General features: G+C 35.8%; 4 protein-coding genes across 4 annotated transcripts; 2 read left to right on the top strand and 2 right to left on the bottom strand.

Moving 5' to 3' along the window:
- Nucleotides 1-12048: 12048 nt before the first annotated feature.
- Nucleotides 12049-47086, bottom strand: LOC131850277 (unextended protein-like). Its single transcript, XM_059200469.1, has 15 exons — nt 46632-47086; nt 43789-44505; nt 38340-38442; nt 36878-37450; nt 35330-35446; nt 33753-33924; nt 28453-28644; nt 27146-27292; nt 26429-26569; nt 25203-25342; nt 22968-23094; nt 22301-22430; nt 18139-18235; nt 13228-13290; nt 12049-12515 (listed from the first exon to the last, which is right to left on the bottom strand). Exons 1-15 carry the CDS (start codon nt 47084-47086, stop codon nt 12378-12380), a joined length of 3312 nt encoding a protein of 1103 aa, XP_059056452.1. The 3' UTR covers nt 12049-12377.
- A 1305-nt stretch (nt 47087-48391) lies between these two features.
- On the top strand, nt 48392-69152 carry LOC131850221 (dipeptidyl peptidase 9-like). Its single transcript, XM_059200391.1, has 19 exons — nt 48392-48663; nt 49786-49984; nt 50491-50672; nt 51530-51627; nt 52421-52523; nt 54221-54339; nt 55305-55431; nt 55855-55993; nt 56734-56923; nt 57697-57806; nt 59087-59239; nt 60174-60309; nt 61379-61468; nt 62543-62715; nt 64071-64214; nt 65447-65525; nt 66670-66862; nt 67992-68103; nt 68981-69152. The coding sequence occupies exons 1-19, from the start codon at nt 48392-48394 to the stop codon at nt 69071-69073; spliced, it is 2712 nt and encodes a 903-aa protein (XP_059056374.1). The 3' UTR covers nt 69074-69152.
- Nucleotides 69153-75838: 6686 nt separating this feature from the next.
- Nucleotides 75839-100086, top strand: LOC131850293 (phenoloxidase-activating factor 2-like). The gene is made up of 9 exons (XM_059200503.1): nt 75839-76015; nt 89596-89737; nt 91463-91611; nt 92449-92599; nt 93997-94127; nt 94587-94696; nt 95669-95830; nt 97749-97912; nt 99870-100086. Exons 2-9 carry the CDS (start codon nt 89600-89602, stop codon nt 100059-100061), a joined length of 1197 nt encoding a protein of 398 aa, XP_059056486.1. The 5' UTR covers nt 75839-76015; nt 89596-89599; the 3' UTR covers nt 100062-100086.
- Nucleotides 100087-101678: 1592 nt separating this feature from the next.
- LOC131850288 (uncharacterized) lies at nt 101679-106494 on the bottom strand. The gene is made up of 5 exons (XM_059200497.1): nt 106306-106494; nt 103950-104013; nt 103545-103661; nt 102585-102694; nt 101679-102033 (listed from the first exon to the last, which is right to left on the bottom strand). The coding sequence occupies exons 1-5, from the start codon at nt 106387-106389 to the stop codon at nt 101914-101916; spliced, it is 495 nt and encodes a 164-aa protein (XP_059056480.1). The 5' UTR covers nt 106390-106494; the 3' UTR covers nt 101679-101913.
- Nucleotides 106495-119112: the final 12618 nt, after the last annotated feature.

Genomic DNA, 119112 nt, shown 5'->3' with positions numbered 1-119112 from the left:
GTTTAAGAGTACCCGCACCTCCGCCCTAAACCTACCTCCCCCTTGATGATACTTATTGAGATTTAAGACTAATCCCCCGGCTCATTAACCCAGCCTTCCCTTTGATTATATGTGGTAATATTTAAGACTACTCTCCCTAACCCTTCTTCCCTCATGATTATACATAGTAAGGTTTAGGACTACCCCCCCATAACCCATTCTCTCTCTTGATTATATCTAGTGAGGTTTGAGACTATCCTCCCCCCTAACCGTTCCTCCCCCTTGATTATACGTACTGAGATTTAAAGACTACCCCCCCCCCCCCCCCCCCCCGGCCCCCCTACCTTCCTCCATCTTTATAGCACGTAGTGAGGTTTAAGACAACCCCCGGCCCCCCAACCTTCCTCAATCTTCATAGTACGTAGTAAGGTTTAAGACTACACCCCTCCCTCCTCCAAATCACGTATATGTACCTACAAAGAATCTTAATATTTTTAAATAAAATGATCTAACTTCATTCTAGAAATGTCTACTACACGCCGTTTATCGGTTTAGACATCGCTCGTGATATCTTACTACACCTATGATATTTCGTGATTTTGCCGATCCCCCTTACCCCCCTGCTCACGGCCCCTTAACTTAAAAAGCAAATTGCAAAAGCTATTTTTAACGTCCGCGTTTCGTATAACTTAATAATGTAATTAATCGGGAATTATTACGAATAATTGTATGATAAACACTCTGTTATTCGACCACATGGTTACTACAGTCGGCTAGAAACCACAGATAGTGCAACTTGGTCGAAACGACAAGAGAGGTCAATATCTTTATTTGTCATTAAATTATTCGTGTTAACTCCAGGTTAACAATATAATGACAAATATTTTAATACGCCCTTAACAACATTTATGCACTGCTATTTCGGTGTACGCAGAAAAATGGGCAAGAAATTTGAGGTTTTCAAAACCAAAATCGTTATTAAGTTTATACTCAAAAATAGACTTATATCATCCCTTGAGACATTTTGGTGTTGAATCTATCCAACTTCAGATATCCACGAATTAATATATCAAAAACTTTACTTAGAGATCACTATATTTACTCATCCATAAATACGTCTGATGTTAATGGGGAGAGGAAAGGGTTGACGAAGTGTGACGAAGTGTGACAACGGGAGGGAGAAGAAAATTTAAAGAACCGACTCTAAGTATTAAAAATTTGAGAAATTCTTCGATATTTTTAAGTAGGGTCGATTCAACATCAACATGTCGGCCCAACTAGCACGCAAGCGGTCAACATCCCCGCACCCTTGAAACCATCGTAATTGCTATTGAATTCACCACGATGCGCTGACTGATCTGACTTCATACTTTTATCATCCTGGTGCCCCGCGAGCGTATAGCCGTTAGCACAGGTAGATGCACTATTTTATATACATACATTAAAAAAAAAACTAGCCCAAATAGCATGCAGAGGACTGCTAAGGTGTACGAAGTACTTAGCTTCCACTCATAGCTTACATTCCTAAATAAATAACTTATATAAAATAAATTATTACATCTAGAAAATAGAAAAATGTTCAATTATTCTTTGGTTTAATAAATTTAATTTACTAATTCAACGAGGCCGTTTTCATTATAAAATAACTTTGAGATTGGATACCTCTCTATTAATAATTTACAGCATTAATTCAACAATTTTTACAGCATTAGAAATTGTAATCACTCTCGTCCGCGTGGGTAACTCGTATATCACTACCTAATGTGCACTCTACAACCGAAACATCTTACAAAGCAAGTAGCTTTGTGGCTGAAATAGGTGAGTTTGAGGTAGCCCACTTATCGTACAATTTAAAAACTTGAATAAAAAAAAACGCATCTTAAAAAAAAGCTACTTGGCGATTGAAATATGGTACCCACGCAGACGATTTTGAACCGTCTACCTTTGTGTTAAAATATATATTTAACTATCTGTTCACTAGATGGCGCTGTTTAAACAATTTACTTTAGAACAATTTGGTCATTCACAATTTTTTATTCATATAATCTAATCTATTAGTAACTATTATCATAAATATATTATATATAGCTAAATGTTGTACAATACTGTTTGTTACAATACGAGGGTTCATGTAAGGCCCATTTGTCACGACATGACAAAATATACATGATCTATAAACTATAGACAATATGACACAGATTATAAAAACAAAGGAGGGAGATTCATTATAATGCTGACTATCAACTACTAGATAATTTGCAGATCGCGTTCTCTTCTATGACACCAATGAGTTATCTCGTACTATGTTTGCTGGCATAAAATTGATTGACAAATGAATAAAAAAAAATATACAGATTATAAGAATTCAAATTTAAGAAATAAAATAACAATAAGATATTATTGTTTGTGGAAAAAAAAACACATTTTTTATGCTTTTAAATGATAACATTGTTTTAAGTAGAATTAAAACTTTTTAATAATATAGTGTGATTAAATAAAATTATCAATTTGGTAAGACTTCTGAAAATTGGCGTGGCAATCAATATGTTATTGATTATATTTTTTATACCTCAAAATATATGCAATTGCATGCAACGTCACGAAGTCGGGGTCGTGTATGTGTGTGACATTGTCACAAAGTTTCTTTAAAATTCAAGAATACTACGAGCCTATGGCAAGAAATTATTTTAAAATTGTGACACAATAATTACCGGTAAGTAAACGAAAATTGCTTGAACAAGCATCAAAATATATTTCATCATTTAACATGCTTTTCAAATATAAGTATAGTAGATAGAGATTATTAAAATAATTCTAGGAGACTCTTAGTATTTAGTGGCAAGATTTTGAGGGTTTTATCGGCCATTAATTTCTACAAAAATAATTATTTTTGATGCTTGATAACAATCACCCATGCGATGGACCGACCAAGTCAAAACATTGGTAGGCGGTCCACTCCACGAGTGTAACAGAATGAGAGGCAGTAGGTAGAAATGGCGAGCTGTCGTACGGTGGATTACATCTACCTCTCACTCCGCTACATAATGACGACCACCGTTCTATCAAGAACGAATCGAATAAGAAGAATGGCAATTATGATATTTTAACTATAAATAGAGAAATTATATTTATAAAACATTTAAGTACTCGCCTAAGACATAACAATTAACTACTAGTGGTCTTTAAAATATCATTTTGACACCAAGACTCGACGCGTACTAAATATACCTTGTAAGGGAGCCAGGAGGATTATACCGTGGTCGAGGTGGTACTTATTACAGTATCAAATCACCACCGATAAAAGTACACTCGGGTATAGTACAGTGGCATCATTTAAAATAAATTTATAAATCTTGCTAATATTATAAATGTGAAAGTTTGTGAATATGGATGAATGTGGCTCTTTCACGCAAAAACTACTGAATGTATTTTGATGAAACTTTACAGTAATATTTACAGCTTATACATCAGAATAACACGTAGGCTATAATTTAGAAATATATTATGTAAAGTAGTAGTTATCTATACATATTTGGAGTGTCTGTTTCTAATATTGAAATAACTGTTTTTTACCACATGCATATGAACATAAATACGTATATGTACCATACACCAAAATAACATTTTAGTCTGTCTGTCTGTTTATCCCGGCTAATCTGCTAATGGCTGGACCGACTTAGACGGGACTTTTTTGACAGGTACCTGATGTAATAAAGAGTAACATAGGCTACTTTTATTTTAGAAAAATAAAGTTAAATTCCACGCGCACGAAGTCGAGGGAACAGCTAGTATATATGATAATTGTCAAAGCAAATGTAATGCAGACGAAATTGCGCAGGTCATCAAGTACTTCATATTTCGGGGATTGCCAAAGCTATCTCAGGGATGTCGTTTTTTATGTAATTGTTAATTTATGGATCTCAAGATGAAACCCTACAAGGTATGTTTAGGGGATGCATCAATTTCACGATTTAGTTACTTTATTACTATCAAAATATTATAAGGAAATCGGTTTGAAGTTATAAAACTCTAAAAAAGCTTTATCAATGTTTTTTTAATGTAATAAGGACAACAAACAAACTAACGGGACACCTTATGGTAAGTAAACGTCGCGTGTATACATGAACACTATAAAGATCACGCTATCATGGCACACCTGTGGTACTTCACGGTGACTCGTGCGTTGTTCGGAACGCATGAGTGTCATGGCGATCGGCATGCAGACACCTGCATGCTTAACAGTCATGTGTTGTCATGACAGCTGAGGTACCACTCATGCGTTGTTAGGAATGGCAACGCATGTGTCATGGCGAATATTATGTGGACACCTGCATACTTAACACTCACGTGTTGTCATGACAGCTGAGGTGCCACTCATGCGTTGTTAGGAATGGTAACGCATGTGTCATGCTGGCCATTATGCAGACTCCTGCACTATGCCTAATATACATGATTGTTTAACATGACGACGTGTTGTCTATGATTGTTGTCACATACCATCAGGTGTACCATCAGATCATTTACCATTGTATTTTAATTTTGTTCTATTTATCCTTTAGAAACAAGGCAAACGGAACTTTGCGTTTTACTATTGTCATTAAATAGAAAAACAAGATAGTTTTAAAAAAAGTAGATCAACTCTTAATACTGTTCTAATATTTAATACTGTTAATACTGTTCAATCAGATGGCGCTGCTATCACAGTAAACATTAGCTCCGTATGTTTTTGCTTTTTAAAAAAAATATACATCGTCAAGACCAATTACAACTAGTCAAAATTATAGAAAGTAGTCTAAATTCTTAGTGACAGTGTTATCTAAGCCTTGGACTTATTTAAAATTAACTTTTAACGAAGTGACAAGTCTCAATATTATATGCATAAAAACTCAAACTAATTAGTGATTGAAACCTGTGAAAGTAATTTATATTTATGTGTGGACCCATTTTACTGTAATTGTGTTAAAAACTGACAAAAAATAAACCTGATCAATAAAATAAAAAGGAATTTTACAATTAAAACTTGGTATGTACTTTTATTACTTAAGTGACGGTAGTAAGAAGTGTTAAAAGTGAAAGTATTAACGTTAAACAATTCAAAAACATTGTAATCAATATAGACACACAAATTCGACAAGTTATTCTATAAGCTTGTTGGAACATTCCGCAAGTACACCATTGATTGGAATACATGGCATTGTCGTCCGTGGTTCAAGCCTCGGCACAGCTCATTTAATTTTTTTCATTGTTCTTCAAAATATTGCGTGTTCTTGATGAACGATTGTGCCTAAAGACTAACAATAACATTCATCGTTCATAATAACAAACATATTATTATGTCTCAGTCAAAAATAAAACTCGGGTGTTGCGATCGACTGACGTCTTCACCTAATATTCTAAGCTGTCAGTATTGCAAGCTCAAGTACCATTTATCATGTGTGAATATTAACAAAAATATAAAGGATATCTCTGAAGATTTCAAAACAAAATGGATGTGCCCGGGCTGCTCTAGCAGACTGCCCAAATCAGACAATACAAATACACCAATAAGATCTAATGCACACCAACAAGGAAATGAATGTCTGTTAAATGTAAATACGAGACGGGGTGGGCAAATGGTAGTACCACATTCCTCGTCCGAGGTAGCAATTGACAGCATTCGTGAAATAGTTAGAGAGGAACTAAGCAACATTTTGGATAGTTTTAAAAGAAACATTATTGAACAGTTTGAGCTAAAAACCAATGAATTACTTGATAGTTTTGGTCGGATCTCGGATTCATTGACTATAATTCAAAACCAACAGGAGGCTATAAAATTTGATGTGAATTCTAATACTTCAAGAATTAATGACTTAGAATCTGAAAATACAACCCTGAGGAATACAGTATTGGATCTTAATTCCAGAATTACGCGTATTGAACAGCATTCAAGGGCTAGTAATTTAGAATTACAAAACATACCCGAACATAAGACAGAAAACCTATTTACAGTTGTAAAGCAAATTGCTAACACTACAAACTGTAAATTGAATGAATCGGATATTCATCTATGTACAAGAGTTGCTAAACTAAACAAAAATAGCCGGCGCCCTAGGTCGGTCATCTTAAAGTTTGCATCACCAAGAATACGAGACAGCTTTTTCGCAGCCTCAATTGCCTTCAATAAAAAAGCAAATAATTTCAGTGAAAAATTGAACACAGGGCACATTGGCATAGGTGGTGATAGAAATCCAATCTTTGTAGTGGAGCATCTCTCACCTACGCAAAAAGCTATTCACGCAGCTGCACGTAACAGGGCTAAAGAACTGAATTATAAATTTGTGTGGGTTAAAGACGGAAGAGTTTTCATGCGTAAGTCAGAAACATCTGAATATATATTAATCAAGAGTATTGAGGATTTGTCCCAGCTGAACTGATCATTGTTTTAATTTCTAACTGTAGTGTATTGTTATATCATAGTTTTCAGTAAATAATTGCATAGTCATACGACTTCATCGATTTTTATATAATAATTTACTTTTATTTGTTTTGATATTGTTAATTTATTAATTACTGTAATTACATACATCTTTTATTTTATCTAATAATTTATAATTTTTTACTGTTCTATTGTGCATCTGTATGTCATCTGAAAACTTTAAAATCTATTATCAAAATGTGCGAGGACTAAATACTAGTGCGGCAGAGGTGCGTCAACAAATCTTAATTAATAATTACGACATTTATATATTTACGGAAACTTGGCTCAGTAGTGGATGTTTTGATTCTGAGATATTTGATATTGGCTATGTCGTGTACAGGCGAGATCGCGGGACTTGCTCTATGTCCAACTCAAAAAGAGGGGGTGGTGTTTTGATAGCGGTGTCCAATCGACTGAGTTCCATGCGAATTTCGGAATGGGAAAGTGACTGTGAGGATCTCTGGGTCTCAGTTACTTGTAGTTCACCGGGGAATAAACCCATTACTATTAAGCTATGTACCGTTTACTTACCACCACCAGTTAATGATATAACATTGGAGATATTTGTTGACAAATGCAATAGAATTTTAGAATCATCTACTGATTGGGATTATACTATAATTGCCGGTGACTTCAACATGAGCGGTATAGGTTGGCACCCAAAATACAGCGATAGTAATGTTCTCTACGCAGTTCCTGCAGATTACAGTGAACGTGAGCTTTTATGTAAGTTTGTAGACTTTTTAACACTTAACGACCTTAATCAATACAATTGCGTTACCAACTATCAAAATAAAACATTAGATTTGCTATTATGCAACGACGAAATTCTGAATGTCTCTGAATGTTTAAGTCCTGTAAGAAATATTGACAAGTATCACCCGGCTCTGAAAATAGAAGTTAATATTAAAATAAGAGAAGTAAGTCCAAACATACACATACCTAGTAGGTGTAATTTCTATAAAGGTGATTATAACGCCATTAACACGTACCTTAAATCCATATCCTGGTGGGATGAATTTGGCTCCTGCAACTGTATTAATGAAATGGTGACAAAATTTTATAATATATTGCGTGACGCCATCAGATCTCACATTCCTATGACAAAAATTCGCAATGGTTCATATCCTATTTGGTTTTCACCTCACCTAATACATCTACTAAAACAAAAAAATAAATACCATAGAAAATTTAAGAAATATAAAAATCCACTGGATCAAATAGAATACGATTATTTGAGAGACGATTGTAATAAATTAATAAAAAAATGCTATAATATATATATAAATAATATTGAAGATGAATTGAAAAATAATCCAAAAAAATTCTGGTCACACATAAAAAGTTTGCGTAAAAATAGCTCATCATATCCAAATACCATGACCCTAAATAATAACACATCTTCTGATGCAAATCAGATTTCAGACATGTTTGCCAATCATTTTTCCACCGTGTATGAATGGGATGACGATCACAGTGACAAATCATTGGATGCTTCTGCAATGACAGTCCACACACATGACACAATAAGTAATATTCTACTGACGCCTCAGGAAGTTATTAAAAAACTTAAGAAGCTTGACTTTAAAAAGGGAGCAGGACCAGACAATATACACCCACTCTTTCTAGTGAGGTGTGCTCACACAGTGGCTCTCCCGCTGAGTATCATTTTCAATCAATCGTTGCAAACCGGGATTTTTCCCAGTGAATGGAAGGCAGCTAATATAGTACCAATATACAAGAATGGAAGGAAAGATGTGATATCTAATTACCGACCAATATCACTTCTGTCGGCTATGTCTAAATTATTCGAAACAATGGTTCATTCTGTTTTGTATTCTCACATACAAAAGTACATAATATTCAACCAGCATGGATTTATGGCAAGAAGATCAGTCAACACTAATCTTACACTATATATCTCAGAGCTTAAGGAAGCAGTTGATCAAAATGTTCAGGTAGATGTAGTTTACACCGATTTTGCAAAAGCCTTCGATAAAGTAAATCATAGAATTTTGGCTAAAAAATTGGATATGTTTGGAATAACTGGCAGCCTACTCAGGTGGTGTATATCTTACCTTCACAGTCGTTACTCAAGAGTCGTGTTCAATGGTGTGCAGTCTTACTCTTTTGCGGCAACTTCAGGAATACCCCAAGGCTCTATATTGGGACCTTTATTTTTCAATGTTTTTATAAATGACATCACAGATAATATTAAGCACAGTACAGGTTATCTTTTTGCTGATGACTTTAAATTAGTGAAGACGGTTGCAAATAGCTTGGACATGGAAAAATTTCAGGATGATATTGTTAGCCTTACTAAGTGGTGTAATGATAATAAAATGTATCTCAATATTTCAAAATGTTACCATATTAAATTTACCAGAAAACACAGACCTTTCAAATCAGGTTATTTTATAAACGGTACCAAACTACAAGAAGTCACCACATTACAAGATCTTGGTGTTCTCATGGATGGCCAACTAAGATTTTCTGATCACATCGATAAAATTGTGGCCGAAGCTAACAAGTCACTGGGTTTTATCTTAAGGAACTCAAAAAGTTTTAAAAAACCAACCACTATTATTCTGCTTTATAACAGCTATGTGAGGAGTAGGTTGGAATATTGCAGCATGGTTTGGTCTCCTACCTACAAAGTACACATAAACAGAATAGAAAGAGTACAAAAAAAATTTGTTCGTAGTTTGTCATATCGTTTCAAAACACCAAGCAATATTAAAACTTACAAAGACAGAACTAATCATTTTCTCCTTGAACAACTGTCCTTGCGTAGATCTTACCTTGACATGTCTTTTCTGTACAAGTTGGTAAATGGTCTCATAGATTGTCCTCCCCTACTAAATAAAATTAATTTTAATGTACCCACAAGAATACCACGTCATCCTTGCAACTTATTCAAAAGTAAAGTTTGCAGAACTAATTTGGGTCGTGTTTCACCTGTCGTCCGTTTGTCGCGCCTGTACAATGATTTTGCAGAGGAAAAACCTGAAATTGATATTCTTTTTGACAATCACTCCGAGTTCATAACTAAGCTCAAAAGTTGACGTTCCTTGTCACATATGTTTTATTGTATTATTGTTAGGAGCATTCAAGTTTAAATTTAATTTATTAATTAATTTTATTGACATTGTAATAGTAGTGACATAATCTTGTAACTTAAAGCATGCTGTGGTTACCTATAATTATGAGAACAGTTAGTTTAAGAACATTAGAATTGTATAGAATGATAACAATTTTTCTATTGCTGTATCTTATGTTGGTAATCCTTAAAAATAAATAAATAAATAAATAAATAAATAAATTTATTTTATAACATCCGACGTCCATATCTTGCTTATTAGGCCATTCATAAATGACGTCACAAATTAAGTGTGACAAAGCGTGACACTGAGTTGTCACACTTTGTCAACTTCATCAACTTCCTCACACATTGTCAGGAAAGTCATCTTAAAATTCTAGTGACGTTATTTATGTGTGACCGTTTATAATAAATTTATGTTTACATAATAAATATTTCATTTTACATCTATTAAGTGCACTCTATTTCTCTATATTACAGTGCTTTATAATTAATTATTATCTATTTCCTTGTATAACGGTTATACTGTAACGCGCGTGTTGTATGGGTACCTGGATTTTTTTTAATGGGGACTATTGTCAGATGCTAAGACCTGTAACACGGCGACCTGTATAGATCTATTGTGCTCGCCTTGTCAAAGTTCACTAGCTAGACCCGTGAGGAATAATAATTGAAGAATATTCCTTTAAACTACGGGAATATTATCTGAATTTATAACTTTCTCTCTTCTCTGAGTTCTCATTTTTTTTCCAATTAACTCTCTTTAGTTCTGTGACTGTCAGACTATTTGGTATATATTTAAGTTTGTTGCATAGATATATTATGTATATATTTTTTTGTTCTGTTTATATTTTGTTGCATTTTGTTTACGTTTATAATTTTGCACCGCCAACAATGATTCTCTGCACCACCTATGGTTGACTGGTAGAAAATGCCGCATGGTGTTAAGTACGCCAAATGTACTGTACTGTGTGCATAATATTGTATTGTGTGCATTAAAGTTAAATAAATAAATATTCTTAGGTGCGATGGTTTTTATTTATTTAATAGGCTTTGGGCTATTACCAAGTGCTAAGACCTGTAATACTGCGACCTGTAAGATATATTGTGCTCGCCCTTTCAAAGTTCGCTACCTAGACCCGTCAGGGACAAGAATTGAAGGATATTCTTAGAAGCGATGGTTTTTATCTCCTCAGGAAATAGTGTATACATTCCAAAGGAGATATTTCGTTGCATGAAGGAACCTGGATAGCCAATTTGAAAAATTGGCATTCTAATAAATTGGGGCAATTAAACAGTTGCTACAAATATTACCCTTATCAAACTGTAAACTATAAACTATATTCTGCAAATTAAAATAATTTCATTTCTAGTTCCTGCCGTATCTTTGCTGGGGGGTTAGCTTTATGAATATATATATATTAACTATTTATATTTGACGGCCTCGGTGGGCCAGCGGTTTAGCACACCGCTTTACCTCCGATGGTCGCAGTTTCGATTCCTCGCACGGTGCAAACATTTGTATTCATGAGTATGATTGTATCAGACTGAGAGTTTTCTATGTATGCTATGTATATATTTACAGAAAAAAAAGATTCTAAGGAAGGGTGTGAGAAGTTAGTTCTTGTAATAATAATAAAAAATAATATTGTTCTATCCAATATTACCCATACAACATTCGCTGCATTCCTTGGGAGATTTCTTAAATCTAGAATTTCATATAATTTATATATATATATAATAGTTTAAGAACTCATTCAGACATCTTATACTTCTTTATAAATCTAGCTGCAAAAAATACGGCGCAGTCGCTTTGTGTGAAACAGTCCTTATAAAAATATAAGGGCTCTTTCACACACAGCGGCTGTTTCTCTCAAATTGCGAACTCGTTTCCATGATGCCGATTGACAACTTTTGGATTTAGAATATGGTCCTCATGGAAACATACTATGGTGATCTCTTTTGATTTTGGAATACGGTACATATTAATCTCACATAGGACAGTGATGAACTTTGAATTAGGAACAGAGTTCTTTTGAATTTAGAATATGTTTTAAACACACACACTGACAATGATCACTTTTTAAATTGGTACACAGTATTAATTCAATCTCAGATACGGCAGTTATCACTTTTGAATTTAGAACACAGTTCTAATAAATTAACACCTACAGCAGTGATAAATTTTTAATTATGAACTTAGTTCTTCTTTTGAATTTAGAACACAGTTCTAATAAATTAACACATACAGCAGTGATACATATTTAATTATGAACTTAGTTTTTCTTTTGAATTTAGAATATGTTTTAAAGAAATAAACACTGGTAATGATCACTTTGTAATTTGATACACAGTACTAATTCGATGTCACATACGGCAGTGATCACTTTTGAATTAGGAACATAGTTCTTCTTTTGAATCTAGAATATGTTTCAAACATATACACACTGGGAATGATCACTTTTTATTTAGTGATCGCTTTTGTATTTGAAAAATCTAATTTATGCACACGAGTATATGGAAGCTATAATTTGAATTTCGAACATGATTCAAGTATAAATACGGAAGCGATCATTTTGATTTTGGAACAATTTCATAATTTATATACAATAAGATGTATGTATATATGGCAGCAATGAATTTTCAATTTAGAATACAGTTTCAACACTAACCCACAATTGGGGATAACTTTTGAATTTGGAACATACTTTTAATTTAATCTCATATATGGCGGTGATCAGTAATTTATAAATTTCGAATATGGTTCGTTTAAATTTCGAACTTGCGTCCTTTTAAATTTAGAACTTGGTTCTAATTTATCCTTACGGATGGTGGCGGTCACTATTTCAACAGTTTCTCTTGCTCGTCGGCTCTCGCTCCGGGGTACAGATCTCCATTGCGGGGTTCGGGGGAGGCGCGGGAGACGAACGAAGCCCGCGTGTGGGGGGACGCTGACACTGGCAGGGGGTTGGGGGACACCTGTATATAACAATAACAATAATAAATAGGGTAGTTATAAAGATAACAGTTACATCTATACTAATATAAAAAGGTAAAGTTTGTATGTTTGTTTGTACGGGGTAAACTCCGGTTCTGCTGATCCAATTTTAAAAATTCTTTCACCGTTAGAAAAGTACATTATCTCCGAGTGCTATAGGCTATATAACATCACGCTACAACCAATAGGAGCGGAACAGCAATGTGGCAAAAAATGTTAACTTTCAGTGCTAATTTGGAGTGATTTGGAATAAACGGTTAAAGTTTCGCAAAAAATATGTATGACGGAATTGTTCTCCTTCAAAAGGTCTAAAAAAATCGACAATATATCTTTTTTGTAATAACTATAACCTTTTTTATGGCAATAATATTTCGTCGATTAAATAGAAAAATAACTATTTTCATAATTAAGAATCTAGAATTGCCTCCTTTTATATAAGTCATTAAATTAACCACGCCGTCTTAATCATTATCTAAATACTTTTAAAATGATACAATACTTCCCTGTAAATTTAAAACTTTAAAAATAATTTAAATAAATTTAAAAACTTTAAATGCTTATCTAGAAGACAAGACAAAAAAATACATTTTGAATACTGACATTTTTCTATTTAACCGACAATTTGCGAGAGACAGTAAAATTCTCTGCTATTATATTCTATTCTATTCTATATTCTTCTAGAGGCTGTCTCACCTGTCTGGACGGTGTCTTGTGTTCTCCACTTATACTGATATCTTCGTCTACAGATTGCAGTAACTGCAACAAGAATATACACTCAATATGTTTTTTATGGATGACTAGCTGTACCCGCGACTTCGTCCGCGTGGAATTTAACTTTATTCTAAATTAAAAGTAGCCTAAGCTACTCTTTATTACATCACCTATCAATACAAGTACCGTCAAAATAGGTCCACCCATTTCAGAGATTAGCCGGAACAAACCGACTGACAAACAGACAAAAATTGTAAAAAATGTTATTTTGGTGTATGTATTTATATTCATATGCATGTAGTAAAAAACGGTTATTTCAATATTACAAACAGACACTAAAATTTTATTTATATGTATAGATAATGGAATGGTGCACCCGGCTGCGCTAACGGTATACGCTGGCGGGGCACCAGTGGAGGATGACAAGATGAGGATGAGGTCATGTAGTTTCCTATTAATATTCATTTCTTTATTTAGTTAGATAGATACTTTAGATATTAGTTTAGTTACATTAGATAGACTTTAGTTACATTAGATATTATTACAGACAATATTTTTTACCCGAATTTACCCAATTAGACGGTCTACTTTTGATGGTCGCGGGTTCGATTCCCCACACGGTGCAAACATTTCTATTCTTGGGTAACACTTTGTGTCGGTCTGATGTTTTCTATGTATATGTATGTATTTACAATAATATATATCTATGTATTTATATCAGTTGTGATATAGTGATGCAAATCAGCACGTTATACAAAATGTACATTGTGCCAGTGTACATTTTGTATAACGACACGTAGGTCACGCAGTTGGTCATATATATAGTTTATGTAATTAGTGTAAGCTAGAGTAATTCAAGATGTAACAGTTAATATACAAGTTACACCCTACTGTGTGTGTTTACTCTCACCACCGCTCCTGTCATCACATCTAGTACCCATAACACAAGATAAGTGGTAATCACGAGTAGTACCAATGATTTCACTATCACTCGTGCATTTTGGAAGACTGTGTCGTGTCGTTCTTTGTAACTTCATTGCAATATCTTTGACGGCGTCGGTGGTTTAGAGGTTTAGCACACCGCTTTGTTTTTGATGGTCAAGGGTTCGATTCCTCGCAGTGTGCAAACATTTGTACTCATGAGTTGTTTGTATCGGTCTGGGTGGTTTCTATGTATAATACGTATGTATATATATTTATGTATTTTTATCAGTTATCTAGTACCCATAAGACAAGCTTTAGTTAGCTTAACTTGGGCCTAGATGGCGCCGTGTGAATTGTCCTGAGACATAACAAAATCTAAATATATATAACTCAAAGGTGACTGACATAGTGATCTATCAACGCACAGCCCAAACCACTGGACGGATCGGGTTGAAATTTGGCATGCAGGTAGATGTTATGACGTAGGCATCCGCTAAAAAAGGATTTTGATTAATTCTACCCCTAAGGGGATGTCGGGCTGATTAATTCGTAGCCATCCCCTAGAAAGGATTTTGATTAATTCTGCCCCTAAAGAGTTAAATTAACGCGAGCGAAGCCGCGAGCAAAAGCTAGTTAAGTATAATTATAAAAACGTAAAAAGTCTAGAAATAACCATACCGACATATGAAATGAACAAACCAACGGCCTCACGTCTTCCTTTCCAACAAACTGATGATCTTGTTCAACCTCATCAGAATCAGTTCATCCGTATTACGTTTCCGTTCGGCATCATAATCATAATCGATTGCGTCTCGTTCGAATTCGTGACCGTCGATCGAATTTCGGTCGGAGTCGTTCGGATCGTGGAACGTCAGGAGGGAGGAGTCGGTATGGAAGGTTGTTTTCTTTTTCTTAATTCGTTCCGTATCTGTTTATTTATATTATAGGTAAAGCAGAAATGCTTACTAATATTATAAATGCGAAAGTAACTCTGTCTGCCTGTCTGTCCCACGTTCACGGTAAAACTTCTGAACCGATTTAAATGAAATTTGGTACACAGATAGTTTACACCCTGAGAAAGGTTTGAAAGGACTACTTTTTAAGAAAAGCGAAAATAGGGTTGTTAGTGGTTGAAAGGGTAGGTGAAAGTATATTTGGAAGTATTTTCATTCTCAACTTTTATCTCCTCTTTCAACCCCTTAGAACCCTTTCTTCGCATTAAAAAGTAGCCTATGTCGTTTCTCAGGTTCTAGAGGATTTCTGTATGAAATTTCATTTAAATTGGTTCAGTAGATTTGGCATGAAAGCGAGACAGATAAAGTTACTTTCGCATTTATGATATTAGTAATGAAATAAGAGTATAGGAAAGAAGTGCAAAATCCTAATATTTTATTTAATTACGTTTTAAAATACATTAAACAACCATGTGCGAGGCGTCGAACCCGCAAACTTTATCAAAGGTACGACGGAGGAAGGGCCAAAATCCACAGAGTCCAATTATTTAAAAAAAAATCAATAAACTCTAACCGTTAACCTTCTCAACGCTCTTCTTGCGTAACCAAAAATCATTTCTCAAACATTCGTCGCAAACATTTGCATCCAAGTCCATCTTTTCAAGTGTCGAACATTTGGACGACATGTCGCAAGTATTAGGCACAGATTTTGCAAACATCTCATTATGGTTCAACGTATTTTTATGCAAATCATTGGTCAACGACTTGGAAACTGTGGTCCAATATTTATGGCAGGCGTCGCAAGATTTAGTGTTTGAATTTACCAAAAATTTTGAGGTTATGTGATCATTTGTCCAATGTTTGGTGTTGGAAGTTTGGCCAATGGAGTTAGACGAATGTTTGCCACACGCATTGGCCTCTATCTTTTCTAATGAAGTGTAATTTTGAGGGGAGACTTGCATTAGTTCGATTATGTTCAGTCTTGGAGACAACTGAAATAATTTATATACATTTTATTATTAACTAGCTACCCCGTAGCAAACATTTGCGTCCAAGTCCATCTTTTCAAGTGTCGAACATTTGGACGTCATATCGCAAGTATTCGGCACGGATTTCGCAAACATCTCATTGTGGTTCGACCAATTTTTATGCAAATTATTGGCCAACGACTTGGATACTGTGTTCCAATAATTATCGCGATCGTCGCCACATTTAGTGTTTGAATTTACCAAAAATTTTGAGGTTATGTGATCATTTGTCCAATGTTTGGTGTTGGAAGTTTGGCCAATGGAGTTAGACGAATGTTTGCCACACGCATTGGCCTCTATCTTTTCTAATGAAGTGTAATTTTGAGGAGAGACTTGCATTAGTTCGATTATGTTCAGTCTTGGAGACAACTGAAATAATTTATATACATTTTATTATTGCTTTCTTGATTTAATTGATTGATTTTAGAAATATGAAAGCGTAGCGGTTTTTGTATTGATTGCCGCATGCATTCTTATGTAAAATGTGAATACTATAACTATCAGATAGCAATTGTAAGTAGCTTTGACGTAGTCTAGTGTTTTGAGTAGTCATGCTCACTAAAATGTCCAGACTTGTGGCGGCGTGGTGGGCCGGGTCATTGGGCTCCCTAAAATATGGTCGAGCGCAGTGATGGCTGGCTCATCCGTCATACTCGTGAACGGGTGCTGCTTGTAGGGACTGGTCTGCTCTAATCACTATGACTGATTTCCTCTTATTAATTGTTTAACCAGTTGGTTATATATTCAATATTATTTCTATTTGAGTATTTAATAGAATTATTTGGTGGTTTGTATTCACACACTTAAACTTAAAAATGTAAAGTAATAATAAAATTATTTAAAAGAGCAACACGCAAGTTTCTTGCTCGTTCTTCTTGTGATGAGACAGCTTTCCGAACGAGTGGTAGATTAAAAAATGTAATGACTATTCAAAAGTGCTTCAATGTAAGTTTATTTGAATAAATGATTTTCTATTCTATTCTATTCTATTAACTAGCTACCCCGTCGCAAACATTTGCGTCCAAGTCCATCTTTTCAAGTGTCGAACATTTGGACGATATGTCGCAAGTATTAGGCACAGATTTTGCAAACATCTCATTATGGTTCAACGTATTTTTATGCAAATCATTGGTCAACGACTTAGAAACTGTGTTCCAATATTTATCGCAAGCGTCGCGACATGTAGTCTTTGAATTTACCAAACATTTTGAGGTTATGTGATCATTTGTCCAATGTTTAGTGTTGGAAGTTTGGCTAATGGAGTTGGACGAATGACGAATGACGTATATAATGAAAAATAATATTTTATTATATATAGACCCAGCAAACGTTATTTTGCCATATAAATTAAAATCGATTCAAATTCATTTAAATTCAAAAAATAAACAAATTTTTACATTATAATTTTATTTTTTCCCTACCGTCCAGTTCGGTATATAGATCCAATTGAGAAGAACTGGCAAGAAACTCAATTGAATTACTTTTTTTGTATATAACATTTTATTCCTAAGAACTAAGCTTTAAATTGATAAAACTACATATTAAATTAAAATGAACCTTATTAACAGTGGAAGTAGATCCGAAATCGACGTCGCGCGTCGAAGCAGTACTGGCAGACTTTACTAGTAACTTTCTCATAGCTATGGGTATGTTGGCACTCGATGAGCGACAGAGGTGCTGTAAAGGGGAAAGGAATTATGAGGAATTAAGGGGGGGGGGGGGGAGGAGAGATATTAAGGAAGGAAAAGAGAAGGGGGTGAAAAAATATAAGAGCCACTAGTCCAGTGTTTCCCAACCTTATATTTAGTATGGTATATTCAACATATATATTCGGCATTCGGCATATTTCCATCAAGAAAAGAGTTTATTTGAGTCGGCAACACTTGTAATTCCCCTGAAGTTGCGGGTGCTTATGGGCGGTGGTGATCACTCACCATCAGGTGAGCCGCAAGCTCGTTTGTACCCTATGGTATATAAAAAAATCTTACCTTGTCTACTTCTGTATCGAACTGCTCGTTGGTGGCACCCTTGGACAGCGCCCCCTTCTCCATCAGCGTGGCTCGCTTTGCAGCCAGGTACAGAGACCTGGGAACGTTCAGATAGTTATTTAACACGTTGAAAACCGCATTGATAAATCTATATGTATATTATTTTTTAAATATGTTTTTAGTGTACAATAATTTGAGGTAGTCATTATTTAACGCCTCGATTTATTTTAATGTAAGTGCCCATGGGTGATCACCCGGTCCCAACGTGTAAACTTACTTTCGTATTGGAGTAACCCACCGGTGAGCATGTTAACGTAAGTAACTCTGTCTGTCTCGCATTCACGCCAAATCTAGTGAACCGATTTAAATGAAAATTGGTACATAGATAGTCTAGACCCTAAGGACATAGGCTACTTTTTAATTTGAAAAAAGGGGTTGAAAGAGGAGATGAAGGGTTGTATGGAAGTATAGTCATATTTAAAGCTAGAAGCTTGAAATTTATTTTTTAGGCTGTTGATTAAATATAAATGAATAGGATATTTTGTATTTCCATACATTCACCCTTATATTATTTTACCACATTTTCTACAAACTTAGTAACAAATAATATAGGGAATATATATTCAATTTATAGCCAAAAAATTTATTTCAAGCTTCTAGCTTCAAAAATGACGATACATCCATACAACTTTTGATATTATAGCTGCAATATGACTCTTTTGCAACCGTCATTTTTGAAGCTATAACGATGAAACTTCTCTGCGTTTTTGGGTTAGATTATTGAATATATGTTCTTTATTTGGTCAAGGCGAAGTCGCGGACACAGCTAGTCGAATTATATATATCTGTCCATCTGACAGTAGTTTGTTGTTGCATGCTTACCGTTTGACAGTGAGGTAGTGTAGCTCTGCGATGGCGCGCACCGAGTAGTCAGGCACGAACGTGTGACGTAACATGGAGTCCATGTGTCATGTTTGACAGTGAGGTAGTGTAGAATTTTTCTATTCTATTCTATTCTGACAGTAGTTTGTTGTTGCATGCTTACCGTTTGACAGTGAGGTAGTGTAACTCTGCGATGGCGCGCACCGAGTAGTCAGGTACGAACGTGTGACGCAACATGGAGTCTTTGTGTCATGTTTGACAGTGAGGTAGTGTAGAATTTTTCTATTCTATTATATTCTGACAGTAATTTGTTGTTGCATGCTTACCGTTTGACAGTGAGGTAGTGTAACTCCGCGATGGCACGCACCGAGTAGTCAGACACGAACGTGTGACGTAACATGGAGTCCATGTGTCATGTTTGACAGTGAGGTAGTGTAGAATTTTTCTATTCTATTATATTCTGACAGTAGTTTGTTGTTGCATGCTTACCGTTTGACAGTGAGGTAGTGTAGAATTTTTCTATTCTATTCTATTGACGCAATAGTTTGTCTGCACAGCAGTTTGTCACAGTGAGGTAGTGTAACTCCGCGCTGGCACGCACCGAGTCGTGTGACTGGATCGTTTTAGGTATCAAGTAGTCCATGTGTCATGTTTGACAGTGAGGTAGTGTAGAATTTTTCTATTCTATTCTATTCTGACAGTAGTTTGTTGTTGCATGCTTACCGTTTGACAGTGAGGATGAGAATGACGCGCCTCAAGTAGCCAGGAACGAACATGTGACGCAACATGGAGTTCACGTGTTTGATAGTGAGATAGTGTAGATTTTTACATTTCGAGACTATTCTATTCTGACAGTAGTTTGTTGCATGCTTACCGTTTGACAGTGAGGTAGTGTAACTCCGCGATGGCACGCACCGAGTAGTCAGACACGAACTTGGTCCGCAACATGGAGTCCATGTGTGTGTGTGTGTGTGTGTGTGTGTGTGTGTGTGTGTGTGTGTGTGTGTGTGAGTGTGTGTGTGTGTGTGTGTGTGTGTGTGTGTGTCTATTCATTCTGACAGTAGTTTGTTGTTGCATGCTTACCGTTTGACAGTGAGGTAGTGTAACTCCGCGATGGCACGCACCGAGTAGTCAGGCACGAACGTGTGACGTAACATGGAGTCCATGTGTCATATTTGACAGTGAGGTAGTGTAGAATTTTTTTTGGTAGCTATTCTATGTCTATTACTGACAGTATTTTAGTTTTTGCATGCTTATGGCGTTTTCTAACAGTGAGTCCCCAGTGTAACACTGCGATGGCGCGCCTCGAGTAGTCAGGTACGAATGTGACGCAACAATCCATGTGTCAAATATTTGACAGTGAGGTATAAGTGTAGAATTTTTCTATTCTATTCTATTCTCACATATATGTTGTTGCATGCTTATCCGTTTGACAGTGAGGTAGTGTAACTCCGCGATGGCACGCACCGAGTAGTCAGGCACGAACGTGTGACGTAACATGGAGTCCATGTGTTATGTTTGACAGTGAAAGTTGTAGAATTTTTCTATTCTATTCTATTCTGACACTCTCTCTAATTTGTTGTTGCATGCTTATTAAAATTTGACAGTGAGGTAGTGTAACTCTGCGATGGCGCGCCTCATCAGAGTCAGGTACGAACGTGTGACGCAACATGGAGTCTATGTGTCATGTTTGACAGTGTGTGTGTGAATGTGTATTATATTCTGACAGTAATTTGTTTTGCATGCTTACCGTTTGTGGTGTAACTATGCGATGGCGCGCACCGAGTATAGTGTGTGTGTGACGTAACATGGAGTGTGTGTGTGTTTGACAGTGAGGTAGTGTAGTTTTTGCTATTCTATTCTATTCTGACAGTAGTTTGTTGTTGCATGAGACTTGCCGTTTAACAGTGAGAACTAAACTCTGCGATGGCGCGCCTCGTTCCTAGTCAGGTATTCGATTTACGTGTGACGTAACATGACAGTCCATGTGTCATGTTTAACAGTGAGGTAGTGTAGAATTTTTATTTCTATTTTATTCTATTCTGACAGTAGTTTGTTGCATGCTTACCGTTTGACAGTGAGGTAGTTTTCGACACTACTGGAGTATTTTCAGTAACTCCGCGATGGCGCGCACCGAGTAAAATCAGGCACGAACGTGTGACGTAACATGGAGTCCATGTGTCATGTTTGACAGTGAGGTAGTGTAGAATTTTTCTATTCTATTCTATTCTGACAGTAGTTTATTGCATGCTTACCGTTTGACAGTGAGTGTAGTGTAACGCCGCGATGGCGCGCACCGAGTAGTCAGGCACGAACATGTGACGTAACATGGAGTCCATGTGTCATGTTTGACAGTGAGGTAGTGTAGAATTTTTCTATTCTATTATATTCTGACAGTAATTTGTTGTTGCATGCTTACCGTTTGACAGTGAGGTAGTGTAACTCCGCGATGGCGCGCACCGAGTAGTCAGGCACGAACGTGTGACGTAACATGGAGTCCATGTGTCATGTTTGACAGTGAGGTAGTGTAGAATTTTTCTATTCTATTCTATTCTGACAGTAGTTTGTTGCATGCTTACCGTTTGACAGTGAGGTAGTGTAACTCCGCGATGGCACGCACCGAGTAGTCAGACACGAACGTGTGACGTAACATGGAGTCCATGTGTCATGTTTGACAGTGAGGTAGTGTAGAATTTTTCTATTCTATTCTATTCTGACAGTAGTTTGTTGCATGCTTACCGTTTGACAGTGAGGTAGTGTAACTCTGCGATGGCGCGCACCGAGTAGTCAGGTACGAACGTGTGACGCAACATGGAGTCCATGTGTCATGTTTGACAGTGAGGTAGTGTAGAATTTTTCTATTCTATTCTATTCTGACAGTAGTTTGTTGCATGCTTACCGTTTGACAGTGAGGTAGTGTAACTCTGCGATGGCGCGCACCGAGTAGTCAGGTACGAACGTGTGACGCAACATGGAGTCTTTGTGTCATGTTTGACAGTGAGGTAGTGTAGAATTTTTCTATTCTATTCTATTCTGACAGTAGTTTGTTGTTGCATGCTTACCGTTTGACAGTGAGGTAGTGTAGAATTTTTCTATTCTATTCTATTCTGACAGTAGTTTGTTGTTGCATGCTTACCGTTTGACAGTGAGGATGAGAATGACGCGCCTCAAGTAGCCAGGAACGAACATGTGACGCAACATGGAGTTCACGTGTTTGATAGTGAGGTAGTGTAGAATTTTTCTATTCTATTCTGACAGTAGTTTGTTGTTGCATGCTTACCGTTTGACAGTGAGGTAGTGTAACTCCGCGATGGCACGCACCGAGTAGTCAGGCACGAACGTGTGACGTAACATGGAGTCCATGTTTATATTCTGCAGGGAACCCATGGCCGACGGGGTCGGGGACTCAGCTGTTGTATTGTAAATTATTATATTTATCTTACTAATATTATAATAATAATAAACTTAGGACAATTCACACAGCGCCATCTAGTCCTAAGATATGCTAGCTCAAAGTTGTGTTATGGGTACTAGACAACTGATATAAATAATTAAGTTTTTATTTTGTAAATACATATCTTATTAAAATTACAAACGCGGAATCTGTGAGTGCGGATGAATGTATGGATGTTTGTTACTCTTTTACGTACAAATTACTGAATATATTTTAATAAAACTTTGAAATAATATACTTAGTTCATACATCAGAATAACACATATAGGCTATAAATTTCACGAGAGTGAAACCACGGCTAAAGCTAGTACAATATATATTAGCTACATAATTAGATTTGAAAAAAAAACAGATCGATAAAAATAATCAAACTCATGAATACAAATATTTGTATTGTGCGGGGAATCGAACCCGCGACCATAGTAAAGCCACCTACCACCTACCACCGCGGTAGTAAAGCGTATATATATAACAATGGATATATACCACTCACCAACGCCAATATTCTGCGTGAGCGCTTGCACGCCGAAGTACGTGAAGGGTCCAGCTTCAAAGACGAGGTTCTCCCGACCGACCGTCACCTCCACGCGGCCCTCCAGGATCAGCACGAAGTAGTCCACCTGGACATCATCATTAACTACCTTTACATGTACGCTCTTTCGCGAATATTTTTTTACGCAGGAAAGCGAGGCCAAACGGTCTACAATCAGAATGGGCAGTGAGTACCTGTACAGGATGGAACTAAAACACTGACTTATTATCGCAACTGAGAGCACGCACTTATTTTATATGTGACACCGAGCGTCACCGCGATCGTCTGAATCCGACTACAATATTGTGTAGAGAACGGGTAGAATTATACCCATCAAAAACATAAATGTGAAATGATAGCCGAGTTTAATATTATGATATATGCCTTGATTGTTGACTTCTACGACAAAAGAGGTGAGATCTAAATGGGTGCCAAGTTCAATGGTATGTCCTGAAATGTATTTATAACAATATATAATATAATTTCTTCTTATAACTTAGGATAATATACTGTAGCCTAAGGTCTAACTTGGCCAGTTCTTCCTAGGTCATCTGAAAGTGGGTTATAATTTTGATCTATAGTTGATCAGTGATAAAAATGACGATATTTGGACGTTAATATCTAAACAACCGTTCGAGATATATTTATGAAATTTGGAACATATGTTTATCTCGCAAATTTGATAGGTTTATGTGAAAGGGTTTTTGAGTTATGAGGGGGTCAAAAGTGGCTCCAAATGGTTCGTGTAAATATACACACGGTGCTGCTAGCCAGTTACTTGAAACTCGGCTTGACACGCTACCGCGTGTCTAGATTAATTACATTGTGTATCTATTCATATGTATTCTCATATTAATTAAAATATATAATAAATTGCCAAGTGAAATAATTTATTACTAGTATTTACATAACCTAATTGTACAACTAAGAACCTAAAATTAAAAAGATTAAAAAAAATATAAATATAATATGATGACTAAAATATATTATAAAAAGGGGTCCCTTTAGGCAACGTTCCGAAGATACTGGCAGCGTTCCCTCTTTGAATAGCTAGACTAATTCTTTGTCCAAGGTAGCTGCCAGCTCTTCGGTCTTCTGTGATGTCGACAAACCTTTTCGTTATTTCTTTGAAAAGTCTTATAGCGCTAGGACCCCACGGACCAAGGGTCTCGACACCGAATGGGAAATTGTAAATTTATGTCGAAATAAATTCAAGAAAGAACTACATAGATGGCTAATCAGCAAATCGTACTACAGTGTTCAGAAGTACTTACTTAATTAAAAACATTGACATGTATAATTTATAAATATTTCATTAATACGAAGTTGACATACTCATATTATAAATAATGTACGTACTTAATATTGACTAACGAATAATAACCAAAATTGACATCTGTTTTGCCTGTTGCATGTCAGAAATGACAAAATGTGTGAAATTAGTTCTAAAGACCTTAAAAACCACGTATGTACCACATTTTAAGCAATAAATATTCATTTCATTTCATTTCATATTAAAAAATGACAAAGAATGACGTATCATGTATATTTATGTATATATACATACATATAATAATAATTAACTATATAAAAAAAAAGTATATATACGTATACATACATTCCGTTATAATATTATTTTATTTATATATTTTATTATTTAATTCAATTGATTGATTCGCTCATTTCGTTCAATCTTTTATTTCATTCATTATAATAAATTTAATACTACCAATCGCCCATATAATAAATACCTTATAGACATCTATACATATAAATAAAATTGGAGTGTCTGTTTGTAATATTGAAATAACCGTTTTTTACTACATGCATATGTATATAAATATGGTACATACACCAAAATAACATATTTTACAATTTTTGTCTGTCTGTTTATTCCGGTTAATCTCTGAAATTGCTGGACCGATTTTGACGCGAGTTTTTTTGACAGGTAGCAGATTTAATAAGGAGATACTTAGGCTACTTTTATTTTACATAAAAAAAAGTATAAAAATAAATTCCACGCGGTCGGAGTCGCGGGAACAGCTAGTATAAAATAAAATTTAAATATAAATTGTCTCTGTGGTCGGCAAGACACTCTGCCACGGTTTAATCATTCATTTCATTCACTCAACAAATAGCTCAATACTACAATTTCATTCAACCAACCAATCCGTTCATTCAAAAGTCATTACGTACCGGCTTGCCCTGTTGGAACACATACGTGCTCGGGTCCTTCTTGGTCTTCCCCTTCAGCTTAATGTAGTGTATCACATCCTGACGCAGCAGACGACGGAGGACAGTCTCCGAGACAGTGTCAGGCCTGAACGCGTCCACGCCTGGAAAACAAATGACAACCAATCAAATCAAATAATTTCACTCTGACTACAGAGAGTATAGATTTTTTTTATATACATATGTCATGTAGTAATTATATTTTAGTACGTAGCGTGGGAAGGCCTCCAGCAAGGTGGACCGACGATCTGGTCAAGATCGCTGGAAGGCATTGGGTGCGCAGGATCGATCGTCGTGGAGATCTTCGTGGGGGAGGCCTATGTCCAGCAGTGGACGTCTTCCGGGCTGCGATGATGATGATGATGATGATGACGTAGGATAATATATTGTGCCAGTATCATGTAATGTTTAATCCTTACTAATATTATGAATGTGAAAGTATGGATGTTTGTTACTCTTTCACGCAAAAACTACTGAACGGATTTTGATGAAACTTTAGAAAGAAAGAAAAATATATTTATTTGACGCATACCAAACAATCATACAACATATTACAAAAATTATAACTAATTATTTGAAAAATACAGCTGCGACCAAATTTGTAACCACTCAGCTTTGTGTCTGGCTGTAATGTCCAAACGCTGATTTTCAGTGGAACCTTGTAGAAAATAATTTAATATATAAAAATTGTGTACCTACTGCTGCCTGCGTGAGCGTGCCCTGTTGGTGCTTCTGATAGCATAGACTTACACCTAGTAAGTCTATGCTATGATAATGTATGGAAATTAAAATACTATACGTAGATAGTACAATACAGTACGGACAGTTATACAGTGGAAATTTGATTTTCAAATAGAAATTTCTTAAGTTTTTATCTAAATGTAACTACAGATACGTTACTGTAATGTAGCTTATGCATCACAATGACATATAGACTATAACTATATTTTTTATTAAAATTTATATAATGAAATTTAACGGGGGTGAAACATAACAACATAAGTTCTAACCCTACTGTGTGTTTCCTCTCACCACCGATCCTGTCAACATGCTTTTAGTGACACGCTTTTTTTCGAACTAGTCTAATGGTATTGGCCGCAGCAGCCCTTAATAAACGGATACATCAATTTTATAGATTTGTATTTGTAGCTCTTTTGTCCTTACGCTATAAAAAAAAATATAAAACTCACTGGTACTCAAGAACTGGAACGTGGCGAGCGTGAGTTGAGGCGATATGTGTATACGTTGGTTCTCGTGGCGCTCCGCGAAAGCAGCGAAGTCCTGCAACTTGTTCTGGGGGCGGTTGCGGCGTCTCTTCGTCCGGTTGTCCACTGTTGGAAGTTTTTTAATCACGAATAGCATCTTAATAATAATAATCATTACAAATCGAAAATTCTTGACCTTGACCTCAATAATATCTTCACGCAGCACAAGCTCTCCCACACTTGGCTAAGCCCAGTGAGAGTGAAGCCCAGAGTATTTTAAAATTATAAAAGAAGAGAAAGAAAATATTAAAAAGAATTACAAAATTGCCGTCATTCCAGAAACATGCTGTATTGTAAGGAAAATTCTCGTCATCACATGCATCATCCACGCTTGGCTAAGGCCCGCGTGTTTGAACCCGTAAAAAGGGATGTACAAAAACATATAATAATAATAATCTCAGGACAATTCACACAGCGCCATCTAGACCCAAATTAAGTTAGCTAAAACTTGTGTTATGGGCACTAGACAAATGATACAAATACATAGATTTTTTTTCATAAATGCATACATAGAAAACACCCATAGTCATGAATCCAAATGTTTGTGCCGTACGAGGAATCGAACCCGCGACCATCGGACGTAAAGCGGTGTGCTAAACCGCAAGACCACCGAGGCCGTCAAAAAAAACTCGATTAACGTACTGAACACGTCGGTCTCATCGACGATCTCCGCCTGTATCATTTCTTCTATGACGTCCTCGAGTGTGACGAGCCCCATCGTCTCGTAGAACGGATCCCCTTCACCCTCGTTGTTGATACGGTGGACGAACGCCATATGACCCTTGTGACCTGTTGATAGATGTATTTGTTTATAATAAAAATAGGAATAGAAATAGAAATAATCTTTATCAGAATAAAGTTAATATAAGCACTTTTGTCAGATTAATATAAGCACAGTTTTTGATTCCACCACTCATCCGGTACTTATAATAGAACATTTAGCAATTATAATAGAAGGAAATATATAGGTAAAATAATAATAATCAAGGCAAGTCACACAACGCCATCTAGTCCCAAGCTAAGGAAAGCTTGTGTTAATACATAAACGATATAAATACAAAGATATGTTTTTTTTTAAATATATACATAGAAAACACCGAAACCGATACAAACAATCATACTCATAAATACAAATGTTTGTGCCGTGCGAGGAATCAAACCCCCGACCATCGGAAGTAAAGCGGTGTGCTAAACCGCTAGACTACCGAGGCCGTCACAGAAACAAATAAGCTTGCACAATTACAAAAATACAGATACAATTTTAAATTCAATTTGGGAGAATAGAGTGACCACCAGCATACGCTATTGCAATTTTGTCAAAAACAGATAATTTAATCAATACAATCACGTCCAGCGTGACATCTTCGAAGAAAAAGTTGCAAGGGTTTTGATAGTACTGGCAGAGTGTACCCAGGGGACTGTTGTTGGGGTCAACGAACGCCAGGTACTTGATATTGCATAAATAAATAAATGAAATAGTTACCACCCTAACTGTTTGAACATCACGTCCAGGGTGCCATCTTCGAAGACAAAGTTGCAAGGGTTCTGATAGTACTGGCAGAGTGTACCCAGGAGAGTGTTGTTGGGGTCATCGAACGCTAGGTACTTGATATTAGATAAATAAAATAGTTACCATCCTTAAACTGCTTGAACATCACGTCCAGCGTGACATCTTCGAAGACAAAGTTGCAGGGGTTCTGGTAGTACTGGCAGAGTGTACCCAGGGGACTGTTGTTGGGGTCAACGAACGCCAGGTACTTGATATTGCATAAATAAATAAATGAAATAGTTACCACCCTAACTGTTTGAACATCACGTCCAGCGTGACATCTTCGAAGAAAAGTTGTCAATGTTTTTATCTGATAGTACTGGCAGAGTGTACTAAGGGTACAGTGTTGTCAAAGCCATCGAACGCTAGGTACTTGATATTAGATAAATAAAATAGTTACCATCCTTAAACTGCTTGAACATCACGTCCAGCGTGACATCTTCGAAGACAAAGTTGCAGGGGTTCTGGTAGTACTGGCAGAGTGTCCGCAGGGGAGTGTTGTCGTCGGGGTCAACGAACGCCAGGTCCTTGATGAACAGCACCGTCACTATGTTTCCGCGGGTGCCCTCGTAAACCGGGATGCGGGAATAACCTGCAAGAGTTGCCACCTTTAACCGACTTCAAAAAAAACGCTGTCAATGTTTTTATTTTTTAATATCGACCAGCCTTCTAAGTGTACAGTGTAAAGTCAAAGTCAAAAACAATACCGAGGGTGTTCAGCCACTTATAAATTTTACTAAAATTATAAATGCCAAAGATTGTGAGTATGGATGGATGTTTGTTACTTTTTCACGCAAAAACTTCTGAACGGATTTTGATGAAACTTTACAGTAACATAGTTTATACATCAGAATAACAGGCTATAAATTTCCTGCCGGTGAAACCGCGAGCACAACTAGTATAATATATTTAAAAAATCCCAAACATGCCACCTGTTCTTAAGACAGGTTAAGTTGTAAATATTGAGATGTCTGTTAGGACATTATAATATTTACCAACGTAAGGAGTAATGTTAGTTGGTGGCAATCAAGCAAACGGCCTGCAAATATCCAAGATATTTAAAAAAAACTAATTCAATTGAGTTTCTTGCCAGTTCTTCTTAATCGGATTTATATTCGGTAGGGAAAAATTTATAATAATTATAAAAAATTTGACGTTTATAAGCGACTAAAATGTCCTACATGAATAAATGATTTTTTAATTTGAATTTGACGAATTGATTATGTATTTTAGTAAAGTATAAATACAAAAAACACTTGCTAAATTTAAAAATATACTTTCCCTGTTTTTAACATTAGTTATATCAGAATGACGTAGGCTATATATTACGTTAACATATACAAAACTCACTAACTTATGAGTACACGGCCGGTTAGTAATGTATGAACTCAAAATATAATAATAACTAGCTGATCCTGTAAATGTTGTTTTGCAATGTAAATTTAAATCGCTATTAAAAAATAGGGGTTGGTGATAAAATAATAGCATTCACCATGAATTTATCACATTTTAGTTAGTTAAGTTAGTTACCATACTCCTCCGAAACGGCTTGACCGATTTTTATGAAATTTTATATGTAAAGTATTATATTATTAATTAAAGTTATATATTATTCAGTAGTTATCGGCTACTATCTTTTTTCATACCCCTAAGTGATAAGGGTTGTCCATCTAATATTAATTTTTTATTGTTTTGGACAGAACTTTTTTATTTTTTATTATGTAGCTTTAAAAAATACATACATATAAATTTTCAAATTCCCTTCTATCACCAACCCCTATTTTTTAATAGCGATTTAAATTTATCTGGCAAACAAAGTTTGCGAGATCAGTTTTTTTTTTCAGTTTGCCGGGACAGCTAGTAAACAAAAAAAATATTTGCCATTTCTTAATTAAATCTGTAATGACGACCTCGGTGGTCTAGCGGTCAAGCACACCGCTTTACGACCGATGGTCGCGGGTTCGATTCCTCGCACGGCACAAACATTTGTATTCATGAATGTTTGTATCGGTCTGGTTGTTTTCTATGTATAATATGTATGTATTTACAAAAAAAATCTATGTATATGTATCAGTTATCTAGTACCCATAACACAAGCTCTAGCTAGCTTAACTTGGGTCTAGATGGCTCTGTGTGAATTGTCCTGAGATTATTATTATTATTATTATTGAACTGGATGGAAAGGAAAAAAATGTGTATACTAACAACTTGACGTTCTAAGCGGCTATAATGGTCTGGGGTGGGGGATAGTTAGTAATGCGATCTACTGTATGAAGAGTCGTGACTCATTAAGAAAGAAATTCAAAGAGGCAAATATTCTCACCGTTGCTTCTCAATTTATATATTCAAATATCCTATATGTTCATAAAAATCTTGACTTATTTAAAAAAAACAGCAATATTCATAATATTAATACTAGATTTAAAGACAAACTTGCTGTCCCTAAGTATCGTTTAGAAAAAGTCAATAGGTCTTTTATGGGAATAGGTATAAAAATTTACAATAAGATACCAAAGGATATATTGGAATAACCCTTAAATAAATTCAAAACATCTGTTAAATCATATTTACTGAGCAAGGCCTATTACTCACTAAACGATTACTTGAATGACGAGCGTGCATGGCAATAGTTTTCATGTTCGGGATTTTCATTTAATGTTAGACATAGACACTTATATAAATACAAGTTTTTACATAAAATTTTTTAAAAAAAAAGTACCGTTCAATTGAGTATCTTGCCAGTTCTTCTCAATCGGATCTATACTCGACGGTAGGGAAAAAATTATAATGTAAAAACTTGACGTTCATAAGCGAGTTGTCTTGAATAAATGATTTTTTAATTTGACAAATTGAATTTGAATGTGGAGTAATAACCCCATTACTGACAATGTACCATGGTTGACCTCAACGTGGTTCATCTTGGAAACCATTCCAGTAATGTCATTTGCCAAGATGGGCTAACTGACCTGATTTCATGCTCATTCTATCTTATACTAGCTGTGCCCGCGACTTCGCGCAGAAACCTAAGAGTTTGTTTGTTTTAACGCGCTAATCTCAGGAACTACTGGTTCGAATTGATTTTTTTTTGTGTTGGATAGTCCATTTGTCGAGGAAGGCTTTAAGCTATATAACATTACGCTACGACCAATAGGAGCCAAGCATCAGTGAAAAATATTGCAAAAACATATTTGTGGGCTTCCGTTGCATGCGCTGCGTAAAAGGTTGATGTTACCCAAAAAATATGAAGTGTTTTTGATAACCACGCAAACTAAGTCATGGCACAGCTCGTTAAATATATTAAAACAGTTCTGTCTCATTCATTCCCATTAATTTCCTAACTTGTAAGAAAGTGACAGTATATATATATATATTTTTTTTTTTATGAATGAGGAGCTATTTCTATTTCCACAGACGTCACAACTAGCGTCGGTTCCGTAATGGAACAAAATAGCATAACGCCACGGCGTCGAGACGCGTCAAGGCCGTCGGATTGGGTTGTATATGGGTTGAGATGATGAAGCACTGTTGGCACCGATCCAATTTACGAACAGTCCGAAATAGAAAGCACAAATATAGATATACATGTCAGCAGTATATAAATTATAACTATGAACTGTAGAATCAGTTAATTTTTTAATATGGTTCAATGCAATGATGGCTGGTTCATCCGTCATACTCGTGACCGAGTGCTGCTGGTGGGGACTGGTCTGTTCGGGTTACGAACACTGATTAGACTTTTGCTTTTGCAATAGCATTTGCTGGTGGTTACTCTATTCTCCCAAATTTGAATTTAAAAATGAATCTGTATTATTGTAAACATGTACAACATTTATTTGAAAAGAATACGAACTGAGTTTCTTGTCAGTTCTTCTCATCTCGAAATCATTCCGAACTGACGGTAGATTTGACATATCATAAGAGTCTGTAATAGACCTACATGAATAAATATATTCTGAATTTGAATTGAGGGTTTTAGGCTATTATCAGCTGCTAAGACCTGTAAAACTTCAACCTACATAGATCTATTTTGCTCGCCCTTTTTCAAAGTTCGCTACCTAGGCCCGTCAGGGACAAAAATTTAAGAATATTCTTAGGAGCGATGGTTTTTATCTCGTCAGGATAGAGTGTATATTTTCCAAAGGAGATATTTCGTTCATGCATGAGTAGTCTGTTTTCTATATATAATATGTATGTATTTAGGAAAAAAAAATCTATGTATTTTAACGACTAATGTTTCTTAAGGACTGTACATTTTTATATTTTATTTCTAGTTCGAAGAGAAACTACGGTCGCTGATGGTAAGACATGTATTTCAAATTGACAATAAAAATGGAATCAAGCCTAAAATACTTAAAATGTATATATTACTATATATATATATATATATATATATATATATATATATATATATATATATATATATATAAATATTGCTTTGTTTTCCGATGGAATATCTTTAGCGAGGGCCGTGATGAGCAGGCAATTCTTTGATTGATAATTCATTATTTAAAAATGTTTCAGCATATGTTTTAATTTAGTAGATTGTTATTTTTTGATATATGATTTTATGACACAAAAATGTACTTATGACACATACACACCTCTCGTGTTATTACTGTAATTTGTTTTATATTACGTTTCTATCCGTGAAAACCTGTAAGTGGCCGTTCTCATTTAATTATGTTTATAACTAAGTTTGTAAATAGCCTTGGTTTTCCGAAACTAAATAAATAAATATATATATACATAATTATCATATAAAAAGTTGCATTATGCACAATGTATTTATCACTTGTCTAGTACCCATAACACAAGCTTTACCTAGCTTAACTTGGGTCTAGATGGCGCTGTGTGAATTGTCCTGAGATTATTATTATAGATTGTAATACTTAATTATTTTTGACATTTTTATAAAAAATATTATTTGCACATTTTAACCCACTCAACACTTCCTGTGCCACGCTCTATTGGTTTGACTGGAAGAGATTTCTTTTAGAGATAAGTCCTCCTTTGTTAACATTAGCTGTAATTAATATACTTACAAATGTATTTAAGTGCAATAAAGGTGTCGCTTTATATACTAGAAAAGTTGCCTGGGTACCTTAGTATCTCCTTATTATACAACCAACCAACTATCAGTGCCTGCGGTTTCACCTGCACTAATTTTGTGTAGCTCACAACTGGCCTTTACAGCATTACCGGATGATAGGGGGCGAGTGCAGATGGCACTCCAAACCAAAGGAAGGACTTATGGAGCGGCTGAAGGCCAACTCCCGCCTGAGAGATACGACTTTAGTCTGAGGTCACCACTAGGGGTTCGTACCTCGGCTCAGGCCGTCGTAATATCGATCCCCGTTTGAATTGGACGGGGGATCGATCGGAGGGGCTCATGTGTTGTCATGACACCTGTACCACTCATACGTTGTTAGGAATGGCAACGCATGTGTCATGCTGGCTATTATGCAGACACCTGCACTATGCCTAATATACATGATTGTTTAACATGACGACGTGTTGTCTATGATTGTTGTCACATTCCATCAGGTGTACCATCAGATCATTTACCATTGTATTTTAATTCTGTTCTATTTATTCTTTAGAAACAAGGCAAACGGAACTTTGTCCATATAGTTTTACCATTGTAAATAGAAAAACAAGATAGTGTAAAGCGAGCCCGTCAAGAAATGAACATTGTCTGACCTGACTTGATGATTTCCGACATCGTCTCAAAATCCAGTATAGAGGTGATTGGCAGCATGAACACGTCTTCCAACTTCGTCATCACGTCGGACACAGTCTTCTTCCTCAGTTCCAGCGCTCCTGATATGATGTTCACCTCGTCTTTATCCAGATCGTTCACGTCCGTTGTAACCTGTTGATTAAACATAACTCATCATCATCATCATCATCATCTGCTTCATCCTTATCCCATTTATTTGGGGTCGGCGTAATATGTTTTTCGCTTCCATTCATCCCTGTTCGCAGTCATCGCGTTATTTACTCCCTTTCTTACCATATCATCTTTCACACAGTCCATCCATCTCTTTTTTGGCCTTCCTCTGCCCTTATAACCATCCACATTCATTTGTAACATCTTTCTTAAAATAATTGTTGATTAAACATAACTGTTATTATGAAATTTGGGAAGTGAAAGATTAAAGAGCAAAAGTGTAAAAAGTCGGCTGCGTTGGTACCTCAGCTTCACCTATTTCAGCCGCTAAGCATCTTGCTTTGTAAGATAACAATAAAAATATCCCTGACCAATTAACATAACGCCATCTAGACCCACGGTAAGCAGAGCTTGTGTACCCATAACACTAGACAACTAAACTAGACTAGACAACTAATGCAAATACTTAGGATTTTTTTCTGTAAATACATACATAATATACATAAAAAAGTAAATTATAATAATAATAATCTTAGGATATATAACACAGCGTCATCTAGGCGCTATGTTATGGGTACTAGACAACTAACAAAAATACATAGATATATATTTTTTTGTAAATACAAACATATTATACATAAAAAAGAGAGATAAATAATAATAAATACAAATGTTTGCACCGTCGAGGACAATTCACACAGCGCCATCTAGACTCAAGTGTAAAATATTTATCTCCATACTTTTTATATATATTATACTATGCTTCGTTTTTATCGTTATTCTCTACTCGGGTTATCTGGAAGAACTGATACATATACAAAAAATAGGCACTTTTTTTTTGTATATATTTTTCAATACATAATATACAAAAAATAGAAAAATTAAAAAAAAAAAATTTTGTAGTGAGCACTCTTAGGAAAAAAGTGTAAAACTTTCTCAAACATAGATATATATATATATATATATATATATAAAATTTCATGAGTGGGGATAATAAACACGAGACCTGTGATACGAGAATTTTAGATGTATGTTTCCTCTTCAGTTTGGCAGATCTTCCTCTATTCTTTCCAAATGTGCACTATTTTTTAGTATATATATGTTGTTTGGGCTATGTAGAATATGAATAGAAAATCATTTATTCAAATAAACTTAATTAAGCACTTTTGTGTATATATGTTTATATTTATGTATATTTGAGTCCTATATATTTATTTTTATTTCTCTATCCACCTAAAGGTAGTCTGGAAGAGATTGTTTAGCGATAAGACCGACTTTTGTATCAGTGTATATTTTCCAGTTTGTTTTTTTTTTTTTTGTTCTGTAATTGGTGCAATAAAGAGTATAAATAAATAAATAATAGATGCAGAATATCAATATTACAAACCTTAACGAGTTCTTTAAGCCTTTCCCTGTTGTAAACACTCCCGATCTCCTCACCCAGGAAGTAGTCCAGGAGTTTGCTGACTGGGAACGCCATGGGTGCCGTCAGAGCCATCACCGCCTACACACGTTAAATGGTAAGAAGTGAGATAGAGAAAGAAATTTCATACAATCATACTCGTGAATACAAATGTTTGCACCGTGCGAGGAATCGAACCTGCAACCGTCGGATAGTAAGTCCGTGTGCTAAATCGCTAGTTCACAGAGGCTGTTGGACATTAAATGGTAAAAGTGAGATTCAAAAATTATCTAAAACGATACAAATGTTTGCACCGTGCGAGGAATCGAACCTGCAACCGTCGGATAGTAAGTCCGTGTGCTAAATCGCTAGTTCACAGAGGCTGTTGGAATAGAATAGAAAATTCTTTATTCAAAAATAACCTAAAACTTTTACAAATGTTTGCACCGTGCGAGGAATTGAACCTGCAACCGTCGGATAGTAAGTCCGTGTGATAAATCGCTAGTCCACAGAGGCTGTTGGAATAGAATAGAAAATTCTTTATTAAAAAATAACGTAAAACTTTCACAAATGTTTGCACCGTGCGAGGAATTGAACCTGCAACCATCAGAAAGTAAGTTGGTGTGCTAAACCGCTAGTTCACCGAGGCCGTAGGAATAGAATAGAAAATTCTTTATTCAAAAATAACTCAAAACTTTTAAGAACATATAGAATAGTCATACTTATTTTTTTTATCTATCGGAAAGCTATCCCATTAGAAGAACGAGCAACGAACTTGCTTGTAGTTCTTTTAAATAATTTAATTGTAATATTACATTTTTAAGTTGAAATGTGTGAATAATAATCTTTATTTAATTCAAAAGGATCGTTACAATATTATTTATACAATAGGTACACTTTCAAGACAATAACAAACCTTTTAGTATTTCTGTGGCTTCAGAACTAGCATTAGCCGTATGAGAGAAGCGAGAATACAAACTACCAATTGATTTTTATAGTATAGAGGACAAACGAGCTTGCGGCTCACCTGATGGTAAGCGATTACCGCACATTAGCACCCGCGACACCAGTGTAATTGCAAGTGCGTTGTCTTTTAAGAAGGAGTACGCTCTTTCCTTGAAGATTTCAATATTGTATCGGTTCGAACTAGGGCCGGCGCTAGGGTCCTCATCGCCCGCATGCAAATTTCATCCTAGTGTGGTTAATGTTTTCGCATTCATAGTTAAGTTACATTATTTATTGTAATTTATTAAGTATTCTATAGATTCTATATTTTAATAAAACTATAGTATATATATATCCAAATCTCGTGATGGCGCCCCCTTCGACGAGGCGCCCGCATGCCCGTTTGCGCCGGCCCTGGGTTCGGAAATACCATTGCTGGAAGGTGATTCCACAATGTGGTTGTGCATGGTAAAAAGTTTCTAGAAAACCGCACTGTGGAGGACCGCCATTTGGCTAACTGGCAATAATTCATGAGAAATTATATAAACTACGTTTTGGCTGATATTGTAATCATGATCTCTTACTCACCTTGGTAATCATAATACTCTTGGCTCCCACCATCAATCCATGCCGGGAGCATATGGCCTGGGGTGTAATCTCGCCCAACAACACGATAGCCAACGTCGAAAATATCACGGCAAAAAGTCCAGACGTCAACTCGTCCAAAAGTATCGTAAACGTCGAATTCACCGCCACATTTCCCAACAGAATGCTGCAAAGTAGATAATTCCCGTGATCTCTGACTGGCATTATAGCTCTCGCGTACTTCCTCTCCTGCTCTGTGCCTGTATTCGATATGATCTTCAATTCTGTACGGTCCAACGACATTAGACCCAGGTTTAGACCAGAGAAAAGAGCTGAGAACATCAGGCATATCAATATCAAGATGAACGTGGCCCATAGTGGAAGCAACTTGTTGTGAGTCGCCAAGATCTTCCAAGGGTCTGTCCCTTGATGTATATATTTATCTTCGTCATTGGATATGTCAATAACTCCTGGCTTTAAATTTTTTATGCATAAGTACAATTTGGAGCCGCTGATCGGAGGTGGCGCTGAGATCTCGAAAAGTGCCGATTTTGTTGTGACCGTGCCTTCTTTCGCCTGGAAAATATTTCATTTAAGTCTTCTTTTTAACAAGAGGTTATATATATATATAGTATTATATATTTAGATTAGCTAGAGTATAATTAAAGATATTTAATACCTTTAATTATACTCTAGCTAATCTATATATATATATATAACTCAAAGGTGACTGACATAGTGATCTATCAACGCACAGCCCAAACCACTAGACGGATCGGATATATTCCACTCCTAAGGGGATAAATTAACGCGAGCGAATCTGCGGGCAAAAGCTAGTTATATATATATTAGGAGATCCAGCAAACGTTTTGCCATAAAATAAAGTATTAATATCGTTATAAAAAATAGGGGTTGGTGGCAGAAAGATGAAAATTTAGGAATATTGTTTAATGCCACATAAAAAAAATTTTGGTACATTTTTTAATAATAATAATCTCAGGACAACAGCAGCGTTTCACACAGCGTCATCTAGACTTAAGTTAAGCTAGCTAAAGCTTGTATTATGGGTACTAGCTAACTGATACAAATACATAGTTTTTTTCGTAAATGAATACATATTATACATAGAAAACACCCAGATAGATACAACCAATCATACTCATGAATACAAATGTTTGTGTCATGCGAGGAATCGAACTCACGACCATCGGAAGTAAGGCGGCGTGCTGAAAATTCTTTATTCAAATAAACTTACATTTAAGCTATTTTTAATACATTTTTAATTTACTACTCATTCGGAAAACTATCTCATCACAAGAAGAACGACTTTATAACTTGGGTGTTATTCTTTTAAAAAATTTAGTAGTAACAGTACATATTTAAATTGAAATATGTAAGATCAAAGACTACCGAGGATGTCATATTTCATCACTCATCATAAACTTCATCATCAATTTATACGTACCACATATTCACCTTTGAGTATGAATTTACACTGCTGCCCGTACTCCTGTTCGTAGTTGGTGAACGCTATCACAGTCCTGGAGGTAAATCCCTCGCCGAATAATCTGCAAGAATAATAATAATAACAACTTCTCACTTCTCTCGATCCTAAGGTTGCCTGGAAGAGATAGCTTTTTAGCGATAAGGCCGCCCAACCCTAATCTAATCACTTCTCTCCATCCTAAGGTTGCTTGGAAGAGATCGCTTTTTAGCGATAAGGCCGCCCAACCCTAATCTAATCACTTCTCTCCATCCTAAGGTTGCTTGGAAGAGATAGCTTTTTAGCGATAAGGCCGCCCAACTCTAATCTAATCACTTCTCTCCATCCTAAGGTTGCCAGGAAGATATCGCTTTTTAGCGATAAGGCCGCCCAACCCTAATCTAATCACTTCTCTCCATCCTAAGGTTGCCAGGAAGAGGTCGCTTTTTAGCGATAAGGCCGCCCAACCCTAATCTAATCACTTCTCTCCATCCTAAGGTTGCCAGGAAGATATCGCTTTATAGCGATAAGGCCGCCCAACTCTAATCTAATCACTTCCCTCCATCCTAAGGTTGCCAGGAAGATATCGCTTTTTAGCGATAAGGCCGCCCAACTCTAATCTAATCACTTCCCTCCATCCTAAGGTTGCCAGGAAGATATCGCTTTTTAGCGATAAGGCCGCCCAACCCTAATCTAATCACTTCTCTCCATCCTAAGGTTGCTAGGAAGAGATCGCTTTATAGCGATAAGGCCGCCCAACTCTAATCTAATCACTTCTCTCCATCCTAAGGTTGCCAGGAAGAGATCGCTTTATAGCGATAAGGCCGCCCAACCCTAATCTAATCACTTCTCTCCATCCTAAGGTTGCTAGGAAGAGATCGCTTTATAGCGATAAGGCCGCCCAACCCTAATCTAATCACTTCTCTCCATCCTAAGGTTGCCTGGAAGAGATCGCTTATTAGCGATAAGGCCGCCCATTGTTACCTCTTTGTTGTCTCTTATGCTGTGCTTTTTTACCATTTTATACATAATAGTGTATGTAACTGTATTTTCTGTGAGAGTAACAACAGAGTTTCATTGATTCATTTAATCCTGGACAATTCACACAGAGCCATCTAGTCACTAAGTAGAGCTTGTGTTATGGGTACTAGACAACTGATAGAATTACTTAAATACGTTTTTTATTATAAAAAATACCGAGATAAGACCGATACAAACAATCACACTCATTAATACAAATGTTCGCACCGTGCGAGGAATCGAGCCCGCGACCATAGGAAGTAATGCGGTGTGCTAAACCGCTAGAGCACCGAGGCCGTCGTTCTAAAATAATCCATAATTTGCGAAGGTGTTTTATAAACATGATAGAATAGAAAGAATAAAAAATCATTTATTCAAATAAACTTAATTTAGGAACTTTTCAATAGTCATAATTTGTTTTTTATCTACCACTCGTTCGGAAGGCTGTCTCATCACAAGAAGAACGAGCAAGAAACTTGTGTGTTGCTCTTTTAAATAATCCTTGTAAGTTTACATTTACAAGTCGAAACGTGTGAATACAAACTACCAACCAGCACTAATTTTTTGGGTCAAATATAAATATGCAACAAGATTCAATCAGTCGTAGTGATAAGAGCAGACCAGTCCAGACCAGATCAGATATTAATCCTTATCCAAATAAATACGTTACAAGTCTAAAAGTTGTCGAACAGTATAAAAGTTAAACAAGTATATAGGATGTGTATGGGTCCTTTCTTGTATGTTAAGATGGGGCCTAATTTTGTAATGTATTCAATTTGCAGTGTCCAGTGAGAGGCGGAGCGTGTGCTAGTTACTACAATATTATCTAGAATGCTGCTTTATACATTTAGGTAGAAAATAGGATCAGGGGCGTAGCTACCGCCGTATGTGCCATATCTATAATACGCCCCCCCCCCCCCTCTCTCTCCCCCCCCCCCCCCCGGCCACGAAGGCCGATCAATGTGCGTAAGGAAAATTTCAGTTCCCAATTTTTTCTATTTCACAAATGACAAAACACAAAAAAGCAATTTTTTTTTTTCTCATCAGCTATAAATGATTTAATAAATTAGTTTACAGAAAAAAAGGCAAGGAGAGTGTATATTTAATTTGAATTGTTTGTAAACATTTTGGAAACAGTGACATATACACAATTACAAATACATAATTATCACCATCATCATCGCAGCCCGGAAGACGTCCACTGCTGGACTTAGGCCTAAAGATCTCCACGACGATCGGTCCTGCGCTGCTCGCATCCAATGCCTTCAGATAATTATGATGAATAAATATTTCTTTTATGTTTATTCGGTCCTGCGCTGCTCGCATCCAATGCCTTCAGATAATTATGATGAATAAATATTTCTTTTATTTTTTATCTTTACCCTTCTTAAGGGCGGGGCTAAGAAAGCCCACTAAGGCACGCTACACTTCTGCATAGGATGCATTTCCTCTTCAGCTTGGCAGAATCTGAAGATTGTTGTTATTGAGGCTTAATTTTTTCATGTGTTTATTCAATTTGCAATGTCCAGTGAAAGCCGGGGCGGACTGCTAGTTATTATATCACCTACTATGCCGCTATATACATTTAGGTAGATATAGAACCAGGTGCGTAGCTACCGTCGTATCTGCCGTATCAATTATACGGGGCTCCGCAAAAAGAAGCTTCCCAAAAAATTTTTTACTTCACAAATGACTAAAGTAAAAAAAAAAGTTTTCTCGCATTGGCAGAATCTGCAAATTGTTGTTAAACTGAGGATTTTGTCAAGAGTTAATTCAATTTGCAGTGTCCAGTGGGAGCCAGGGCGGATTGCTAGTTATTATAATATCACCTACGACGATCCTATAATAATATTGAAGTAGATATTTGCGTGTGTAGACAACTTGACCTTGGCTATAATCGATCGGTCGGGCATCGCAATTTCGCACTGTCTTGACACTTAAAAAGGTCACATAGATATAGTTGTATCCATCAGGCGGGAGTTGGCCTTCAGCCGCTCCATAAGTCCATCCTTTGGTTTGGAGTGCCATCTGCACTCGCCCCCTATCGTCCGGTGAAGCTGTAAAGGCCAGCTGCGGCCAACAGCATTAGAGTAGTCCGAAAAAAAAACATCTAAAATCTTAATCTTAATAATATTATAAACGCAAAAGTTTGTAAGTATGGATGTTTGTTATTCTTTCACACAGAAACTACAGAACGGATTTTGTTGAAACTTTACAGTGATATAGCTTATACATCAGAATAACTAGGTTATAAGTTTCACGCGAGTGAAACCGCAGACACAGCTAGTTAATTATCAAACTACGTTTAGAATATTATCCATGTTATTTGCTTGTTATATGTTTGCTGTGGTGATGAACTGGCCACATGATGCGAGAAACTACGGAAAATTGGAGTAGAAAAATAACAGAGTGGTATCCTAGAGAAGGAAAGAGAAAGAGGGGAAGGCAGATGATGAAATGGGAGGATGAGTTGAAGTCAACTGTGGGCACAAAATGGAGAAGAGTTGCACAGGATAGGAGTCAATGGAAGTCGCTGGAGGAGGCCTATGCCAAAAGGCACGCTGAAATTAGAGATATATTATAAAAAAAAAAGAAGAAGTTGGCAATATAGTTAAAAATATTTGTAAATTTCAGAATAAATGGCTTTATTATATTATATATATGTTTGCTGTGAATTTTTAGTTTGCGCCAAATAAATATATTTTTCTTTCTTTCTATTCGAACTAAAAATTCTTGATTCTCAGTTATGATTTCACAAAAAACTGCCAGTATCCTAAATCTTCCAGAAAAAGATTCAAATGTCATATAATGACGACCAGGGTGATTCAGTGGTTTGCACGCCGCATTACTTCCGCTGGTTGTGGATACGATTCCTTGCGCGGTACAAACATTTTTATTCACGATTACAATTGTTAATTTAGAATGATGCATCGCTGTGTTACCTGTGCTAATGGACTACGCTGGCGGGGCACCAGTGGAGGATGATAGGATGAGAATGAAAGGAAGAGGTAACCATCTTTGTGAACACAACTCTTGACACACATTTCGCTGGGTTATTTTTTATGGATGATAATGGCATGCTTCAACTGCCTGCGCTAACGGTTTACGCTGGCGGGGCACCAGTGGAAGATAATAAGAGCATGAGGTCAGGTCTGTTAGTACATCGTGACAAATTATAAAGAATTTATCACGGCTTTCAGGGAGAACCATCTTGTCGACCTGACATGGTACATCGCTAGCAATGAGTTCCTTAATCACATTACTAATAATCCCATTCTCTCCTTCGCTGCTTCTTTTATGGATGATAATGGGATGGTGCACCCGCCTGCGCTAACGGTATACACTGGCGGGGCACCAGTGAAGGATGATAAGAGGATCATGAGGTGAAGTCATTTAGTACATCGTAGTAAATTCACCAGGAATATATCACGATGGTTTCCAGGGAGAACCGCGTGGAGATCAACCTGACATGGTACATTGCTAGCGATGAGATCATCAGTCCACATTACTAACAATTCCCTTCCCCCTTAGTAATTCATTTTATGGTAATTGCGTAAGATTCTATAATAAACTGCCAGAATCTACGCTAAATCTGACAGAGAGGCAATTCAAACTTTATATTAAACAAATGTTATGTAAAAAAGCCTATTATAGGATAGATGAATTTATAGATGATAGCAATATATAGCAATTATAAGTTTATTTGCGGACAATGTTATAATTTATTTTTCATACTGCTTTCTTGATATATGGTAGCGTAGCGGCTTTTGTATTGATTGCCGCATGCATCCTCATGTAAAGTGCGAATACTGTTCATAACTACTATATAGTAATTTTTGTAGCTGTGACGTGGTCGAGTGGAATGAGTAGTCATGCTCACTAAAATGTCCAGACATGTGGCGGCGTGGTGGGCCGGGTCATTGGGCTCCCTAAAATATAGTCGAGCGCAGTGATGGCTGGCTCATCCGTCATACTCGTGAACGAGTGCTGCTTGTAGGGACTGGTCTGCTCTTATCACTACGACTGATTTAATCTTATTGTGTTTTTATATTTGAGCATAAATAAATTAGTGCTGGTTGGTAGTTTGTATTCACACGTTTCGACTTGTAAAATGTGAACTTACAAGGATTGTTTAAAAGAGCAACACACAAGTTTCTTGCTTATTCTTCTTGTGAGAGCTTTCCGAACCGGTAGATTTAAAAAAATGTTGACTATTCAAAAGTGCTTAAATTAAGTTTATTTGAATAAATAATTTTCTATTCTATTCTATTCCTTATTTAGCTGGGTAATTCAACTCAACCAGAAAGAGTGCAAGACTACCGCAAAAATTATCTTCTCGAAAAAATTGTCAAAGTACTAAATAAACCTAGTTTTATTCGTAGTCTAAAAAATATTTTTTTCAATCACTCACCTCAGCGTAACTCCAGTATCAGCCAGTACACTTGGAAGACCATCTTCTGTAATTTTAGGCTCCTTCTCCGAATCCTCAATCCTCAAACCATCCACATTAATAACCATTGGAGCAGCTCTTACATTAGTAAATTCAACTGCTTCCGGATACATAGCTTGTCTTTGTACACGTGGTACATTTACATTAACTACATCTTTATCATTAACGTTTTCAATAAAATCTTTATCAATTCCTTTTGTTTGTCTATTATTATTTAATACATTATTATCATCAATATTTGTAACAAAATTTGTACCATTCGAATTGTGTTTCCTACGTTTATGTACTACTGTTGTATCTTTATGTATTATTTTATCTATAGCTATGTATGTATCAAAAAGTTTACTATTATATTCTTTATCTAAATTTATATCAGCTCTTATTAGATTATCTAATTCGTGTTTCTTAACATTATTATTATCTTCACTTTCAAATATATTATTAATTACACTCCGTTTACTTCTATCAACTAATTTGTCAGTTTGTTTGTCTATACTATTTAGTTTATCTAATGTATCATCGAGATTCTTATTATTATCACTTATATGTAAATTTGTTTTTGTTTTAACATTCCCTAGTGCAGTCTTTGTAGGTTTATGTATTGGATTGAGGTAATTAATGTCTGTATCGTGAGACAGATCACTCCATTGCGCTCCATTGTTGATTTGTTGGTTTTGCCTGTTGAAATAAAAAAAAATTGTAATTCTGAATAATTCAAACAGCGCCATCCAGTCCCAAACAGTATTATGGATGGAGCTGTGCCGGCGACTTCGTTCGCGTGGGGTAACTAGAACCGTTTACACAGCGCACGCAACGGATGCCTCCAATAATGAATAATTATCCCTGTTTTTGCAATATTTTTCACTGTTGCTTCGCTTCTATTGGTCGTAGCGTAATGTTATATAGCTTAAAGCCATCCTCGACAAATGGACTATCAAACACAAAAATAAATTATCAATTCTAACCAGTAGTGTCTGAGATTACGATGTCCAAACAAACAAACAAACTCTTCAGCTTTATAATATACATAAGTATAGATAAACAATTGTTTTACATTCTTTATACATTTCTATTTCAAAAAAAAACAAGCAGTTGCTCCGCCAAATATAGCAAGACTTCTCCGCGCGCGAATTTAATTTTAACTTTATTTTTCTAAAATAAATTTAGCCTAAGTTAAGTCTTTATTACATCAGCTACCTGCCAATAAAAGTCCCGTCAAAATAGGTTCAGCCATTTCAGAGATTAGCCGGAACAAACAGACAGACAGAAATTGGAAAAAAAAGTTATTTTGGTGTATGTACCGTATTTATATTTATATGCACATAGTAAAAATTGGTTATTTCAATATTGAAAACAGACACTACAATTTTATTTATATGTATAGATGATTTCATTTACAACTTGTTGTTTTATAATTATTTACAACGATTACATCCACGCACCTCTTGAGATTCACACAAACACTGTCACCCTTATTATCATTTTCCATCTCTGATGCCAGTCTTTAGTCCATTTCCTTATCTTACATCTTACTGCATATCTAAACTTTAATAAAGCTTATACCTCAGAATAACACATAGGCTACAATTTTAAAAGATATTAAATACTGCAGAATATAGAGGTGGCTTTTTCTCAAGGGGGCTACATAATAAGAAAAAATCTTTTTTTTTTGTTTATTTTTATCCTGCAATCAGCTTACCAAGCCTTTAACAGATTGGTTGTGGGACTGTTGACGAGAGAGAACTATACCTCCAGTGAGGAACAGAAAGGAAAGAAAAAATAAATAACCCAAAAATAATAACTATATGTTAGAAAAATATGTATTACTACTCACCCCGGCTTCGCCCGGGTGTACATGTATTATATATACATATATATATAAAACTTCTGCTAGACTCACTCTATCTATTAAAAAACTGCTTCAAAATCCATTGAGTAGTTTTGGAGATTTAAGCATACATAGGGACGGACAGACAGCAACAGTGACTTTATTTTATACTATATAAATGAAGTATGTGAATGTTAAAGCTATAATAATAAATGATAATGTAAATTGGTTAAAATATATAATATATATGTATAATATATAATGATAAATGTCATAAGTGTGGTGCAGACGAAGTCAAGTCGAGTCGAATGAGTCTGCTAGTTAATTATATAACAGAATAAAGGTTATAATACATTATGGTTTTTAACAGGTTTCCATTGTGAGCCATTGTAATTATAATTTTTTTTAATGGCTCAAGCATTAAAAAATTTAGAATCATTGTAAATTTACTAGAAATTCATCATGATAGTTTCCTATAGAAGCCACATGGAGCTCAACCCATTATGATATATCACTATTGATAAGGTATTTACTCTACAATACACCAATGCCTTCATTCAGTCCGATTTACATACTAAAAATGTTTTTCTGTAATAATAATAATATTATCAAAAATTAATTAATTTTTATAATAATATACTTAACCGTTATGAGGTATTTAGATGCATCATAAATTGACAACATTGTGATCCATATAATACTTGATATATCAACAGTGTGTTGATTTTAATTAAGTAAATTAGCACTATATTATAAAATTATTATTATTACTCTGTATCACTTCCAATCTAGTAATATTCTATTTTGATGTAGAATTTTATTAAAATTAGCTAAGCCATGGAAAAAGGCTACTAAAAATAGTAAATAATATATTTATAAATGTAATATATTGGCAAATACTATAAATAATAATAATAATATCAATTAACGTAAATATTAATTTAATAAGAATTAATTTAACGTTTTATTTACTTACTTTATTTCTTGTTTATTCCGTGCGCTATCAACGTTCTTAGCGTCCAAATATATGGCATCACCTTGGTGAGCCCACCTGCCACCGAATGGACTATTTTTCTCTTCATAATAATGTAAACAGAAATATATTTTGCCACTTTCATCAGGTACTGTTATATTTACCACAGTATACAACCGTGATGTTTCCAATTCCCGTAATTCGTAATTTGGGAAAATCACGTCACAATTACCACCTCTAGCACCACCCACGGGGGTTAATCTCCACGAATAATGACCGAGAAACTCACCCCCTTTCACTTTTAGTAAATATTTACATACATTTTCAGAACAATTTTTTGTTAACACTTCTAACTCATGTATCCATGGTTCACTTTTATTATTTTCAACAGCGCGCACATTCAAAATTAGGTAATATATTAAACCACAAGTCCGCAATATATTTAACACTGGTGCCATTTTTAGAATACGTGTTTGTGAAAATAAAACAACGAAGCGAATACTATAGGTAGAGAGACATATTCGACGATTGACAGCTCGGCGGCAATTGTTGCCGGAACTGCGGAGGAATTGAAAATATACATTTGGATTGCTCATATCCGGTTGCCAGTTCATTCATAGAGTCAGTAAATAAAAGAGTAAATAATCACTATGTTTATAACTGAAGGTAATTTTTAGGGGTCGTTATCTATTGTGCTCAATAATTGAAATGTTGATAGAAAAATAAAATACTTTTAAAACACAATGAAAACTTATAAATAAATCACATCTCTGATTTTTTGGAGTTCCGTTCACTATGTACTAAACGAAGCTTATCGTAAGTGTATACAGAGATTCAGCTCGCGGCACAGTTAAGTAATAAGTTAGTATAGTGTATGCAGTAATCACTAAATTATTTGTCAAGGGTGGGTTTTCGCGAAAAGGTCTTATAAAAATAAGCTCACCTGATTTTTTTTATACAACGAAGGTGACAAATAAATACACAAAATTAAATATAAATTTAATTAATACTATATAAATTACAAGGAAGTATCAAGAAAATTAAATTATATTGCAAATGTAATCTATTTGGCTTGCATTAAGGGAATGATAACAATAATATATACGGAACCATAGCACCTTGGAACTCGGGTATTTTTATTATGTTGGATGTAGCGTTCAGATACTTTTGAAGTGTATGATTTAAAATTATAATAATAATAAATACTTAATTGGGACAATTTACAATTTGTAATCTTATAGATTATAGTTATATTATGTAGTACGTACTCATATTTCCTAATTCTGATACAAAATTATATTGTACAGACATATTTGTTTCGTTATTTTTTTAACAAAGCAAATTGTGTGTATCCGATCTCATTATTTCTATCAAAAAAAAGAAGAGCCCATTATAAAAATAAATTCACACGCAATGCATTTGTCTTTATTTATTTCTCTAGATTAGAAGAGGACAGACAATATTTTGAGGCGAGTAATATTCGACTTTCCACGCAAGTAGTATATAGTGGTACACGGAAGATTTGTTGGCGACCCGCTGATCGGCGACAGCCAGCCATTTGGCAAAAGTCAAAGAATTGTTTGCTTTTGTAGTCAAATATTAGATAGTCACGTAATTATATTTTACAATGGGACTTATGCATATATATTTGCCTAATTAGTTAACTAATTAAACGATACATAGAAAGTAGTCGACTGAGATCTTTCTCATCATGTAAATTTCCTGATTTATTTATGAGTCTCAGTTTAATGGATATTGTGAATATGGAGGTGAGGGAGGCTGGAGACGGTGCCGCGGCTGGGGAATACATCAGGCCTCCCTCCAAGCGGTATACCTGGACCGAAGTGCGGCAAGCCGTCCATGACTTGCGGAAGGAACTTTCTTCCTTATCCGCCATGGTACCAATGGCTATATCATTCAGGAAGCTTGGTAACGGAAAGACGAGGATATACTTCCTGAAGACGCCGCAAAATGGATTGGAGATTACTTTGTTGTACACAGATTTGACTCTATCTAACCAGCCAAACAATGCAAGGTTAGTTCCATTGTATTACTAGGATCTTGCTTCGGCTTCGCTTGGGTGTATAAAAAAAGTTATGTATCCAAGTTTTAATTTAATTTGTTTTTGTATATGGAAAGTTTTTAAATATTTTTTTATTACTTTGTATGTCATTTTTAGTATTCTAAATCATACAACCTTTGTCCTGGCACTAAAGTAAAGAATTACCTAACCCATCATAATTTCTTGAACAAAAATGGTCAATAACAAAAGATAAAAAGAAATAGGACTTTGGCCATATATATTATTTTTATTATTAACTAGCAGTGCCCCCTTTCACCCATGTGAAATTTATATCCTATGTGTTAGTCTCATATATATAATCTATATTACTGTAAAGTTTCATCAAAATTTGTAAAGTAGTTTTTGAGTGAAAGAGTAACAAACATCCATCCATACTCGCAAACTTGTGCGTTTATAATATTAATCAGATTAATTAGACCTAGAGGGAGGGGGAAGGGTTTATTTGTAATGGTGATCCTATAGCTAGGAATGTAACATGTCAGGTAGAAATCCAAATAGTCCTCCTTGGAAATACTGATATTCAATCTACAGCCTAAAAACTAAATTTCACGCTTCTAGCTTTAAAAAGATAGTACTTTCATACAATCTTTCATCTCCCCTATTAAGTCGTTACATCCCTTTTTATGCATTAAAAAGTAGCTTATATCCTTTCTCAGGATCCAGACTACCTGTGTACCAAATTTAATTTGAATTGGTATAGTAGTTTTGGTGTAAAACCGAGACAAACAGAGTTACTTTCATATTTATAATTGTATTGATATTAATGGAATGGTGCACCCACCTGTGCTAACGGTTTATGCTAGTGGGGCAACAGTGGAGGATAATAAGATGAACATGAGGTCAGGTCAGTTATCCCCTCATGATAAATTCACCAGGAATTTGTCACAATGCTTTCCATGGGGGTATGGAGGTCAACCTGACATGGCACATTGTTGGCCATCATCATGATGAATCATCAGTCCGCATTACTAACAAACTCCTATCCCTCTATTTATAATATTAGTAAGGAGAAGGATGACTAAAATAAACAATATTTACAAATAACAGACATATTTAACAATTACTTTGTTACAGATTAGATTGGAAACCTCTCCTAGTAGCTGTCACACTGGGTGTGTCATCAGGGAAGTGGTCTCGCGAGGAGCAGCTGTTGTGGGAACGCCAGCGGGTGGCTGCATGGGGCATAGCATCATATGAACTCCACGCTAAGACTGGTCGTGTTTTGTTTCCATGTGCATCATCATTGTTCGTCGCTGAAGAGGGTGCTAATCAGGTTATCTTTAACTTTTATAAGTCACTAGCTGTCTCGGCAAATGTCTTTTTTTGTCATATAAATTAATAATGCTGTAAAAAATAGGGTTTGGTGATAGAAGGGTGAAAATTTAGGTTTGTATGTATTTTGTAATGCCACACAATTAAAAAATAGGAATAAAAAAATATTTTGACAATTTATACAGAGATATAAAAATTAGTTATAAACCTATTCTCAGACCTACTGAATATACATAAAATTTCATCAAAATCGATGAAGCCGTTTCGGAGGAGTATAAACACAAAACCATATGACACGACAATTTTATATATTAGATTTGAAACTTTATACGGAATATGGGAATGTCCCTACAAAGATGGACACTGTATATCATTCAATTCGTATCCCTGACGGGTTCGAATAGGTAGCGAACTAGCAGCGTGCGGGTGGGCACAATAGATCTATACAGGTCTTAGCACCTGAAAATAGCCCGAAACCCTCAATAAAAAAAATACGGTCTCTTCCAGTCGCCTCCTCTAGTACCCCGGTCGCTCAACACAAGCGGTGGTGCTCCGCTAACGCCCGCCATGTTTCCACGAACACCAAACCTGGTCGCTCACGCAGCCCGCGGCGACATTTGGCTCGCTGGAGGTGGCATACGGCGACCTACGAGGCTTACCTACGCTTGTAGAGGACATGAACCTGATAGGTGCGTGTTTGTTTATGGTAATTTATACTTTTCACCAAGGGGGAAATGTAACGTCGGTGTTACATTTCCCCCTCGGTGGAAAGTATATCCCCTCTGTAATTGTCTCTAATTTTCGTACAGATAAACTAATTGCCTGTAAGAGATTACTAATAGCGATAAGACCGCCTTTTGTAAAACATTTTTAATGTACTGTACTTATTGTTCCTTCTTATCACATATTGCTGGTAGACACTATTCTCCCAAATTTGATTTTAAAAATGTATCTGTATTATTGTAAACATGTATAACATTTATTTGAAAAGAATACGCATTCAGAACCGAGCAGCCTGAATCATTGGTAATCAACGTCTTTGTGACAGACTCGACCCATTGGCTCTGCGGCGAGATATTGCATTTTCTATTACTTATATCTTAGGGAGTGTTCTGAGGAATTGTTCAGATTAATACCAGCTGCTGAATTTCAACATCGTACCACCCTCTAAAACTAAAATACCATCCTGATCATCTGGATGAAGCGGTCCTCCACAGTGCGGTTTTCTAGAAACTTTTTGCCATGCACAACCACATTGTGGAATCACCTTCCAGCAATGGTATTTCCGAACCGATATGGTATTGAAACCTTCAAGAAAAGAGCTTATACCTTTTTAAAAGGCCGGCAACACAATGCAATTGCAATTTGCCTGGTGTTGCGGGTGCTCATGGTTGGCGGTAATAACTTACCATCAGGTGAACCGCAAGCTAGTTTCTTCCCTATATTATAAAAAAAAAATCTGATGAGTTATCAGGTTCCAGTAATCTACGCCTTTTAAGGGACATATCTTTTCTGGTACAGGTTTAATGGGGACTTCATCTTTCAGGTTGGCAGATGACCCTCGTCAGGCCGGGGTGCCGTGCTACGTAACTCAGGAGGAGTTCTCCAGGTATACAGGGTTCTGGTGGCAACCCAAGTCAGATGGTGAGTATTCATTATTGTACGAACGACTCATCCAGGATTAGTACGGATGAATTACAAATTTTTGAATTTCTCTACTATCTCTATACTATAACATGGATGTATCATCACATAGTATAAAATGAAGTAGCTATCGCCGTCTATCCGTCCCTATGTATGCTTAAATTTTTAAAACTACGCAACGGATTTTGAAGCGGTTTTTAATAGATAGAGCGATACTAGAGGAAGGTTTATATATATACATGAACACCCGGATGAAGCCGGGCGGGCTAGTTATACATATAAATCATCCATCCTCTTGAATCACTCTATCTATTGCTGAAAACTGCATTAAAATCCTTTGCGTAATTTATTTATTTATTTAAAAGATACAAAGGAACAGGCAGCGACGGCGACAAGACTACCACGCATAGAGTTTGTTAGTCATAATAATAATAATTTCAGGACAATTCACACAGCGCCATCTAGTCTCAAGTTAAGCCGGTTAAAGCTTGTGTTACGGGTACTAGATAAGTGATACATGTACATAGATATATGTATATATTTTGAAAATACATACATATTATACATAGAAAACACCCAGACCGATACAAACAATCATACTCGTGAATACAAATGTTTGTACCGTGCGAGAATCGAACCCGCGACCATAGGATAGTAAAGCGGTGTGCTAGACCACCGAGGTCGTCATAAGCAGAAAGATATTTTTAGCTACTTAATTTTTAACCCTATTGTCCAGTTCAGAAGGTTGTTAAACAATTGACAAGAAACTTAATAAAGAAATAAATCTTTGCAGATGATTTGTACAGAATAGTGTATGAGGAAGTGGACGAGAGTGAGGTGAAGGTGTTCAGTTTTCCGTCGTCGCAGACCAGCAGCGGGGAGGTTGAGGAATTCAGGTGAATATCTCCATAAAACAGTGTAGTGCTCGAGCTACAGGGTTTTATTGTCAATTCTTACCACCAGGCCGCTCTTCCCCACTGGGCACACTGAGCACGTGCCCAGGGCCCCGCGATGTATTAGCGCCCCCTAGTATAGTCTAGTCCCTACTCTATTACCAAACGATAACCGATAGCTAGTCTACTGTCGTCTGATTGCCTCTTACTTGTTATACTGTAATTATTTATATAAAAAAACATCTATTAAAAAGAGCAACACACAAGTTTCTTGCTCATTCTTCTTGTGATGAATCTGCATTCCGAATGAGTGGTAGAATCAAAATATGACTATTCAAAAGTGCTTGTAATGAGTTTATTTCAATAAAGATTATTTCTATTTCTATTTCTATTTCTGAAAATCTGTCTTAACGACTATATTAGCGCTTGCCGAATATGGTTAATTTGTTAATTTTTTTTATAAATGTCTAACAAGGACTTGAACCCCTCATCACATAACGACTTTTTAAAATTAATTTTGTTTGGTTTGTTTTGAAGGTAGGGCATACCCTTATACATCTTTAAAGAGTCATGTTCAAAAATAACTTTGTCTATTCTATCAAAATAGTGCTTTATTACTATGGTTGTTCAAAATATACCCTGTATCATCGTAAGCACAGATTATTATATTAGAGTCCGTTAGTTTTCTGTTCCCGCGTCTTTCCTTCCCCTCCCTTACCTAGTACTGAACCGACTGTACGGCGGCCATGACGCGCGCGCATTGTGTTGTGAATTAAAATAAATTAGAACTGTGAAACCTACTGTGAAACTGGAAGGCTGGCGAGGATACCTTCGAGACCCTGAAGCCCAAGAAATCCGCAGAACCATACAGGTACGAAACTGACGCTTCCACTCATTTTTCACTATATATATACAGAGAGTAAATTCCCTAACATTTTGGTAGCAGAGTAGTTTCCCAAACAATGGTCTAATGTGCCCAGGGCCTCTAATAGGTGAAAGACAGCCCTGATTACCCGGTCTAAAATGGTTAAAAAAGTTGCAAAAACACTCATCCTGTTAATAGGCTGATTGATTGGGTATGGAATCATTTTATAACTTACTAGCTGTTCCCGCGACTTCGACCGCGTAGAATTTTACTTAATTTTTCTAAAATAAAAGTACTCTAAGTTACTCTTTATTACAACGGCTCCATTCAGATTTCAACGCCATTTCAGATTTTAGCCGGAACAAACAGATATATAGACAGACAGACAAAAATTGTAAAAAATGTTATTTGTGATATGATTTTTAAATATTGCATGAGATTGAGTGGATCGAATGGAGAGTGGTAGAGAGTTCCATGATATAATCTAATTATATGACATACAAGGTGTCGGTTCATCTACATCGCTATATTAGTTGTCGTCTCACCTTATTATATCACCGACTATATGTTCCCGCAGTTTCACCCAAGTATACACTCTCATACTTGCCAAAGGAGATATTTCGTTTATGCATGACTGGGCTATAACCACATAGGGTGGGTAGTGGCGTTTCCTATACTGCTTGGGAAAATAAATAATATAAAATTGGTTGGTAAATAACGATTATTAAATCACAATAGTACTTAATAATAATAATAATAACCGGCGAAAGTCGAGAAAAAATAATATAAAAAAAAATAATAATAATATAATAGACTCACTATTATTTTGCGACAGATTTCCTCGCGCCGGCACCCCTAACGCGAAATCATATCTGAAGATGGTGACCTTCCGTCTTCAACGAGCCGCGCCAGCCACTGTTCTGGACTACTATCAAGATGGTTCTGCAGATGCTGGTCAGTAACATTATAATTTTGTTAACCAATGATAATAATGGATGCAAGCAGCGCAGGACCGATCGTCGTGGCGATCTGGGTCAGGCCTTTATTCACCAGTAGACGTCTTCCGGGCTGAAATGATGATGATGATGACGGCCTCGGTGGTGTAGCGGTTTAGCACACTGCTTTATTTCCGATGGTCGCGGGATAGTTCCCCGCACGGTACCAATATTTGTATTCATGAGTATAATTGTTTGTATAGGTCTGGATATTTATTTACGAAAAAAAAGTATCTATGTATTTATATCAGTAGTCTAATACTCATAACACAAGCTCTGCTTATCGTGGGACTAGATGGCGCTGTGTGAATTGTCTAGGGATATTATTAATGATGCACTCGCCTGCGCTAACAGTTTACGCTGGCGGGGCACCAGTGGAGGATGATAAGATGTATGAAGTATTAGCTCATCGTGACAAAGTCACCAGGGATTTATCATAGTTTCCAGGGAGAACCGCGCAGAGATAACCTGAAATGCTACATTGCCATGGGATCAGCAATCCATATCATTAACAATCTCTTTCGTTCTTGTTGTTATACGTTTTCATGGACACTGTTTCCCGCATGAACGTTGATTCGCATGGGAAATATACATTTCCATGGGATAATTAAGTGTGTAGCTTGTATAACTTTACCTACAAAGCCGATGGTTTTGTACAAGGCGTCATACTCGTGAACTAGTCCTGCTTGTGGGGACAGGTCTGCTCTAATCACTACGAAAAAAACAAAATGGGCTGACAACCCTTTTCACTTAGGGGTAGGAAAAATAGATAGTAGCCGATTTTCAGACCCATTGAATATTCATATAAAATTGCTTAAAAATCGGTCAAGCCGTTTTAGAGCAGTATGGTAACTAGCATTGTGACACGAGAATTTTATATATAAGGTTTTATTCCATTCTAAAGTGAACTTTTGATTGTTACAGTATCTGAGGATAACGAAGCTATGGAAGTGACTGATATCCGATGGTACGATCTGAGGACTCCATTGAAGGAAGCATTTCCATGGTTTGAATATCTCGCCAGGGTCGGCTGGACTCCGTGTGGACAGTAGTAAGTATTCTGACGAAGTTTATACCTGATCTCTCCAGCGATATCAAACCATTTAGCTCGATGTGAAACTTCACTTCTGAATATACAGCGGACTGTGTTCTGAACAATCCGACATGATGCCAACGGCTACTTTTACAAACGTACCCATCGCCATCGACAGGGAATTCATTCTCACAGGCTGGAACCTAAATCTCGGACAGTGCGGTTTCAGCGGAGCTTCGTCTCGCGTATTAATACTTACACTGTCAAATGAACTAACTGCCGAGGTATTCTCGAGAGACTACAGTATAGGGTCTTTCAAGAACGGTATATTAAGGTTTCCTAAGGCTCTGCAAACGAGTTCATAGCACAAGCTCTTATTTTGGGAGTAGGTGGCGCTGTGTGAATTGTCCAGAGATATTTTTATAATGTTCTATTTTACAGCGTATGGCTCCAGCTGTTGGATAGGAAACAGCAGAGGCTGGAGCTATCGCTGGTCCCGCTGAGCGAACTAAGCGCACCCACCACATATGACCACGCGCCGTCCACCACACTGTTGACACCCGAAGCGGATGGAGAGCACGTGAGTGACTTTTTTTAATGGATAATTATGGTATGATGTACACCCCTGCTCGAACAATATACTATGCCTGGGCACCAGTGGAGGGTGATAAGATGAGCATGAGGTCAGTTATGATTTCCAAGGAGAACCCCATAGTGATCAACATGACATGGTACATTATTAGGAAAAAGGTTATTAATCCACATTACTAACAATCACTCCACGTGAGTGATTCAAGACGTATCATCTTTACTGCTGCATAGTTATTTTTAAACTTTAGTGTTTAATATACACTAGCTTTGCCCACGAGGTCATTCCGCGTGGACGACGAATTTCCATACAAACTTTCATCCCTTATTCTATTTTACTCCCTTAAGTATAAAATTTTTACAACCTCATATTTATTTATATTTAATCAATAGCCTAAAAAATAAGTTTCAAGCTTCTAGCTTTAAATATGACTACGTATACTTTACACAACAACAACCTTTTATCTCCCCTTTCAACCCCTTACAACCCTTTTCTCGCATTCAAAAGTAGCCTATGTCCTTTCTAAGAGTGTAGATTATCTGTGAATTTTGGCGTGAAAGTGAGACAGGCGGACAGAGTTACTTTCACATTTCTAATATTAGTAAGGGATAAGATTACAAGAAAGATTGCTGGTGGGCAGAGATAAAAGAAAAAAGATATCAAAGTAGGTAATTTCAAAGACTATGATATTACAAACAGATTGTATTATATGTTTTTGCTTTTTGTCGTAGAAAACTCAAGATATCCAAGTGCTGGTGTCGGAGAGTGCCCCAGATGCGTGGATCAACGTCCACGACATCCTCTACTTCCTGCCGAGCGAGCCCCACTGCATCAGCTTCATATGGGCATCGGAGGAGACTGGGCATCTACACTTGTATCTCATCACGTGTGCGGTGCATTCGGACAAGCTGAAAACTAAATGTGAGTAGATACCTTTTCTATAATAAAGCGTAAAAAAATCAAGCAAAAGCTGAGTTAAAGAGACAGTAAATATAAATAATAATAGTAAAAGTACACACACACACTCACATATGCGCGCACATACACAGAAACACTGCACTTACTTGGTTTCGGCACGTAAGTGTTGTATACGTCAGAGCGTAAAACGTAAAATCAGCAAAAGCTTTGAAAAGTAGACAATAATAATAACCCTGGACATTTCACACCACGTCATCTAGTCCCAAGATAAAGCCTGTGTTATGAATGCTAGACAACTGATATAAATGCTTAATTTTTTTAAATACATACATAATATACGCAGAGGCGCGCCAACCCTATACAGCGCCTGTATGCGAGACCTATCCTAAAAGTTGGTGTTGTTATTTGCTATAGTTTATGCTATTGAGTTTAAAAATAGAAAACATTAATTTCATAAATATCTTTAATAGATGGCATATGATCTGAAATAGTTTTAGCTACTTATGTTGGCGTCAACTAAAAAAAATTGGATGGCGGCGCGCGGCGCCCCTAATCGCCGTGGCGCTTGTGTGCGCCGCACACATCGGACACAAGGGCGATGCAGCCCTAAATATAAGTAGAAAAAAACAAGACCGATACAAGCAATAATACTCATGAATACAAATGTCTGTTCCGTCCAAAGAATCGTACCAAGGAACATCGGAAATAAAGCAGTGTACCAAACCGCTAGACCGTCGTCTATCTATCTATGTAGGGTTTTATTATATTTGTTGCAGCTGTAATCGAAATGATAACTGATGAAGACGCGACCGCCGTGGGGCCGAATATAATCAGCAAGGAGGCGATCACCGCTGGGGACTGGGAGGTCATGAGCAGGAAGATATGGGTGAGTTGTCATAGCTATTGTTAACTATCCAATGAAACACCATTTTTGTTTTATTTATTCATTTATTTCAGGCAACTAGGCCCATATTATAAATACCTTATAGATTCAAATTCAAATTCAAATTCAAAAATCATTTATTCATGTAGGACATTTTAGCCGCTTATGAACGTCAAATTTTTACATTATAATTTTATTTTTTCCCTACCGTCCAGTTCGGTATATAGATCCAATTGAGAAGAACTGGCAAGAAACTCAATTGAATTACTTTTTTTTTTAAAGCCAGTTTATTTACAATGTATTTTTATAGAGGTGTCTATGTCTAACATTAAATGGAAATTCAGTGCATGAACAACTATTGCCATGCACATATGTAAATATGATTTAACAGATGTTTTGAATTTATTTAAGGGTAATTCCAATATATCCTTTGGTATCTTATTGTAAATTTTTATACCTATTCCCATAAAAGACCTATTAACTTTTTCTAAACGATACTTGGGGACAGCAAGTTTGTCTTTATATGTAGTATTCATATTATGAATACTGCTGTTTTTTGGAAAGCAAGCAAGCTGTTTTTTAGACTGACATACATATAATTTAATATATAAAAACTAATATATTGATATTGTCTGTGAGGTCATGGTATTGAAAACGGCAATCTGCCACGGCAGCGCCGGTATACCACACCTTTCGACCAGTAGTCCTTCATGACGGTAGGCAGCATGTCAGTGGGAACCCGGGCCGCAAACTCCTTGAAACTCGCGTTGTGGCTCGACTCCAGCTGCGTCACCCTCAACGACAGATTACTCATTGAGGGTAGTGTGTAAAAACTGCGATTGTTACAGCCTATGCTGTAAATAATATAAATGACGTAGTGAAGTAACTTTGAAACAGTCATGCTCGATATAAGTTCAAACCTGTGGCGGCGTGGTGGTTCGGGTCGATGTGCTCTAATGTGGTTGAGTGCAATGATGGCTGGCGTATTTGTCATACTCGTGAACGGGTGCAGCTTGTGAGGACTGGTCTGGTCAAACAAAAAGTTTAGTCAGGTTACGAACACTGATTAGACTTTGTTTTTGCAATAGCATATGCTGGTGGTCACTCTTTTCACCCAAATTTGAATATAGAAATGAATCTGTATTATAAACATGTATAAGCTCATTTGAAAAGATTAACTGAGTTTCTTATCAGTTCTTCTCATCTCGAACTGACGGTAGGTTTGATATATCATAAGAGTCTGTAATAGACCTACATGAATAGAGATATTTTGAATTTTGTAGGTGGACGAGGCTCGCAAGCTGGTGTACTTCGTAGGGCTCCGCGAGACGCCGCTGGAGCGCCATCTGTACGCGGCTCCGCTGGCTGCTCCTCGCCCACACGCGCCCACGCTACTCACTTCCGTCGGACACTCCTGCAACGTTGATATTGATGAGGTAAGTTATTTTATGTCTAACAAGCCCATGTTACATTAGATGGTGAATGGTGACTGTCGCCTACATACTTGAACAATAAAAAAAAACTAAAATAAAATAAAAATATATAAAACCAGTCCTCAAGAAAAGCTTGTGAAAAAAGTTTGAATTTTACTAAACTGTTAAATAAGCCGGTAATTCGACGCAATGTAATATAATAGTAACGAATTGTAATATATTAAAAGACATAATAAAAAACAATATAAATATATTAAAAGAAGTTAATAAAAAAAAAAATTGGATAGTAAAACCACTCCTCAAGTAAGCTAAGTACTTAAGTTAGGATATCACTACAATGTCAAACAAGCAGACTGTCCATTGATAGTGGATGGTAACCGTCGCCTAATTATACACATGATCAGCAAAAAAAATGAGAAAGTAAAGAAATATTAAAACAAAAAACTTTAATCAGTAAGGTAAATACTTAATATATATGATATCACTATAATGTCAAACAAGCCGACGGTCCATTTGATGGTGGATGCTGAACAAACAGACAATCAGGCCAATAATCTGACGGTATGAACATAAAAAAATGAATATATATGATTAAAAATAAATAATAAAATGTTTGCTTGGCTTATTTTGGATGACATGGGGGGTAGGGGGGATCGAGATTATGATTATGTCCAGCATGTCATCGGTAGTCATTTACTTTTTTACGCAAATGGCAACCCTCACACTATCTTTGCTAAAAATAATAATACATTAATTTATAATGTTTATGCAATCGTGGGGGAAGCGGGTAAGAGCTTTGCTTACTTTTGCTGGCAAGAGGGATGGAGGGGGTAAATAATTGTAATAAATCTGCTTACGTAATACTTGAACGAATCCTTATGAACTAGTCCACTAGTCGATCCATCGGATGCTTCTCATGTATTAAATCTTTATGCAGGAGTGTACAACGGCCGTCATCACATCATCGAACATCAGCAGCGTGCCCACCACCAGGGTGTACCGCCTGCTCCACGAACAACACCAGCAGCCACGACTCCTCGCGCAGGGTACTCTTCTGGAACGACCAGCGTCAGGTATTGGACCTATGCATAACTTGTGAAATACCATAGAAATAGAAATAATCTTTGTACAAATAAACTCAATTCGGAAAAGGGATTCGGATTCATCACAAGAAGAATGAGCAAGGAACGTGTGTGTTGTCTTTTGAATAGATGTAAATAATAATAATAATAATCTCAGGGCAATTCACACAGAGCCTTCTAGACCCAAGTTAAGCTAGCTAGAGCTTGTGTTATGGGTACTAGATAACTGATACATATACAGATATTTTTTTTTGTAAATACATACATATTATACATAGAAAATACCCAGACCGATACAAACAATCATACTCATGAATACAAATGTTTGTGCCGTGCGAGGAATCGAACCCGCGACCATCGGTCGTAAAGCGGTGTGCTAGACCGCTAGACCACCGAGGTCGTCAATGAAATCGTCAAGGTCGTCAAGATGTTAAATCCATAAATAAGTATATTACCCTGGACAATTAACAGCGCCATCTAGTCCCAAGTTAAGCAGAGCTTGTATTGTGGGTTGAATAGAAAATGTGTTTTTTGTCCCACAGCGCCACGGTGGTCACAGATGACCGAAATGAAATTTATTATTTTCCTGGAAAATTTCAATCCCAAATTAAAAAATAAATACGTTATAATGTTTATCGATGTCATAAAAGGATTTTTTTTCATACAAAGAAAAAGTATTTTTGTCATTTTTAAAATGGTGTTTAACGTGTTAATGTTATAAATGCGAAAGTTAGTGAGTATGGGTGTTTGTTACTCTTTCAGGCAGAAACTACTGAACACATTTTAATGAAACTTTAAAGTAATGCATCTTATACATCAGAATAATGTATAGACTGTAGATTTCGCGCAGCTGAAACCGCGGACACAGCTAGTATTATAAATGCGGAAGTTTGCAAGTGTTGATGGAGGGATGCTTGTTACTCTTTCACACAAAAACTACTGAATTGATTTTAATGAAACTTCACAATAATGGTAGCTTATACATCAGAATAACATAGGCTATATATGAGGGTGAAATCGCGAGCACATAATATGTAATAATTGCTTAATGTATATACAGAAGGTTCGGACACGCGGAGTTTCAACGGCTCATGGGACAGCCGGTCAGAGGCAGACGACGAATGTGGCGACTCCGCACCACTCGTCAGAGGTTAGTTTTTTGAGGGATAATTATGGAATTGTTTTGTTTTTATACTACGATTGTGGCGAACGGCCATATGCCGGTAAACGGTCACCGTAGTCTATGGACGTCTGAGACAACAGGGGTGTCACGTGCGCGTTGCCAACCCTTAAGAAACTTAATATACCCTTCCCGAAAAACCCCATCCTGTAGTCTCTCGAGGAAACCTTGGCAGGTAGACCAGGTTATTCTACAATAAGTACGCGAAAGGAAGCTCTGAAACGATACTTTCCGAGACCACAGGATGGTACACTGAACATAAGGTCAGATCTTTTGGCCCATCGTGATCAATTCACCAGAAGGTTATTTCTGAAGATCCTATAAAAATCGATAAATCAAATCAATTTCCATTAATGCCACGACACTAAGAAATACAAAAACAACATTTATAATATACGTAACTAATTACCCGCCCTGGATTTACACGGGACGTATTATACATATAAACCTTCCTCTTGAATCATTCTATCTATTACTAAATAAACACTGCATTAAAAACTGCGTAGTTAAAAAAATGACGATATATTCATATCCTTTTTCGACTGCTTACAACATTTTTTTCGCAATTAAAAAAAGCCTGTGTCCTTTCTCAGGGTTTAGACTATCTGTGTATAAAATTTCATTTAAATCGGTTCAGTGGTTTTGGCGTGAAAGCGCAACAGACATAGTTAATAATATAAAAGCGAAAGGTTGTATGTATGGATGTTAATTACTCTTTCACGCAAAAACTACTAAACGGATTTTGATGAAACTTTAAAGTAATGTAGCTTACTAGCTACTCGCCCCGGCTTCGCACGGGTGTACATGTATTATATATATACCTTCCTCTTGAATCACTCTATCTATTAAAAAACCCGCTTCAAAATCCGTTGCGTAGTTTTAAAGATTTAAGCATACATAGGGACGGACAGACAGCGACAGCGACTTTGCTTTATACTATGTAATGATACATCATAATAACACATAGGCTATAAATTAGACACGGGCGAAGCCGCGGTCACAACTAGTTTATAATATTAGTAATGATGTCATAATTGATTCCAGAAAATTCTCTGAGTGCATGCGACATACCTCCACCTCAAATATACGAGACGCGCCTGTCGTGTGGGGCGGCGGCCTATTGCACACTGTGGCGCTGCGGCCGCCCGGGGCGGAGCCCCACCGTGCTGCACGTGTACGGCGGGCCCGAAGTGCAGACCGTCACCAACAGCTACAAGGTACACTCATTACAAGCGTATCATCGGTACTACAATATTTTGTTGTGTAATACATGCATGCTATAGTTATATTTTTAGTTATGCATCCGTAACGAAAGTGAATTTACACGTTAGGACCGGGTGATCACACGTGGGCACTTCTAAATATATATAACTCAAAGGTGACTGACTGACATAGTGATATATCAACGCACAGCCCTTTGCATGCATAAAGCTACTATGACATAGGCATTTCCTTTTTTTTTATCGTGTGGAAAAATCTTTAGCAAGACCGTCACCCCGCCGGAGGGATGGCGAGGTGGTGTGTGGGACTCGTATCCACTAAAAAACCACACGATATACCTCGAGGTGCCGCGGGCCGAAGTCCGGTTCGCACTTGGCACTCAACCCAGACTTCGGCGGCTTGGCCTGTCCTGTAGATGTTGTAGGACAGGCCCCCTTGTCGCTGGTTAGGGTGCTATGGCTTGCAGCCTACCTCTGTGGAGGCGCGTGGGTACACGCGCGCATCTCCAAAGCTTGGTTGTGGGGTGGTGCAAAGATCCCCTAAGAAATTATTTTGATAAATTCCACTCCTCAGTGGATAAATTAACACGAGCGAAGTCGCGGGCAAATACTGGTTAATAATAGGCGTTAAATAATGTCTACTTCAAATTATTGTACACTAAAAACACATTTAAAAAATAATATACATAATTAACAATAAAAATGGCCGGTCCCAATGTGAGAAATAGGATTTTTCAATGCGGTCTTCAAGGTTTTAACGCAGTTTTCTCGTCTTGTTCTGTACTATAACACGCATGTATTATACATATAATTTATCCCCTTGAATCACTCTATCTATTGCTGAAAACATCATTAAATTCCGTTGCATAATTTATAAGATGTAAACGAATAGACAGCGGCGGTGACTATGTTTTATATGATGTAAAGGTAAATCAGTCTCGTATTGCCTTGTACGCCTCTGTGGGAATTGTACTGGGTTATCTAATACTAGTTGTCCCCGCGGATTCACCCACCTTAAATTTCAATAAAAATTATAGCCTTTGTTATTCTGATTCAAAAGCTGTATTACTAAATTTTTTTTTATTGGGTTGTTTGGGCTATTGTCATATGTTTGTAGCACCTGTAGCACTGCGACCTACATAGATCTATAGTGCTCGCCCTTTTTCAAAGTTCGCTACCTAGCATCGTATTACTGTAAAGTTTCAACAAAATCTGTTCAGTAGTTTTTGCGTAAAAGAGTAACAAACATCCATGCTTATAAACTTTCGCGTTTATATTATTAAGATAAGATTTCTTAAAGTTATCTAGTACACACTACACTACCTTGTCAACATGTCTAATATTATCTGCAGGGCATCCGTCAGCTTCGCATGCATATGCTGGCAGCGAGAGGCTTCAACGTGGTTGCTGTGGATTCGAGAGGGTCCAAACACAGGGGTCGAGCGTGGGAGGCTGCCATCAAGGGCAAGATGGGCCAGGTCGAGTTGGATGATCAGGTCAGTACTGTACAGCATCTATGTTACTTCGGAGACAAGAGTTACGACTAGTTGGATGATCACTCTAGAGCGTCTGTGTAAATGCGGATACCAGAAATAGAAGTGAAAGGCCGGATTTCACCAAAGTAACTAATCCCGTTTATTTCGAACTGAACTCGATTAAAACTTTTAAACGAGTTCAAAGCTTCATTTTGCTTTTCACCACTACAAATTTCGCTAAACACGTCTATAAATTCTGAACGTCTCATTTCCTACTGTTAACTCTTTAAACGTGTTTAAAACAGCTGTCACTTGTGAAATACTCATCAATTAAATTTTTGACAATATAATATCGGGAATAAAAAGAAAATAGTAGTGTAAAAAAAATCCTCAATAAAATAATGTTTTACTTTGTTTATAGGTAACTAGCTACACGCCCCGTCTTCGCACGGGTGTACATGTATTATACATATAAACTTTCCTCTTGAATCACTCTATCTATTAAAAAAAACCGCTTCAAAATCCGTTGCGTAGTTTTAAAGATTTAAGCATACATAGGGAAGGACAGACAGCGACTTTGTTTTATACTATGTAATGAAGATTGTTGTTATATATTTTGTAGTCAACGGTACTTATTAAATTAAAAACAAAAAGAACTTATCCTAATTATCACATGATTGAATTACAAGTATTTCTTGAAATTATTTTAGTTAAATTACCCATTGCGTTAAATATTATTTTATGACCGTGTAACACTGTGAACGAATGAAAATCTAAACTTGGTTTTGGTAAACGCGATCTATGTAATGTTTAAAGTAAAACGAGATCAACGTGGAGCTTTTTTTTCGAGTTTACGCGCTTGGTGAAACCCACCCCAAATATTAACATATTAAAATAATAATTAATAAATATTACAAAGAAATAACTTTATAAGTAAGAGATTTCTTTAAGCTTTAAGGTTGCCTTTTCTTTGTCAGATTTATATAAAGTTATTTATTTGTAATATTTTTGTCAGCAGCAGATTAGACATTGAAATTTCAGGACAAATAGTTATATATTTAGTCTTTTGGAATGGTAAGGCATGCGTGTCACATGATAACGTGAGGTGCTGTTCTATGGGAAAATAATTATATCTCTCGGTCAGTCGCGTTTTCACACCAAAACTACTGAATCGTTTGAATTGAAGTCTAGACTTGTGTTGTGTGTACTCACAATTCCCTTCCCACTAAAAATATATATTGGTTTGTTGCCAGGTGGAGGTGCTACAGTGGCTCGCGAAGGAGACAGGTTGCATCGACATGGAACGCGTCGCGATACACGGCTGGAGTTACGGTGAGTTTTATATATATATATCGTCGGTTAAATACAAAAATGGCAGTATTCAAAATGTATGTTTTTTTTGCTAGACAAGTATTTAAAGTTTTTAAATTTATTTAAATTTATTTTATCCTTTAAAATTTAAAATTTACACAGAAGTATTATTTAAAAGATATATTATTTAAATTTAATTTTAAAAGTATTTAGATAATGATTAAGACGGCGTGGTTAATTTAATTGACTTATATAAAAGGAGACAATTCTAGCTGTTAATTTTGCAAAATGTCATTTTTCAATTTAATCGACGATATATACATATCTTACTAATATTATAAAAGAGAAAGTTTGTGAGTATGAATGGATGTTTGTTACTATTCCACGCAAAAACTACTCAACGGATTTTGATGAAACTTTACAGTAATAACATTAACACATAAGCTATAATTTATAAACATATTATGTAAATTAGGTGAAATTAATGATAAATGTCAAATAAGTGTGATGCAGACGAAGTTGCGCGATTCAGCTAGTATATATATATATATATATAATTATAATTATTTCATAGTATAGGGGATATAGCTATAATTATTTCATAGTATAGGGGACAAACCAATTTGGATCTCACCTAATGGTAAGTAATTACCGCCGCCCATGAGCACCCGCAACACCAGCGAATTTACAATGTGTTGCCGGCCTTTTAAATAAATGTAATTTCTATCGTAAATGGGTACCGTAGTCTATGGTCGCCTGAAACACCGGACACCCTTAAGAAACATTAATATACGTCTTGTAAAACCCCATGCTGTAGTCTCTAGAGAAAACCTTAGCAGGAACTTCATTCCACAATCTAAGAGTACACGAGAGGAAGCTCCTCTGAAACCTTACTGTCCGAGACTTAGGTTTCAGCGTGTGGGTATGAATTCCCTGTCAATGGCGAGCGATACGATGGTAAAAGGTAGTCGTGGGCATCATATCGAACAATTTTTAAGAATACAGTCTATTGTATATTCCGTAGAACACACAAAACGAAGTATGTGTTGCTTCAGTTAATGAGTTCCATTGAAAATTCAAATCTAAAATATTTTTATTCATGTAGATCTATTACATACTCTTATGATATGTCATCATATTTTATTTATGTTTGTTCTGTCAACAGGCGGTTATCTGTCGCTGCTGGGGCTCGCGACGCGTCCCAACATATTCAAGGTGTGCGTGGCGGGGGCTCCGGTGACGTCCTGGCGGCTCTACGACACCGCCTACACCGAGCGGTACATGGGGCTGCCGGCCTGCGCCCCCCACGCCTACACGAGGGCTTCGGTGCTTGCACATACGCCGTTCTTCCCGGATCAGTAAGTTGGGTTGCTTTTTGGGGTAAATAGGGTAATTTTGGGGGTAGATCAGGGTAATTTCAGGAGTCGGTCATAGTAATTTTAGGGGTCGGACAACGTAATTTTACGGGTAGATCAGGGTAATTTTGAAGGGTAGGTATGGTAATTTTGGGCGTCGATCACGGTAATTTTGAGGGTGGATGAGGGTAAATTTTAGGGGATAGTGTTATCTTGATGGACAACTCTATACTAAAATGTCGGTGCTTGCCCGTAACATCCCGAATCAGTATGTTGGGTTACTTTTGGTGGTTGATCAGGGTAATTTAGGGGGTCGATTGTGTTGTCTTGATGATCAAGCATACACTAAGACTGCGATGGCCTGTACACCATTCTTCGGAGACCAGTAAGTGGGGTTACTTTGGGGGTCGTTGAGGGTAATTGTGGGGGTCAGTAGTGTTGTTTAGTGATAAAGCCTATTAGATTATTTATTTAATTTTTATCATACTACAATAGTGGCAAACGAACTTATGGCTCATTTACCATCATAAAGGACGAACTCGGTGGTCTAGTGGTCTAGCATACCGCTTTACGACCGATGGTCGCGGGTTCGATTCCTCGCACGGCACAAACATTTGTATTCATGAGTATGATTGTTTATATCGGTCTGGGTGTTTTCTATATATAATATGTATGTATTTACAAAAAAAAAAAAATATCTATGTATTTGTATAAGTTATCTAGTACCCATAACACAATCTTTAGCTAGCTTAACTTGGGTCTAGATGGCGCTGTGTGAATTGTCCTGAGATTATTATTATTATTTTTCTTTTCCCAAAAAAAAAAATTATTATTATAAATAGAGACAAGAGTGTCTGAAACATGATTATAAATATCTACTCAAATAAATAAAATTGAAGTATCTGTTTCAAATTAACAGATTTCACTAAATGAGATTCAGAATTCACATCAAAAATTAATCAACAACATTTTATTCTTTCTGTCTGTTTGTTCTTGGTAATCTCAGAAACGGCTACACTGATTTTGACTGGTCTTTCACTCGCAGATAGCTAAATTAATATACTTTTCGGCTTATAGTCGTGGCTACTAGCTACTAAGTAATTATATATGAATAAGTATGTTTTTTCTTCAGGGAAGGTAGACTGCTGATCATCCACGGCCTGGCTGACGAAAACGTCCACTTCTGTCACACGGCGGCGCTTCTCTCAGAGTTGGTGAGGCTTGGGAAGCCACACAGAGTTCAGGTAAATGTTCAATTCAGCATAGCATACTGGTCAGAGACATGCCTATGTGTTATTCTGATGTATATACTATATTATTATAAAGTTTCATAAATATACAGTAGTTTTTGCGTGAAAGAGTAACAAACATCCAACCATCCATAGTTACAAACTACCGCGCTTATTAATATTGATAATATTATAAATGCGAAAGTAACTGTCGTCTCGCTTTCACGCCAAAACTACTGAACAGATTTAAATGACATTTAGTACACAGATAGTCTGACCCTTAGGGACATAAGATATCTTTTAAAGCGAAAAAATGGTAAGGTAATGACTACATTACAACGTTTTTTATTTTAACTCATTAGTTTTAAAGGAAAATATATGTGTGTATGTAAGTATCGTCATTTTTAAAGCTATAAGCTTGAATCTTATTTTAGGTTGTTATTAACACGCGGACGAAGTTGCCAGCACAGATATATATATATATATATATATATGGATTTATTATTTTATTTAATACCGCTACCATTTGTATGAGATCATTAATATTCAATAGAGAGATTGGTGAACAGATACAATTTCCATCATGTTTGACATATGTAAGATACATCAACTGTATTATAATAAATTAACAACTATACATCATTAATTAAACTATGGCTTTAACACAATTCACTTTAGCATTTAAAATACAACCAGCACATCCTGTGCTCAAAAACCGAATGCCGCGGCCTACAAAAACCCTCCCTTTTAAACAGAGAAGATATGAGTGGGGGTTATATGCAACTAGTTTAACGATACCGAGTAATAATGAAACTACCTTCTGTTAATATTTTTCGACAATATCGATATAAACCCTAACACATGCAAGTTATAAAAAATGTATATTCCCCAGGTATACCCCGGCGAGCGGCATTCACTGCGGGCGATGCACGCCGCGAAACACTACGAAGCGACTTTGCTACATTTTCTACATGAAAACCTGTAAATTTTGTATTATTAGACACCTAGTTTGTATGTAATCATATAAAATTATATTAATGCAAATAAATCACTGTTGTATTGTATACATGTAATGGATTTTTTGTTTTAAAGCCTACCCTTACGCTTCCCACATTCCACCAACTTTTGTTCAAACTAACATATTACAAACGGTTTGTAGTATTCGGACCTAACCAAGCTAAAATATTGAACTGAATTTTCTATTACATTATAATAATCCCATCAGTGCCATCTTGTGCTTTTTTTTTTACGTGGGAAAAATCCCTCATGGAGACCCGGCTGTCTCAGGGGATCGACGGACGGGTACTGTGAGACTCCTACTCACCAAAAACCTCACGATAATATTCCTCGCCGCCATAGTGCCAGAACTCTTCCCAGTTCCCCCGCCTCCGCCCACCGTGGGGAAGACGCACCGGAATACGAGATGCGCCTCCCCCCCATCTCGGCTCTGGTAATGTAGCAGACTTGAACCCCTGAGACTGCCGCCCATACAGAGCCGCGCCCGCTCCGCACGTATCTCTACACAGGTAGAGTCACGGCAGAAGCGGACCACAATCGCGACGCTTGACGGCCGGGACGGGTCCCACCTGGACCCATTATCCCATCCTGCGCCGACCCCTTCGTCGGACTATCGGCCGACCATTAGTGCCATTTAGTCCTGTACTAAGCAAAGCTTGTGTTATGGATATAAGACAACTGATAGAAAGAGAAAAAAATAATTGTAAAGTTTGTGATAGCAGTTTAGTCAATTTTGTATTAGGTGTGTTGGCAACACTGGTTGTGGCCAATTCTTTTATATCAAGCGGCAACACCGTTGCGTAGTTACGACATACAGGAAAATAACAGACTTGGACGAAATCATCTCGTAAATTTCTCATGTACATATATAAATATATATAATTCAAAGGCGACTGACATAGTGATCTATCAACGCACAGCCCAAACCACTGGACGGATCGGGCCGAAATTTGGCATGCAGGTAGATGTTATGACGTAGGCATCCGCTAAGAAAGGATTTTGATTAATTCTACCCCCAAGGGGATAAAATAGGGGATGAAAGCTTATATGAAATTTTATCAATTTTAAACCGATCGGGCTGAGACTTTGCATGCATAAAGCTACTATGACGTAGGCATCTCCTAAGAAAGGATTTTGATAAATTCCATCCCTAAGGGGATAAAATAGGTGATGAAATTTTGAATGAAAGTACTGGTAAGCCGCATAAACTATTCCTAATAATAATACTTCTGCGAGCGAAGCCGCAGGCAAAAGCTAGTCTATAATATATTTACCGTAAATTCTCAACCTGTATCATAACATCACTTTCCTCTTCCTGGTGCCGCTGGTACAAGTGTAAAGGAACTTCTGAGTAAATAAAGCGGCTAACCCAGCCGCCAATACGTTAGTGCGTGCGAAGCCGTAGGTAAAAGCTGTATATTTTACAGCAACCAACCAATAACGTTATTCATGTAGCTCCTGTAGTGTGGGTGGTTATCACCTCATCACTGTGTCGTTATATATGATATGATTTGCGACTTCGACTCGTAGAATAGTCATCAAGTAAAGAAAAAATATTTAACCCTCAAGGGTAACTTTTTACAAACATTAAATTTTTATTTATTTATATTTAATCTACAGCCTAAAAAATAACGACATACAAACTTTGATCCCCATTTTCAATCCTTTAGAAACCTTTTTTTTAAAAAAGTATCCTAGCCTTCAAAATCGTTAGTAAGTTTATTTGAATAAATGATTTTCTTTTCTTTTCTATTCTGTTCTATTACTATGTCCTTTGTCAGAGTCTAAACTATGTGTACTCTACATTTCATTTAAATTGGTTCAGTAGTTTTGTCGTGAAAGCGAGACAGACAGACAGAGTTACTTTCTTATTTATAATAGTAAAGATTTTAGTATGTAGGTAGTGCCAGGTGAAATAATTAGACTATTTATTGTACATTAGTAAGTTTATTGAGTAGTGTGCTACATGGCTTATTAGTAACTCGTACATTCGACGCGAAGTCGTAACGTGGACTGACTTTACACTGAACTTAAATCTATGTCATGTGGAGAGGTACTAATGGAAGGGTCTCAAGTGTTGATAGAAATATTACAAGTGTTGGTACAGTCTGTTAAAGACCCTTATGATATGTTCTGCTACGTTTACATTCAGCTGCTCCCCTGCCACTAGCGCTGCCGGAAATATTGCCGGGCGACAACTGAGCGAGAGGGCTGAATGTAAAAACACGCTGCCACTCGCGCTGCCAGTCCTTTGACTCGCGCACGAAAAACCGACAATCGAGGGAGCGCTGGGCAGCGCGAGTGGCAGCGCCAATGGCATGTATTTCCATTCGTGTTTAGACACTGCATAAACATTTATATCCGTCATTTTATATTTCTGCCTAAGAAGTTTCCTCGGTGGTCCAGTGGTTTAGTACACCGTCTTACTTCCGATGGTCGCGGGTTCGATTCCTCGCACGGTACAAACATTTGTGTTCATGAGTATGATTGTTTGTAACAGTCTGGATGTTTTCTATGTAAAATATGTATGTATTTACGAAAAAAATATATATATTTGTAACAGTTATCTAGTACCCATAACACAAGCTTTAGCTAACATAATTTCCAGATTTCAGTCATACTGAAATCTGCATTAGCAGGGCATGATTGTGAACGTTTTTTTTTCGGACTACTCTAATGCTGTTGGCCGCAGCTGGCCTTTACAGCTTCACCAGACAGGGGGCGAGTGCAGATGGCACTCCAAACCCGCGGAAGCGATTGTTGATGCGCTGATTGCGCTAAAATAATCAGCACATAGAAAACGAACAGCTGATGCATCGTCGGGGCGCTTTGGACTGGAAAGGCCGGAACATGCTCGCTAAAAGTATAAAAAAAAAGAAAGAAAGAAAGAAAAAAGGGGAAAGGGAAGTGAAAAAGGGAAAAAAAAAATTGCCGAATTACGACAAAAAGTGAACTGTGAAATTAAACAATCAATAATTAAACAAAACCTGGACTATAACAAATAGTGAACTTTGAAAATAGTGTTAGAATAAGATTCATATAATTGTATATGCAGTGTAAGAATTCATAATGTGTATTGTTACATTATGAATTCTTACATTGCACAATGTAATGAAAACTGTGAAATTAGTAGTAGTGTAAGATTTATATAATTGTATATGCATATTGATAAATCTAATCCTCCAAATAAAGATGGGTGACACTGCATGTTGTCAACTCACCCGGCCGGCCAGCGGTGGTTCTGGGCCAGACGGATAAGGTCTGCCTCGGTGTCACTGTTAGGCAAATTGTAACATCTCGGCTGGAGTTGTACAAAAATGGAAATTAAATAAATATTATAATATTAAAGTAAATTAAAAAAGGCACGGACGAATATGTCTGTGGAAAAATGTATTTAAATATAAAAAAAAAAAAACCCGCGGAAGCTTCTAAAGGCCAACTCCCGCCTGACGGATACGACTTTAGTCTGAAGGCACCGCTAGTTCGAACCTCGGTCCAGGCCGTCGTAATTTCGATCCCCGTTTGAATTCGGGATGGATGTTGACGGTAACAATGCGAGCAACGCCGTGTTATGCAGTTAGTATAAAATAAATGCAGTTTCACAGGTCGGGCGAGAATACTCATTCCAAATGACATCACCCGACACCGAAAACCTTGTATTTAAATAATTATATAGGCATTGACCTTGTTTGATCGGCGTCTTTAGATACATAAGCACAGCGTCCCTCTCCGAGTTTATTTACTTATAACTAGTTGTACCCGCGATTACGTCCGCATGAAATTTAACTTTATTTTTCTAAAATAAAAGTAGCCTAAGTTACTGCTCATTACATCAGCTACCTGGTAAAAAAAATCCCGTCATAATCGGTCCAGCCATTTCAGAGATTAGCGGGAACAAACAGAAAGATAGATAAAAATGTTATTTTGGTGTATGTATCGTATTTATATTCATGTAGTAAAAAACTGTTAAAGTCATTATTACAAACAGACACTACTATTTTATTTATATATATAGATAATTATTATTATTACGGGTTACGAACACTCATTAGACTATTTGCTTTTGCACTAGTATACGGTAGGTCACTCTATTCTCCCAAATTTGAATTTAAAAATGAATCTGTATTATTGTAAACATGTACAACATTTATTTTGAAAAGATTAAGAGCTGAGTTTCTTGTCAGTTCTTCTCATCTCGAAATCAATCCGAACTGACGGTACATTTGACATATCATAAGAGTTTGTAATAGACAGCACAGCGCCATCTAGTCTTAAGCTAAGCAGAGCTTATTTTATGGGTACTAGACAACTGATAACTGATGACCTGATCTCTGCTTCGATCGTTCGAGAAATGTAACATCGAGGGAAGGGACTTGGTAGTGGACTAATAACCCCATTGCTAACAATGTACCATGCCAGGTTGACTTCCACGCGGTTCCCCTGGAAACCATCGTGATATGAATTGTGAATTTACCACGATGGGTTAACTGACCTGACTGCTCATCTTATCATCCCCCACTGGTGCTCCGCCAGCGTTAACCGTTAGCACAGGTGGGTGCACCGTTCTATTATCATTCATAAGAAAAAAAGTGTAACTTTCCTTGACATTTCCTAAATTCGTGTGGTTATTTTACCACAGATAATCTTTTACTAATCTGTCTGTTAGGGAAAATACGTTCTGCTACCAAAATGTTAGGGAAAGTACTATGTATATATATATAGGGAAAAAATATGTGGAAGCGTCTGTCTCGTACCTGTATGGTTCTGCGGATTTCTTGGGCTTCAGGGTCTCGAAGGTATCTTCGCTAGCTTTCCAGTTTCACAGTAGGTTTAACACAGTTCTAATTTATTTTAATTCACAACACAATGCGCGCGCGCGTCAAGGCCGCTGTACGGTCAGTTCAGTACTAGGTAAGGGAGGGGAACGAACTGCGCGGGAACAGAAACTAACGGACTCCAATACAATAATATGTGCTCACGATGGTACAGGGTAGATTTTGAACACTATCGATTAATAAAAGATACAGATTATTAAAATTAGATCTATTAAATAATGTTTCGACGAAAAATGATATTAATTAATTACATATATGACTAATGTACCTAGGTACATATATGATGATAACATAATAATGCACCCGCCTACGCTAACGGAGTGGAGAATAATAAGATAAGTATAAGGTGAGGTCAGTTAGCACATCATAACAAATTCACCAGGAATCAGGATGGTATCCAGGGTGAATAGCATGGAGGTCAACCTGACATGGTATATTGTTAACTATAATAATAATTATACTCCTGAATAATGGGGGAAGGGGATTGTTAGTAATGTGGACTAATGATCCTCCATCGTGATACATTCCCGGTGAATTTGTCACGTAGGGCTAACTGATCTGACTTCATGTTCATCTTATCATCCTCCACTGGTGCCTTGCCAGCGTAAACCGTTAGCGCAGGCGGGTGCACCATTCCATGATCATCCTTTAAAAAAAAATCCTGGATAATTTAAATAACGTCATCTTATACTAACTTCATATTAATTAATAAATCTCAGGACAATTCACACAGCACCATCTAGACCCAAGTTAAGCTAGCTAAAGCTTGTGTTATGGGCATACGATAACTGATACAAATACATAGCAATTTTTTTGTTACATACATAATATACATAGAAAACACCCAAACATACAAACAATCATACTCATGAATACAAAAGTTTATACCGTACAGGAATCGAACCCGCGACCATCGGAAGTGAAACGGTGTGCTAAACAGCTAGACCATCGAAACCGTTCATGTTATTTGTTCATATTACTAATATGCCACTTGTGATTTCACTTTCAAATATTTCGCCACCGAGCAGAGAAGTGTTCCGTATGTACATCACCCTTTAACCTTGTGTTTCTCAACGTGGGGCCCACGCACCACAGGGGGCCCATTCGTTTGTTTAAGGGGGCAATTCGAAAATGGACTTACAAGAGTTCAACACTTTCCGTCCTGTTTAAGTAAAATTTTTACAAACTTTGAAAGTCATATTTATTTATATTTAAATCAACAGCCTAAGACTAAGTTTCGTTAGTAGTTCTAACTACTAACTTCTACTCTATCTTTAAAAATAACAAAATTTCGATGCGAATTCGCATTAAGAAGTAGCCTATTTCGTTTCTCAGGGTTCTAGAATATCTGTGTACCGTTTAATTTAAACCTGTTCAGTAGTTTTGACGTGGAAACGAAACAGAATTATTTTCGTATTTAAAATATTAGTAAGGAAATAATAATGTTATTACAATCCTTACTTCCTTATTTTTTTCCGTAAATTAATTAAAAAATATAACAGTAATAATAATAATCATTTATTCAGCAAAGTAAAAATATGAAATACTTAAAAAAAATATATTTCACTATGAGCTGAAAGGACCTCCACTCAGATGGTGCCGCAGTGTCACTGCAGCGCTGATTTTCAGTGGAGCCACTCGAAAAAACTATTTCTTTTTTCATGATTCTTGATGATAATATTATTGACTTTATTATTAAATATATAAAATGAAGAATGAATATATAGTTGGAACTGCATTGTAATGAACCAGAGATAAGTTTAATATTTTTTTAGGACGCGCATTCATTAACATACTTATTGAGTGACGTTACCTATGCTTCCCAGCTAAAGACTCGGACAGAGGTTATCGAAACACAACTTTAATTTTATTACTTGACCCGACCAGTTACCATTGAAATGCGCGCTTGAATGCACGCGTCTGTACCACAGATTAAAAATATATATTTTTTTAATTGTATAATAAATTAAATAATAGATAATAACAAGTCAGTGATGTTTTACATATAATGCTATAAATATATAAGTTTTATAAATAGTGATTTAGTGACTATAAATTTTGTGATAATAATTTAGGTAAGCAATTATAATTATTGTTAATGACGTAGGTTCTTCTTTATATAGTATAAAACAAAACAAGGCGCTGTTTGTTCGCATATATCTTTTAAATTACGCAACGGATTTTAATGCAGTTTTCAGCAATAGATAGAATGATTCAAGAGGAAGGTTTATATGTATAATACATGCGTGTTATAGTATAGAACAAGATGAGAAATTCAAAGATTTGTAATGTATCGGAGCCGGAACGCTGTTCGCTGGCTAGTATGTATATAAGTTACTAACTGTTTTTATGACAAAAAATAGGTATCCATGTTTTTGTGCTTTGAAAATTTATAATACGTAACATAATAGATTAATTAAGATGGTAGATAAAATTCTGATGTGTTCTTTTTTATTGTTTACTCTGTACCATAACTTCCTTCTGTCTTTGTGTTCTTCCTTAGTGGGTTTGTTCATAAAATCCATACTAATCTTGGAAATTATTATGTCTGTCCGCCTGTCTATCTTGTTGTTTATTATCTCTATAAAGACTAAACAGTTGAAAGTATATTAAATAAAAAATCTGAGATTTTACAAGAAAATATATGGTATGACACGGCCGTTTTTATACCTAAAAAATCACACGAAGCCGCGAGTAAATGCTAGTCCTGATTAAATTTTAAAATTTTTTTATAGTGTTTGCCATATACATTAAAATTGCTATTAAAAATAAGGGTTGGTGATAGAAGGGTGGAAATGTAAGGTAATAGGTATGTATTTTTTTTAATGCCAGATAAAACAATTGTCCAAAAAGTAAAAAAAATGTTAGGGGTGGACAACCTTGTCACCAAGGCGTATGAAAGGTAGACAGTAGCCGATTCTCTGACCTAATGAATATATCTAAAATTTCATAAAAATCGGTCAAGCCGTTTCGGAGTAGTATGGTAACTAACATTGTGACACGAAAATTTTATATATTAGATAATAAACTTAGACTATCCAAAAAGGGTGTAGAGTCTCTATCTCTGTATTGATTTAAATGATATTTGGCACAGAGTAGGGGTGTTATATTATATATGAAATTTCAGATACGGATAGGTTTCGGATATAGGAATACGGATCGGAGACGAAAATTATTTCGGATCATTCGTTAGTTTCAGCTAATTTCGGTTATGGACATTATTTTTTTATGGAATTTCAAAAGTAAAATACAAATAGCTAATAAAATTGGGTCATTGGGCTCCCTAAAATATGGTCGAGCGCAGTGATGGCTGGCTCAATCGTCATACTCGTGAACGAGTGCTGCTTGTAGGGACTGGTCTGCTCTTATCACTACGACTGATTTAATCTTATAGCATATTTATATTTGACCCAAAAATTTGTGCTTGTTGGTAGTTTGTATTCACACGTTTCGACTTGTAAATGTAAACTTACAAGGATTATTTAAAAGAGCAACACACAAGTTTCTTGCTCGTTCTTCTTGTGATGAGACAGCTTTCCAAACGAGTGGTAGATAAAAAACAAATTGTTATGACTATTCAAAAGTGCTTAAATTAAGTTTATTTGAATAAATGATTTTCTATTCTAAAATGGTTACATAACGTGTCACAATTAGGCTCCGCCCCTATCCGATATTATCCATAACTTTTATTTCGGATTCGGATACGGTTATTAATATTCTTTTATGTCGGATGTAGTTTCGGTTACGGAATTCCTAACATCCCTAGTATAGTCTAGACTAGAGGTTCCCAAATTGTTTTGTATCGTAGACCCCTTGCCATATTTTTCGGTTTTGGGTAGACCCCCATTCTTACCTGGTAGTGATTTTTGTAAATTTCTAACTGTAGTAAAGTTTAGTTTTAAAAACATAAAGTAAAAACAAGATGACCGCTGTCATAGACCCGATGCAGTTTGTCATAGACCCCTGGAGGTCAATATAGACCCTGAGAAAGGACATAGGTTACTTTTTAATGCAAAAAAAGGGTTGGTTGTTGGGGAGAAAGGAAGGTTGTATAGAGGTATCTTCATTTTTAAAACTTGAAGCTTTATCAATAAATATGACATTCAAAGTTTGTAAAAATGTTAGTTTTGAGGGGATAATATAAAGTAGGGATAACATCTTAAACTTAATCCTTAATATTATAAATGCGAAAGTAACTCTGTCTGTCTCGCTTTCACGCTAACTACTGAACCGATTTAAATGAAATTTGGTACACAGATAGTCTAGATCCTGAAAAAGGACATAGGCTAATTTTTAATGTGATAAAAGGGTTGCAAGGGAATATGAAAGGTTCTATGGAAGTATCGTCATATTACGCGGACGAAGTCGTGGGCGCAGCTAGTCCTATATAAACACGAATGTTTGTAAGTATGGAATGTTTGATACTCTTTCACGCAAAAACTACTGGACGGTTTTGATGAAACTTTACAGTAATATAGATTATGTATCAGAATAATATATAGGCTACATGTTTTATTGAAATTTATATACTGAAATTTAACACGGGCACGGATAGTTATAAATCAGACGCACGGACAGACGGACCTCTGTTCGTTGATCTGGAAATCTATACATATATTTAAAATTGGAGTGTCTGTAATATTGAAATAACAGTTTTTTACTACATGAATATGAATATAAATACGGTACGGTACATACACCAAAATAACATTTTTTACAATTTTTGTGTCTGTTTGTTCCGGCTAATCTCTGAAATGGCTGGACCTATTTTGACGAGACTTTTTTGGCAGGTAGCTGATGAAATATGGAGTAACTTAGGCTACTTTTATTTTAGAAAAATAAAGTTAAATACCGCGCGGACGAAGTCGCGTGTACAGCTAGTGATGTAAGGAAATCATAAGGAGCGGTTAATACCCCTTTCAAACTAAACTGCATGTTTATTTGGTCCTGTGAACTTGGCACACGATATTAAAAAATCGACTTTTTTTTTTAGAGTTCTGACATCCTTTTGAATAGTTCTAGAGTTCTTTATAATCATTTTAAATAGTTCCGATGTTTAAATTAAAAAAAAATCGTGCGCTAACTTCACGCAGCGCATGAAATCACGAAAATCAAAAATGTATTCAGAGTTCTAGCTTGCTAAACTTGCGGAACTTGATTTACAATAGTTCTACAGTTCTCCATCAGTTATATCAATAGTTCTAGCGATTAAAAAGAAAAAATCGATTTTTGAAGTTTCGCCGCGTCCAAATTATAATTCATATAAGAAAAGATCAATTTCCGACGCGAGTTCTAGCCGATCTGATAATAGTTCTGGGCAGCATTCTCCGAGTTCTACAGAAAAGCTTCGTAACTTTTTCCTGGAAAATAATTATTTTGCAAGTTATTGCAAAAAATATAAATCCACAAAAAAAAAAATTACGAGTTCCAGCTGATCTGACCGGAGTGCTGGGTAGCGCTACCTGAGTTCTATCGAAAAGTCTAGTAACATTTTCCTGTGAAATAATTATTTTCCAAATTATCGCCATTTTTAACTTTTCATGACTGACTTATAGGAGAATTTTTTTACGAGTTCTAGTCGATCTCATCGGAGTTCTGGGTAGCGCTACCTGAGTTCTATCGAAAAGTCTAGTAACTTTTTCCTGTAAAATCATTATTTTCCAAATTATCGCCATATTTAACTTTTTAAGGCTGACTTATAGGAGATTTTTTTTTTACGAGTTCTAGCTGATCTGATCGGAGTTCTGGGTAGCGCTACCTGAGTTCTATCGAAAAGTCTAGTAACTTTTTCCTGTAAAATCATTATTTTCCAAATTATCGCCATATTTAACTTTTTAAGGCTGACTTATAGGAGATTTTTTTTTACGAGTTCTAGCTGATCTGATCGGAGTTCTGGGTAGCGCTACCTGAGTTCTATCGAAAAGTCTAGTAACTTTTTCCTGTGAAATAATTATTTTCCATATTATCGTCATTTTTAACTTTTCAAGGCTGACTTATAGACTTTTTTTTTACGAGTTCTAGCCGATCTGATCGGAGTTCTGGGTAGCGCTACCTGAGTTCTATCGAAAAGTCTAGTAACTTTTTCCTGTGAAATAATTATTTTCCAAATTATCGCCATTTTTTACTTTTCAAGACTGACTTATAGGAGAATTTTTTTTTTGACGAGTTCTAGCTGATCTGATCGGAGTTCTGGGTAGCGCTACCTGAGTTCTATCGAAAAGTCTAGTAACTTTTTTCTGTTTATTTTTTTATTTTCCAAATTATCGCCATTTATTACTTTTCAAGACTGACTTGTAGGAGAATTTTTCTTTTGACGAGTTCTAGCCGATCTGATCGGAGTTCTGGGTAGCGCTACCTGAGTTCTATCGAAAAGTCTAGTAACTTTTTCCTGTGAAATAATTATTTTCCAAATTATCGCCATTTTTTACTTTTCAAGACTGACTTGTAGGAGAATTTTTTTTTTTGACGAGTTCTAGTGATCTGATCGGAGTTCTGGGTAGCGCTACCTGAGTTCTATCGAAAAGTCTAGTAACTTTTTCCTGTGAAATAATTATTTTCCAAATTATCGCCATTTTTTACTTTTCAAGACTGACTTGTAGGAGAATTTTTTTTTTTTTTTGACGAGTTCTAGCTGATCTGATCGGAGTTCTGGGTAGCGCTACCTGAGTATCGAAAAGTCTAGTAACTTTTTTCTGTAAAATAATTATTTTCCAAATTATCGCCATTTATTACTTTTCAAGACTGACTTGTAGGAGAATTTTTCTTTTGACGAGTTCTAGCCGATCTGATCGGAGTTCTGGGTAGCGCTACCTGAGTTCTATCGAAAAGTCTAGTAACTTTTTCCTGTGAAATAATTATTTTCCAAATTATCGCCATTTATTACTTTTCAAGACTGACTTGTAGGAGAATTTTTTTTTGACGAGTTTATTCTGATCGGACTTGTAAAGTCTAGTAACTTTTTCCTGTGAGAATAATTATTTTCAAATTATCGCCATTTATTACTTTTTTGACTTGTAGGAGAATTTTTTTTTGACGAGTTCTAGCCGATCTGATCGGAGTTCTGGGTAGCGCTACCTGAGTTCTATCGAAAAGTCTAGTAACTTTTTTCTGTAAAATAATTATTTTCCAAATTATCGCCATTTATTACTTTTCAAGACTGACTTGTAGGAGAATTTTTTTTTTGACGAGTTCTAGCCGATCTGATCGGAGTTCTGGGTAGCGCTACCTGAGTTCTATCGAAAAGTCTAGTAACTTTTTTCTGTAAAATAATTATTTTCCAAATTATCAACATTTTTAACTTTTCAAGGCTGACTTATAGACTTTTTTTTTACGAGTTCTAGCCGATCTGATCGGAGTTCTGGGTAGCGCTACCTGAAAATAATTATTTTCCAAATTATCACCATATTTAACTTGTCTAGGCTGACGTATATACTTTTTTTTTACGAGTTCTAGCCGATCTGATCGGAGTTCTGGGTAGCGCTACCTGAGTTCTATCGAAAAGTCTAGTAACTTTTTCCTGAAGAATAATTATTTTCCAAATTATCGCCATTTTTTACTTTTCAAGACTGACTTGTAGGATAATTTTTTTTTGACGAGTTCTAGCCGATCTGATCGGAGTTCTGGGTAGCGCTACCTGAGTTCTATCGAAAAGTCTAGAACTCGTAAAAAAAAATCTCCTATAAGTCAGCCTTAAAAAGTTAAAAATGGCGATAATTTGGAAAATAATGATTTTACAGGAAAAAGTTACTAGACTTCTAGAACTCAGGTAGCGCTACCCAGAACTCCGATCAGATCGGCTAGAACTCGTAAAAAAAAAGTCTGTAAGTCAGCGTTGAAAAGTTAAAAATGGCGATAATTTAGAAAATAATGATTTTACAGGAAAAAGTTATTAGACTTTTCGATAGAACTCAGGTAGCGCTACCCAGAACTCCGATCAGATCGACTAGAACTCGTTAAAAATAAATTCTCCTATAAGTCAGTCATGAAAAATTAAAAATGGCGATAATTTGGAAAATAATTATTTTACAGAAAAAAGTTACTAGACTTTTCGATAGAACTCAGGTAGCGCTAAGAACTCCGATCAGATCGGCTAGAACTCGTCAAAAGAAAAATTCTCCTACAAGTCAGTCTTGAAAAGTAATAAATGGCGATAATTTGGAAAATAATTATTTTACAGAAAAAGTTACTAGACTTTTCGATAGAACTCAGGTAGCGCTACCCAGAACTCCGATCAGATCGGCTAGAACTCGTCAAAAGAAAAATTCTCCTACAAGTCAGTCTTGAAAAGTAATAAATGGCGATAATTTGGAAAATAATTATTTCACAGGAAAAAGTTACTAGACTTTTCGATAGAACTCAGGTAGCGCTACCCAGAACTCCGATCAGATCAGCTAGAACTCGTCAAAAAAAAAATTCTCCTACAAGTCAGTCTTGAAAAGTAATAAATGGCGATAATTTGGAAAATAATTATTTCACAGGAAAAAGTTACTAGACTTTTCGATAGAACTCAGGTAGCGCTACCCAGAACTCCGATCAGATCGGCTAGAACTCGTCAAAAGAAAAATTCTCCTACAAGTCAGTCTTGAAAAGTAATAAATGGCGATAATTTGGAAAATAATTATTTTACAGAAAAAAGTTACTAGACTTTTCGATAGAACTCAGGTAGCGCTACCCAGAACTCCGATCAGATCAGCTAGAACTCGTCAAAAAAAAAATTCTCCTACAAGTCAGTCTTGAAAAGTAAAAAATGGCGATAATTTGGAAAATAATTATTTCACAGGAAAAAGTTACTAGACTTTTCGATAGAACTCAGGTAGCGCTACCCAGAACTCCGATCAGATCAGCTAGAACTCGTCAAAAAAAAAATTCTCCTACAAGTCAGTCTTGAAAAGTAAAAAATGGCGATAATTTGGAAAATAATTATTTCACAGGAAAAAGTTACTAGACTTTTCGATAGAACTCAGGTAGCGCTACCCAGAACTCCGATCAGATCGGCTAGAACTCGTCAAAAGAAAAATTCTCCTACAAGTCAGTCTTGAAAAGTAATAAATGGCGATAATTTGGAAAATAATTATTTCACCTTAAAAAGTTACTAGACTTTTCGATAGAACTCAGGTAGCGCTACCCAGAACTCCGATCAGATCGACTAGAACTCGTCAAAAAAAAATTCTCCTAGAAGTCAGTCTTGAAAAGTAAAAAATGGCGATAATTTGGAAAATAATGATTTTACAGGAAAAAGTTACTAGACTTTTCGATAGAACTCAGGTAGCGCTATCAGATCGGCTAGAACTCGTAAAAAAAAAGTCTATAAGTCAGCCTTGAAAAGTTAAAAATGACGATAATATGGAAAATAATTATTTCACAGGAAAAAGTTACTAGACTTTTCGATAGAACTCAGGTAGCGCTACCCAGAACTCCGATCAGATCAGCTAGAACTCGTAAAAAAAAATCTCCTATAAGTCAGCCTTAAAAAGTTAAATATGGCGATAATTTGGAAAATAATGATTTTACAGGAAAAAGTTACTAGACTTTTCGATAGAACTCAGGTAGCGCTACCCAGAACTCCGATCAGATCAGCTAGAACTCGTAAAAAAAAAATCTCCTATAAGTCAGCCTTAAAAAGTTAAATATGGCGATAATTTGGAAAATAATGATTTTACAGGAAAAAGTTACTAGACTTTTCGATAGAACTCAGGTAGCGCTACCCAGAACTCCGATGAGATCGACTAGAACTCGTAAAAAAATTCTCCTATAAGTCAGTCATGAAAAGTTAAAAATGGCGATAATTTGGAAAATAATTATTTCACAGGAAAATGTTACTAGACTTTTCGATAGAACTCAGGTAGCGCTACCCAGAACTCCGGTCAGATCAGCTGGAACTCGTAATTTTTTTTTTTGTGGATTTATATTTTTTGCAATAACTTGCAAAATAATTATTTTCCAGGAAAAAGTTACGAAGCTTTTCTGTAGAACTCGGAGAATGCTGCCCAGAACTATTATCAGATCGGCTAGAACTCGCGTCGGAAATTGATCTTTTCTTATATGAATTATAATTTGGACGCGGCGAAACTTCAAAAATCGTTTTTTTCGTTTTAATCGCTAGAACTATTGATATAACTGATAGAGAACTGTAGAACTATTGTAAAGCAAGCTAGAACTCCGAAAAAATTTGTGATTTTCGTGATTTCGTGCGCTGCGTGAACTTAGCGCACGATTTTTTAAAATTTGTTTTTTTTTAATTTAAACATCGGAACTATTTAAAATGATTATAAAGAACTCTAGAACTATTCAAAAGGATGTCAGAACTCTAAAAAAAAAAGTCGATTTTTTAATATCGTGTGCCAAGTTCACAGGAGTTGTTTATTTCTTTATAAGTAATCATCTCATAAGAATTCCATGAAATTCATTATTTCCTTAGATATAAGATGACCTAGTAATAGCATCGTCTGATAATAAAAATTCCCGTAGACAATTCTGTTTCATTTTTTATAGAGTTACGAGCTATGCCCGCGACTTCGTCCGCGGTACAGTGATCTGGGATAGCATTTCTGACAATAATCTACTTTTGAATAATGAATTAAAACAATGACACAAATAAAGAAAAAAATAATTAATAATATAATCTAACCCAAAAAAACCTAAGAAAAAAGTATCACCAAATTCAAATTCAAAAATCATTTATTCATGTAGGACATTTTAGCCGCTTATGAACGTCAAGTGTTAGGGGTTGTTAGTAATGTGGACTAATGACCACATTACTAACAATGCACCATGTCAGGTTGACCTCCACGCGGTTCCCCCTGGAAACCATCGTGATAAATTCTTGGTGCATTTATGAAACTGACCTGATATTATCATCCTCCACTGGTGCCCCGCCAGCGTAAACCGTTCGCGCAGGCGGGGTCACTTAGCTACTTATGAACAAAATTTTTTTACATTATAATTTAATTTTTTTTCCGTAACGTCCAGTTCTGTATATAGATCCAATTGAGAAGAACTGACAAAAAACTCAATTGAATTACTTTTTTTTTAAAAGCCAGTTTATTTACAATGTATAGGTATTTATATAGGTGTCTATGTCTAACATTAAATAATCGTTATAACTTCAAAATTTGTAGTGCGATTTTAATACAAACTTTTATCCTCTATTTTATTTTATTTATTTATTTATTTAACTATATATGTGCATTAAAGTTAAATAAATAAAATAAAATAGGGGATAAAATAATATATTTACAATATATATAGTACAGTACATTTGGCGGACTTCAAACCATACGGCATTTTCTACCAGTCAACCATAGTTTATTTTTTTATATTTTTCGGACTACTCTAATGCTGTTGGCCGATGCTGGCCTTTACAGCTTCACCGGACGTTAGGGGCGATGCAGTTGGCACTCCAAACCCGCGGAAGGACTTATGGAGCGGCTGATGGCCAACTCCCGCCTGACGGATACGACTTTAGTCTGAGGGCACCACTAGGGGTTCGAACCTCGGCTCAGGCCGTCGTAATTTCGATCCCCGTTTGAATTGGACGGGGGATCGATCGGAGGGGGTTAATTGTACCCACTTAAGTACCCTTAAATGTTTACAAACTTCGAATGTCATTTATTTATATTTTTATTTCCCTTTTCAACAATGAACCCTTTTTTTGTATTAAAAAGTAGCCTATATCTTTTCTCATTTTGAATATCTGCGTATCAAATTTCAAGTAAATCGCTTCAGTAGTTTTGGGGTGAAAGCCAGACAGAGTGCGAAAGTAATTGGCATTTATAATACCAAGAATAGTTATAGAGTATATGTAATAGCTTTCTGCTAATACAACACTAATTTCTATATAGCAACAATGATGGCAAACAAGCATACGGCCCATCTGATGGTAAATGATTTTTTTTTAAAGGATGATAATGGAATGGTGCACCCGCCTGCGCTATCGGTTTACGCTGGCGGGGCACCAGTGGAGCATGATAGGATGAGCATGAAGTCAGATCAGTTAGCCCAACGTGACAAATTCACCGGGAATGTATCACGATGGTTTCCAGGGGGCACCGCGTGGAGGTCGATCTGACATCTCCCCGATGGTAAATGATTACCGTAGCCTATTGACGCCTGAGACAGCAGGGGTGTTACGTGCGCGTAAGGTACGCGTCGACGTTTAAGAAACCTTAATATAGAGGAAAGATGAATTGTTAGTAATGTGGACTGCTGATCTTATTGCTAGCAATGTACCATGTCGGGTAACAAACAAACAAAACAGACACTCCAATTTTATTTATATGTATAGATATATTATATTTACTAGCTGTCCCGGCAAACGTTGTTTTGCCATATAAATTAATTACGCTATAAAAAATAGGGATTGATGTTAGAAGGGTGAAAATTTAGGATTGTATGTATTTTTGTATGTTGTATCATAAAAAAATAGAAACTAAAAATAAAAAAGAAATTAGGGTGGACTACCCCTAACATTTAGGGGGATGAAAAATAGATGTTGGCCGATTCTCAGACCTACTCAATACGCTCACAAAATTTCATGAGAATCGGTCAAGCCGTTTCGGAGGAGTATGGGAACGAAAACTGTGACACGAGAATTTTATATATAAGATATGTATATATATATTATATAGGTATAGATTATCCACCACAAAAACTAGAGTTATCAATGAACACGTGTGGAAGCGAGCGTTAATTTGAAATTAATAAAACTCCATTCTGGGAAATACATTTGAGTATCAATTATAATACTATTAGATTGATGATTAACCGAGTATGGCGTGGCACCAGTGGAGGATGATAAGATGAGCATGAGGTCAGGTCAGTGGTAAAATCACCACGAATTTATAATGCACGTGGAGGTTTACCTGATATGGTATATTGCTAGCAATGGGGTTATATGATAAGATGAGCCTGAGGTTAGGTCAGTGGTAAAATCACCATGAATTTATAACGCACGTGGAGGTTTACCTGATATGGTATATTGCTAGCAATGAGGTTATATGATAAGATGAGCATGAGGTCAGGTCAGTGGTAAAATCACCACGAATTTATAACGCTGGTTTTCAGGGAAACCACGTCGAGGTTTACCTGATATATTGCTAGCGGTATATTGCTAGCAAATGGGGTTATATGTATATTTATTAGTAATTGAAATATTATACGATTTATTAGCAACTAGCTGTATTTACGATTTCGTACGTGTGGAATTTAACTTTATTTTTCTAAAATAAGAAGCCTATATTACTCCTTATTACATCAGCTACCTACCCAAAAAGTCCCGTCAAAATCAGTCCAGCATTTCAGATATTATCCGGAACAAACAGACAGACAGATAGACAAAAATTGTAAAAAATGTTATTTTGATATATGTACCGTATTTATATTCATATGCATGTAGTAAAAAAACGGTTATTTCGATATTACAAACAGACACTCCAATTTTATTTATGTGTATAGATGTATAATTAGTTATTCCTCGCGAAACGGCTTGACTTGTAATTTTTATGTATATTCAGTAGGTCTGAGAATGGGTTTATAACTTTTAATTTTTATACCCCCTACTTAGTGTTAAGGGTGGCACACCCAAATAAAAATTTTTCAAAGTTTCGACAATTATTTTTAATTTTACATTTTTATAATCTGCTATTAAAAATAGTATGTATTTTTAATGGCAGATTAAATAGAACCCTAAATTGTCACCCTTCTATCATGAACCCCTATGTTTTTAATAGCGATTTTAATTTATATTGCAAAACAACGTTTACCGGGACACCTAGTAAACTACAATAATATACATTTAAAATAACATTCGTATCATTTTCCTGTTTTCATAATATTATTTTGTTAATTAATGCCCTTGAAGATAATTACTATTGTTTTAAAACGAGTTTGTGATTTTAATTGTTGTATGTGACACAGGACAAAGGACAATCGATCTATACAGCTAATTCAAAATTAAAATATTTATTCACGTAGGTATATTACAGACTCGTATGATATGTCAAATGTACCGTCAGTTCGGAATGATTTCGAGATGAGAAGAACTGACAAGAAACTCAGCTCGTAATCTTTTCAAATAAATGTTGTACATGTTTACAATAATACAGATTCATTTATAAATTCAAACTTCGGAGAATAGAGTGACCACCAGTATATGCTATTGCAAAAGCATCAAATCAGTGTTTGTCACCCGAACAGACCAGTCCCCACAAGTATCCGTCATACTCGTGAACGGGTTTTGACGAGTATGACAGATGAGCCAGCCATCATTGCACTAAACCATTTTTAAAAAGAGAGATTCATTTTTAAATTTAAATTTGGGAGAATAGAGTGACCACCAGCATATGCTATTACAAAAGCAAAAGTCTAATCAGTGTTCGTAACCCATACGTTGAGATGAACAACATGTCTGGATAAAACCGTAGAAAAACTGTAGTTAACCAGATTACCTTGCAATATGTTTGCAATGGATGACGTAACTGTGGTCCGCTCGGCTCGGATTTTCCTGTTAGCTCGCTCAAATGACTATAATTACATCTTCCAGTTAAATTAACTTATTTACTACAATCACGTTAATTTGATATTATTATTATCTACAGATAATAAAATTGGAGTGTCTGTTTGTAATATGGAAATAACCGTTTTTTTACTACATGAATATAAACACGGTACATACACCAAAATAACATTTTTTACAATTTTTGTCTGTCTGTCTGTTTGTTCCGGCTAATCACTGAAGTGGCGGACCAATTTTGACGGGACTTTTTCTGGCTGATGGAATAAGGAGTAACTTAGGCTACTTTTATTTTAGAAAAATAAAGTCAAATTCCACGCGGACGAAGTTGCAGGAACAGCTTGTTAGAAATAAATTAGAAATTGGCACGCCTGAGGTAATCATTCGGTACTAGCGAAAGGGAGTGTTCTTCGTCCGCATTAGCTGAAATACCGCAGGATGCAGGCCTGCCAGGCCGAAAAAAAAAATGTATTTCATTCATGCCTCAAAACCAGCCGTGGTCATACAGCGTGCTTTACCACCTATAGTCTGTTTTTTAATCCCGGAGACAAATTTGACATTTCCGATGTTGCCAGGTTTTAAATAGGGATATGGCACTATCGGATATTAACATTATTTATAATTTTTTACAGGTTATTCAGAAATAATAATATATGGGTGTTTATTTAAAATGCATTAACACAAAATTAATAAAGTATAGGTATTAATTTTGTATCAAAATAGATTTTTTATTTTTTACTAAGATACAGACTAATTGCCTTTTATTTAAAACAAATTACATTTTTATAGTGTCATATGTCATAAAACAAACACGTATTTAAAAGATTATGCTGTTTGAAAAAAAAATTTTGATTTGTAGCTTAATGCTGTAAAAAATACTATTTGTACGCCAACAACAAAAATGTATTTTTATGCTGTATAATACGACGGTAGTAAAGGAAACACTAGTATATATACTTAATATAAAAATTCTATTATGGAATCGTCATTTAAAACTATGTTTCCGATTAAACTAATCGGTATCGCAGGTACAACACTACTCCGCTAGAGCTGGTAACATTATTTAAAAATTTGACATTTACATCTGTCAATTTAGTCCCCGGGATTAAAAAACAGACTATAATTTTGTCAACGTTATTTTTACAGTAGAATGTTTCTCATCATCACACTGGTAATCAAGGCGGTGATGGCGCAGGACTCGACAATAGACCCGGCGCTGCTTCTCAATGTATTTGGAACACCGCCCACCCCCAGCAAATCTGGCAACACGTCGCCCAAACTTGAAGAGGTAAGATACCTTCAATTTGACAGCCTCTACTGGTCTAGCCTTTTTTTTTTCTTGGAGAAACTCCTTCATGGAGACCCGCCCATCCCAGAGGAGGCAAGCGGGTACTATGTGACTCCTATTAGTTCACCTCCTAAAAGGGTACTATGTGACTCCTATTAGTTCACCTCCTAAAAGGGTACTATGTGACTCCTATTAGTTCACCTCCTAAAAGGGTACTATGTGACTCCTATTAGTTCACCTCCTAAAAGGGTACTATGTGACTCCTATTAGTTCACCTCCTAAAAGGGTACTATGTGACTCCTATTAGTTCACCTCCTAAAAGGGTACTATGTGACTCCTATTAGTTCACCTCCTAAAAGGGTACTATGTGACTCCTATTAGTTCACCTCCTAAAAGGGTACTATGTGACTCCTATTAGTTCACCTCCTAAAAGGGTACTATGTGACTCCTATTAGTTCACCTCCTAAAAGGGTACTATGTGACTCCTATTAGTTCACCTCCTAAAAGGGTACTATGTGACTCCTATTAGTTCACCTCCTAAAAGGGTACTATGTGACTCCTATTAGTTCACCTCCTAAAAGGGTACTATGTGACTCCTATTAGTTCACCTCCTAAAAGGGTACTATGTGACTCCTATTAGTTCACCTCCTAAAAGTTTCAAGATCCCCACGAAGCGTCTGTTATCGGAGTATCGGGATCGAGTGTCAGGTCACCGCGACTCTGGCGGCATGGGCTCGCTTTAGTAGGCCCCTACGATTTTTGTTTTGTGGGGTCAACCCTCCTCTCTCTTGTGAAGGCCACACCTCAGGCCCTTGCGGCGGCGATAGTCCAGCCTAGTTTAATCTTGTGTATATTATATTTGACCCAAATAAATTAGTACTAGTTGGTTGTTTGCATTCACACGTTTCAACTTAAAAATGTAAAGTTACAAATAAATTATTTAAAAGAGCAACACGTAAGTTTCTAGCACGTACTTCTTGTGATGAGCTTTCCGAATGAGCGGTGGATTAAAAATATTGTTATGATTATTCTAAAAAAGGATTTTCTATTCTATTCTATTCTAGCAGTTTAGCACACTGCTTTACTTCCAATGGTCGCGGGTTTGATCCTCGTAAAACACTCGAGTATGATTGTTTGTAGCGGTCTGGGTGTTTTCTATGTATATTATGTATGTATTTACAAACAAAATCTAAGTATTTATATCAGTTATCTAATACCCATAAATAAAGCTTTGCTTACCTTGGGACTAGAAGGCGTTTTGATCAGGGAAATACACTTACTTATATACAAGTACTTTTGAATAGATTTTTTATTCTACCACTCATTCGGAACGCGGACTCATCACGAGAAGAATGAACAAGAAACTTGTGTTACTCGTTTGATTAAATGTTATTTTAATTAAATAAATACACAATAACAAGTAGAAGGCATGCGATAATAAACATAGAAAACTACGTACTTATTCTTAGTGCATCAGATATTGTTAGTGCTATGAATTTTAGGTTCATAAGTTGCAAATACGTAAGAGTTTTAAGTTTTAAGATAAAACCGACTTTAATACTAAAGCATTATGTAATTTTTATATTATAATTATGCTGCGAATCTACTATTCCACTACATTTATTTTTATATATAGAGTGTCGATTGTTAGAAACTGGCAACACAAATCGCCGGAGTTGAGAAAAAAAAATTCCCGCCAAAATTTTTACTACATTTTTTTTTCAGATTACGATACGGCCCACAGACAAAAACGAGTTTGTAGACAAAAACGGCGAGTCGTGCAAATGTGTGCCTTATTACTTATGTGATAGTAATCTGGTTGGCGTGGACGTTAATAACGTTTCGGCTACTGGCTGGGGGTCCTGTGATAGTAGGTAAGGTTATTTTTAATTTCAATTTCACCATTTACCATCAGATGGGCTGTATGCTTGATGGCCACCATCATAGTATAGTATAAAAATAAATCAGAACACCTTGGCCTGAACACGTGGGGTGAAGCCCTCGTTTATTCGCCGTGATATCTTATTATTTTTCCTATTGAATTTTTTTCGGACTACTCTAATGCTGTTGGCCGCAGCTGGCCTTTACAGCTTCACCGGACGATAGGGGGCGAGTGCAGATGGCACTCCAAACCAAAGGAAGGACTTATGGAGCGGCTAAAGGCCAACTCCCGCCTGACGGATAAGACTTTAGTCTGAGGGCACCGCTAGGGATTCGAACCTCGGCTCAGACCGTCGTAATTCCGATTTTCGTTTTAATTGGACGGGGGATCGATCGGGAGATATTATTTTATCTGTGGCAGTGCAGGGGTAGGAGATTGTCAGTAATGTAGATTGATCTCTACACCAATTTGAAAATATAATACAATACAAATACAATAGACAGACATACTTTACAGCAAGTTTTACGAATGACCATATAAAAGTAATGTTGCCATTGTATATTTATATAGTCTGGCGTTACTCATCAAACTTGTTTTAATTTATTGATTCAAAATATTATTGTAACCGTAACACAAAATGAAATAAACATATTCTACCCAACATTATTACCATGCCCATAAATGGTCACCCATCCAACGCCTGACCGTCACGAAAGTTGCTTAACTTCATTGACCTATATTACAATTTTATTTAAAACCTTCATGTCCATACATGGTCACCCATCCAACGAGTTACCGCTATCAGAGTTGCTTTACCTTGCTGATCCAGATTTGGCGAGGACGAGTGCCAGGAGAGCGTCGAGCGATGCTGCACCAGCCCTAAGGATGAGAAGGATGTAGTGGTACCGACTCCAAGGCCGCTGAGGGGTTGTGGTTATAGAAACCCTAAAGGGGTTGATTTTACCATCGCTGGAGGAAGTGTGAGTAAATATTGAATAAGCCTTGCTAGTCTATCATATAATGTTACTTCGATGGTCGCAGGTTCGATTCCTCGCACAATGCAAATTTTGTTTTCATGAGTAGTATTTTCTATGTACATACATAATGTATTTACAAAAAAAATTAAGTACGTAAATTCTAGTACCCATAACATAAGCACTGCTTATCTTGGAACTAGATGACGCTGAGTAAGTAAATACTAGAAAGATCTAGAAATCTCTATTAAACAGTAGGATTTGATGGTACTAGTAAAGATAGAATATAGGGTTGTATATATTTTTAAATGGCGAATTTAAAAAATATTTTAAAAAAAGGTCCAAACAAAAAAAAGATATTGGGGTGGACCACCCTCTTCATTTCAGGATGAGTAAATAGATTACGTCTTACGACTTTAGCGCCTCTTTGTAATAATTAATTATCATTGCAAAATGGCGAAAATCTGACTATGGATCAAAGACAATTATAGAGTTATTGATTATTTATAAATCTTAACCGTGTCTTTCCCAAATCGCCGGAACCAAAAGAAGATAAAAAAACCGTGTCTTTGAAAAAAAACTGTTGAATAATAAAAATTTTAGCCGTTTTGTAATAATTAATTATAAATAGAAAATGGCGGACCTCTCACTATCGAGCAAAGATTTATTGATAATTTATAAATATATAAATAAAGATTTATAGATAAAGGCAAATTTAAAGAGTTACTGAAAATTTATAAATCTTAAATCAATTGATATACAAAATTAAAAAAAAAGTGAAATGATATGAAACACACGCTATTACGCGCGAAAGAATAAACACATAAAATAGTAAAATGGATTGGGTTTCCCGCGCTAAAACACGAGCGATGTCAGAATGATGAATCCCTTCACGTAGGTCTATTACAGACTCTTATGATATGTCATATCTACCGTCGGTTCGGAATGAATTCGAAATGAGAATAAATGTTCAGCTCGTATTCCTTTCAAATAAATGTTGTACAAGTTTACAATAATACAGATTCATTTTTTAATTCAAATTTGCGAGAATAGAGTGACCATCAGTATATGCTATTGCAAAAGTATCAAATCAGTGTTTGTCACCCGAACAGACCAGTCCCCACAAGTATCCGTCATACTCGTGAATGGGTTTTGACGAGTATGACGGATGAGCCAGCCATCATTGCACTAAACCATATTAGAGCACATTGACTCTACCCACCACGCCACCACAAGTTTGAACTTACAACGAGCATGACTGTTTCAAGTTACTCCACTACGTCATTATATTATTTACAGCATAGAATGTCTCGTGTAAAGATTAGAAAGGTCTCGTGTTAGAAAGGTCTTTCTCTTAGATCTTTTCATTTTTGTCCATAAAATCCTTGTTTCTTTATAATCAGGGTGCAGAAGCAGAGTTTGGCGAGTTTCCATGGGTGGTAGCTCTTATAAACTCCAAGAATGATTCCTACATCGGTGTGGGAGTGCTGATCCATCCTCAGGTTGTGATGACGGGCGCTCATGTTGTTCACGAGTAAGTATGGACATTTATTTATTTATTTATTAAAACTTCAATGCACAGGAAATACACAGATAAAGATGTATGTCTATGTCTTAATGCCTATAGGGATTATCTCCCTCCATTTTCAACCATAGAGCAAATAGAGAATTATGATTTATAGATATATAAACAGAGTAGCTGTAGTCGCGACTTGGTCCGCGTGCAATAGTGTATAATACTATTTCTGCGTTTTGGTCTACTTTTTACGTACCTTGTTCACTATACCAAAATAATTTTAGTGTGTAAAAGTGATTTTGATGAAATTGAACCGTGCGAGAAATCGAACCCGCGACAGAAACCTGTGTGCTGTACCCCTAGACCACCAAGGCAGTTCTGCAAGGAATTGAACTCGCGGGGGTTTGGGTTCAAACTAGCAATTTAGCAGTCGCTAGACCATCAGGCAGTCATTTACTTAGACAGTTTACTTTACAGTTACGCGACTGGATCTGTGAAGATTCGAGCTGGTGAATGGGACACGCAAACCACTCGGGAACGACTGAAGTCTGTTGAGAAGCTGGTGGTGGACAACAGCTCACATCCTGGTAATGTTAAACTCATGCTGGACTAGCCTAGTATTTAGAATAATTATAAAATCATAATGGGACCTGTAGGCCCCGCGTACTGCTTTTTTTTGTTTTCGGACTACTCTAATGCTGTTGACCGCAGCTGGCGTTTACAGCTTCACCGGGCGTTAGGGGTCGAGTGCAGATGGCACTACAAACCCGCGGAAGGTCTTATGGAGCGGCTGAAGGCCAGGTGGGAGTGACGCATATGACTAGTCTGAGGTCACCGCTAGGGGTTCGAACCACGGCTCAGGCCGTTGTAATACCGATCTCGGTTTTAATTGGACGGGGGATGGCACTGCTGTGTACAACAACAAAAATGTATTAATACTAGCTGTTGTCCCGTCTTCGTTCGCGTGGAATAGTGTCCTTGACCAAATAAAGGAAAATATTTAATAATATACATATGTATATATCTATAACCAAAAATCCAAAGAAATAAAGTTTCATCATTCTAGCTTCAAAAATGAACTTCCATATAAACTGGTCATCCTCTATTTTATTTTAGCGTCCAATCTTTGAATGTCATATTTATTTATATTTAATCAACTGTCTAAGAAATAAGTTTCAACCTTCTAGCTTTAAAAATGACGACACTCTTCCATACAAACTTTCATTTAATGTTAGACATAGACACCTATATAAAAATACATTGTAAACAAAATGGCTTTAAAAAAAAAAAAAAAAAAAAAAAGTAATTCAATTGAGTTTCTTGCCAGTTCTTCTCAATTGGATCTATATACCGAACTGGACGGTAGGGAAAAAAATAAAATTATAATGTAAAAATTTTACGTTCATAAGCGGCTAAAATGTCCTACATGAATAAATGATTTTTGAATTTGAATTTCCCCTTTGAAATATGAAAGTTATAAAATAACTTTTTATTCTGTATGTTTAGCTGAAAGAAAAGCCCTTTTGCCGCGTTCTAATTATGAATATTTCAAACCATAGACTTCCTGAGGAAGAGCGTGAAGAACGACGTGGTGCTTCTCAAGTTGGAGACGCCTCTGGAGCTGGCCGAGCATATCAACGTGATCTGCCTACCGTCTCAGGATGAGGATTTCAACCGATACAGGGGCTGTGTGGCCAACGGATGGGGCAAGGACGTCTTCGGTGAGTGGTGGTTGTCTCCTCTATTCTCCCAAATATGAATTGCTAGCTTATCTAGCCAACATCTAAGGAAAATAAATGAGGTAGCACCTCACTGGATGTGACTTATCTCTTAATGCCCATACTGGGCCGTCTTTCACCTATTTGAGGCCCTGTGCACATTAGGATAATGGGGCCTATAACCGTAGTAATAAAACACTATTTTGATTGAACATGACTCTTTAGGGATGTATATGGGGATGCCCTACCTTCAAAACAAAAAACAAACTAGGCAAAAATAATTTAGGAATGGGCTACCATACCTTCAAAACAAACCAGGCAATAATAATTTAGGAATGGGCTACCCTACCTTCAAAAGAAACCAGGCAATAATAATTTAGGAATGGGCTACTCTACCTACAAAAGAAACCAGGCAAAAATAATTTAGGAATGGGCTACTCTACCTTCAAAAGAAACCAGGCAAAAATAATTTAGGAATGGGCTATCTTACCTTCAAAAAAAACCAGGCAATAATAATTTAGGAATGGGCTACTCTACCTTCAAAAGAAACCAGGCAATAATAATTTAGGAATGGGCTACTCTACCTTCAAAAGAAACCAGGCAATAATAATTTAGGAATGGGCTACCCTACCTTCATAACAAACCTGGCAATAATAATTTAGGAATGGGCTACCGTACCTTCAAAAGAAACCAGATAATAATAATTTTAAAATGTCGTTATGTGATAAGGGGTTCAAGTTATTGCTAGATATTTATAAAAAAATCAACAAAAACGAACAAATTGAGCATAGTCGGTAAGCATTTGTTAAGACTGATCTTCAGGCGAGAGTAGAGTAGCTATCAGTTATCATTTGGTAATGGAGTAGGACTAGACTAGACTAGGGGGCCTCAATCCATCGCGGGGCTCTGGGCACGTGCCTAATATGCTCAGTGGGGAAAAGGGACCTGTGCCCATAACTTCACAGAATCTCACACAACACCACATAAGCTCATCCATCAAACTGTGAATGGGTGCTGCTTGTTGGGGACTAGTCTGTTCTGGTTACGAACACTGATTAGAATTTTTGTTTTGTGCAATAGCATATACTGCTGGACACTGTATTCTCGCAAATTTGAATTTAAAAATCACTCCGTAATATTGTAACCCTATTTGAAAGAATACGAGCTGAGTTTCTTGTGAGTTCTCATCTCAAAAGCATTCCGAACTGACGGTAGTTTTGACATAAGAGTCTGTAATAGACCTACATGAATGAAGATATTTTCAATTTGATTTGATTTGTAGGTATCGAGGCGACCGAGGTTCGCTTGTTGTTTTATGAAGTGTTTGTTCCTATTGTCACGTGAAAAGTACCTGGGCGATCGAGCTTCGCTTGGTGTTTTTTTTTGTAAAATATTGCAATCAACACAGAAGCTGTCGCCAAGGGAAGGATGTGTCCTGGTTCTGTGAGTACCGGGGCGACCGAGCTTCGTTTGGTGTTATTGTAGTGTTCTTATGGCAGCGCTGGTGAGGGCCGGGGCGACATCTGATGCTTCATTTGATGTCTTTGTACGATGCGTTTATGGTCACGTGAAAAGTACCTGGCCAATCGAGCTTCGCTTGTGTTGTATATCCCAATTATCATGAAAAGTACACGAGCGAGCAAAGCATCATGCACACATAACTTTGTGTGAATTGTTATGTGTTATTTTTTTTGGATGATGATGGAATGGTGCACCCGCCTGCGCCTCCACGATAGGATGAGCGTGAGGTCAGGTCAGTTAGCTCATCATGACAAATCCAAGAATTTATCACGTTGGTTTCCAGGGGCAACCGCGTCGAGGTCAACCTGACATGGTATATTGCTAGCAATCCCCTTTCACCCCTGTCGTGGGTTATTATTTTCGTGTAACTTGTTTTACATCAACATGAAATATTTTCCAGGTCTCCAGGGACGTTATGCCGTCATCCTCAAGAAGGTGGAGGTGGATATGGTACCGTACACCAAGTGCAACGAGCAATTGAAGGCCACCCGGCTCGGGCCCAAGTTCAAACTTCACACCAGCTTCGTGTGTGCTGGTGGAGAAGAAGGCAAGGATACTTGTCAGGTGATTACTAACCCACCCCGACCACAGTTTTACACACACACACGACACTATCCTCGCCGGCGAAGACGACGACCTCACCGGCGACACTTCATATCGCACATTCAACCGGGCGACTGCGCGCGCCCGGGCGCTCCACACCGGCGCCCCTCCGATCGATCCCCCATCGAATTACCAACTAGAAAATAGACTCGGAAAAATATTGGGACACTTGATACGGCACGATGCTTTTATAAAATTATTATTAAGGGAAAAATAAGAAAGAGAGGCCCCTCCCTCTCTAAGACCAAAGCACAGTTATATCAAGCAAGTTAAAGACATAATCAATCGCGTCATATCAACAATTTTCGGATTATAAAGTAGCCTATATCCTTTCTCAGGGTCTAGAGCAGGGTAAGCGAACCAATGGCACGCATGCCATTGACAGCACGCGATACAATATTACGTCGTCGATCATAAAACTGTTTGAAGAAACTGGCTCATGCTTTTTTAACAATATTTTCACCTACCTATGCCTGCGAGTCATTATTTTCAGAGATGAATAACATGAACTCGGTTAGAAACCGTTTGACAGATGAATCCAGTTCAGCATGCACTTTGCTAAAAATAACATCGTACAAGCCTGACATAAATAATTTGTCATCTAACCTGCAGCAACAGAAGTCACACTAATTTTACAGTAACTTAATTTATGCGTGTAATGAAAACAATCCAAAATGTACCTCTTTTGTTTACTTTATTTCATAGAGAGTTTTGATAGTATTTATTATTATTATTTTCTAAATAATCAGAAAGTCAAAATTATTTGATGGCACGTCAATGACCCTATTAAACATTTTTTAGAAAAAATGGCATGTTGATGTATAAATGTTCGCCTACCCTGGTCTAGACTATATGTGTACCAAATTTCATTTAAATCGGTTTAGTAGTTTTAGCGTGAACGTGAGACAGACAGAGTTATTTTCGCATTTATAATATTAATAAGGACAATAATGCTGGTGGTCAATCTATTCTCCCAAATTTTAATTTAAACGAGTCTGTATTATTGTAAACATGTACAACATTTATTTGAAAACAATACGAGCTGAGTTTCGTGTCAGTTTTTCTCATCTCGAAATCATTCCGAACTGACGGTATATTTGACATATCATAAGAGTCTTTAATAGACCTAGGTGAATAAAGATATTTTCAATTTGATTTGATTTTAGGTACCGAGGCGACTGAGTTTCGCTTGGTGATTTTTATTGTTTGTTCCTATTTTCACCTGAAAATTAACTGGGCGACCAAGCTTTGCTTGGTTTTTTTTTTTATAAAATATTGCAATAAAAACAGAGGCTGTCGCCAACAGATGGAGCAAGGATGTGTTATGGTTATCTGGGTACCGCAGCGACCGAGCTTCGTTTGGTGTTATTGTAGTATCTCTATAGCAGCGCTGGTGGGGACCGGGGCGACCGAGCTTTGTTTGGTGTTTTTGTAGTGCACCAGGGCGATATATTTTTTTTGTAAAATGCAATCGTCACAGAGGCTGTCGTCAGCGGATGGGCTGTTGGCGTCAGCCTCAGACAGTCAACAGACAAGGTTGTGTACGGATAGATCGGATAGATCGTAGATTAGACTGACTAGTCTGTAATACATTAACATGAATAAAGATATTGAAAAAAAAGTATATGCTGCTGTGGGCAACATCATTGTTGTGTTATGTTAAATAATAAATATTATTAAATTTTTTTTAAAAGATGATAATGGAATGGTGCTCCCACCTGCGCTAACGGTTTACGCTGGCGGGGCACCAGTGGAGGATGATAGGATGAACATGAAGTCAGATCAGTTAGACCGACGTGACAAATTCACCGGGAATGTATCACGATGGTTTCCAGGGGGAACCGCGTGGAGGCCGACCTGACATGGTATTCTAACAATCCTCCCCCATATTATTCTATTCTGTTCTTTACTGTTCCAGGGTGATGGAGGTGCACCCCTAGCCTGTCCTATAGGAGACGATCGGTACAAACTGACCGGACTTGTGGCCTGGGGTATAGGCTGCGGGGAGAAAGACGTTCCCGCGGTATATGTCAACGTTCCCGCCTTCAGGAACTGGGTCGACGGGGAAATGACAAAGTGGGGATACGACACAGCCGGATATACTATTTAATCAAATAAAATACTTTTTTATTTTGTATTACGTTTTATTAAATTTTTGTAACAAATAAATAATTAACACTTTTTATTTAAAATCAAATCAATATTATTTTCAATGATAACAAATAAAATTAATGCATTACAATAATAATCCTAGTCATGCACACAGCGCCATCTAGTCCCAAGCTAAGCTGAGCTTGTGTTATGGGTATTAGACTATTTATACAAAAACTTTATTGTAAATATATAATATATATAGCAAACACCCAAACCTATACAAACAATCATACTCATGAATGCAAATCTTTGTACTGTACGAGGAAACGAACCCGCGATCATCGAAAAGCGTCGACACCGCTAAACTACCGAGGCCGTCTATTAATACATTATGAGAGTTACAGTACGAGTAAATAACAATAAGAACTTCTTTTTAAATCTTAAGATTTCATAAATCACTACTATTGTACCAATGACTTCTGTCTCTCCTCGATCTTTAATTTCTAATTCTACGTTTACATTCAGCCGCTTCCCCTGCTACACGCGCTGCAGCAAATATTGCCGGGCGACAACTGAGCGAGAGGGCTGAAAGTAAAAACGCGCTGCCAGTCCTTTGACTCGCGCACGAAAAACCGACAATCGAGGGAGCGCCGGGAAGCGCGAGTGGCAGCGCCAATGGCATGGGAAGTGTTTCCACTCTCGCGCTGCTCACTTCCGTACTCACTTCCCTGCCCACTCGGGCTGAGTGTAAATTGGGCATAAACAAAGGATAACATGTCTAAATGAGTTGTAGTACCTACCCCGCTTATAAGTGGCAATCCTCGGAACGGGTACAAATACCTGCCCCACTAACATAATGCGTTCGAATACATCAGGCAGGAGTTGGCCTTCAGCCGCTCCATAAGTCCTTCCTTGGTTTGGAGTGCCATCTGCACTCGCACCTAACGTCCGGTGAAGCTGTAAAGGCCAGCTGCGGACAACAGCATTAGAGTAGTCCGAAAAAAAAAACAATGTTAATATCACTATTTGATTATTAATTTAGTTAAGTCTTTTAACATGAATAATTTTATAGTAATGATTTTTTTTTAATTCAAATAAACTTAATCCAAGCACTTTTGAATAGTCATAGTTATCATTTCAAAATATGTTTATACATGTAGGTCTATTACAGACTCTTATGATATGTCAAATCTACCGTCAGTTCGGAGTGATTTCGAAATGAGAAGAACTGACAAGAAACTCAGCTCGTATTCTTTTCAAATAAATGTTATACATATTTACAATAATAATTTTTAAATTCAAGCTTGGTAGAATAGAGTGACCACAGCATATGCTATTGCAAAATCAAATAGTCTAATCTGTGCTACTTGTGGGAACTGGTCTGTTCGGATTACAGACCAGTTCCCACAAGCAGCACCCATTCACGAATATGACGGATAAGCCAGCCATCATTGCACTCAACCATATATATATTTATATATATAATACAAAACTTCATTTAATCCGCTCATTCAAAAAGCTGTCTCATCACAAGAAGAACGAGAAAGAAACTTGTGTGTCGCTCTTTTAAATAATTGTTGTAACTTTACATTTTTAAGTTGAAACCTCTGAAAACAAACTGCAAAAACAACGAGCACTAATTTATTAGGGTCAAACATCAAATACATATTAAAATTAAATCAGTTGTAGTGATTAATGCTGACCAGTCCCTACAAGCAGCACTCGTTCACCAGTATGACGTATGGGCCAGCCATCACTGCGCTCGACCATATTTTAGGAAGTTCAATGACCCGAATATTTATTTTTTATTTACCCTAAAATTGTAAAATTGATATGGACTAAACGCGAAAGTTTAAAAATAAAAATCACTATTTCACTTTCACAGTCGGTAAAGCTGAGGAACAGTTCGCTTTATCTAATGCTTCTGTTATCTGCTTGAGTCTTGCTTTAGCCAGCGCTAAATTGGCATTAGTTGCTCGCATACTCTCCTGGAAAGAAAAGAAAACATGTGTTACTTTTTGCCCAATACTCGTGTGTTACTTTTTGACCAATACTCATGTGTTACTTTTTGACCAATACTCATGTGTTACTTTTTGACCAATACTCATGTGTTACTTTTTGACCAATACTCATGTGTGACTCTTAGCCCAATACTCATGTGTAACTTTTTGACCAATACTCATGTGTTACTTTTTGACCAATACTCATGTCTGACTCTTAGCCCAATACTCATGTGTAACTTTTTGACCAATACTCATGTGTTACTTTTTGACCAATACTCATGTCTGACTCTTAGCCCAATACTCATGTGTTACTTTTTGACCAATACTCATGTGTTACTTTTTGACCAATACTCATGTGATACTTTTTGACCAATACTCATGTGTTACTTTTTGACCAATACTCATGTGTTACTTTTTGACCAATACTCATGTGTTACTTTTTGACCAATACTCATGTGTTACTTTTTGACCAATACTCATGTGTGACTCTTAGCCCAATACTCATGTGTTAGAATTTAAAAGTGAATGTGACTAACCTGTACATTTAGCAAAGTTTTATCAACACTGGTTAATTTCTCAACGGAAATATCTGTAGTATGCCTTACAAGACCTTCAATGTTCGCTCGCAGGGACACGTTACATTCCCCTGGAAAAAAATATAAATCGGACAAATAAAAAAAAGTTGTTTATGTTATGCTCTTTAAACTATCTGGCTCTATAAATGTTTTATTATATAAATTAAAATCGCTATTTAAAAATAGGAGTTGGTTTGACACATTATAAAAAAAAGTTTTGTAAAACAAAATTTTGTACAAACTATAAAACAAAAATTTTAGGGGTGGACAACCCTTATCACTAAATGGTATGATAAATAGATACTAGCCGATTTTCAGAACTACTGAATATGTATATAAAATTTCATAAAAATCGGTCAAGCCGTTTCGGAGGAGTATGGTAACTATAATTGTGACACGAGAATTTTAGATGTAAGAAATTTCTTTGGCTGGTTGGATCAAGTTTAAAATCTAATGTAACTTCTATCTCACTCTGTCAAATGTGTATGAGCCACCCATCACTGCGCTCGACCATATTTTAGGAAGTTCAATGACCCGAATATTTATTTTTATTTGCCATAAAATTGTATATTGATATGAACTAAACTCGAAAGTTTAAAAATAAAAATCACTATTTCACTTTCATATTTCGATAAATTCATGAGGTATTTGCTTTACTATCATCCGTCATCCGTCATACTCGTGAACGGGTGCTGCTTGTAGGGCCTGGTCTGCTCTAATAACTATGACTGATTCCCTCTTATTATTGTATATTCGATATTTTTTCTATTTGAGTTAAATACTCAAATTGAATTAGTGCTAATTGGTAGTCTGTATTCACACACTTAAACTCGCAAGTTTCCTGCTCGTTCTTCTTGTGATGAGACAGCTTTCCGATTGAGCGGTAGATTAAAAAAAAAGTTACAATAGATTGATACATACATAATTTCTGATGCAGCAATGAAGTGTACACTAGCTTGTTGGGGCTGGTTGGTGGAGATGCCGCCATGTTTAATGGGAGATCCAGCTCAATTGGATCTCTTGGGGACATTTTGGAATCTGGAATAAAATCAATCAAATTACTTCGGCTCGAAGGACCAAAATTCTTGTTGAATAAAAATTAATCCATTAAATAAAATAATTAAAATTATCAAGAGGTTAGGTTTGTATGTTTGTTTGTTCGCGGTATATCCGATTCTTCTGATCTAATTTCAAAAATTCTTTCACTGTTAGAAGGTTATACTAGCGGTAGAACAAAAAAAAATTAACTACTCAAAAGTGCTTATATCAAGTTTATTTGAATAAAGATTATTTCTATTTCTAAATAAATAAATAAATCAGAAATACCATCATCAGACTCCGGCGCTTCTCCAGTTATGACAAAATTATCCACATTTTGTGATGGCATAGCCTGTAATATAAGTAATATTTAATTATAATAATTTAAAAGACTATGAGAGAGTTCACTTGTCTCTAAAATTGAAGAGGAAAAGATACTACACATCCTATGAAAAAATCAATAGGTCTTTTATGGGCATCATCATCGCAGCCCGGATGACATCCACTGCTGGACATAGGCCTCCCCCAAAGATCTCCACGACGATCGGTCCTGCGCTGCTCGCATCCAATGCCTTCCAGCGATCTTGACCAGATCGTCGGCCCACGTTGCTGGAGGCCTTCCCACGCTGCGTATAGGTATGCTTTATGGGAATAGGTATAAAAATTTACAATAAGATACCAAAGGATATACTGGAGTTACCCCTAAATAAATTCAAAACATCTGTTAAACCATATTAACATTATTTACTGAGCAAAGCCTATTACTCACTAAACGACTACTTAAATGACGAGCGTGCATGGCGATGGTTGTCCATGCACGGAATTTTCATTTAATGTTACACATAGACACCTATATGAATGTACATTGTAAATAAACGTGCTTTTAAAAAAAATAAGTCATTCAATAATAATAAAATTATAATATAAACAATTTGATGTTCATAAGCAGCTACCATGTCCTACATGAATAAATGATTTTTGAATTTGTATTTATGTGGTACTAGCTCAATCATGCATAAACGAAATACAGGCAGTCCTCGGCTTACGTCAGTTCAAGTTACGTCAAAACAATGTTTTGACACTATCCTCAAACTTACGTCAATTGTTACAATTTCCGACACAGGAGATATCACTTGTTGCCAGGTCAACGTCCATGGGGCCGGCGTTTACCCCGCACATGCTTGTTTAGTTACTTCGTACTGTTAGTTTGTATCCTAACCCTTGAGTTCTGGGGGGAACTAATGTGGACTCATGCCCGCATTACTAACCATGTACTATGTCAGGTGGAAGTCCATGCAGTTCCCCCTGGTAACCATCCTGATAAATTCCTGGTGAATTTGTCACGATGGGCTAACTAACCTGACTTCATATTCATCTTATCATCTTTCACTGGTGGTCCGCCAGTGTAAACCGTTAGCGCAGGCGGTAGCACCATTCCATTATCATTAATAAAAAAAAACCCTTGAGTTCTACATGTATTATAAACATATGAAAAAATATGTCTCGACTTACGTCATATCGATTTAAGTCATGTATTTCAAGAACCTAACATGGCGTAAGTGGGGGGGGGGGGGGGGGGAGAGGGGATTGTTAGTAATATGTACTCATGACCCTATTACTAGCAATGTACCATGTCAGGTTGACCTCCACGCGGTTCCCCTGGAAACGTGATATATTCCTGGTGAATTTGTCACAATGGGCTAACTGACCTGACCTCATACTCACCTTATCATCCTTCACTGCCCACCAGCGTAAACTGTTAATAAAATAAAATTAAAATATGGCGTAAGTATGATTGTATTTCCTTTGGAAAGTTTACACTCCATCCTGTCGAGCACAGTCCTTTCAGTGTACTCTATTTCAGGCTTCCCTTCTCTAGTTGGGGCTGACTGTTAACCTTATTACAACTCCCATCTATTGTAAATCAACCTTGATTTCTTTTTGTTTGGTTACCATTTCTTTTATTTATGTGGGACTAGCTGTACCCGCAACTTCATTTAACTTTATTTTTCTAAAATAAAATTACTATGTTACTCCTTAGTACATCAGTTACCTGCCAAAAAAAGTCCAGAGAGACAGACAAAAACTGTAAAAAATGTTATTTTGGTGTTACAGGCACTATAATTTTATTTATATGTATATATAAAATGGGCTAATTGACATAACTACATACATACTCTACCTATTTGGCTACCTACACTCGTGTAGTATGCCACCAGCATATACTATCACTGCACTATTCCTTATTCAAATAATTTAAAAAGTAGTATTAATTATTAATAACTATCTTCTAAATATATATATAACTCAAAGGTGACTGACGTAGTGATGTATCAACGCACAGCCCAAACCACGGGACGGATCGGGCTGAAATTTGGCATGCAGGTAGATATTATGACGTAGGCATCCGTTAAGAAAGGATTTTGATTAATTCTACCCCCAAGGGGATAAAATAGGGGATGAAAGTTTGTATGAAACTTTGTCAATTTCAAACCGATCGGGCTGAGACTTAAGGCATGCATAAAGTTACTATAACGTAGGCATCCCCTTAGAAAGGATTTTGATAAATTCCACCCCTAAGGGGATAAATTAACGCGAGCGAAGCCGCGGGCAAAAACCAGTAAATATATAAACTTGTACTCACCCGAGGTTTACCAATTTCGATTTCAATTTCAGAATCAGAGGACTCTGAAGCTTCGCCGTCGACTATGTGAGCAGATTTCGACATTTTATTTAATTACGTTTTGATAAATAGTAAGGAAATATAGTAAAACTTTATCAACAACTAAAAACATAACATAGAAAAATCAAAACAATTATACAGGCTCTGTCGTAAAAAATAATTAGAAAGTACTCTGTGATATGACATTTGCTTCGACAAACTGGCAAAATTTGTCAGGTTGTTTTTTTTTTAAATAATAAAAGCTGATGGAAACTACCAGCACATATACACATACAGCCATAATTCGCTTGTCATATACAAAAATTGATAATTTACTTGCGTATTACTTATTTACGTGTTTCCGTTAGTGTCCTTTTGTATTATACAACACAAAAATACATTTTAGTAGTTTCCGAAGATATAGTATTTTTTCAGTATTAAGCTAAAAACCAAAGTTTTATTTTTCATTCAAATGTTTTATGAAATATAAACAAATACGAACGTCATTCTGTTTTTAAAAAGGCAGTCTTCATTGTAATGAAAAATATGTCAATAGGAAAAAAAATTGATACAACAACCCTATATTTATTAATGCCAATACAATATTAATTTTGTATTCCTGCATTTTAAATAAACAACCACACGTCATTTCTGAATAAGTTAACATTAATTTCCGATAGTGCAACAATCCTATTTAAAAATTGTAAAAAGTTGCCAAAATAGTAATGGAAAAAGCGCGGGAAACGTTCGAATTTATTTAACACAGGAAGTGTTTTTTTTTGGATTTCTTTTAATATAATTTTACTGTATATATATATATAGTGATAACAGTAGCAGTTGTTGTAAATATTGGTAACTAAACTGTTATTTTTTTTTTTTATAAATGATAATGGAGTGGTAGACCCGCCTGCGCTAACGGTTTACGGTTACGCTGGCGAGGCACCAGTGGAGGATGATAAGATGAGTATGAGGTCAGGTCAGTTAGCCCATCGTGACAAATTCACCAAGAATTTATCATGATGGTTTCCAGGTGGAACTGCGTGGAGGTCAACCTGACATGGTACATTGCTAGCAATAAGATCATCAATCCACATTACTAACAATTTATTTACTAAGTAAATAAATTGGATTCGCACTAGAAGGGTTCCGTACCAGCAAACAAAAATAAAACATTTTACGTACGTTATAGGCAGGCGAATATGATTATATCATCGAGGTAACTAAATATTCATATATTAATATATTTTTTTTAAGATTTTATCTCAAATGTTCAGTTTTCAGATTTATTCCTGTACTTATGATCTATTACGATGTTACTTCCCCAAATCTCATAGTTCTAGGTCACAAAGGGGCGACTGCGGCGCCCAGAAGTCCAGAGAGGCAGACGAAAATTGTAAAAAATGTTATTTTGGTGTTACAAACATACCCCTTGATGCAATTTCACGTACCCCTGGGGGTACGCGTACCACTAATTGACCTCCACATCGAAATTTAAGAAGGTAATATCTAGCTGATCGTTTTCATGTTCGCTGCTTACAGTTGTCTGATCTTCCACTTATCACAAAATTTCCTCGAATACATCAGAATATTTACTCATCTTCCTATTGGATACAAAGAACCACTATTATGAAGGATGGAGACCAAGACGACACGCGGACAGCAAAAGAAAACGGCGCCGGTATAGTCGTAAAATATTTGTATTTTTTTTCTTTTGTAATGGCTTGGCACTATGGTGTATTTGCCAACATCAAAGTTTGTATATTAATGACTTATGTCATATAAAAACAATATAATAATATTATAAAAAACATAGATAATAAAAAAGGTATACAAATAGTTCGCAACAACTAGGTATGTTTAATAAATTGAGGTGAGATTGCGGTCAAACGCGCTCAAATTATGATATAAAAAAAAATAAATAAATAAAAAGCATGAAAAACATAAAGGGATATTTGCACCAATGTTCGCTTACTCTTGTTTTCCAGTTTAGAAATGCTAACATGAATCTCTAACTTTATTTCCTAATACTAATAATGACATTACGGAATTAATAATAACGACGAATTTAAAAAAATATAGAGTACAGACAACTAAATTCAAATTTGTAATAGATACGCAATGAAATGGATGGCATTCACAGACGCCTCAAAATCAAATAATTGTGGTTGTGTAGGTGTTGGTGTATTTAGATAGATAGATATTTTTTTTTTTTATTGGGTTGTTTGGGCTATTGTCAGATGTGTAGCACCTGTAGCACTGCGACCTACAAAGATCTATTGTGCTCGCCCTTTTCAGAGTTCGCTACCTAGACCCGTCAGGGACAAGAATTGAAGGATATTCTTAGGAGCGATCGTTTTTATCTCCTCGGGAAAGAGTGTAAACTTTCCAAAGGAGATATTTCGTTTATGCATGAGTGGGCTACAACCACATAGGATGTGAAGCGGCGTTTCCTCTTCAGTTTGGCAGAATCTGCAGATACTAGTCGTGCATAGGCCTAGCTTAGCCATATGCTTGTTCAATTTGCAGTGTCCTGTGAGGGCCCTAGTCATCATGCATATGTTGTTTTTACTCAATAGCAGTAATCGATTGGAGTATTTGGTCGAGAAGCCCGATATAAGGTCTTTTGAATGTATTAATCCTGGCATTTCTTGCCAGTGATTCAGTGCTTCTCGTTTGGTTATTAATTTGAGATGTCCCAGTTTTAGGCAACGAGGCACACCACAGAAGGGTTCGGGGCCCAGTTGGACGGTTTTTGCCCCTAACTTTGCCAGATGGTCGGCATTCTCATTGCCTTCAATATTTGAATGCCCGGGGACCCATCTCAGAATAATATTATTTCTGCTTCCTACTTCATTTAGTAGCAGGATACAGTTTCTAATAAGTTTAGAACGGATTTCGTACGAGTTAAGTGCTAGTAGAGCAGCTTGACTGTCCGAATAAATGTATATGTTCTGATTGATGTAGTTGAGGCTTAGGATTACTTCCAGACATCTAATTAAGGCGTAAGTCTCTGCCTGAAAGATTGAGGCGTATTTTCCTAAGCCTATATAGTTGCAGATTTTGGGTTTTACACCACATATTCCACATCCTACATCATCTCCTATTTTGGACCCGTCTGTAAACCAGACTAGGTCATGCTCTGAGTGAGACGGTGTATGGTTATTTTGCCATTCGTCTCTTCCAGATATTTCGATTTTGTAATATTGTACAAAGTTACACTCTGGTAGTATAGATAGATATATCGTTTATTTATTTGTTATTAATCACACACAATATGTTCATAAGAATAGACAGTACGTAATACGACATAAGATTTACAAGTTTGTGTTATTATGTGTGATCTGTAGCAATACAAAAAGGTCGAAGCTCAGCGTGGAACATTGTTCAGGGAACATAACACTGATTTTCAGCTTCAACCCATTTCAGAGTATGTGAAAATAATAATTAAAATAAATATAAAAAAAAGAGCAATATTATTGGTGACTGTTGTTAAGGTTGAATAGCGCTAGTATAAAGTCTATGACTAGAGTGGTTACTAGGGCTACCCTCCTTGTTTATTGTCACTCTGAAAAAAACTGAAAAAGTGTGTGTCATGTATGTGTTCTGTAAATTGTAAATAATAGTGTTAAAGTGTTATGTTGTGGACATGTAATGCGTAGGAACGAGGATAATATTTTAAGAAAGGTGTTACAAAAAATTATTCAAATAAACTTAATATAAGCACTTTTGAATAGTCACATTATTTTTATTCAACTACTCATTTGGAATGCAGATTCATTACAATTGCCACATCACATTATAACATTTTCTTTATTAAGGGCCCGTAGCACCTATATGATTCTAAGGAGCTCGTCCTTTTTCTAGCGTTAGCTGCCTAAGCCCGTCGGGTACAAGAAGGATTTTGTTAGGAGTAATGGCTTACCATAGATAATTATATCTATATAGATAATTAAAAACAACTGTTACATTTTTGGATGTATTTGTGTTCTTGGGGTATGCGATTAACTTAATATTGACTTGATTAACACAAAATTGTTTTTGTGCACACTCTCGTAGTATGAAATGAAATTTAAAAAAAAATTAAATTAATTAGACTTTAGTCATTTCTGACATACAATAGACAACACGTGCCATTTATCAATTGTATATACATACATAAAAAAAATACAAATTTATATTTACATGTTCTTAATAAATTTATTCCCAAAATATTAGTCAATAGGGACAGTCAAATTTGATTGCATGAAATTATTAAATCGAATTATATTATTAAATATTTATGGAATCATAGGAGACTTGTAATACTAAATTTTGCTCTATTGATATTGCAACTAGTATCTAATTTTTACAATGAAATGTTATCTCCTTAGAATATCAGTATATGATTTGACAAGTATAGAAAGAGATTGAGAAGAAAACACAGTTGACAGGAAGATACTATCAGATGTAACGTGGACGTCTTGACACAGCAAAATAATATTTTCAATTTTTAATACTAAATATTGTTATCGTATACATTACTACTTGTATTGGTTACTTTAAAACAATCTTATTGCAATTTAGTATTTATTTTTGCTAATTTGTTTAAAGTATTTACCTGACTATTGTATTGGTAATACATTACTAATGTTGTTAAATAAAAATTGTGGTTAACATTGTTGGTGGCACAATAAGGTATATATTTATAGATGTAAGTATTTTTCATTGTACACACTATTTGTTGACTCAAATAACTACACATAAATACAGAAATGACTTACTGTCTAAATATTATTTGAAAGGAAAATTTGTATTGGGTGGAACAACAGTAATATTATAGTTTGAATTGGCCGCCATTTTTGCAGATGGCGCCAAATGTCAGTGTTCGTTGACACTTGGGATGTAAATTTTTCCATATGATTCTGCACGCGTTCAATACGCGAACTTTACGTAGGAACGGGACGAAATTGATCAGGGAAATTAGAATAGGAGTGGACTGCTAATTACATAAAATGTTTGTAGGGAAAAATATTATTATTAACAGGCAGGGTAAATAAATAGGAACGATTAGGAATTTAGGAAAGGATTTGATGACACATTCGAATAATTAAATGTTTTATATAGGTGTATGTTTTCTGAAACATGACCAAATAAAAATTAAGTACCTAATTTTGTTTATTTTTAAACAGTCTTTGTTTTAGTGAAAATAATGTCAATAAAAAAAATTGATACAACAACCCTATATTTATTATTATATACTTTATTAATTTTCTATTAACGCGTTCTAAATAAACAGCTACACATTACTTCTGACTAAATAAATATTCATTTCCTATGGTGTAACAAGTCTACTTAAAAATTGGTGACATTATATAATATTATGTTATCTGTGGTAATGTCAAATTTGTCTTGTCTCCGAAATAGAGATGTAACATCGTTCTGAAAAAGATCGATGGGAAAAAATATCGTTAATAAGAGCGATATATCGATGTTTTTTTTGACACTTTATTCATTAACTTAACATTAATAAATTTGATTACATTAAATACATACACTACAAAACCTAACGAAAAAACAAACCAACATAATCTAACTACTTAGCATTTTAGGTTAGGTTAACGATACTATAGGTTATACTGTTTACTTTTTTTTTTTCACGTTTTACATTTGAAATATAAATAAATAATGATAATGTAAATGATAAATATATGTTATATATATAATATAATATATAATATATAAGTTTATTTAAGCAGAAAAATAGTAAAACTATACTTCTAACATTCTAAAAATCACAAAAACATATAGTGTCAATTTTCGAACTTCGCTTGTTCCTACTGTCCGTCAACGGGTTAAATTAACTAGCGACCCGCCCCGGCTTCGTACGGGTGCAATGCTGATACTAAATATACCTACCTACTACAGAATGTCCTTATAAACAACATTTACAGCTTTTTTGTCATTAGACAGTACAAACATGTTTTGTTCAGCGCCGCCGCGCCGGTACCGTCGCAGCGTTAAGTTCCTACATTTTAAATCTGTAATCTTCGAAAATATTAATTTCAATTACATGTTGTAAGAGCCATATAGATCAATATTAAATAAACAATATATTTATGATACTTAAGTATAAATGTGGAGGGGAAGACCAAGGAATAGCTACATCAAACAAATTGAGGACAAAATGGGAGTCGTGTCGTATCAAGAATTAAAGAGCATGATGGAAGATCGCGGAAAGTGGCAAGAGCTCCACCGACAAGAGCGTAGCTCTTAAATTATGAATGAATGAATGAATGAAGTATAAATGTGATGTCATAAATGAACATTTTTGTCCTTTACAGGAAAAATGGATTTTTTACGAAGATATTTTAAGCATGTATTGCTATGTATTTCAGCTTTATCAAAATAACGTAACTTTATTTATAAAATAATATAGTTTAGGGGGTCCGGCGGGGTGTTGGAACCATACTAAGTGTCTGGCAATGAGCAGAGCAAGTTATAATACTATTACGAGCAATATATGAAAAAAAATAATTTCATAAATTAACGAATTTGATGTGAAATTGTATACACCGTTGTTACCTAATATACGGTTTCAATGAATCTGGTAGGATGATAGAACCTACAAAACTGTCTGGCAATTTAAGAAACACAGTCTAATAGTTCTCTCAATAATATATATAAATTTCAGCTTTATTAAAATAACGTAAGTTTATTTATAAAATAATATAGTTTAGGGGAACCACACTAAAGATCTGGCAATGAGCAGCGCAAGTTATAATACTGCTACGAACAATATATGCAAAAATGGAGTTTCTTGAAATAACGAATTTGATATGAAAATTTTTACACCCTTGTTACCTGTTACCTCCCAAAGGAACCGATCCAGGTTTCATGTTTGGGGGTCGTTCTTACCTTTGTTGGGGACACACATACAAGAACTTTCACACTTACTAATAAGACTTATGTGTGGTCGTCGTGGGCTCTTGCTCTAATATCCTCTTTTACTGCCTTATCAACAGAAGAAAAAAGTAAATCTTTGTGCTGTGGCCTTATTTCACCCTTCAACCGAAACACACTTTTCTACAGGGCTAAGTAAGCTGCTTGGCTATTATAATAGCTGAGGTACCACCAGACCATTTTTTATCAGTATAAAACAAAGTCGCTGTCGTTGTCTGTCCGTCCCTATGTATGCTTAAATCTTTAAAACTACGCAACGGATTTAGAAACGGTTTTTTAAATAGATAGAGTGATTCAAGAGGAAGGTTTATATGTATAATACATGTACACTCGGGCTGAGCCGGGGCGAGTATATAGTAAAGTTTATGGAGGAGAGGTTGAGAAGAAAACACATGTTAACATGAAGAACTGATTTACTATCAGATTTAACGTGGACGTCTCGACACAGCGAAAAAATATTTACAATTTACAATCTCTACGACGATATCAATTATACAGTTTACTGTATAAATAGCGAACAGGAAATATTAATTTAAAAATGTACTCCCTTTATAGCCAATATCCAGAGCCGTAAAATACTAAATAAAAAAAAATGTACTGCCAACATACTGCCATAAACGAATCATGTCACAAAAAAAAATTCGAACTTATTATTTTTTATAGAAAATATTATGATACCCAGTTTTTGGCTTAATGTATTGTTAATTATTTTGTAGTTTAATTGTAAATTTCTAGATAAATAACCTTAAATTTATGCATAACGTGACACTCGTTTGAATATTTACTATGCAATTTGCGAATGTTGGGATTTATTAGATACAATTAAAACATAATTTCATTTACCACAACAATAGATATTGCTTATATTTAATAAAAAATATTGGATATATATGTATATATAAATACAATAAATTGTATTATTTCTACAATCAAAAATAAAAACAATTTAATAAGACAATTCCAAATTTTTAAAATTATAATAGTAGGTACATAAAAATGGCGCCAATTCTGCATATGATTTGTAAATTTATAACTTTGCAGTTTACATATTGATATTAAATAATTGTAATTTATTTTATTTTGAAAAATCAGTCAACGAAATACGATCAATTTCTTTTGAATTTACATGTTATATACAAAAAAAAGTGGCGTGACAGCCAACATTTTTATTTTTTATTAAATAGATTTTACAAGCACAGGCAACTAATTTTGTTAAACAGCTTATGTCATTTGTCTTTTTTTTCAAAATAATTAGGTATAACGTTCAAAAACTGACACTTTCTCTAATTAATAAAATTTTAATCATTCTCGAAATAATTTTAACTACTCGAATAAGTACTTGTACACAAGTACTTATCCGAGGAGTTAAAATTAAACATGATTACAATCATATATTAATTACACAATAAAGAATAAAACTGTCCAAGTACGATCCAATGTATATATGAATAAAATGTACAATTATTTTTTTAAACAATTTTTATACGTCAAATATAAAAATTGAATAAAAAAAAAAGATACATTTATCCCTGATTAATACACTTATTTTTCTACTCTAATAAGTCTAAAACATGCATAAAACTATGAATAACTTGTAACTTCAATTACAATATTTACTTTTGGATAGCGTGCGAGAGGGTTGGTGGGAAATGTCACAAAAGGTCGATCTCCACACGATCTCTCTTGGAAATTATCGTGGTTAATTTGCTACGGTGGGCTAACTGACCTGACCTACACTCTTATTTTATCAGCCTCTGCCAATAAAACACATAAAATAATGCTATTTGCATGCAAATATTGTAGTAATCGTTGCAATTGGTCGCTACATTCGGGAAAACTGACGACTAACCGACTGTATATCAGCAGCCTAATGTTGTTAGGATATACAATAAAAAAAGGGTTATATTAGAAGTTACAAGCAAAGGTATTCTTTAGTAATTTTTCAGCTATAAAGAGTAGTTTTTATCAGTCATTATCATATATACTCAATCAAACCGCGGTGAATAAATAAATGGTAGGCAACGAAACAAATGTATTTTATATCAGTTAGTACCCATAACACAAGCTCTGCTTAGCTTGGGACTAGTTGGCGCGAGTTATTATTAATATACCGTCTGTCCCGTACACACTAAAATACTATAACCAGATGTGAATGAAATTATGCACCTAGAATACAATTTGTAATGAATATATATAAAACACAACCTAACGTTTTAAGTTTCGTCTTTTTATTAGAATAGAATAGAATAGAATGGAAAATCATTTATTCAAATAAACTTATCTACATTGAAGCAATTTTGAATAGTCATCACATTTTTTTTAATCTACCGCTCATTCGGAAAGCTGCCTTCTGCCATCACAAGAAGAACGAGCAAGAGAACCTTGCGTGTTGTTCTTTGTAAGTAATTTTATTCTTACTTTACATTTTTAAGTTTAAGTGTGTGAATACAAACTACCAATTAGCACTAATTCAATTAAATAATCAAATAGAAAAAATATTGAATATACAACCAACTGGTTAAACAATTAATAAGAGGACATCAGTCATAGTGATTAGAGCAGACCAGTCCCTACAAGCAGCACCTGTTCACGAGTATGACGGAAATTATATTTATATACACGTAAAGTGGATCTAATTTAACCGGTTTTCGATATATAAAGCAGTTCATAAAACACGTGTGCGTTATAAACGTAAATAGTGAAGTTATATCACATAACCACACATCTATATGGTAGGGCTAGACCCAGCCATACAGGTTTTCTTTCTCTGTTGGATACTTTTACATTTTTAATATAACCTCTAAATTATATTGTTTTTTTCACTACAAAATGTAACCAAGCTTATTACCATCGGTGTCCATAAGAGCTCCCAATAATTACGTACAAGCAAGAAGACGAAACTTGTTTGATGTTCCATGGAGAAGAACGGAGCTGGCCAAACAGGCTCCTATTTCTCTGGCATTGAGTCTACTCAACGGTGTAGTTAGTCGCTATCCAGATCTAGACATATTTACTTGTAATTTGCTGTAGTTTCGTACGATGGCAGTAGATTATTTATGTAGTATGGAAAATAAAGATTATGATTATTATTATTATTATTTTCTTGTGTAATTAGTGTATTTATTAGTAACTAGTGTTTTAACAGTGTGTGTATTTGTATAAAATCTATTCTATTATATTGTACTTGTATAATATCTAGTATTCCTAAGTGGGTATATCAGGAAACTGTAAAGCTCACTTAGTGTGACGTAAATAAATAAATAATATTCTCCGTATCCTTCTTCTAAATGTACCTACATATAAATTTTAGCATGTAAGATCTAGTGGGGACCTGGTGACCCGTGACACAAGTTCTTCGGATACCTAGTACAGGCACCAGTTCTCCACAAATCTGTATTTTTGTATGGAATTTTACACGTCTCAAAGGATCTGCACCACTTTATATTATACTAGATGAAAACCCGGCTTCGCTCGGGTGAAATGTGGGTAGATATTTCTGTAGTCATCGGTTCTCATGGAATATTAAAAGTAAGCAAGGCATAGATTTGTAAAGCTTCGTTCATTGTGTTTAATAAATATAGTAAATAAAAAGTGCAAAACTTTTTATATAAATAATTTTTATTTTATTGTAAAACTTTAAGTTGGGCTAAAAAGGACTTGTATCCAGAGCCGTAAATCAAATTAATTAAAAAAAAAATCAGGTTTAAAGAAAAAACACATACTCTTTTATCATAATAAAGTGTCAAAAACAATATTTTCGCGAAACGTCAACGACTGAAGAAAATGCTCCAAGCCATAAAGAAGAAAATGCTAGTGAAATGAAAAGATGGCGACTGCGGTTTGTTTGTCAGTGTCATTAGAATTTAACGAAATACTCCATAATCCGAATTTTGCGGATATATGTTGTCGACTCGAAATCAATATTTTTTTATGTTTTGTTATTCACATAAGGTTTCGTTCGAGTCTACCGTACCCCTTGACGAAATTATTAATATAGAAGAAGATATGATTTTGTGGAGATAAAGAAATATATTATTATTACTATTTGCTATTTTTCAAATAATGAAGTGACTGACTGACTGATGTAAAAATGTAAAACGGCGGGAAAGCAATAGTGCGTTTTATGGCCAGTTTATTCAAAATTAAGTGTGTTAAATGATTATTTAAGACACTCGGCTTTATTACGCGTCGTTATAACCATCATAACGCACTTGTATCGTAATCATATATATATATATATATATAATATATATAATCATATACGTACTATAATTTAGTTATTTCAGCTTTAGCTGGTTTGTTACGCCTTGTAGCGTATAGGTACCACACTTACGGGCCGTATGTTATGAGTGTGTGTTTATGTTAGTCATATATACATGACCAAGTTATGAGTAAAAAGTATGGATATGAAGAGGTTAAAAATGCATTTTTCGTTATTAACTGTTAATAACCGCATTGGATCAGTAGCTAACCATAAATTTGGTTAAATAACGATATCTAACGGGTTTTTTACAACTATAGTAAAAGTTATGTTTAGTTACCATATCCGTTTCTATTCACCGCGGCTACATTTATCATTATATCTAATAATTCATAAGATAATTTAATTACCTACAACGTACTAAATCTAGGATTTAAAAATAAAAATAACTCTATGACTGAGCTAATTGATAATAATAGTGATAAGCATTTTAGTTAATATTTCTTTATTACTTAATTATCTATAGCTAATTGAAAATAAGGCGATTTGAAGGAGGAAATCAAATAAGACTGTTTGTAGTGAAGTACTTTGCCTTTAAATCTACACAAAAAAATGTTCTACTTTTTTTTTATAAAGTAAATAATATTTTTTTAATTCAACAGTCTCTTGACAAACTTAAATGCGGCTTGGTAATAACTAATAACACAATAAGGCATTCTGAAGTTAATGCCTTTATATTAAGATCGATTTAAGAATGTCCTCTATGGTTTATTTTTTTTATTTATTCTAATGGTGTTGGCCAGTAGCTGACCATTATAGCGTCACCGGACGAAAATAGGTGTGGGTGTAGAGGGCACTCTAAACCCGTGGAAGGACTTAAGGAGCGGATAAAAATCAAACTCATGCCTCACGGATATAACTTTAGTCTGAGGGCATCGCTAGGGATACGACTTCGGTTCTGGTAGCCATAATTTCCAACCATGTTTAAATGTGACATTCAATTATGGTAGATTTTGAAATATACATAAGTTAGTTAAAATACATTATTATAGTTACTTATACATAATTATACAATATTAAAATAATTTAAGTAGTATATATATATGTATAGAACTAAACAACGTTTAGCTTTACAAATTTCAATTCCTTAATTAAAAAATAAAAGTTATCACTTACATGCAGACGTTTGCGAGTATAAAATCAATTCCTATTTGTGTCTGTTGCCTCTCATTTAGAAAAAAAAAATTCCATTTCCTGTCATTATTTAAAAAATAAAAGTTTTTTTTTAATTATATTAAATAGTGACATTACTCATAAATAAGTACGTACGTACTTGTATGTATTTGAAATAAATTTTACAAAAAAAATGTTTACTTTGATAATCATAGTAGATTCTCATTCATCTAAATAATAATAATATTTTATTCATAAATATACAGTACAATTCATTACATTTAGCGCCTGCTTTCGAAATAGGTAAACCTGTGCCACGAAAGTCAATTCTCTCCAACACTGGTATACAAAATGAAAGAAAATTACACTAAAACCAAAGACAATATCGGTGCAGCAGTTGGCAGCGTCTTCTGTAAGTTATATTGAAATGGAGTCCTTATATGAACATTAAAAACCCTTCATAGTGTGCTCGCAGA

Source organism: Achroia grisella, unplaced genomic scaffold (genome assembly GCF_030625045.1).
Source record: "Achroia grisella isolate CSIRO2021 unplaced genomic scaffold, CSIRO_AGI_Agris_v1 utg719, whole genome shotgun sequence".
Taxonomy (NCBI): domain Eukaryota; kingdom Metazoa; phylum Arthropoda; class Insecta; order Lepidoptera; family Pyralidae; genus Achroia; species Achroia grisella.
The sequence above is the reverse complement of the archived record's forward strand: the minus strand, read 5'-3'. Positions and strand labels throughout refer to the sequence as shown.

Excerpts from the sequence above, each read along its gene's own strand:
- LOC131850293 (XM_059200503.1), top strand. The coding sequence starts at position 89,600 with ATGTTTCTCATCATCACACTGGTAATCAAGGCGGTGATGGCGCAGGAC. Across the intron at positions 91,612-92,448 it reads TGGGGGTCCTGTGATAGTAG|ATTTGGCGAGGACGAGTGCC; the intron begins GTAAGGTTATTT and ends TTGCTGATCCAG. Across the intron at positions 94,697-95,668 it reads GGACAACAGCTCACATCCTG|ACTTCCTGAGGAAGAGCGTG; the intron begins GTAATGTTAAAC and ends TTCAAACCATAG.
- LOC131850277 (XM_059200469.1), bottom strand. The coding sequence starts at position 47,086 with ATGGCACCAGTGTTAAATATATTGCGGACTTGTGGTTTAATATATTAC. Across the intron at positions 38,443-43,788 it reads GATACTGGAGTTACGCTGAG|ATTATTCGGCGAGGGATTTA; the intron begins GTGAGTGATTGA and ends TTATTCTTGCAG. Across the intron at positions 18,236-22,300 it reads CACTACCTCACTGTCAAACG|GTCTCTGTACCTGGCTGCAA; the intron begins GTAAGCATGCAA and ends GAACGTTCCCAG.
- LOC131850221 (XM_059200391.1), top strand. The coding sequence starts at position 48,392 with ATGGAGGTGAGGGAGGCTGGAGACGGTGCCGCGGCTGGGGAATACATC. Across the intron at positions 49,985-50,490 it reads CTGAAGAGGGTGCTAATCAG|TCGCCTCCTCTAGTACCCCG; the intron begins GTTATCTTTAAC and ends GGTCTCTTCCAG. Across the intron at positions 55,994-56,733 it reads CCGAAGCGGATGGAGAGCAC|AAAACTCAAGATATCCAAGT; the intron begins GTGAGTGACTTT and ends TTTTTGTCGTAG.
- LOC131850288 (XM_059200497.1), bottom strand. The coding sequence starts at position 106,389 with ATGTCGAAATCTGCTCACATAGTCGACGGCGAAGCTTCAGAGTCCTCT. Across the intron at positions 103,662-103,949 it reads AGCGCCGGAGTCTGATGATG|ATTCCAAAATGTCCCCAAGA; the intron begins GTATTTCTGATT and ends ATTTTATTCCAG. Across the intron at positions 102,695-103,544 it reads ATTGCTGCATCAGAAATTAT|GGGAATGTAACGTGTCCCTG; the intron begins GTATGTATCAAT and ends ATTTTTTTCCAG.